We start from the raw sequence: 144,179 nt of genomic DNA, 5'->3' as shown, positions 1-144,179 counted from the left end.
CTCGCTAGTTTGCTCCAGACTCAAGGTGAGACCGAAGAAGCTGTACCACTCTAAACCAACTAGAAGGCCCCGCATTGATGCCAGAAAGACAGCAAACTGAGAGAGAGCTGAAAAGTTCAGAGTAACCCTTGAGGAGAATCTGCGCAGCATCCCTGGGGGTGCCGATGTGACATTCAGATGGCAGCATCTGAGGAATACAATTTACAACACAGCCTAGTCGGTGTTTGGAAGAAGAGCTAGAAACACAAATGACTGGTTCAAAGCTAACTCCGAGGAGATGATTCCAGCCATCGAAAAGAAGCACGCTGCACTCCTGGAGTATAAACGCTCACTGAGCCGGAGTACCCTCCAAGCACTCAGAGCAGCCAGAAAAACAGTACAGCAGACAGCCATGCGCTGTGCCAACAACTACTGGCTCAAGCTATGCAGCAGCATCCAGACCAGTGCTGACTCTAGTAATCTCAGGGGAATGTACGAGGGCATCAAGAAGGCATTAGGACCCACCGAGAACAAGATGGCACCTCTGAAATCCAAATCTGATGAAGTTATCACTGACAAAGCAAAACAGATGAAGTGCTGGGTCGAGCACTACTCCAAGCTCTACTCATGAGAGGTGGTATCATTCTGGTTGATACAGCCCTCAATGCCGTCGAGCTCCTACCAGTAATGGACAAACTGGATCAGGGACCAACTGTGGATGAACTGAAGAAAGCAATCGACAGCACTGCAGTAGGAAAGACCCCAGGCCAGGACGGTATACCACCAGAGGTAATCAGGTGTGCCACAGACACCCTCCCGGAACCCCTACATGAGCTACTGTGCCTATGCTGGAGAGAGGGAGAGGTTCCACAGCATATGTGCGATGCTAACATCGTAACCTTGTATAAGAACAAAGGAGACAGAAGCGACTGCAACAATTACCCTGGAATCTCCCTCCTGAGCATCACTGGTAAACTGTTCTCTCACGTCATCCTCAGCAGACTCCAGAAGATTGCTGAGAAGGTGTATCCCAAATCACGGTGCGGATTCCGCGCAGAGACATCTACCGTTGACATGGTCTTCTCTCTGAGGCAGCTGCAGGAGAAATGCAGGGATCAGAGGAAGCCACTCTATATTGCTTTCATCAACCTGACCAAGGCCTTCGACTTAGTCAGCAGGGATGGACTGTTCAAACTGCTCCACAAGATAGGCTGTCCACCACGGTTACTCAAGATGATCCAGTCTTTCCACGAAGACATGAGAGGAACCATCCAATATGACGGCACATTATCGGATGTTTTCAGCATCAGGAGTGGCGTCAAACAAGGATGCGTCCTTGCTCCGACGTTGTTCGGGATCTTCTTCGCACTCCTCCTGAAGCACACCTTTGGATCTTCAACAGAGGGCATCTTTCTGCACACAAGATCTGATGGGAAACTTTTTAATCTTGCAAGGCTGAAAGCTAAATCTAAGGTGCGAGAAGTCCTCATCAGAGATATGCTGTTCGCAGATGACGCTGCTGTAGTGTCACACATAGAAGACCAGCTTCAGAAACTGCTGGATCAGTTCTCCAAAGCATACAAGACTTTGGGCTTTCCATCAGCCTAAAGAAGACAAACATACTTGCTCAGGAAGTTGCTGAACCTCCATCAATCAGCACTGACAACTATACGTTAGAGGTCGTCCACGAGTTTGTTTACCTCGGGCTCACCATCACTGACATCCTCACCATCACACCCTGTCATTGGAGACTGAGCTAAATAGGAGGATCGGAAAAGCAGCCACAACTCTGTCCAGAACCAGAGAGAGAGTGTGGAATAACATCAAGTTGTACACCCACACCAAAATGCAAGTCTACAGAGCCTGCATCCTCAGCACCCTCCTTTACGGCAGCGAGTCTTGGACCCTGTACACCCGCCAGGAAAAGAGGCTGAATGTCTTCCACTTGTGCTGCCTCAGGTGCATCCTTGGAATATCATGGAAGGACAGCGTGTCCAACACCGCCGTCCTTGAGCAAGCTGGAATCCCAACCATGCACACCCTCCTCAGGCAGTGGCGGCTCCGCTGGCTTGGCCACATCCACAAGATGAATGATGGAAGGATCCCAAAAGACATCCTGTATGGCGCGCTAGTCTCTGGCAAAAGACCTCCCAGACGCCCCCATTTGCGCTACAAAGATGTTTGCAAGAGGGACCTCAGGGAGGTAGACATTGAGCTGGACAGCTGTGAGGAGCTGGCAGACGATCACAGTAGATGGAGGCAGGAACTACACAATGGCCTTCAGAAGGGTGAGATGAGGATCAGACAGCTAGCAGAGGAGAAGTGAGCCCACAGAAAGCACAGTAAGGACCTGCCAGACACCCATTACACATGCAACAGATGCAGCAAGGACTGTCACTCTCGTGTGGGCCTTCACAGTCTCAGTCAACACTGCAAATGATGAGTCCAAATGGAACTATGAAGGGCGCGATCCATAGTCTACACAGACTGAAGGATGCCTACTGTGACCCCTGACTCCAACATTGCTGGGGAACACTGAATTGTCTGGCTCATCAGAACAGGGTGGGTAGGGTGACCCAAAGGGCATGTGGGTGGAATCAGTGATGCCAGCCTGAAGATGTTGTTTAGAGGCAGATGGGTCTAAGTTCTATCTGAACTGCCTGGGAGGGCTTTTTTTCCCCAGATATGCAAAAAATTCACCACCATAATATGAAGTTGGCCATGGATTTGTTACTATCTTAAATCCTGATCCTGCAAACATTTGCACATGTGCTTAACTGCATGAATGTGAGCATTTCCATTGAAATTCAGGAGAATACTCCCATAATTAAAGTTAAGCATGTGTGAGTATTTGCCAGATTGTGACCATTATCTCTTATTACTTCTGGTAAACGTAAAAGACCTCCTACTTCCATATTTACATGAACAAAACTCCCACTGATGCTCATGGAATTCTTGCATGCATAAAGAGCACGGGATCAGATCTCAAGGGAATACTGGCTGTAGAAAGCATGGTAAAACAGGCCTTAAATATGCATTTGTATTAAAGTCAACTAACATTACTGCAAAAATGCCACCCTCTTTCTGGTATACAGCCACCACCAAATGTTCAAAAATCAGGCCGGGTCTTAAAAATCACAAGATTAGCTTAATAATCATGAGACTTTAATTTAAACTTTGGGGTTTTATTGGCTTCTGGGTTTAAAGTCTTTCACTTTTTTCAAGCTTCTCTTTCCATCCCTGAGAAACGACCTTTTAAATGAAAGCTGAAATTCTTGGGAAACTTGAAATAACCTTGTGAGTTGGCAACACTCCTAGAACATTTGTCATTAAGGATGTCCTAGAAAGAAAAACGCTGAAGCAGTCAGACTTCCCTATGTGAGAAGTCTCTGCAAGTCTAAGAGTCCTGTATTTTCGTGAGCAGTCAGCACTGGCTACACAAAATAGCTGTATTATCACCACAGGAATGATATTGTTAATTTCTGTCAGCCAAAAAACTATCTTGTTTTCATCTCCTTGTCTTCCAGAGATTACATATGTCTCATTGTGAGTAGTAAAGAAGAGTTTACATAACCCTCTAACTTCTTCCTTTCCTTCCAGGAAATCTTTCATTAAGGAGTTTGCTGCCAATAGGCTTTTATAGTAAAAAAAAGATGATTATCTGTTCAAACTGCAGGAAACCTCCCAATCTCCAGCATTTGTTAAACACCATGCTATTACTTCAATTCTTTGTAGTATCAGTAATTTGCCACCTTGTGTGACTGCTTTTATTATCTTTAGAACATGGCCCTCACTATAGGAAGTGCTCTATCCAAAAGCTAATAACAATTAGTACAATCTTTCTTTCATTCTAGCCTTGTTTGGAAGCAGAATGCAGTATTCAAAACACTGTATCAAAACCAGAATGTGTCACTTTGCTGTAGATCTGTAGCATGCTCTGAGCTTTGACTGTATTTTTTTAAAACAATACATGATAGTGCTTGGAAAATGCAATAGTGTTTTTATAAACTGCTTCTCCCCTTCGACTATCTGTAAAAATAGCAAGTAACTAAACATCACCAAGGAACATGTAATTATCTTGAGAGGTTCTGTATCACTGCTGTCTTCAATGTAAAGGCCTCGGTCAGGCAAGGCGACTGTTACCATGGGCTATGACAGGGCCAGCAAAAATCAGGTCTGTTATTAGAGCACAAGTGTGGTATCTCTTTGTTATAGAAGATGAATGAAGAAGTATTAATACTGTGTGTGGTCCACCTTGGTGTCTGTCTGTTTTTTTTTCCCGAATGATCTCAGAAGATTGCCCAAGCTAACTCTGATTAGCTAATGACATATTTAGCCAAAGTCATCTATATTGTCCATGTGTCTAACAAAGGGCTGCATAACTGACAATTTACCTGGAACATTATAGTCACATATGAATGAGTCTGTTCTGGTATGGCTATGATCTGAAGAAATGGGTCTGTCCCACGAAAGCTCATCACCTAATAAATTATTTTGTTAGACTTTAAAGTGCTACTGGACTGCTTTTTTGTTTTGATATGAATGAGCAGATTGCGTTGTCCAGCCCAGGGACTGATGGGGCATTCCTGCCCACTGGATTGTTCTGAGCTCATTGAGGCGGCATATGCATGTACTAGCATAAAACCATAGACACCTAATTGGGGCGCTTGGGCAGGTAGAGACCATACATTAATGGCAATAAACCTGGTTCAAGTGCCTTCATACCTTGCCTGATTTGTGGTTCTTGGGGGCTCTCAGAAGACTGTGGTGTCAACTAACTGCAGGGCCTACACTGTATTCTTACAGCACATGCACGCAGCCAAGGTTATCAACACGGAAGGGAGCAGAACAGACATTCAGACCCCACACTGTCAATAGCACCTCGCTATAGTAGCCACTTTCTTTAACATGGCTTGTGAACCTTAGAAACCTTCATCCTAGTGTGTATTGCTTCATCTTAGTGACTTTCATAGACTCATAGGGTTGGAAGAGACCACTGGAGGTTATCAAGTCCAACCCCTGCTAAAAGCAGAACCAATGGCCATGACTTAAAACTTCTAGGGAACTATGCACTTGTCCTTGTTGAACCTCATCAGATTTCTTTCGGCCCAGCCCTCCAATTTGTGTAGGTCACTCCGGATGCTATTTCTACTCTCCAGGGTGTCAACATCTCCCCAAGAAAACAAAAATGCAGTCAAGTAGCACTTTAAAGACTAACAAAATAATTTATTGGGTGAGCTTTCGTGGGACAGATGCACTTCTTCAGACCATAGCCAGACCAGAACAGACTCAATATTTAAGGCGCGGAGAACTAAACATAGTAATCAAAGTTGACAAATCAGAAAAAAATGATCAAGGTGAGCAAATCAGAGAGTAGAGGGGCAGAAGGGCGGGCGGGGGGCGGGGTCAAGAATTAGATTAAGTCAAGTATGCAAAAGAGCCCTTATAATGGCCCAGAAAATTCCCATCCTGGTTTAAACCACGTGTTAATGTGTCGAATTTGAATATAAAAGGGAGTTCAGCAGCCTCTCTTTCAAGACTGTTGTGAAAATTCCTCTTCAGTAAGACGCAAACTTTTAAGTCATTAACAAAATGGCCCACTCCATTAAAATGCTGGCTGACAAGTTTGTGGATCAGAAGTGTTTTTATGTCTGTTTTGTGCCCATTAACTCTTTGTCTAAGAGAGTTTGAAGTCTGTCCAATACACAAAGCATGTAGGCATTGTTGGCACATGATGGCATATATGATGTTAGTTGACGAATATGAGAATGTACCCGTGATTGTGTGAATAACCTGGTTAGGTCCAGTGATGATATCTCCAGAATAGATATGTGGACAAAGCTGACAGCGGGCTTTGTTGCAAGGAAAAGTTCCAGGACTTGTGTTCCTGCAGTATAGACTGTGGCTGTGGGTGAGAATCCTCATAAGGTTAGGAGGTTGTCTGTTGGAGAGAACAGGCCTGTCACCTAGGGCCTTCTGGAGTGTGGTATCCTGATTAAGGATAGGTTGTAGGTCTTTAATAATGCGTTGCATGGTTTGAGTTGGAGGCTGTAGGTAATGACCAGAGGTGTTCTGTTCTTGGCTTTTTTAAGCCGATCTTGGAGTAGCTGGTCTCTGGGTGTTCATCTGGCCCTGTCGATTTGTTTTTTTTTAATTTCTCCTGGTGGGTAATTCAGGTTTATGAATATTTGGTAAAGATCTTGTAGTTTTTGGTCTCTGTCAGTAGGATCAGAGCAAATGCGATTGTACCTAAGGGCTTGACTGTAAACAATGGATCTAGTTATGTGTGCAGGATGGAAGCTAGAAGCGTGTAGGTAAGTATAGCGATCAGTGGGTTTCTGATAGAGTGTGGTACCGATCAGGCCATCCTTAATTTGTACTGTAATGTCCAGGAAATGTATATCTTGCATGGAGTAATCGAAGCATAAGCTGATGGTGGGGTGCAGATTGTTAGTCTCCGTGGAATTCTTCTAGAGTCTCTATACCATGGGTCCAAATCATAAAGCTGTCATCAATGTATCTTAAGTAAAGGAGGGGTGCTAGGGGACGAGAGCTGAGGAATTGTTGTTCCAGGTCAGCCATAAATATATTAGCATATTGTGGGGCCATGCAGGTGCCCATAGCAGTTCCACTAATCTGGAGGTATAAATTGTCCCCAAATCAGAAATAATTGTGGATGAGAACAGAAGTCAGATACCAGATTGGCTGTGGTGACATCAGGGATGGTATTCCTGATGGCTAGTAATCCTTCTTCGTGTGGAATAGTGTACAGAGCCTCTACATCCATGGTGGCATGGATGGTGTTCTCAGGAACTTTTCCAATGTTTTGTAATTTCCTCAGGAATTCAGTGGTATCTCGGAGATAGCTGGGAGTGTTGGTGGCATAGGGTATGAGGAGGGAGTAGGTATCTGGGGTTCCCAGGTCTGTGGATTTTGGGAAATAAATAGAATAATCCAGGATGGGGCTCAGATAGTCTGTCTGAGTGAATAAAGTCCCCAGTAGCAGCAGGGAGTTCCTTAAGTAGTTGTTGTAATTTCTTTTGGAATTCCAAAGTGGGATCAAAGGTGAGAGGTCTGTAAAATGTGTTGTTGGAGAGTTGTCTGGCTGTCTCCTGTTCATAGTCTGACTTATTCATGATGACAACAGCACCCCCTATGTCAGCTGGTTTGATTATAATGTCTAGGTTATTTTTGAGACTCTGGACAGCGTAACGTTCAGCATAGTTGACAAGTATCAGAGAGCATAGTTGAGATTGTGTCTCATTTGGCATTGTGTGTGTATAATGTCAGTCTGAGCACAGTTGCGGAAGCAATGTACGTAGAAATCCAGACTTTCACTACGACCGTCAGAGGAAGTCCACATAGATTTCTTCTTTTGATGTTGGGGCGGGGGGGTCGAGTGGAATTTTCACAACAGTCTTGAAAGAGAGGCTGCTGAACTCTCTTTTATATTCAAATTTGACACATTAACACATGGTTTGAACCAGGACGCGAATTTCCTGGGTCATTATAGGGCCTCTTTGCATACTTGGCTCCCCCAACCCTTCTGCCCCTCTCCCCTCTGATTTGCTCACCTTGATCATTTATTTCTGATTTGTCAACCTTGATTACCATTTTTGGTTCTCTGGGCCTTAAATATTCAGTCTGTTCTGGTCTGGCTATGGTCTGAGGAAGTGGGTCTGTCCCACAAAAGCTCACCTAATAAATTATTTTGTTAGTCTTTAAAGTGCTACTTGACTGCTTTTTTGTTTTGATAGTATATAGACGAGCACGGCTTTCTCTCTGTCTCCCCATAGTTTAGTGTCATCCTTAAATTTGCTGAGGGTGCCATCCATTCCCTCATCCAGGTCATTAATAAAGATGTTGAACAATACCAAGACTTTCTTCCTGGAACAAACTGGAAAATGAATAAGCCAACTAATGAGTGAACGTGAGGTTTTTCAGACCCATGCAGCTAGATTTGAGACAGAGAAACCAATCTGTTCGTCTTGCTTGTGTGGCAAGATCACCTTTGTTATTCCCATTTTACAGCTAGGGAAGTGATTTGCCTACAGTCAACCCACAAGGTGGAGCTGGGATTACAAGCTCTGTTCCCCAAATTTCACTAGCATTTTATCCACTAGGAGACAACCTCAGAGACTTCTGCTAGAAAAAGCGGGAAAAAACATTCCTCCAACTCATCTCCCCATAGGAGGTATTTATAAGCTCATGAACAGCTCATACAGCTCACAAGTAGACGGCACCCTCCTACCACACGCCTCATCCTGAAGGCACCCTGAGTCAGCTTTCATATGAACAGCCTCTCCTATTCTCTCTCTTGGCACCTACTCTGCCACAAGATGGTGGCTCAGAGGCATTTATAAAGGTGCCTTTTTTGTGATCCACAGGCCTGAGACTAGAACTCTTGCTGATATTCGGTCAGGTCTCTCTTTACTTGCCTTCTGTTGGCTTAACATGGAGAAGAAACTATTGCTCTGCACATGCTGGTCTTCTGATCCAAGGGCCATATAAGACATATGGTCTCTTCTCACTACTTCTTGACGTGAGAGGGAAACACAGGGGCCTACTAGCAAAAATGAAATAATTTAATTCTGCTTTCTGCCTTGCTTATATTTAACAATATCACAGCTGAACAATGGAGATACACATCTCAGAGAGCTGGAAGAGACCCCAGGAGGTCATCAAGTCCAGTCCCCTGCCCTCTTGGCAGGACCAAGTACCATCCCTTTTTTAATCTATTTGCCCCAGATCCCTAAATGGCCTCCTCAAGGACTGAGCTCACAACCCTGGGTTTAGCAGGCTCATGCTCAGACAATACATGCCATTAGTCATTACCATCCCATTTAGAGTCTGAAACAATTGAGTGAATGGGGCGGGGGAACAATTCATTAAATCTGGAACACTTCTGGGAATTTCAGCTACATTAAACAAAACCTACTTTTGGTCAATCAAATTAGCCTAACTGCATACATATGTATTGTCTGCTGTTTTAGTATACCTGGAAACAAATCAAAAGGAGCTTGAGTTTCACCATGAAACCGACAATTTTTGCATAAGAAATATGGACAACTTGACTTCAGCCAACTCTTGATACTACATTATTCATTAAAAATGTTGATAAGACTCGCTGATCCTCAGACTGCCAGATTTTTTTTTTTAAATCTTCAAAGGACACGCTTGAATTAATACAGGCCTCTGGTTAATTTCCACCACCTTTCAGTCCAGGGGGGCTGTGCTGAGAATATTGACAACAGGAGATTGTCAAGCTACACTCAAACTCTTATGCATGTCCTTTCCTATTTAAATGTTACCATGACTTCACAGCTCATACTGCATCTGAATCATTTTGCTGTTGCATGAAGATACATCAACACAAGAATCTGATGCTTAATATATGCCCACTAATGGGAAACCAAATGTTACACTCATTGCTACGCGTTCAAAGGGCACCAGCAACAAAACAACGCACTGTGTTTTGGGAGACGTGGGCGCTCTCCAGAAGCTCTCAAGGCATCACTTAAAAGGCTACAGCCTGTTCTGTCCCGTACTGTAGCTTTCCCCCATGTCCCCCACTCTCTCTTCAGGGTACTAATGCTGCAGGGGGTGTTAGCAGGGAGCAGGTGCTGTAGTTGGCCCTTGGTGTGGAGATAAAAGGGAAGGCTTCTTGTGTCTCTAAGCAGGCAACAACCACGGTCTGGCTCATAAGCCATATTATCTTTCTAGTCCCCAGCGTGAGAGCAGCACTTTGATAGATACCTGTATTATCTCTTGGCCAGCTCCTACAGACGCTGAGCTCTCTTCACATGCAGGAACACAAAAGTTCCTGGGAGGCATTCACTGACTTGCAGAAACCAACCAAATTAAAATAATCCTGGGGGGGTTTGAAGCTTTCCATACAAGCACCGTCTGAGAAATGATGTGTTTTACAAAGAGAGATCTGGGCTTTAATATAAAGTCTCCAACTTGCACCTCTGAGACTGTGCTGAGGGGAACCCTTTTGATGTATAAAGCCAGAGCCAGATGTTTCCAACACAGAGGGGTTCAAAGGAAAGGTAATTGCTCCTGAAAGGGTACAGGTTCAACAGAGGAAGAGAAGTGAATATACTGCAAGCTTCTGCTGTGCCCACTGACTCGAAACTCCCATAACTGGAGAGCAGAGAAATGGAGAGAGACCCGTTAGGAACTGAGGCACAGGGACTCCACATTGCAAACTTCTTTCAGGAGCCTGTATATTTCCACGGCAAGAGATAGTGCTACCCAGGGGTCAGAAACCCCTGGCAGAGGTGCCAAGAGTGGCACGCAAGTCAATTTTCATCAGCAAGGAAGGCGGGAGCGCAGCCCCAACCCTCCTTCCCCATGCAACCAGGAGCTTGCTCAAAGCCTGTGGATTGACAAAAGACCAGCTAAAGCTTCCGACCATGAGCTAAATGGTAAAACTCTGCACCTTAACTTATGCAGCTGTTGCGAGCAGGACTATTAGTGACTTTAAAAAGTATCACTGGTACTGGGACTGTACCTAGAAGTCAAAAGGTCAAATTTCAGCACTCTGCCTCAGAAAGTTTGCTGACCCCTGTGCTAACCTTGCTTCTCAAGTCTGGTCCACACTACAAAGCTAGAGCAATGGAAGCCTCCTTGTATGGACCTAGCAGTGCATGTGTCTATACTTAAATTTGTCTCCCCTGACAAAGTCTCACTAGCAGCTTCAGGATGGCTGAGTGGCTACAGGTGTCAGCCTTAAGGTTCTAGTCTTGCCCTCCTTGCTGAATGTTTGGGTTTCTGATTGGAGATGTGGGTTCAAATCTCACCTCCTGACATGTACTTTGCAGGCTGGTTAGAGTGTGGTGCTAATGCCACAAAATTCAAGTTCTGGGCTGTCTCCTTAACACCCTTGGGCAGGTACCATGATCTCCTTCTGGATGGTCTGGGGCAGTGCTTCCCCAAGTGTTCTCCATAAATAGATTTCAAGGGGTGGTTGGCAGAAAATGAATTACTAAAAATCTGGAGATTGGCCCTGGGAGAAGAGCTATGCTGTTAAGGCTGAAGTCCAGAAAGTAGTATGTGAAAGTTTAAATTTGGGAAACACTGGTCTAGGGGCATAATTCTTGCTTGGGGTTCGAGAGATCCTGGGTTCATACCCTGGACAATCTCTCACCTTGCTTTCTATTAGGCATGCTGACATAGGAACAACACCTGTGGAGCCATAGTGGATAGACTGCGGTTGATGCAGCATAACTGTAGACACTGCATTTCCTATAGGGACCCTAACCCTAGCAGCTGTCCCACACTTCCTGACACTGACTGCTCTGGTCAGAATTACAAAGTCCACTGCCCAGGTCCTGGAGACCAGAAACCCGACTCTCCTGCCCTTTAAAACTCAGCAGATTTTTGAAATGCCCTTTCCTGATTGTCCAGCTTGGTGGACAATCACCCAGAAGCTCTCCACTGTTGCGTGCAACTGCCCAGCAGTCCATGCCAATCACACACTTCAGATGCACTCTGACTCAGTGGAGAAGACATAGTGAACCTCCTGGGCCTGTGGGGAGAAGAGGCTGTACAAGCAGAGCTATGGGCCAGCCACAGAAACATGGACATGTAGGAGCACATTGCTCAGGGGCTGCAGGAGAAGAGGTGCAACAGAGACCAGCAGCAATGCCACATGCAATAGAAAGATGTGTCAGGCACATCAGGAGGCCAGGGAGGCTAACAGTTGATCCACTGCCAAGCCACAGGGATGTCCCTTGAATCCTCCTGAGAGATCTTGATGAAGCTTCCATGGACCTACCCGGCAATCCCTTCCTGAATGTTTCTAGGGATGGCAGCCTTCTTTCTTCCTCCACGATAGGACCCTTTCCCAGTGCCATCAGCGATAACTTGGGCAGGCACCGCAGCAGTACCCAGGCTAACAGCATAAGGGCCCGGGTGGTTTAGACATCATAGAATCATAGAATACTAGAACTGGAAGGGACTTTGAGAGGCCATCAAGTCCAGCCTCCTGCCCCAATGGCAGGACCAAGTGCTGTCTAAACCATCCCTGATAGACATCTATCTAATTTGTTCTTAAAATCTCCAGCCATGGAGATTCTACAACCTCCCTTGGCAATTTATTCCACTGTTTGACCACCCGGACACTTAGGAACTTTTTCCTAATGTCCAACTTAAACCTCCCTTGCTGCAGTTTAAGCCCATTGCTTCTTGTTCTATCCTCAGAGGCCAAGAAGAACAAGTTTTCTCCCTCCTCCTTATGACACCACTTTAGATATCTGAAAACCGCTATCATGTCTCCCCTCAATCTTCTCTTTTCCAAACTGAACAAGCCCAGTTCTTTCAGCCTTTCTTCATAGGTCACATTCTCTAGACCTTTAATCATTCTTGTTGCTCTTTTCTAGACCCTCTCTAATTTCTCCACATCTTTCTTGAACTGCGGTGCCCAGAACTGGACACAATACTCCAGCTGAGGCCTAACCAGCGTAGAGTAGAGGGGAATAATGACTTCTTGTGTCTTGTTCACAACACACCTGTTACTGCATCCCAGAATCATGTTTGCTTTTTTTGCAGCAGCATCACGCTGTTGACTCATATTTAGCTTGTGGTCCACTATAACCCCTAGATCCCTTTCTGCTGTAGTCATTCCTAAACAGTCTCTCCCCATTCTGTATGTGTGAAACTGATTGTTCCTTCCCAAGTGGAGCACTTTGCATTTGTCCTTACTAAACTGCATCCTGGTTACTTCAGACCATTTCTCCAATTTATCCAGATCATTTTGCATTATGACCCTATCCTCCAAAGCAGTTGCAACTCCTCCCAGCTTGGTATCATTTGCAAACTTAATAAGCGTACTTTCTACGCCAATATCTAAATCATTGATGAAGATATTGAACAGAACTGGTCCTAACGCAGACCCCTGTGGAACCCCACTTGTTATACTTTTCCAGCAGGATTGAGAACCATTAAGAACTACTCTCTGGGTACGGTTATCCAGCCAGTTATGCACCCACCTTATAGTAGCCTCATCTAAATTGTATTTGCCTAGTTTTTTTGTAAGAATATCATGCAAGACCGTATCAAATGCTTAACTAAAGTCTAGGTATACCACATCTACCGCTTCTCCCTATCCACATCATAGCATACTAGGACTGGTAGAGACCTTGAGAGGTCATCAAGTCCAGCCCCCTGCCCTCATAGCAGGACCAAGTACTGCCTAGACCATCCCTGATAGACATTTATCTAACCTGTTCTTAAATATCTCCAGAGATGGAGGTTCCACAACCTCCCTTGGCAATTTATTGTGCTCTCTGTGCCTTGGTTACCCTCCAGAGTGAAATATCAGCTAAAGTTGCCACCACCCAGGGGTATGCATGAGGGGGGCAAGCTGGACACAGATTCCCCACCCCCATTATCTTTGGGAGCACAGAACTCCTCCAGCCCTGGGGACTTGGAGATGGTGGCATAATGTGAGCTCCTCCTGCCCACAGGGATGGGAAGGGAGCAAGCTCCTGCCGGGGCCAGGGCTGGGGCGGGGAAGAGTGAGTTCTTCCCAGGGTGGGTGAGAAGGAAAACAAGACCCTTCTGGGACTGGGGCAGGAAGAGCCAGTTCCTGCCAGGAGCCAGAGGGAGGGGGAGAGAGGAGTGAACTGCTGGGGAGGACACCGAATGTTGATTTTAAATTCCTGGCCATGCCTCTGCCACCAACTGTGCATAGATTCATGCAAACAAGCAATTCCCTCTTCATTTCCCTCACCCTACGCTGGCCACACTCACCATGGCTTGTGAGTAGTGCCACGCACAAGCACTGTGAAGTAGGAATGTCAATGCACCCATCTTGGGGAACTAAAGAAGGGAATTCTAAATCCAGTGCCCCTGGGGAAAGGTGGGAGGAGGGCCTGGCTCCATATCCGGGAAGGGGCAGAGCCAATGGCGGAAGGGGCAGGGCCTAGGGCATTTGGCCTTCAGCACCACCAGGACCATAGCGCTAGGTCCTGCATCCTGCTCCTTCCAAGCCGCAAGCAGCTGGAGCTATACTGTCATGGCAATTCAAAGGGGACCAAAGCTCCAGCCACTGCCACCATTGCCAAGGTAGCAGCAGGTGGAGCTCCAGGCCACTTTGAAAGGCTGGGTCTGGGCCTTTGCCCCCTCCCCTCCACCCCTCAGTGGTCCTATCTGAATCTAACGTTTGCTTTCCATTTTGACTGTGCTGACAATGGTATTTCTGTGGGTTTATATGCAGCTGCTGCCACTGGCAAGTAGAGGGGTTCCCCTTCCGCTCCTCATGGGATACAGACGCCAGATAAGGAAGAGAAAGAAGAGGACTCAGAATGAAACCTTCATTGATGTCCTGCATCAGGCCATGGGCATGGGCCTGGAAGATGAAGATGAAGGTTCTACAGCGAGGGAAAGAGCAAACAGAAGAAAGAACCAGGCGTCCCAGAAGGAAAAGGAGAGGGAGCTGCACCAGGACATAACGGGGCTACTCCAGCAACAAACACAAATGCTGCAGAGTCCTGTGGACCTACAAGTTCAACAACTGCAAGTTCATTTCCCTGTACAGTCCATAGGGAACTCCAGTGTTGCACTCACCCCCTCAACTTTCCATGTGGCATCAAGAGCCGGCGGTGGATGTTAAAAACAACCATAGCTTCACATACATGTACACCAACCAAGGCTCTCACAGGTCAGCGTACCTAAAGTGGATATGAACGTTCCTTCCCTTTCTTTACCCCCCTATTCCCCTCGACTTGCTTTTAAGTTTCACATAATTTTTGAGGACTTTGTGTTAGTCAATAACATTCTGTTGTTTTGAAAGTAATAGGGCCCGACATCTTCTGCATAATGCCCAATGCTGATGAAAGCATCCACTCACTTCATATCACACACCGTGCAGCAAGTCATAGGATCATTGACAAAGGTAGTGTAATAATCGTACAAGTACAGCAAGCATGGCTGTGTTAATAGGTGCATTGTCTGAGCTAGAATCGCATGCGTGTGCTAGTTCCTAATTGGTCCCCGAAGCGAGGCAGGCCGAGCACCGTACTGTATAGAACAATGCATTACTGTGGCTTTTTGTTAAAAGGCTCTTTTAAAGTTTCCCTGAGCTCTATTGGAGACTTATCCCCCTCTTTAGATTGTGGCCCCTGCCCTAGTCGTCAATGGCTGGCAGCCTGATAATTAGTTGAGATGGAATAATCTGAGGAGGGCATGCAGAGGACTAAGCTCTGGAGGTAGCTGCCCCAATGGTTATAGTGGTGGAAACTGATGTCCTAAGGTCCTCACATTTCAAACTGCTGCTGCAAGGTTACATCATCTTTGTGATGGGCTGTCTACTTCATGCTAGTCCATTTAAATATGGAGATCTACCTACCTCATAGAGCTGTAAGGGACCTTCAGTGTTACTGAGTCCAGTCCCTTTACCCTCACAGCAGGGTCTATCACCATCCCTGACAAATTGTGGTTTTTTTTAAATTTGTTTGCCTCAGATCCCTAAATAGCCCCCTCAAGGGGACTGAGCTCATAACCCTGGGTTCAGCAGGCCAACTATCAAACCACTGAGCTATCCCTCCCACTTGTACAGCTGACCTTTTATACTGGATATGGAAGCCATTTTATGTGCCTATTGTATCTATTGGCCCCAAACAGTGTGCCGGGGGCACACATTATCATATTCATAGGTAGAGTTACAGGAGTTTTAGCTCTGTAGTTGTGTTTAGTGCTATGATTCACAATAGGAGGTGCGACCTCAGCCCCAGCCAGAATAATGGACTAAACAATGGAATGTAGCCAACTGGATCAGGTGACTTTGGGCTGAGCAAAGGAATTGAAATCAGATGCCCAGACATCCAGCCCACCTACCATGTAAATGACTGGGGTATGCTAGTCAAATCGGCAACCAATGGCATTTTGCCACAGTGGCTTGTGCCTAATGGGAAGGAGAAAGGGTTTGGTCCCAAGAGTGTACCATGTCATGGACCTAGCAGCTTCCATCTTTGGACTCTTGGACTTTAGTCTTGGTTCTCCGTTCTGGATCCATGTTCCAGCAAGCTGACTCCAGCTCGCTAGGTCTCCGGTTCTCCAGTAAGTAAAGATATGTGACCTGAAATTATATCCCTGATGGGATGGACTTTCAGAGACTTTCAAGAATCAGCACACAACATCGCCGGCCTGCGTCAACAGCTGCAATTGATGTATGTAAAGTATTGCTTTAACAATTTTTTCTTTCTAACCCTATTCTTTCTTTTTTGTTAATAAACCTTTAGATGCTTAGATCTGAAGGATTTGGGCAAGAGTGTTATTTTGGGGTAAGAGCCAAGCATATATTGACCAAGGACTGCAGCTGGACCCTTTGGGACCCAGGAGAATATGTATGGCATTGGTGAAACAAGTTTGAGAACAAGTTACCTGAATTTGGGGGTTGTTGGTCTGGGCTGGTAGAGCAGCTAGGAAGTCTGTGGGCTTGCTTGTGTGGCTTTTGGCTGGCCAGTGAGGCTGGTAGAGGTACTTTTGTGACTTATTGGATTTGCCTCAGTGAAAAGGAAGTCCCAGCCTAGGGCTGTAAGTAGCCCAGTTTTAAGCAAAGATGTTCTGCATTGATTTCTCTAGCTGTACCGAGAAACCCCATCATATTACACTCATAAAGGGTTAATAGAACTCATGGGAGGCAGCACACCAGGAAGCCAGTTGGACAGGATCTTTGGAATGCTATGCAGGAGGCAGCCAATAAGAGATGGTCTGAGAGACGCAGCCAGTTGGGTTAGGCTGCCCCATATAAGAAGGGATGCAAAGCAGAGCAAGGTCACTGGAACTCAGGGAGGGAGGACGGACTGGCTGCATCACAGGTAGAGGGTAACTAGGTGGGTATAGCTCAGTAGGGCTATGTCTACACGTGCACGCTACATCGAAATAGCTTATTTCGATGTAGCGACATCGAAATAAGCTATTTCGATGAATAGCGTCTACATGTCCTTCAGGGCTGGCAACATCGACGTTCAGCGTCGACGTTGGGCAGCACCACATCAAAATAGGCGCTGTGAGGGAACGTCTACACACCAAAGTAGCACACATTGAAATAAGGGTGCCAGGAACAGCTGCAGACAGGGTCACAGGGCGGACTCAACAGCATGCCGTTACCTTAAAGGGCCCCTCCCAGACACACTTGCACTAAACAGCACAAGATACACAGAGCCGACAACTAGTTGCAGACCCTGTGCATGCAGCGTGGATCCCCAGCTGCAGCAGCAGCAGCCAGAAGCCCTGGGCTAAGGGCTGCTGCACACGGTGACCATACAGCCCCACAGAGGCTGGAGAGAGAGCATCTCTCAACCCCTCAGCTGATGGCCACCATGGAGGACCCTGCTATTTCCATGTTGCGGGACGCAGATCATCTACACGTTCCCTACTTCGATGTTGAACGTCGAAGTAGGGCGCTATTTCCATCCCCTCATGGGGTTAGCGACTTCGACGTCTCGCCACCTAACGTCGAAGTTAACTGCGAAATAGCGCCCAACACGTGTCGACGTAACGGGCGCTATTTCGAAGTTGGCCCTCCTACTTCGAAGTAGCGTGCACGTGTAGACGCGGCCTAGTAGAGCATGTGCTTTGCATGTATGAGGTCCTGGGGTCAATCAGCAGTATCTCTGTACCTTTATTTGTTGGGAGACAAAATGCAGCAGCACTTAATGAATCCAGGAAGTTTTTGCAGAAGTTTGCGGATAACTTCCTAGTATAAATCCTGAAGGAACCCACCAGGGGCCATGCACAACTTGACGTGCTGCTCGCAAACATGAGGAGATGAGTAAGAGAAACAGAAGTGGGTGGCAACCTGGGCTGCAGTGATCATGAGATGGTAGATATCAGGATCCTGACAAAAGGAAGAAAAGTGAGCAGTAAAATACAGACCCTTCATTTCAGAAGATGAGACTTTGACTCCCTCAGAGAACTGATGGGCAGGATCACCTGGGAAGCTAATATGAAGGGAAAAGGAGTCCAGGAGAACTGGAAGCATTTTAAAGGAGTCTTATTGAAGGCATGGGAACAAACCATCCTGGTGCACAGTAAGAAAAGTAAATATGTTAGGCAACCAGCTTGGCTTACTAGGGAAATCCTCCATGAGGTTAAATTCAAAAAAGATGCATGTAAGAAGTGGAAACTTGGACTGATGACTAAAGAGGAGTATTAATATATTGCTCAAGAATGCAGGGGAGTAATCAGGAAAGCAAAAGCACAATTGGAACAGAAGCTAGCAAGGAATGTGAAGGGTAACAAGAAAGGTTTTGACAGGCATGTTAACAATAAGAGGGATGAGAGAAGTAACCTTGCCACAGATGATGTGTGAAAAGCTGAAGTACTCAATGTTTTTTTTTTGCCTCTGTTTTCACAGACAAGGTCAGCTCCTAGACTATTGCACTAGGCAATGCAGCATGGGAAGGAGGTAGACAGCCCTCGATGGGAAAAGAACAGGTATTTAGAAAAACTAGACATGCACAAATCCATGGGTTTTAAGGTGTCCAAGGGTACTGAGGAAATTGGAAAAGGTCATCGCAGAACCTTTGGCTATTATCTTTGAAAACTCATGGAGATCTGGAGAGGTCCTGGATGACTGGAAAAAGGAAAATATAGTGCCCACCTTTAAAAAAGGAAAGAAGGACAATCCAGGGAATTATAGACCAATCAGCCTCACCTCAGTCCCGAGAAAAGTCATGTCAAGTATCCTCAAGGAATACATTTTCCAGCACTTGGGAATGGGGGAAAGTGATCAGGAGTAGTCAATATGGATTAACCAAGGGCAAGTCATGCCTGACCAATCTCTGATTAGTGTCTATGATGAAATAACTGGCTCTGTGAATATGGGGAAGATGGTGGATGTAATATACCTTGACTTAAGTAGAACTTCTGATACAGTCTTCCACAATATTCTTGCCTATAAGTTAAGGAAGTATGGATGGGATAAATGGTCTGTAACGGGAATAGAAAACAGTCAGGCCCAACGGGTAGTGATCAATGACTCTTTGTCTGGTTGGCAGTCAGTTTCAAGTGGAGAGCCTCAAGGATCTGTTCTAGGGCTGATATTGTTCAACATCTTCATTAATGACCTGGATATGGGGGTGGATTGCACCAAATTTGCCAATGAAACTAAGCTCGGGGGAGAGGTAGATACATTGGAGGGTAGGGATAGGGTCCAGAGTGAGCTAGATAAACTGGAGAATTGGACCAAAAGAAATGTGATGAGGTTCAACAAGGACACGTGTAGAGTCTGGCACTTGGGATGGAAAAATCTCATGCATTGTTACAGGCTGGGGACCAACTGGCTAAGTGGTAGTGCAGCAGAAAAGGACCTGTGGATTACAGTGTATGAGAGGCTGAATATGAGTCAACAATGTGCCCTTGTAGCCAAGAAGGCTAACAGCATATTGGGGTGCATTAGGAGAAGCATTTCCAGCAGATCTAGAGAAGTTATTATTTCCCTCTACTTGACACTGGTGAGGCCACAGGTGGAGTACTGGGTCCAGTTCTGGGCCCCCCAGTATAGAAAGATGTGGATGCATTAGTTAAGGTCCAGTGGAGGACAATGAAAGTAGTTAGGGGGCTGGAGAACATGAGGAGAAACTGAGGGATTTGGGCTTATTTAATCTGCGGAAGAGGAGAGTGAGGTGAGATTTGATAGCAGCCTTCAACTTCCTGGAGGGGGGCTCTGAAGAGGCTGTTCTCAGTACAGTAAGCCCTCGAGTTAGGTGGGGGGTTGCATTTCTTCAACCCCCACATGACTTGAATTTTCATGCAAGTTGAGGGGAAACAGTTCCCAGCTCCCCTGGGCTTGCAGGAGCCAGAAAACTGACCAGCTCAGCAGAACTGGTCTGTTTCCTGGCTCCCAGAGTGGCAGAGAGCTGGTAAGGAGGTGGCAGCCTGGTTCCTGGCTCCTGGCTCCCAGCTGCTTGCTGCTTGCAGGACCTGCAAGGCCAGGGGAGCTGGGAATCAGGCAGCAGCCCGGCTCCTGGCTCCCCTCCACTTGCAAAGGGGGAAAACTGATCAGGGCAGCAGCCTTCTTCAGTTTCCTGGCTCCAGCCAGTGGAGAGGAAGCTGGAACCAGGGGGCAGCCTGGCTCCCGGCTCCCCTCTGCTCCTTGGAGCCAGGAAACTAACCAGGGTTAAAGTCCTGCTCAGTTTCCAAGCTCTACAAGCAGAGGGGAGCTGGCAGCCAGGCTGCCACCTGGTTTCCAGATCCCCAACACTCCAGAGGCCAGGAAACTGCTCCTGTGAGGGGCGGCAGCCTGGCTCCGCTGCACCCCTGACAGGAGTGGTTTCCTATCCAGACAGAAGCTATGAGTCAGGCTGCTGTCCTTAACAGAAGCGGTTTTTTCCCCCTGCTCCTGTCAGGGACTGCAGCCTGACTTGTGGCTGCCATCCTTGACAGCAGTAGCTGCTGCCCCTGACAGGAGCAGGAAACCACTCCTGTCACGGACTGCAAGAGTCAGGCTGCCTTCTCTGACAGGACCGGTTCCCTCGCTTCTGTCAGGGGCAGCAGTTGCGTTAACCCGAGACACGCACAGCTTGATTACACGTGTCTCGAGGGTTTACTGTCGTGACAGATGGCAGAATAAGGAGCAATGGTCTGAAGTTACAGAGGGAGAGGTGCAGGTTGGATATTAGGAAAAACTATTTCACCAGGAGAGTGGTGAAGCATTGGAATGTGTTACCGAGAGAGGTGGTGGAATCTACATCCCTAGAGGTTTTTAAGTCACAAATTGATGAAGTCCTGGCTGGGATGATTTAGTTGGGGTTGATCCTGCTTTAGGCAGGGGGCTGGACTAGGTGACCTCCTGAGGTCCCTTCCAGCCCTAGGATTCTATAATTCTATGAGCTAGCATCTTGGGCAGAGCAACATTAGGCAGGATCAGGGGAGCAAGCTCCTGGCTGACTGAAAGGCAGACAAGGGCAGAGAAGGTGCGGTAGGCAGCAGGGAAGTGACCCAGAGAACTAGACTTTGGCACTAGAGGGGGCACTGCGCATGGTTGCCATTTACTGGGTCCCTGAGTCATGACCCAGAGTACTGGGCGGACTTGGATTCCGCCCCCCCACACACACATACTTGCACTGAGGAAGCAGCTGGACAGTGGGCTATGGTCTCCCAAAGAAGGGGAGAGACCAGAACATGACACAGCCAGAGAGGTGTGTTCTTTGGGACAACATGCTTCCTGGAGTAGATGCAATGGCAATGAGATGATTCACGCTGGTGAACTAATCTAATTCCCAGGGACAGCCAGCAGGAGGTGCTGCAGCAATGAGTCAAACCCCATCACAGTCCGCAAATTCTTCCTTCCTTTCCTCCCCTGCACCATCAGCAGCAAATTGCTTTACAGCCCTTACAAATCTTGGGAATACAAGCAGGGTTTCAGCGACATAACACATCTGTTATTGCTGTTAGTTCCTGACAATCTCACTTTTGTTTATCACCCAGCACTGCAGTGATCCCACTGTGCTTACCAAGGATGAATTTTAAAACGAGCTAATATCTGTTGCAAAGTATACCACTCAAGCAGGCTCACATCAAGCTACTCACAAGCCAGCAGCATTTTCCTTAAAATGTTTCTGTCAAACTGTTGCCTTCGGGCCCAATCATGCAGTCCCTTCTCAAACAAAAATCCCGTTGATGTGCCTTCAGTGGGAATCTTTCCCGGAATGAGGAGTAGCAATTTGAATCAGATTTTGTTTTATTGCCAGAAAGTGGCCTAGGGAGTGTTTGAATCACTTAATTTCCCCCAATGGGAGGCAAGAATTGAGCGCCCCATTCCCAGACCTGTGCTGATTAGCTGTACTTGATCAAGGATTGGGGTTGTGGGGACAGAGAAACCACTTCTTGCTTCATTTTGAAACATGGGTAAAATAATCAATTTTCACAATGAGTAAAGCTCTGATTAACCTGCCAGGGGAATATTTCAGCTTCTAGAATAAATTTACCATTTACCACCAATGAGGACTAAAACTAGTACACAAACAACATGAGACAGTTTCCAGAAAAAAATGTACATAAATTTATTGGAAGTCTGGGCACAGATCTAGGGCATGACATTAGACCCATATCATGCTCTGGATCTGCTGTGCATGTATACATACCATGCACCCGGCCACCAAAGTCAATGGGGGCTCTGCTTCGGAATGCCTGCTCCTCAGAACAACTTGCAGGTTTGCAGCTGTGTAGCTGAGGTGTTTGCATGTGAATTGCCACTGAATGGCAAACAACCAAATTGTTCCTTTGTGATTAAAAAAGAAAAAAAAATCTATTGAGCTGTATGACATGCAAATTTCACTACGAAGTTCTGCCGATGGCCAAAGAAACCTGTGCTTCATTTCAAACAGCACCCTGACTGGTCTTCTATTAATGGAATGAAAGAATAGAATGGATTTATACCAAATGCCCACTAGCCTAAAAGTCAGAATCTGTGTTTAAGTTTCTGATCTAATTTTTTTCTTGGACAAAAGCATCAAACAATGGGAAGCCACTTAGATGAATTACTCAGAAGTATTTTCTCATCAAAACTGTTTTGTTTTTATTTAAATACTGAGTGGGTGGTGCTGGTGGCATTAGCACTGAATTGTACCTACTTTATCAGAAAAACAGGATGAGGTGATATTTTGTGAGCTGAGCTCTACCCCAAATCCAGTTTATCAGTGTGTCATTCTGAACTGCTACCTCCAGAAAATGTTACTTTTTCAAATTACGTCAGCAGCACAGTTGAATCACTATATTTGTAACTTCATTCCCCAAAGTATTGTTCTCGAGCAGTGACAAACGTGGGAATGACTTCAAACCCATGGGACCAGTAGTAGTAACTGCATGGGAACCTGAGCCTGCCCTGACATTGGTGTAAATCAGAAGTAATACCGGAACTTAATTCCAAACATGCTGTATATACCTGTGCTTTTTTTTGGGCTGGTACTTGTTGGTACTGAGTACCAGCAGCTCGACAGTCCCACCCCTAGGATTGGCTGGCAGGAGGCAGTGGGGAGCTGGCTGAGTATCGTCTCCTCTTTTTACATAAAAAAGGCACTGGTGCATATTAGCTTTAAATAAGGAGCAATTCCATCAAAAGTCAAAGAAATTACATATGTAAAACTTTTCTGAATTGCATCAGAATTAAACCCAGGTATTTTGTTGCTGATGCCTTTCTGTTTAGGTTCAATATGCTATTTAGGTTCTAATATTTTAATACTGCTGCTTTTTTAATAAGGTCCTGGCCTTATTTAGGGTCCTTGTCTTGCTTGGATAGAACGATCTTAAGTCAATGGGAGTTTTGTGTGAATAGAGACTGAAAGGGTACGCTGACATAGCAAAGTTATTTTGAAATAACAGATGCTATTTTGAAATAGCTTTGCTAGCACCTACACAGTGCAAACTCTAGTTCAAAATAATTTTGAAATAGTGGTTGGATTATTTCAAAATCGGTGAACCTCATTCCACAAGGAACAGTGCCTAGTTTGATATAGTTACTTCAATATAGGGGCTGTGTAGCCAGGGAACATAGTGCCTATTCTGAAATAAGCCATAGTGCATCCAATGGCTCTCTTTTGAAATAGGCTCTATGGTGTGTAGATGCTCTATTTTGAAATGGCTGAGGGCTATTTAGGAATACATTTTTGGTGTAGTAGCATTATTTCAAAATAAGCTCTTCTGGAATAGCTCTTCCAGAATAGCCTACTTTGAAATAAGGGCTCTGTGTAGGCTTACCAGCTGTGTCTAAACTAGCGGGTTTTTTTGAAAAAGCCGGGGCTCTTTCGAAAAATCCCTCCGAGTATCTACACACAAAATGAGTTTTTTTAAGTGGGAAGAACACAGCACTTTTTCCAGCAGCCCTCTTCCTCTACCAGGTGAGGAAGTGTGCCTTTTTCTGCAAGATTCTTTCAGGAAAAAAAACATGTGTAGATGCCCCAGGGGCCCTTCTTCCAAAGAGCAGTTCTCCGTTGTGCTGGATTTTTCAGTCCCTGGCCTGTTCTTTTGAAAGAGCGGGCACTGTGTGGGTGCACTCTATCAAAAGAGCAGACTGATTTTTTATCTGCTTTTTTGTGCGTGGACTTGCTCTTTCCAAAGATTTTTCAGAAGAGATCTTCCAGAAGAACTTCTTTCAGAGGATCGCTGTAGTGTAGATGTAGCCAGCCTGAAAGAATAGTTTCCCAGTACCTTACGCATCTTAGGCATGCATCATTACTACTGTGCTGACTTTTTTTAGCAGTTTGCACAGGTGCGAACAATGACACACAGTAGAAGGCAGTGGAGAACAAAACACTGGATAAGGATTGGATGCTAAGGTAAATGGGACTCTTTTGGGAAATACTCCTTCTGGCATATATTTATGGCACTGCAAGGCTGAACTGAAATACTTAGAACAAGCTTATGACAACTGGTATTTTAAGATTCATAGTCTTTAAAAAGCATAATGGGATGATTTCAGTACGGGGAGATAACTAAGCAAACTAGCTTAACATGGAGATTGTAATGTAAAAACAGTCATAATAGTGTGTAAGGCAGCACAAAATGCTGTTGCTGAAAATCCACTCATCTTAGCCTTTGAAATTGCCTTGACTTGGCTTAGTCATAGTGGTGGGAGGGAATGAAAGACAAGTGTGTCTTCTTCCAATATAAGATAATGGAGCAAAGTGGGCCCTAATTTACTCCAGTGCAAGCTTGTTGACCTGGTTATATAACTTTTTGTCAGTAGCGCATAAGCACGTTAGAAGAGTCAGGTATTAACTATGTAGTGAATAAATGGATGTATTTTTCAAATCAATCATTACCAATTCCAAAATATTTTTTTCTGGCTGGGCTGAAAATACATCTCCTATGTCTTTCAGTCAATCCAAAATCTGAGATCACACCTGTTAACTGTCTGTTTCTTTAAAGGATCTAATTAATTTTATTCACTACAGGTTGACTCTTCCCTAGTCTGGCACTCTCGGGACCTGACCAGCGCCCAACAAGAAAACTTGCCGGACCACAGGTGGTCAATATTGTCTAGCACATTACCAACACTTCTGCTGTTTACTGGGCTTTTGGAAGACATTTGGGGGTAAATTACAAGTAAATAAAAGCACAGAACACTAAGAGCCACGACTGGTAGCTGTACACAGACTTTATGGGACCTGGGCTAGGTGACTCCTGAGATCCCTTCCAGCCCTATGATTCTATGATTCTGTGGTAAACTTTAATCCAGCATGATTTAAGTGGTCATCCAGCTAATTAAAATCATTCCAGATTATGGTTGTTGGCAGGATGAGCGAGAGCCAGACTACAGAGTTTCAACCTGTACTTTACATGCTAGTTGTAAGTGGTACAGTTCTAATTTTTTTCATGCAAATACAGATTATTGAATGATCCTAAGAAGTAAGAGGTATGTTCTAGGTACATTGTCTAGACACATTCTAGACTCTAGACACATTGTCTGTCATTGGATTGTTTGATGTGCATATACAAACTGAATAACAACTTGCTCAGTTAAACAAGTGAGCTGTGGGTGGGAAGAGTATTTTGTAAATCAGATATAGTATACAACAGAGGTGTTCAGTCCAAAAATAAGCACCAACAAAATTATGACTGCAACCCTTTCCTCTAAAATATATTTCTAGTTTTTCATTCATTGCACTAAAATTATTTACAAATATACAACAGTAGGCACTTCTAATATACCTTAATAAGGGACTTCCATTTCAGAGAAGGGCACGTCTTCATGAGAGCCCAGAGTTCAGTACAGCATGGGTTGATGTATTGCATCTAGAATAGCTGTACTAAATCAATGACCAATCATTCTCCCATCCACTTCAGTATTCTCCCAGAATGAGAAGAGCAACTGTGAGCTTAAATTGACCTGCCCATGAAGGATAGACCTGCCCAAAGTCTTTCATATGCATGTCAAGTGGCTCTTATTTTTGTTATTTTTAGGGCCTTTCCATAGATGCTAATTAACCAAAGGTATTTGTCCCCAGGTTGCAGTATTAGTTCCAGAGTTCAGTGAGGTGTGTGAGGGAGGCAGAGTCCCCTAGGGCCTGCTCCTACTTCTTTTCTACTCAACTGAAGCTACAGCTTGGACCTCCCTGGTCCAGCACCCTCAGGAAATGAGTGATCCCAAACAAGGGATTTTACTGGACCCAGGGAGGTCACTCCCCTGCTGGCCACCACCCTCAGTCCTGGGCTCCTTTCTGGGTGTTAGCCAGCTGCCAGCCCTGGCTCCTGGTCTCCTGGCAGTCAGCTTCCTGGCCCCAGCCGTGGCTTCTGCTCCCCAGCTGCTGCCAGCTTCCTGGCCCTGGCCACAGTTCCCCAGCTGCCACCAGTTTCCTGGCTGTTTGCCATAGTTCTCCCACCACCACTGGCTTCCCAGCCACTCTGGCCCAGCTGCCATTAGCTTTCTGGCCCTTGCTGCAGCTTTCCAGCCCAAGCTGAGGCTCCCAGCCACTGGACTCTCAGCTGGCCCCTACTCCTGGCAGCTGGGGCTCTCTGGCCTACCTGGACCACAAATGTTGCCAGACCAGAGTCCCAGATTTCAGAGGTTCAACTTGTATTTTGTCAGCTTCAGGAGAGCAGGAATAGACTTTTAGCAAACCTTGAGGCCAAAGCATGTTTGTATTTTCCAAATGTTCTCTGTCCTACCTGTCACCGGGGCATTTAAGGTCCTGGTAAAACCTAACTGTAGTAGTAGTAGTAGTAGCATCCTTCAGTCTACGTAGACCATGGATCACGCCCTTCGTAGTTCCATTTGGATTCATCATTTGCAGCGTTGACTGAGACTGTGAAGGCCCACATGAGAGTGACAGTCCTTACTGCATCTGTTGCATGTGTAATGGGTGTCTGGCAGGTCCTTACTGTGCTTTCTGTGGGCTCGCTTCTCCTCTGCTAGCTGTCCTGATCCTCATCTCACCCTTCTGAGGGCCCTTGTGTAGTTCCTCCCTCCATCTGCTGTGATCGTCTGCCAGCTCCTCCCAGCTATCCGGCTTGATGTCTACCTCCCTGAGGTCCCTCTTGCAAACATCTTTGTAGTACAATTGGGGCGTCCGGGAGGTCTTTTGCCAGAGGCTAGCTCACCATACAGGATGTCTTTTGGGATCCTTCCATCATTCGTCCTGTGGACATAGCCAAGCCAGCGGAGCCGCCACTGCCTGAGGAGGGTGTGCATGGTTGGGATTCCAGCTTGCTCAAGGACGGCGGTGTTGGACAATCTGTCCTTCCACGATATTCCAAGGATGCGCCTGAGGCAGCGCAAGTGGAAGACTTTCAGCCTCTTTTCCTGGTGGGCGTACAGGGTCCAAGACTCGCTGCCATAAAGGAGGGTGCTGATGATGCAGGCTCTGTAGACTTGCATTTTGGTGTGTGCGTACAACTTGATGTTATTCCACACTCTCTCGCTGAGTCTGGACAGAGGTGTGGCTGCTTTTCCGATCCTCCTATTTAGCTCAGTCTCCAATGACAGGGTGTCAGTGATGGTGGACCCAAGGTAAATAACTCGTGACGACCTCTAACGTATAGTTGTCAATGCTGATTGATGGAGGTTCAGCAACGTCCTGACCAAGTACGTTTCTTTTCCTTAGGATGATGGAAAGCCTGAGGTCCTTGCGTGCTTTGGAGAACTGATCCAGCAGTTTCTGAAGCTGGTCTTCTGTGTGTGACACTACAGCAGCGTCATCTGCGAACAGCATGTCTCTGATGAGGACTTCCCACACCTTAGATTTAGCTTTCAGCCTTGCAAGATTAAAAAGTTTCCCATCAGATCTTGTGTGCAGAAAGATGCCCTCTGTTGAAGATCCAAAGGCATGCTTCAGGAAGAGTGAGAAGAAGATCCCGAACAACGTCGGAGCAAGGACGCATCCTTGTTTGACGCCACTCCTGATGCTGAAAACATCCGATAATGTGCCATCATAGTGGATGGTTCCTCTCATGTCTTCGTGGAAAGACTGGATCATCTTGCGTAATCATGGTGGACAGCCTATCTTGTGGAGCAGTTTGAACAGTCCATCCCTGCTGACCAAGTCGAAGGCCTTGGTCAGGTTGGTGAAGGCAATATAGAGCGGCTTCCTCTGCTCCCTGAAGTGCTCCTGCAGCTGCCTCAGAGAGAAGACCATGTCAATGGTAGATCTCTCTGCGCGGAATCCGCACTGTGATTCGGGATACACCCTCTCAGCAATCTTCTGGAGTCTGCCGACGATGACGCGAGCGAACACTTTACCAGTGATGCTTAGAAGGGAGATTCCACGGTAACTGTTGCAGTCGCTTCTGTCTCCTTTGTTCTTATACAAGGTTATGATGTTAGCGTCGCACATATCCTGTGGAACCTCTCCCTCTCTCCAGCACAGGCACAGTAGCTCATGTAGGGGCTCCAGGAGAGTGTCTGTGGCACATTTGATTATCTCTGGTGGTATACCATCCTGGCCTGGGGCCTTTCCTACCGCAATGCTGTCGATGGCTTTCTTCAGTTCGTCCATAGTTAGTTCCTGATCCAGTTCGTCCATTACTGGTAAGAGCTCGACGACATTGAGGGCTGTATCAACCACAGGCCGTGTCTACACTAGCCCCAAACTGCAAAATGGCCACGCAAATGGCCATTTCGAAGTTTACTAATGAAGCGCTGAAATGCGTATTCAGCGCTTCATTAGCATGCGGGCGGCCGCGGCACTTCGAAATTGACGCGCCTCGCCGCCGCGCGGCTCGTCCCGATGGGGCTCCTTTTTGAAAGGGCCCTGCCTACTTCAAAGTCCCCTTATTCCTATGAGCTGATGGGAATAAGAGGACTTTGAAGTAGGCGGGGTCCTTTCGAAAAGGAGCCCCGTCGGGACGAGCCGCGCGGCGGCGAGGCACGTCAATTTCGAAGTGCCGCAGCCGCCTGCATGCTAAAGAAGCGCTGAATACGCATTTCAGCGCTCCATTAGTAAACTTCGAAATGGCCATTTGTGTGGCCATTTCGAAGTTTGGGGCTAGTGTAGACGTAGCCACAATGTTCTCGCGTGAGTAGAGCTTGGAGTAGTGCTCGACCCAGTGCTCCATCTGTTTGGCTTTGTCAGTGATGACTTCACCAGATTTGGATTTCAGAGGTGCCATCTTTTTCTGGGTGGGTCCTAATGCTTTCTTGATGCCCTCGTACATTCCCCTGAGATTACCAGAGTTAGCACTGGTCTGGATGCTGCTGCATAGCTCGAGCCAGTAGTTGTTGGCACAGCGCCCGGCTGTCTACTGTACTGTTTTTCTGGCTGCTCTGAGTGCTTGCAGGGTACTCTGGCTCGGTGAGCATTTGTACTCCAGGAGTGCAGCACACTTCTTTTCGATGGCTGGAATCATCTCATCGGAGTTAGCTTTGAGCCTGTCATTTGTGTTTCTAGCTCTTCTTCCAAACACTGACAAGGCCATGTTGTAAATGGTATCCCTCACATGTTGCCATCTGGATGTCACATCGGCACCCCCAGGGCTGCTGTGCAGATTCTCCTCGAGGGTCACTGTGAACTTTTCAGCTCTCTCTGAGTTTGCCGTCTTTCTGGCATCAATGCAGGGCCTTCCAGTTGGTTTAGAGTGGTACAGCTTCTTCGGTCTCACCTTGAGTTTGGAGCAAACTAGAGAGTGATCTGTATCGCAGTTGGCACTATGATAGCTGCGTGTCAGAAGGACATTTTTGAGGTTATCACATCTAGTGATGACCACGTCTAGTTGATACCAGTGTTTTGAGCGTGGGTGTCTCCATGTCACTCTGTGGTGTGGCTTGGTTTGGAAAAATGTGTTTGTGATGCACAGATTGTGGCACATGCAAAGTTCAAGAAGATGCTGTCTGTTTTCATTCATTTTTCCCACACCGAAGTGGCCTAAGCAGGAAGGTCATGAGTCATGACTGGCTCCAACTCTCGCATTGAAGTCACCCGAAATGTACAGTTGTTCGCAAGCAGGTATTTGCACTATGGCAGCACTACGCACCTCATAGAACTTGTCTTTTACTTCTGGTGCGGCGTGCAGGGTTGGAACGTAAGCGCTGATCAGGTGGACAAGACCGGCGCAAGTTTGAAGTATGACCCGAAGGAGTCTTTCTGATCCGCCCACGACTAATTCCACCATCTGTAGAAGGGTGTTCTGATGGCAAAGCCAACACCACACTCCCTGGGTTCATCTTGGGCTTTACCGTGCCAGAAAAAGGTGTAGTCCTTTCCCTTTAGAGATCCCGAATCTGCGAGTCGCGTCTCTTGCAGAGCAGCAATGTCAGCTTGGAGCCTCTTCAGTTCCTCGTTGATGACAGCGGTCTTTTGGGTGTCGCTGATGTCCTGAAGATTTTCAGTCAAACCGGTCAGCGTGGTCCGCACATTCCAGCAAGCAAGCTTAAAGCTTTGATGGTTTCCTTTTCTTGTTGACTTCTTCTTGGTTTGCCTGGTGCTCAAATTTCAGTCATTTGTCAGGTTTGGGAACCTTAAGCCTCACGCACCCAGTGAGGCAGGTGAACTGTTACGGGACAGTACCCTTCTGGCTAGGGGCTGCCCAGCTTGAGGTGGGTGGTGACTGTCCAGTGAGATGCGATGATCTCTCCCACCGTCAATGGCAACCCCTGGCGCTTGTTCTCTACACCAATCGAGCAAGAGCTTATAACCGGTATATGTTACCTCCCATGTTGGTTCAATGCTCTTAATCGATGCTGGAGTACCTCTCTAGGCATGAGTCTGGGCAATTTTTTTGGGACCCCGGGCTGCCCAGGTACCAGTGTCCCCCTCTTGGCTTTACTGATGTAGTCCAAAGGAGAGGATAACCTCTACATCTGGTGCCAGCTCAGCTGCAGGAGTTGCTGGGTCAATGCCAGAAGTTGGCAAAGAACTGCCTTAGGACTCCCCTCCAGATTTTCTGTCAGGGTTTACTCCCTTAGCCTTGCTCCTTCCCAGGATAACCCACAAGGCAGTGGGGCCAAACCTTACTGAATTGAGTAGGAATTCATTGTACGCAAATCCGTGTGTGCTATTGCATACAATGTCTCTTGGAGAGAGGTGGGGGTGGAGAAATAATGAATGTAAACTCTGATGAGAGTTTCAGTGAGCTAGTTATCTGGCACTTCGCTTCAATGAAGGTAGTTAGGCAAGCAATTTTCCCAGAAACAATCCTGGGGGCAGTGTATGCAGTTATATCTCCTTTATTATGCAATAGCTCAGCTTTTTGAAGTTTCACCACAAGGAGGGGACCTTGTCTGTTGGTTGCCTGTTACCTAGAACAGGCTGTGTAAAGAAGTGACTTACTATTGTGCTTGTTCCCAGCTAAGGCACTTAATGAACCTGTAACCCCACAAGCTACCCTTGACAAGCTTTGAAGGACTGACCACTAAAAAACTGGAGCTGAAGATTTCAGGTAAGTTTATTAGCATACACATAGATTTTCTTACCATACTATTGTCTTTCTGTAATGCCTGTACCCTAAGAATAAATGTACTTGCTTAGGGAAAGCCGTGCAATTACCTTTATAACTGGGGGCAGTTACATTGCTCATAGAATCTAAGAGGAAAATAGGCAAAGCTGGCTTGCTTAGGCAGTCTAACTTACTGAGAAATTCAGTGTACACAGGGAACTGTAAAGCTCAGAAGCAGCCCTGGCAGGAGACCAAGACACTTGTCTCTACCTCAGAAAGGTGATGACTAGGGAACCCAGCAGCTGGCGAGGAAGTGGTTTTGGCTAACCACCAAAAAGGAAGAATGGTGCAGTTGCCCAGGATGTTGTGAGGAGTATATATTGAATGAATACATCTCTGAGTAAAGGCTGCAAAAGTTGGACCCTCGGGGATTTTAAAGATAGCATTCTTATTTGATGCTGCAGTCTACACTTCCCTGGGTCTGCATCACTGGGAATTGCACGTCAATACATTTTCCATCTATCAAGAGGATGGGTGGGGGAGGGAAAGAGATATATGGTTGAAAGCAAGATCAATTTGATGCTACTGCAATGGCTGATGCAGAGAATTATGGGATTTCCTTGTAGCACTACTCAAAAAAAAAATGGAAGCACCACCAACTGCATAACACTCTGGGGTTCCAACACTGCAGACATTGCTAGCTATAACTCCTACTGAAGCCTAAGAGGGAGTTATGCCTGAGTGAGCATTTATATAAACAGCTGGGAGCATATGGCTGGAGCTTGCCAAAACAGGGGCTTGCTTTAGAGGCATATTCATTAACTAAGACCATATTCTGTGTTACAGTACCTCTTAAAAGCAGTTAGTACAACCATTCTGCTAGAGACGAAACTATGCTAGATAAATTGGCAAGGCACTGCATTTTGACTAGCTTAAAAAAAAGTGCCTTGGGAAAAGTCAGTCATTCCTTTAAATACGTTCTATTTATGGAGAAGTGCTTGTATGTCAATCAATTCTGTTCGCAGCAGATCTACTGCCATAATATTCAAAGCACTATCACAGCAATGCCTCCCACTTACAACCTTCACAGAACGTCGAGAACCAGCACTTTGGCCCACAGCGACTTGCAAAGAAAAATTCATCCCTGCTGAAAATTCATGGAAGCCACAAGTGATTAGTTCCCAGCTGAGGATCTACACCAATGCTTTCTTAGTACAAGGTATGTGGTAATGCTTGCATAATGTAATGCATATTGTGAACAGCACAGTGTAGCACAAACTCTAAGTTAGCCCAAAGGGCTTATTGCCACCCTAAACGTTAAGGATTTAGGTTATTTTTGCCAGTCTCTGTACACACACTAAGGTACCAATGGGTCAGCCATGAAGGAGAGAAGGCCTGCTCAGTGTTCTGGTAAAAACAGGACTATTGAAACCACAGTTTAACCATTTCACCTTTAATAACACTTTCTACATACATAAAGCTCATCAGCCAAGGATCTCACAGCACTTGACAAAAGGTGTTACATTATCTTCCCCATTTTGCAGATAGGGAAATGGAGGCACAGATGCAGCAACGTGGCTTAGGTTAAACAGCAAGTCACTGTCTAAAACAGGACTAGAATCAACAGCTCCCAGCTCAATCCCTTTCTCCAAGTGAAATCCAGCTTGTTACAGCACAATAGTTCTTACAAAAAAATTACAAATTTTCACCCATCTGCACAGGGCATAAGTACAAAAATAAATATTTTTTAAAATTCAGTTTATAAAAATAAGTCCCTTTAGTTGCACGACTCAGTGTTGTGTTTACTTGACTTTAGAAGATAATGCCTGTTTGAAACGTCTCTTTAGATCTTGCATGTTCGGAGACTTGGGTCGAGGGATGATGGATGATCTCCGTTTGTCTCCACTGCTACTTTGATGATGTATTTTGCTAACTTCCTTACAAAGATACTGAAAAACATCACACACCCCATAGTAGTTTTCACTAGTGGAGATTTCTAAAAACACAGTGCCCAGTTCATTAGCCAGCTGTATCCCCTCATCAGTCTGTACCTGCCTCGCATGGAGGAGATCCCCTTTGTTTCCCACAATAAGGATGGGTATCTTAGAATCTGGATGGACTTTGCGTACGTGCTGATAGAGAGGACGAATAGACTGGTAGCTACTGTAGTCTGTGATGGAATAGACCAAGAGAAAGCCCTCTGCCCACCTCACACATCTAGACAGAGAGTCCAGCACCTGTACAAAGCCTTCTTGCACCTGTAAAAGGAGAGAGTGGATGTCAGACAATGGGAAGATGAATCTTAAATTGAATCATTTTTCAAACAGATTAAGAAACATGACATTTGCCCACACTGTGCAATCAAATGAACTTTATTCCTATTCACTGAGGCTACACCTACCAGAGAGAGTTTTGTGGACAAAACTGAGGTTTTGTAGACAAGCCACATGCTCAGTCTACACACAAAATGAGTTTTATTGACAGTGTATTGACAAAACTCTGCACTTCCACTGGCAGTGTTGTGCCTCAAAACTGAGGCACAACTCTGCTGTTGACAGATGTCAACAAAACAGCTGTGTAAACATCCCAGGGGGCCTCTCTGGACCAACAGAGCATCCACAACAATGGGCAGCCTTGTCTTCTGTGCTTCCAGGTGCCTGTTTCATTGAGAGAGCAGCCAGGCAGTCAGACTGCTCTGTTGACAGAGCAGAGTGGTCTCCCGATTTGCTTTTATGTGTACACATGATCGGTCGACAGAGGTTTTGTTGGGAAACTCTCCCGACAGCGACTTCTGTTGGCAGAGTGCTGTAGTATAACCGTAGCTTTGGGGGCAGGTCTGGCTGTTAAAGCTTTTGAGTCTTTACAACAGATAAGGAAGCCTGAAAATTGTTTCATCATTTTAAATTAAAATCAAATTGTTTAGTTGTGGTACATCTAGCTTAGCACTGCAGGCAATTGGTACATCCTCACTACAGGGAAGATTGACCCTGCAGCAATCAATCTTCCGGAGTTTGATTTAACACACCTAGTAGGGATGCACTAAATCAAGCTTACAGGGCACCTGCATCAGTACTCCTACCCCTCATTGGGGCAAGGGAAGTCAACAGGAGACTTTCCCCCCCCTCAGCCTCCTGCTGTGTGGATGTTAGCAAAAAAAATAATCAATTTTAGATAAGTCAATTCCAGCTACACAATTCTCATAGCTGGATTTGCATTCAAAAAAAGGGACTTTTGCATCCTAGTGTTGACCAAGCTGTAATCACTATAGCAGACATTTTTCAAGCATTTGCTTTTATAGTCTATCAGCAGACAGAGTAAATGATCAAGCATGCTATGTCATAAGTTTAGTATTTTAAATGATTGCTTTTTTAAATTTTCTGTGTGTAAACTTGACTTCAACCTCTCTTAGACAAAGAGTTAATGGGCACAAAACAGACATAAAAACATTCCAGATCCACAAACCAGTTAGTCAACATTTTAATGGAGTGGGCCATTCTGTTAATGACTTAAAAGTTTGTGTGTTAATAAAGAAAAATTTTCACACCACTCTTGAAAGGGAGACAGCCGAGCTGTCTTTTATATTCAAAATCGGCACCTTAACATGTGGTTTGAACCGCGATGGGAATTTTCTGAGTCACTGTAGGGGCTTGTTTGCATACTTGACAATCTAATTCTTGACCTCCTCCCCGCCTCACTCTCTGATTTGCTCACCTTGATCATTTTTTTCTGATTTGTCCTCCTTGATTACTGTTTGTTTCTCTGTGCCTTAAACATTGAGTATGTTCTGGTATGGCTATGGTCTGAAGAAGTGGGTCTGTCCCATGAAAGCTCCTCACCTCAAATTATTTTGTTAGCCTTTAAAGTGCTGCGGGACTGCTTTTTTGTTTTGATAATATACAGACTACCAAGCCTTTCTCTCTGTTACTATTCAACCTAAGTAAGTTTGCAGTAACTGCATTCCAAACAGCCATTACAGGTTTTTTGCACAGGCTTAAATCAATTCTATTTATGGAAATGTTTGCTAATGTACCTTTTGACAATCATAGGTATTAGTCATAGAAGAACTGTAGGCAGTGATGCCTGAATGGCACCAATGATCAGGAAAGAAAGTCAATAGAAATACAATCTTTCAGTGGAGTTTGGAAGGAGGGCCTTCCACCTCCCCCCTTCAGAAGCATTTGCATACCTGAATACATCCTGGAGTGTCTTGGATCTGTATGGAAACTTGCTCTCCCTCTACGTGAACCAGTCTTGAATACAAGTTGCCTGAGAATTAAAGGAAGGTAATGAAAACGTTTGTTTTGGGGCAAGGGGAGAAATTCTAGAGAGACGCAGTCCCTAGCAGGTGGGCTCTGCCAACAGACATAAAAAGCCCTCACCTGTATTGGGTTCATAGTCGCCAATAAACCTCTTCGTTAAGAATCGAACAGTCATAGCTGAAAACAAACCAACAGGTACTTTTACTAACGGCCGCCTGACAAACCGCGCGCCCGTCCCGCCGCGCGCCCGGGCATGCGCCGCTCCAGGTCGATCAATGGATGGAAACGCAGAAAGAGCTTTAAAACTAACCCGGCCGCGGGGGCGGGTGGCTGGGAAGGGTGTCCCGCCAGGTGCGAGCCAGCCCAGGGCACAGCAGCCGGACAACGCCTGGCGGCGGAGGAATTCTGCGTCCTTACCAAGCCGACGAGCAGGCCAGCCAGCAGCCCTCGGCTATCGAGGCAAGTGGGCGCTGCGCTCCCCCGCCCATCCCGCTCCGGCTCCCGGACAGCGGCGCGCACGGCTGCACTCACCGCTCTTGCCCACGCCGCCGGCGCCCAGCACGGCCAGCTTGATGTCCCGGCTCTGGAAGCAGGGCGCGGGGCACTCCAGGATGGGCGCGAGCAGGAAGTTCCCGGACATGGTCGGCGGCCGCATGGAGCGTGGCAGGGAGAGCTCGGGGCTGGCACTGGCACCAGCACCGCACACACCGGCCCTGAGCGTGGGGAGTGGCGGCTGCTGGCGCTGCAGCTGTTCCTGTCGCGGTGCAAGCGCCACTGCCAGCGCGCCTGGGCAGCGCGCGCTTTTAAAGGCATCCCGGCGCCGCTAGGAGCCGCCTCCTCCTCTCGCCGACCAGCCCCAGCGCTGGGGAGGCTGAGCCCTGCCGCAGTCGCTGTAGCTACGTACGCACAAGGCGGGTTTGCGCACACAGGGCGGACGCCACCGGCCCCGCACCGCGCCTCGAGCCCTGCTGGCCGGGGGCAGCCCGGGGGTGCTCGGAGCCGCGCTGCCGCGGTGGCCCCGGGGGGGGGAGCCCCCATCGAAAGGGGAGGCGGGCGCTGGAGAAGACAAGCCACTCAGAGCCCCTGGGGGCTGCTGGCGTAGGAGTTTGCCGGCTGCGGGGGCGACGCGTGCCTTTGCGTAGGCTGTTGGGGGACAGTCAGGCTAGACGGGGCCCCGAGGATGCTCGAGTGCAGTCCTCGGGGCTCTGGCAGGGTTCAGGAACTCCAGGGCATTCCCCCACCCCCAGGCGTTTGTCTAGCCTGTCCTTAAACCCCCAGTGGCGAGCATCCTGGAACCTTCCTTGCCAGCCTGCTGCAGAGCTTAATTACTCCAGTAATTTGGAGAGTTTGTTTTGCTAATAGCCACTACAAGTCTCTCTGTGGTACAAGCCAATTCCCTGTTGTCTTGCTTACAAGTACCATTTATGGCTTCTTATTTCTAACTGCTTATTGCAAGCTATCAGATCGGCCTGATTTTCATTTCCATGCCCATTTTTTATTTCTCCTGGTGGGGTAAATTTCTAAACAAATAATTTTTGTTGCTAGCATACACACACTCTCAAACTTGCCAACATTTTCCTTAAAGGGTGGCACCCAGAACTAGATACCAATATTCCATCTGAGGTCTCACTGGTGCCAAATAAAATGAGACTGTTAACTCCTGTGTCTTACCGAAAAGTACCCCTTGCAGTTGATGTTGGTTGAGGCTCTGTGGTGTGGGGCATGGATAGGGACGTGCATCCTGTCGATGGCCCCTCTGCACGTGGGGAAGTCCAGGGTACTGAATCGTGTGATGACAGTGTCTCTTGCCATCAGGCAAATGACTGCGCAGCAGGATGCCATTGATGGCTCTGATCACCTGTAGGTGGGACAGTGGAATCACAGGAGTGCTGGGGTGTCTGCCAGTTCCACCCCATCTTCCCCCCCACCACGCGCCCCGTCCAGGCTTAGCAGGGGCAGGATGGAACCCTCCCAGGGATGGGGCTAGCACCACCCCTACCCCCCACCCCAGGGATGCCCACCTAGTCCTCTGACCCCTCTGCTGAGCCAGTGGTCTGAGACCTCCATACCTGCATGAGCAAGAGCCCAACGGTTGACCTCCCCACCCCAAACAGGTTCCCAATGGATTGGCAGCTGTTGGGTGTGGCGAGCTTTCACAGGGTAATGGCAATGCTTCTGCAGGGGGACATCATGTTTGTGTCCTGTTGTGGCAGAGTAGGGGCAAGCCACTCACAGAGCTCAAGGAAGGTGGCATTCATCATCCTGAAGTTCTGGAGCCATTGTTGGTCTCCCCAGTCAGTACTTGTGTCCAGGCACCAGATGCCGCAGGGCATGGGGTCCGGTCTGCAGCGGGTGGCCTCCAGAGGCTGGTTCCGCTCCCCCAGATACCCAAGGAGGGTTTGCCACCACAACTGGGGGAGTGGGATCCTGTGGGCCCTGAGGGTCAGCTTGCAGGAAGTGCCCATAAAATGCAGCCAGAGCTGAGGAATGTCCAGAGGCAGCTCTAGCTCCATAGCAGAGAGTGCAGTGGTATCCTCTATCAGGGCAACCACAGCAGGCAGTGTGAGTGGTTTGTTGTCCCTCACAGAGACAGGTAAGCAGGCAGGAAAACCTGAGGAGCGACTATTGGATATGGGGTGTCCCTGTAAGCTCCAGCCTCAGACAACCTGAAGCAGCAGCCACAGGAAGCAACTGTGGACATGATGTCCTGCCAGAACTGGTTCTGGGTGGCTTTAAATGCAAGTCAGCATCCAAGCTATGTGGATGCTTTATTTCAAAATAGCAGAGCACTATTTCAATGCACATTTTGTGGGTGGACGTGTCATTTCAAAATAAGATATTTTGGAATAGCATTTTGAAATAGCGCTGCTGTTTAGACGTAGCCCCTGTGACTCTGTTGGTTCTTAAATCGTACTGTTTTGAAAAGGCAGCCTGGTGTCACTGAAAATAATTCTGAGGTGCATTGGTGCCTGGAGAGCATAAAAGTCACTGACCAAGAGACTTATTTGGACTTGCTGTACATAGCTCACCGTGTGAAGCAGGCTGGCTAGATCTGAGAGGTTCAGCCTTGGCATTAAGCCCATATGGTCTATTCCTCTCCATTATTAATTTATCTTTAGCCTTCCGTTCATAACCACAAGTATTTATTGCATCACTTGTCTTTTTATTTATACATGTGCAAAGTAATTAGCCATTGATTCATTCCTTGAGATACTTTTGAATGAGATATCTTATGGAAATGTATTGAACTGTGGTGCTGTGTTAAAATAAACTATGTAGCCAATTTACATTTTGTTGCAGAATGAGCTGTGAGATTAAAAAAAAATCCTGTATTTCTTTCTTGCCAATATCAGATCTTTGAGTTGTGTGTTCCCTGGCTGAAGAAAATATGTCATAGAATCATAGGGCTGGAAAGGACATCCAGCTGTTTTATTGGAAAGGGGATTGGAGGATTGACAAGAAGACCCATAAAGACAGGCAGATTGATACCCAAGAAGACTCTCATCCTGAGAGGTCCTGTGGCACCTTATAGACTAACAGAAAAGTTTTGAGCATGAGCTTTCGTGAGCACAGACTCACTTCAAGTGAGTCTGTGCTCACGAAAGCTCATGCTCAAAACTTTTCTGTTAGTCTATAAGGTGCCACAGGACCCTTTGTTGCTGTTACAGACCCAGACTAACACGGCTACCCCTCCAATACTCATCCTGAGAGGCACTTATAAAAGTTGAGAGAAAGAAAGAGACCTCTATTCACTCACCTAGTCCTTCCCTCTCTTAAGACAGAAATATTCTCTGCACTGTGTGTTTTAAATGTCTTAAATTTTTACTGCTTCATTTGGGAGACATTTGCAGTCTGTTCCAAAGCCTGTTGGGAAGGCTATCCTTTATTCAGCTTTACTTTTCCCTTTTTGACTCCTAGTTATTCCTCTTTGAAGTCAATAACATTACCTAAATGAATAGGGATTGTGTTTGCAAAAAGTCAAACCTTGACAAAGCCAGGCGAATGACCTAGAATGGAGCGTATACAGTCAAATGGTGATAAAGCTAATACATATAAAAATGTCAGTCACTCGCATTACATCAGAAAAGATGTATAAACGCCTTGGGGGGCGGGAAAGGGAGCACTGTAACAATCTGACATGTACAATGCCAAGCACAGTTAACACTCAGCAACTTGAGTATAATATACCAAACATAGGCCTAAATTCTGCAGCGAAGCTATTACAAATGCAGTGCCAGACAGACAAGATTAAGATTACAGTTCTCAGACACGTGGTTGTTTGGTTCTCGGCAGTGAGAGGACAAGCTGCCTTTTAATTTATCTAAAATATGCCCAAGTACCCAACTGGACGGTGCCATGGAGTGCAGTGGTGATCAGGCCCTACACCCCATCTGCAGTCAGAAGTGACTCTTATTCAGCAGGTAGAACAAGTTTATTAGTCGACAGGAAAATAGCATAGAACAGACTTCTCAGCACAGAAACCTGAAGCAGTCAGTACAATTCATCTTGGGGAGAGCAGGCCCAGCAGTCCTTGGGCCAGGGCCTTGACCTTCCTTCCTCCCTCTCAACTCAGCAGAGACTGGTCCTGCCCCCACCTGCCCAGTTCAAATTCAAACCAGCCAAGCTCCTCCTTCCCCCTTTGTCCTCTCTCCCTGCTGCCTTGGAAAAGGTGTCATTTGGTTGCCTATGTTACAAAAGGCATGGAGGGTCATTATGTACGGGTCAGAAGTTATCACACCAAAAGTCCCATCATCATCTATGAATTGGTGCTGTGCCTAGGGAAACTGAGGCACTCGACTGTAGTTACAACAGGACAGTAGGAAACACATGCAACATTAACAAGAGGAATTAAAATCACCACAAATTCCACTTCACCACAGATGGATCCAGATTAGACGTAATTTTAAATATCAGACTGTATGGGAAGTCTGACGAGCATCAGCTGAGTCCGACGAAGATTCTCAGAGACAGAAGAGCATGACAGGTATAACTCATGTTGCTTGTTCTCTGTCCTTTCTCTCCAAGAGTTCAACTGCACATTGGTGTAGAAGGAGTTTCAGAGAGGCGATGGGCACAGTCCTCAGGCATGGTGGGTAAACTTTCCACTGGCTGAATGATGCCAATTGCTTTGCTCTTTGACTCATTAGTATGGCAATAGAAGATTCCCTCTATGCAGGAGAATACTCCAGCGCTGCAGGGTCAAGGCTGAGCAGCATTTATGCTGCTGCACCCAATAATTGTTCTTCTAGCTACTTCCTAAGGTAGGGGCAGGGAAACCCATGGCCCACGGTCTGCATGTCTGGATCCAGACCCTGAGGCTTGGGGCTCGCCTCCATAGAAACTGGCTCACGGAAGGGTCAAGGGTTTGGACACCCGAGCCTCACGGGATGGATCAGGCAAGCCGTGGTCTGAATGCAGGCCACGGGCTCTGCCAGCGGTAGGGAGAGCAGGAAACTGCTCCAGGCTCCAGTGCCAGTCGCTGCTGTTCCCCGAAAAGCAGGCAGGGAGAAGAGGGGAACAGCAGCTGCCTCAGCAGCCTGACCAGAGGCTTCCTCCTGCTGCTCTGATTGGCTGGAATTACAGCCAATCAGAGAAGGAGATGGTTGTGCCTGGGAGCAGAGGAGGGAGCAGAGCTACCTGCATCTGGGGATGAACAGTCACAGAGATGTAGCTGCGTCAGTCTGTATCTTCACAAAACAAAAAAGCAGTCCTGTAGCACTTTGAAGACTAATAAAATAATTTTTTTAGGTGATGAGCTTTTGTGGGGCAGACCCACTTCTTCAGATCTGGAAATAGCACTATGAAAGCTCATCACCTAATAAATTATTTTGTTAGTCTTTAAAGTGCTACAGGACTGCTTGTTTGTTTTGTGTGGGTGAGCAGATAAGCTGCACCCTGACACTCACAACCCCACATCCCTTGACTACTCCTATGCTTCTCTCCCATCCAGACCCTCCAACTCCAACTCTCCACCTGCACACTCCTCCTGTCCCCTCCCACCTAGACCCAGAATCCTTTTCCATCACCCCCATACCACCCAGACTTCCCACCTGCACCCTACTCCTACAGCCCCTCCCACCCAGCTCCCCCAACCATACCCCACTCCTCTATCCCCCTAGTCCATTCCTGTACTCCACTCTGGCCCAGGCCACCCACCCCCAGCCTGCTCCCTTATCCTCCCTCCCACCCGGATCCCATAACCCTGGCCCCCATACAACTGGAAACCACAAGTCAGGTGTATTTTCTCCTTTGCTTTTCACTTGTGTGGCCCCTGACTGATCTGTCTCCAGGTCAGTGGCCTCCAGTCTGAAAAGTGTTCCCCACCCCTGCCCTAAGGGATGCATGGTGACTCAAAGTAACAGAGTGGGGAAAGAGCTGACGGATCCCTAGCTAGGTAACCGTGCACCAGCCAGCACATGGCTAGGTATCCATCCACCAGCCAGCAGAATGTGTCAGCTGCGTAGGGACAAATATTCTGCATCCATTCAAGACTGCGTTCCTCCTGACAGCTGTGGGAAGCTTTGTATCCTTCTCTGTCAGATTCATTGTTCCACCCTCCATTGTTCCACACTGCTCCCCGGCCCCCTGCACCCAGCCACTCCCTCAAGGCAGGAGGAGTCCATTCTTTTTTAAGGTCCAAATTTCTTGGTCAAGGTCCAGACTCCATAGAAAAAATAATATTAATAACATTTCAAGGTCTGTTCAAAAGCATCTGGCAGTCCTGATTCGGCCAATGGGCCACTTATTGACTACTGCTGCCTCCAGGCACAATCTAGCTCATTGTAATTAACATTGCACTAATTAGCACAAAGTTAAATTCGGCTGCCTAAGAAATCTAATTGGGAATCAGGTACTTCAGCATTACATTATTTCCACAGTAGCAGAAGGAGGGCCTCTATTTTTAATTTAAAATATTAACAAAGCTTTACCATCACCCAAGCAGAACTTTTCCTTTTTAAACCAAGATTTCTGTTCCGTTGCTAAAGCTTTTTAGTTAGTTTCCAGTCATTCATGATGTTATTGTCATCCACTTCTATTCATATTCCATCTTTTGTCTTTGGCCTTGTACATGGCAGTTGTTTGCACTATTTTTATATAACCTTCTTTAAGTGTGCTGTTTAAGAGCGTTCATTCAAAGTGCCCTTTGACAGAACATTATTCAAACATGCCCATTCCAGACTGCTGCCTGTTAAATAGGAGAATTAATAAATTGCAGCCCCTGGGCTTTGAATACCCTTGTTTTTATTGCTGTGTTGAGTTAGTCATCCTGCCTCAGTTTTCATGTATGGAGGCATCCTTTGAAAGAAAAATGCTGACCTCTTAGGCTATGTCTACAATAAGAAATTAGTTCAAATTTGTTAAAAGTCAATTTTTTAGCACTCATTTTTCTAAAGTTGAGGGTACATCCACCCTTGTTCACTCGTCAGAGTGTGTCCCCATTAAGTTTGCCAGGTTTGCTGTCAGGAATGCGCTGGGGGTAACTAACCCCACAATTCCTGATGCCCCATTGCATTGTGGGTTTCTGTCCCAGTGTGTGATCAGGTGGTTGTAGGTGTGTAACGTCAGCATCCCATAGCACACTTCACCCCTTCCGTGCCCCCCACTTTGGAAAACAATGGCAAAAAGTGTTTTCATGCCATTTTTACATATTCTTGCAGATGCCATTGCAAGGCTAGCATGGAACCCATACAGTTTAAAGCCATTGTGGAAAGTGTTATGAGCACCATGCATTGTGCTGCAGTATGTTCAGAGCCTAAGCAGGCACAAGAGTGATGAAGACTCCCAGGAGGACGTGCATATATACAAATGTGAAACACTGGAGTGGGGGAAGGAGGGCATGCTGGCTGCTCTCGATGCTTTGCAGTGGAGCACTGGTTCTGGTGCTGTGAAACAACAACAGGCTTGTGGGATCACATTGTTCTGCAAGTATGGGACAATCAGCAGTGGCTACAAAACTTCTGCATGTGTAAGGTCATTTCGTAGAATTTTGCAAATTGCTTCCTCCTGCTCTGATGGTTCACAAGCATGTGGTACTTGCTCTGTGGAAGCTTTCAACTCCAAACAGCTACTGGTCAGTGGGCAATCAATTTGGAGTGGGCCAACCTACAATGGGAGCTGCTGTGATCCCAGTAGCCAAGGCAATCAAAACCCTTCTGCTATGAAAGACAGTGACTCTGGGAAATGTGCAATTTTGCCACAACTGCAGCAGGGTAATAGATGGAAGGCATATCCCTATCTTGGCACCAGACCACCTTGCCACAGAGTACATAATCTGCAAGGGGTACTTCTCCATGGTGTTGCAGGCACTGGTGAATCACAAGGGTTGTTTCACCAACATCAATGTAAGATGCTCAAAAAAGGTGAATGATGCATGCATATTTAGGAACTCTGGTCAGTTGAGAAAACTGCAGAATGGAACTTTCTTCCCAGACCAGAAAATTACCATTGGAGATGTGAAGATGACAATAGTGATACTGGGTGACCCAGCTTACTTCATGATGCTTTGGCTCATGAAGCCATACACAGGCAGCCTGAAGCACAGTAAGGAGCGGGTCAATTACAAGCTGAGCAAGTGCAGAATGGTGGTAAAATGTGCATTTGGCCATTTAAAAGCCAAGTTTGGGAGCCTCCTGACTTGGTTAGGCCTCAGCAAAGGCAACATTACCCTCGTGATGGCAGCCTGCTGTATGCTTCATAATTTGTGACAGTAAGGGAGAAAATTTTATTCCAGGCTGGAGGATAGAGGCAGATCACCTGGCAAGTAATTATGAGCAACCAGACACCAAGGTAATAAGGAGAGCATAGTGAGGGGCACTGGTAATCAAGGAGACTTTGAAAAACAGCTTTATGAATGACCAGGCCGCAACATGGAAGTCATGTCAGTTGCTCTTAAGGGGTTCACCCTTAATTATGTGAGATTGCTTGTAAAACTCATAAAACGCCCACGTGGTGAGGAGGGCATGTGGTGGTTCATGGGTTGCAGTGGGGCTCTGTGCTCCTGCATGAGCTCTGTTTGCTGCCTCACCCGCTGCAACATCTCCCTCTGGGTCTCTAATTCACTCTCTGCATGCTCTGTTCTCTTCATGATCTTTTCCTCCCAAACAGCTCAATTTTCCTGCAACATGTTTCTCCTCCGTGCATGTAGTTGTTCCTTCTCCCTGCAGGTGGCTTCCATGTGCTCCATGAACATATCTTCCTACATTTGTTTTCTCCTGCAAATCTGTGCCAGTCTCAATGCTGGTGAGTGGGTAGAGGGAGGGCAGTGTAAGTGTTGATGACAGAGGCCGCTGTTGAACACGTTGCAACAAACTCTAAGTGAAAGTCAGACATTAAGGAGATATATTTACCTATACCTATCTCATAAAACTGGAAGGGACCTCGGGAGGTCATCGAGGCCAGTTCACTGCACTCACTGCAGGACCCATATCACCATTCCTGACAGACTTATTTTTATTTGCCCAAGGCTCTTAAATGACACCCCCCCTCAAGGATTGAGCTTACAACCCTGCGGTTACAAGGCCAGTGCTCAAACAACTGAGATAAGTTTAACAAAACACAATGGAATCTAGTGAAAGAACCTCTGTGAAAGACAGTAGGCCTGTATTCCCTGCAAGAACGAATCTGGCCTTTTAAGAGTCCTCTATACAGCAAATGCTACAAAGGAACCTGCTGGACATTGTTCGCTTCCAGTCATGGTGAGGCACAGATTAAGGGCATGATTTCAAGCTTGTTACTGCAAAAGCAGTTTCTGCAGCTGCACACGCTGCAAATGGATGGGGGAGCTGGAGGGTGGTGGGGTGGTCACCGCATGTGCCTGGCTCTCTCCATCACTGCATGGTCACTCTCCTGCCTCCGGCTGGGCCAGTTAAAATTTTCCTTTCCCCACCAATGCCAGGAAGGCAGGGGCACGCATGGTTGGCAGAGCAGCTTGTTTTCCTCCCTGTATCTGCTTGCTGTGTGGTCTCCACCCCCAACCTCCTGGCTGGGACAGCGAAAGTTTTCCTTTTCCCAGTAACCCAAAGAAGTGGGAAGAGGGGACCAGGGATGGCAGAGCAGGTTCTTTGGCTGTGTGCCTCACTCTCACAGAACACCCCCCAAACCCTCGCTTTCCTCCATGCAGCTCTCGGGGACACCACCTGGCCCCCACTCTGCTGCAACAGTGAAAAATTACCACCCCTAGCAGCCTGGGGAAGGGAAAAGGGTGGTCTGAGCATGGCAGAGCAGCTTCTTCCAGGTTTCAGAAAGAGACATCAATCTGCTTAGAGTAAGAAAAATTGATAAGGATTGAATGATAATACAGTGTGTGCACAGGGCCTCATTATACAAAACTGCTCTGTGGTGCAATGATTCCAGTTCACTTACTGGTGGCTTGGTGCGGAAAGGTGTCCTACTGAGGAGGTTGGAATTAGGCAGGCCTCTGCAAAAACCTTGTATGGAAAATTAAGGAATATGTGTCTGAGAGCTCTAAGGAGAGGTACAAGGAGGATTGCAGCTCTGTCCTCAGACACATTAACAAGCTATTCCAAGGGCCCTAGGCTGTGTAGGTACAGCAGCCGCAACAGATTATGCTCAGCTGCTTTCACCCACTTGTAGCATTACTGAAAATGAGAACTCACCAGAAGTGCCCTCCCTGGCATCAGAGTCTGGCTGTGAAATGTCCAGGGATGAGGGGATGAGGTCCAATGTCAAAAACAGCTCCTGGCCGTCAGCGACATTTGCTGACCATTGTCCTCCCTCTCCTCCTCATCCACTACGTCCTCCTTGCTGTTGCCAAAGGCTTCCTGAGGAATCTCCTTGTATCAACATACTTTCTGGGGACAGCAGTTGGGTCACTCCGAAGAATCCCATGCAGCTGCTCATAGAAGCAGTATGTTTGTGGTGATGACCCAGAACATTTGTTTGCTTCATTGTTTTCTTCTTTGCCTGCCCGAACTCCTTTATTTTCACGTCACTACTGGACAACCCCGGTCTACCCTTTTTCTTCTGTCGGAGGGGTAACCATGTTAGTCTGGATCTGTAACAGCAATGAAGGGTCCTGTGGCACCTTATAGACTAACAGAAAAGTTTTGAACATGAGCTTTCGTGAGCACAGACTCACTTCATCAGATGCTGGTCTTGGAAATCTGCAGGGCCAGGTATAAATAAGCCAGAGCAAGGGTGGGGATAACAAGGTTAGCTCAGTCAGCAAGGGTGAGGCTTACTACCAGCAGTTGATCTGGAGGTGTGAATACCAAGGGAAGGGAAGCTGCTTTTGTATTTAACCAGCCATTCGCAGTCTTTGTTTAAGCCTGAGCTGAGGGCATCGAATTTGCAGATGAATTGTAGCTCAGAAATTTCTCTTTGGAGTCTGGTCCTGAAATTTTTTTGCTGTAGGATAGCTACTTTTAAGTCTGCTTCTGTGTGCCCTAGGAGACTGAAGTGCTCTCCTACAGGTTTTTGTATGTTGCTATTTCTGATATCTGATTTGTGTGCATTTATTCTTTTACGTAGAGACTGTCCAGTTTGTCCAATGTATATAGCAGAGGGGCATTGCTGGCACATGATGGCATAAATTATATTGGTAGAGAAAAACAAAAAGCAGTCAAGTAGCACTTTAAAGACTAGCAAAATAGTTTATTAGGTGAGCTTTCGTGGGACAGACAAAGCTCACCTAATAAACTATTTTGCTAGTCTTTAAAGTGCTACTTGACTGCTTTTTGTTTTGATAGTGTATAGACTAGCATGGCTTCCTCTCTGTTACTATATTGGTAGATGTGCAGCTGAATGAACCCACGATGGAGTGGCTGATCTGGTTAGGACCTTTTTCTTCTATGGCCCATGAGATCTTTGCATATGTCTGCACTTCTTTTGCTGCTTCAGAATTTCACCAGAACAGCTTCATCCCCACATGCACCAGAGGTCCTGGATCTTCTGCATGCTTCATGCTGGAGTTCATTTACAACCCTGAGAATTCATGGCCAGATGTGCTGCTGAGGCGTGCTGTTGATCTGAAATGATCTATTTAATTCTGAGTACAGTTAATCCCTCTGTTTAATATACTGTTTAGTTGCAAATGTGAAACATCTTGATAAAAGCTTATGTATCCAAAGCATTTAAGGGTTATTTTAATAAACCTGAATTTTACATGCCATTTTTGTATTTAATTACAATTATCACAATAAGGCAGCTTTTGCTTCATGAGCAAAAATATTAAATTTTCTAGTAAATAATCAGTATCAGTTATTTTAACACACTAAAATATTATTAAGAATCTGCAAGTATTCAGCTACGCAATTGCTTAAACAAGTGCATAGAGTAGGGACTCTTTGGTGCAGCAACATCCAAGCTCAGACCACAGATGTTCTGGATCAGAGAGCCCCAGTTTGATGACAGGAGACCTGGGTCCAGGAGATGGCTTCAGGGTTGGCAGGCCCAGGAGTCCAGCCAGTGGTGGGGGTGGCAGACTCAGGAGGGAGCAGCAATGGCAGCCTGGGAGCCCTGCTGGAGTGGTGATGGGCTGGAAGACTGGCTTAGGAGCCCAGCCAGCAGTGGTGGGCCTGAGAGCCCAACTAGGAATCCAGCTGGAAGCAGCAATAGCCCAAAAGCCCAGTTGAGAGTCTGGCTAGGAGCAGTGGCCTCAACTCAGACCAGCCAGGAGCCTGGCTGGGAGCAGCAGAGGCAGGCCTGGCAGCCTAGCTGGTCCTTGCAACAGCAGGGCATGCAGCCTAAGTAGGGAAAAGGTTCTGAGTGCAGCAGAGGTAGAAACTGGAGGCACTGCCCTTCCCAATGGCTAGAAGTAGCGCCATGCAGTGTCCAGCAACTGAGGGTAGGGTGTCAGCTGGAGCCAGCAGCAGAGCTGAGGGGCCAGAACTGACCTCCCTTGATTGTGTGGGGAAAAATAACTCAGCAGTTTGAGAAGTGGCCTGACAAACCCTGGGGCTCCAAGTTCAATCCTTGAAGGGGCCATTCAGAAGTCTGAAAAAGGGGCCAGGGACTCCATCACCTCCCAAGGTCCCTTCCAATTTTATGAGCTGTTCCCTGCAAACTCCCTCCTTCCAGACTAGCCAGGTCTCGGGGTGCCAGGCAGGGGTGGGCCAACCTATACCAAATCCCATACAAAGGCTCTATTTAGCTGAAAAATCAACACTTTCAGGAGCTCTCGCAACTAACAAGGCTACGCTGCAAAGCTGGACACCAATAGAAACTTTCAATGGGATCGAGACTCTCCACAGGGGGCTATAAAGCGCAGCCTCCCCTACAGCCCCCTCCAAGGCTAACAGAGAGGCGAGTCTGTCCCGACTTCGAACACACAGAACCATAACGAACGCTGCGACACTGGCGCGTCGTTTCCCGCCCAGCCGAAAGCTCACACCCCCGACACGAGGCACCGCCCGGCCCCGGAGCACTTGTGGTTTCGCGCCCCGCATCCGCCGCGTCACGTGACACCCCAAAGCCCTCTCCCTGGGCTGACCGCAGAGTTGCCTGTTTTCCGTCTCTGGCGAGGCCGGTAAGCGGGCGCTGCTTGGCCAGTGACCGTGAGAAGCGAGGAGGGAGGACGGCTCAGTGACTCCCTAGCCGCTGTTTTGTTCCTACGCCCGTGGTGCTCCCCGTTGCTTTGTAGTCCGGCAACTTGGGGCAGCCCCGGAGGTCCTCCTAGTTAAGAGGAGCCGGGAAGCCCCACCTCCTTCCTTTCGGCCTGAGCCACCATTTTGTAGGTATGTGTGGTGGGGGCTGCTGCTCTTGACACGGTGCTATAGCACGGGGTGGGGGCCTCTGCGGCTGCGGTGCTGTTGCGCGGTGTGGGAGGGCAGTGCGTGGGGGCTGGGCCGATGCCGGGGGCGGTAGCTGCATGGGCTGGGGAGGCTGGTGCCTGGGTCTGCGCGTGCCAGCGCGGAAGAGGACGGCTGCATGGGCCGGGGGGGGAGGTAGCTGCCCAGGCTGGAGTGGGGGTGGCCACGGACGCGCCCGCGTGGGGAAGGGGACGATGCGAATGCCCGAGGCTCCCGAGCTCAGCGCTGTGGAAGCTGTCGGGTGGGGGGCGTGCAGGCCGCGGCCGGGGATTGTGGTGCCCTCATTCCCCCCCCCCCCAGCGCGATAGTAGGTGGGCCCACTATTCCTTCAGCCGCTCATCCCAAGGCCCGCAAGCTGCCCGCATGGCGCTTGTGACATGCTTCTAAGTGACGTGCCAACGAGCCCGCTTCTTTATCTGCTGCCACTGTGTTTAGCTGAAGGTAATATTTCTGACAGTTCATCCAGGTAAAGCTGTTGGTTTTCCCCCTAGTGACTTTGGTGATGACATTGGCGGTATTAAGTAGCAAGCAGAATTTTGTCAGGGGTGTCTATTGTGTTTTGGGATATAGGCTGAAAATACTGTGACATCCAAGCCTGTTGCAAGAGCTAAATAATACAGGGGTTAGTTAATACACTTGAATAATCTTAGTTGTATTTCTTTTGTTTAATAGTAGTTTGCCAAAATGACAAACACCAAGGGAAAGAGGAGAGGGACACGTTACATGTTTTCAAGGCCATTTCGCAAACATGGTAAGTACAGCTTCTCTTGGGGTATTAGCATTTTTAATAATGAGTTTAGTCAGTGGCCATGACATTATCCGTTTCTCATAATTTTTGTACTAACCATCCTAACTAAAGAGAACTAATATGAAGAACAAAGTGCTGGCTTCCTATTCACTAAAGAAGTTTGTTTTCATGGGTAGTTGTCTGTTTTATCTTGCATGTGTTTAAATTTTGATTACTTGTTGTTTGATTGTTTGAAAATATGTTACAATACAAATATAATACATGTCCTTTTTAGTGAAGATGAGTATTGCCTTAAAGAGAAAATAAGGAAATAGCTGTGTGTGTTTTGGGTGCCCCGACTTAAAATTGTAGACTTAATCAACAAGTTTATACTGCCATTGCCAAAAATCAATAGCAATAACATGGGAGGGGAGAAATCGCAATGGGTGGTATTATCTTGTAACTTCTACACTGATTGGGTTACAACTGACCTTGAATTAGTTATACTGTCTTAAAATGCACTATTTTTATGTGGCAAGATCAGAATAGTTATGCTGGTGTGGACAGTAGCTCTATCCAGCCACTATCCTATGTTCAAACAGTGGTCAATGCTGGGTGCCCCAGAGGGAATGAACAGAAGAGGTAATCGTCAGTTGCTTGCCCATTCCCAGCTAATGGTAAACAGAGGCTAGGGGGTATACTATCCCTTCCCATCCTGGCTAACAGCCCTTTTTGAACCAATCCTCATTGACTTACCCGGTTTTCTTTTGATGGTTGGCTTCTCCAATTTTTAGTTACTTGAACCTTTTCAGGAGAGTTAGATTCATGAGAAATGCCATTTTTAAGTTAAACATTATGCTCTTGTGAGACTTTTTTTCTTCCCCTCCACAGGTGTTGTCCCTCTGGCCACCTACATGCGAATCTACAAGAAGGGTGATATTGTAGACATCAAGGTATTTTATACAGTATAGCATAAATATGAAATAAGGTCTTCTAAAACAAATTTAGTGCCAAAACATTAATCTAGTGTGTATTTACACTGTCAAGGGACTATCTTCGTTGCTTTAACAGATCTCCCGTTCTTCATGTTTACTGGGACTGATGTCTGGAGGTTGGACAACTTTCAGCAGAAGATTGGCCTAACATAGCCAAAATGTCTCTTTCTAGAGTAAGGTGCTTAGCTCTTTCCTTAACATCAAATACAGATAGAGTTGTTTTGGGGGAGTGTCTGTCTCTCTCTCTCTGCCTCCATGTATACATCATTTAGAAAAAACATATGCACAGAGGTGGTAGCAGTAGGCACACTATTAAAATCTGGAAAATAAACTAAGGATGCGCTTGAGTGTGTGTGTGTGTGTGTGTATACATACATACATACATACATACATACATACATAAAATTAAAAAAGGGAATAGGTGTTGTGCATTAACTTCAGTTGCAGTGAGTACCACACTCTTTTTTTGTATTTTCTGAACTTGTGCTCCAGAGTCATTGTTTGTTTGTTTTTTGCTGGATGTGAAATTTCTTATCTTTTTATCTGCTGGTATGTAAACTGTGGAGCGGATTGGCCTTTTTAGAGAGACCTAATGATGCAGACACTTAAGTTTAAAGTGTAATTTCATGATCTTTTGGAGAACTGTGTTACTCAAAAGGCTTCTTGACATTCTGGAGCTTGATGATGACTGTCTCGTGTGATTGCTCTGGTAATAGCAAAATGAGCAAATCATTTCACCGGCACTGAAAGCAAGCCAGGATTGTGAGAAGTTATTCACTGGATTTCAGATATGCCTATGCCTATACCTATACCAGAACTGGAAGGGACCTTCAGAGGATATCCTGCAACCATTTGAGTAGCTCAGTATAAACCTGTAAATATCCTCCAAGATCCTCATAAAATTAGGTGACCTCAAATTTATATCTTTCTGTCCACGTTAAGTAGAACAGCTTTCATTTTATTTTAATTGTCTTACTCTAGAATGTGTTTTTTTTTTTTTTTCTTTTTTTCTTTTTTTTAAACAGGGCATGGGTACTATTCAACAAGGTATGCCCCACAAGTGTTACCATGGCAAGACTGGAAGAGTTTTTAATGTTACTCAACATGCTGTTGGCATTATTGTAAACAAACAGGTTAAGTAAGTGTCTTAATTTTTCTTTTCGTGTGAAACTTAATTTTGAAAATAACTTAAAACATCCCTTCTTTCACTTTACCAAGTAAACATTTCTTGTCTGTCTTGGTCATTCAAGTGGGGTAAAATAAGTCCTCTTAAAACCCAAGCAAATGATAAATGTTTGACTTTGGATCCTGTCAGAGGAAACAATGCTGAGTGGCACTCTAAAGATGAATGTGATGAGTTTTACTGACTAGCATATTATATTTAATTTGTTTTAAATTATAGTATTCTTAATTTTACTCAACTGGGCGTAATCAAGTGTAGTCACTGCAGTAGGTCAATAGCCTACTTATCTGTGGGCCCTAGTAACTGTGGCTTGAACTACAGTGGTGATTAGATAATACAGCTACTTCTCTATGTAGTACAGAGAAGACAACCATATCTCTTCAAGTATATTAGTGTTCAGATGATATAACATGTAACTATGCGGTAACATGTTTTGCTGTAGAAACTGATAAGTACAGTAGATTAAAAACAGGTTTCTTCCATCAGGGGCAAGATTCTTGCCAAGAGAATTAATGTGCGTATTGAGCATATTAAGCATTCTAAGAGCAGAGACAGCTTCCTGAAGCGTGTGAAAGAAAATGAAAGAAAGAAAAAGGAAGCAAAGGAAAAAGGCACTTGGTTTGAACTGAAACGCCAGGTATAGTTTTTTTTTAAGCAAACTAATGATACTCCCATGATGCTTAAGACCAAGAAAAAACTGCTCAACCATGTAAATGTGTTGAGGTTTCACTATACACTAGTGAAGGATGGGACTGATCAACTAATGGTTTGTCTAGACTAGACCAGGCCTAAGTGGGGGTACTGAGTAGATAACTTTTTTTGTTTTTAAGGCCAGGTCTATAATGAGGTGGGAGGGTTAAACCAGCTGCATCTCTCAGGGGTTTGAGAAATCTATAGTCCTGAGTGGTACAGTTAAGTCAACCAAATGCTGGGTGTAGATACCCATAAGCTGGCAGAATTGACCAGCAACCCCACTCAGTGCGGGAGTTGGTCTAAAGCAGTGGAGGAACCCTTTCTGTAAGAACATTTCAGTAGCACTGGGAATATTTTATGAAAGCAGTCAGTTTGGAAATGCATTTAGCTTAATGGGACTCTGTGAAAAGATGAATAATGCATTACACCTGATAGAATTGGCTTAAGTATTGTTAGTGTAACTACAAAAGTTTTTTAAAAATGTTTGTAAAGCCAGATTACCTTTTGAGTGGTGGTGTCACATCAATAATTATTGCTGCTTTTGCTTACAGCCTGCTCCACCCAGAGAAGCACACTTTGTAAGAACCAATGGCAAGGAGCCAGAGCTGCTGGAGCCAATTCCCTATGAATTCATGGCATAGTGTAATTTAAAGAAATAAAGGTCTCTCTTTAAGATAAAATGCGACTGATGGTTGTTTCCAAGGCTGCTTTCTGAACATATGCTTTAGAACATTAATCATCCTTCATTAAATTATACTGCTTGGATTATGAATTAGTTTTGGGCAACAAAGGAAACTAATTGTGCACATGTACCTTAACCACTAAGCTTTGCTTATGCTAATGATTAAAGTTAAGGTTTTGTCAGGGTATTTTTTGTAAGTCAGGTTGCCAGCAATAAACAGAAATTCATGGAAGCCCATGACCTGTCCCTGGAGTTGAATAAAAATATAGAAGGGGAGAATAAAAACAGGGGTCTCCGGTCAGGGCTGACACCAAAAATCAATTTGTTAGAATCGGAGACCTCTATCCTGACCAATGATTCTCCTTTGACTGCCTAATAAGGTGGTATGAAAATAGTGTGTCGGAGCATACAAGAAGCAGTATTTAATGCGACATTACAATCTTAACAGTTTAAGGTCTTATATACTTGATAATGTAAAGTGACTCAAGGTGATGTGAGTCTTTCTAGATATAATGCAGTTAATATTTAATATTCAGTGGACAGTTAATGACCTTGTTAAATTGTGCAGTGTGTGTGTGTGTGTGTGTGTTAAAACTACTAACATACGTGCATACACAACAGGTGGGATTCTCTTCAAGAGCAAACCGCTCCTGTAAACCTTAAGTGCTGTAAGGTTGTGATGTCTGTCTTTGCTCGTTCAAATTTAGGTACACCAGAGTCCCTGCTTTAGTAGGCTTCACAGGTTGCTTTTATACTTGCCCCCTCCCATTGGAGGAGGCATGATAATGAGGCAGTTTGAAGCAGTCTAATTAGGTGCTAAAGGGCATATTCATTGCCTCATTAGCATATAGCAGCTGTGTGAATTTCAAAGTGCAGGCTTTGAATTGCAGTTTAACAGTGTAGATGCGGGTAGTTTGGAAATAAATGCCCCTCCCCCTCCCCCCCAGCATTCCTTTACTCCCAGCTAGGCTGCTTCTACACTTGTATCGGAGGTGGCATTGTAATGAGAAATTTGAAGCAGGCTAATGTGCATATTATCATAAGTTTTGTGGGAGTAAGGGAATGTTGAAGTGAGGCACTTATTTCCAAGCTTCCTGCACTTACACTGTCAATCTGCTGCAATTTGAAGTCTGCACTTTGAAATTTGTGTGGCTGCAATTATTCTAATGAGGTGCTGAATATGCACTCTAGTGCCTTATTGGCCTGCTTTGTCTTGCCTCACTAACATTGCCGCTTCCCAGTGCCGGTGGCAAGTGTAGAAGCAGCCCTAGTTCTGTGTAAGTAAGCTGCCCCCATCTTCACTGTCAATTTGTAATAGGAATCTGTACTTTGAAATTCAAGTGGCCACTGTTATGCTAATGAGGCACTGGATATGCATATTAGTGTTATTAGCCTGTTTCAAATCACCTCATTACTGTACCCCTTCAGATGGGAGCGGTGATTATAGAAGCAGCCTCCATGTTCTCTGGGAAAGGTAGTATAAGGTACTTGGATAGACTATGACAGCGGAATAGAATTTCCTTCCTGTTTTTAACAGGTCCCCTGTAGTGAGGATTCCTACCTTATTTAAGGTCCCTGGGAGCATGTACCTAAAAATCTTCCAAAGTAACTATACACCATTTTGATACAGAAAATTGATTTTAGGTAACATACCCAACTCTCCATCTTTTCCTTTATTTTATTTTGAATTCACATCTCTGCCCTCTTTTCAACCATTCTTCCTTCAGTCTTACTCCATTTTTGCATCTCATCTATCTCTGCCTTTGTGTCTGCTTTATCTCACCTATTCTTGTTCCTTCTCCATGCACCCATTTTCCCTCTGTCATTCTTCCATTTTTCTATAACATTTCCATCCACTGATAATCCAAATCACTTGGCTTAAAATACAGTGGTAAGAGTCCTAGTGTTTTTTGCAAAGTTGGGTAGAGCCTATTTTAATTCCCTTCAGGTCTAGTTTTTTAAACATTCAGCTTGCAGATAGCATTGTGCACATTTGAATTGACTGGAAAACCTACATATTAAAATGAATTAATGTCAGCATAGGTACAGTGTTTTAATTAAATTTGTAGTCAAATGTAATTATCAAAAAGTTATAGTTCTGAGCCAGCAGAGGATGGAGAGTGATATGTGTATATCCTGCACCTGTCATAGCTATAACAAATGAGATTTCTTGACAATTGGGACTAGTTTCTCCCTTTGAATGTATAGCATTAATATCCCAGAGGTTAATAAAAAGGAAATGCTGTTCACTGGCATTGTATTATGTATAAAATATTCCTTAAATGGTTTTATTTGCCAGATAAATATCAGGCCAGCATGGTTCCAAAGTTATTTAGGTATCAAAATGATAGAAAAGAGAAGAAGTCTGTGTGTATTTTGTTCACTGTTTCAAATGAAGTACTTGCAGGTAGGTTATGTGGGTTGAACCCTTCTGGTCTGGCACCCATGGGACTTGATCAGTGTTGAATGAATGAATTTCCTGAGCCACAGGATGTCAATATTTCTCGCAGTGTTAACATTTTCACTGCTTATTAGAAGACATTTGGGGTGAATGAGACCCAATTAATATAGAATCATAGAACACTAGAACTGGAAGGGACCTGGAGATCCTAATCAATTTTTTTCTTTCTAGCCACGCAGAGGGAGGTTGATGGGAGGAACTCTCCCACCAATGTCTCTTACTCCTTGTGACAGTGAGGAGTACCAGGGCTAACTGTAGATGGGGGGTTTAATTTAGCACATCCCCATTAGGTGTGCTAAATTGAACCCGAGAAGGTCAACCCTTTAAAGAGTCTGTCTTTTAGTAAGTGTAGATGTACCCTCAGAGGTTAAGGAGACTAACTTTTCTCCCACCTCCTTTTCAGGGACTTACAGATGTTATGTCCCATCTCGGGCTGCTTTTTTCCCATACAAAATAAACATAATTCTTTCAATTGTCCCTCATAGCTCATGTTTCATGGACCTTTAATCATTTTTATTGATCTTCTCGGCCTTCTCCAATTTCTCTACGTTTTTGTGGAAGTGCACAGAATGGCACACACTACTCCAACTGAGGCCTAACAGCACAGAATGGAGCAGAAGAATGACTTACCGTGTCTTGCTTATGACACTCCTGTTAATGCATCATATCATATATAAATTATGTTTGGGTTTTTTTGCAAGTGTCACACTGCTGACTTATATTTAGCTTGTGGTCCACTGTGACCTCTAGATCTTTTTCTGCAGTGCTCCTTCCTAGACAATGACTTCCCATTTTGTATGTGTGAAACATTATTCTTTTCTAAATGGAGTACTTTGAAGTTAGTAAGGACACATGCATCCTATGTACCTAAGGCCTGGTCTACACTAGGAGAAAGCTTTAAAGTTATATGGTCAATTTTAAAGCTGCTTAGAATCACCTTATTGAGTGCTGGGATGTAGATAGAGATTTTAACACCAACTTCTGTACTGCTGACTTTCCAACAAAGTTACTCAAAAAATTGCATTTGCAATGTTGAGCTAAAACTGTGTATAGTAATCAGGGTTAAAATCGATTGTATTAGCCCCAGAAACTGTCCCACAATGCCCCTTGAGGTGTCCTTTCAGGTCATTGCTCCAAGTGAGCAGGAATTAGGAAACAGGAAGCCTGGCATTTTGAATTCATTCCTTTATAGTCTGTGGCGATTCCATCTCGCTACAGAGCACCAGCATGGAACCATCAGGAGAGCCAGGGTCTCGGTTCATCTTGTGGGCTAGCCCCTGCCGCAACATAGCATTGGCTGTGAGGACCAGACAGCAGCACATGAGACAGTGGGGCATTATGTCTTGGGTGGGATGAAGGTTTCTTCCCTGCACAGCGTATAGCAGGAGAGGCTGAGATCTTTTTTTTCAGTGCACATTTGTATGCAGAGGGCCTGCTCCCCCACAGGTGCCTTCCAGGTGGGAGTCTAGTCCCCTCCTCACCATGTGGCCTCCACCACCCACTGCTGCCACATGGCAGACCAGCCCCTCCACCTCACCACACCACATGGCAGCTAAGCTGTGGGGGTCATGCTTATATGAAATGCCAAGGAATTTCTGTGGGTCACATTTGCATGGGGGCAGCTCCCCTCCCCCACAGGCACCATGCAGTCAGGGTCTGTCCCCAACCCAACCACACCATGTGGCTAGCCCCTTACCCAATAGAAATACATGCCTGCAATGCAGTGCAGACCATGCTCCCAGGTAGCACCATGTCTTCGCTTGCATGCGGTAAAGGTGGCAAAGGTTTTCGGAGTCTGGCTGTTGTCAGAAGAGACTTCTGCTAAGAAAAGCTTTTCTGGAGACCTTGGCTCCAGAGGTTTGGGAGACCCAGTCCTGGCCGGAGCTGCATTGTGGCCTCTCCCCACCCCCATCTCCTGGTGCCTGCAGCATGCTAACAGGAGCCTCCCAAAGCATGTGGCTTGGTGGAACCGCTGAGTTTCTAGTGTCCTATTTTTGCATTTCACAGGGAGAAAACAGGCACCTGGAGAGCAGCCACCATAAGTGGGATTGACAGCTCACTGACTTACTGCCCTGCACTGTGAAATGTGTTCTTTCCCTAGGGGACCACTGAGGTTCCTGTTAGCATGGCACAGTCAGAACAGGGAAAGGCATCCTTGCTATTTGCAGGCAGAATAATTCTTGAGTGGGGACCATTGGTTCCCAGCCCCACTGAACCCAATAAAATTTACACGTTTCCTGAAATTCTCATAGATTATTAACAGCAACGAAGGGTCCTGTGGCACCTTATACACTAACAGAAAAGTTTTAAGCATGAGCTTTCGTGAGCACAGACTCACTTAATCAGATGCGGCAGCACGAAAGCTCATGCTCAAAACTTTTCTGTTGGTCTATAAGGTGCCACAGGACCCTTCGTTGCTGTTACAGATCCAGACTAACATGGCTACCCCTCCGATACTTGACATCATAGATTATTGTGGCCTGAGCACCTTTACTGGTACATTTGGCTCCTGTACAGATTTCTCAGGAGCCTCACAGTCAAGGTGTTCTTTCCCCAGGGTACCACTCCAGTTCCTCATAGCGTGGCACAGTCACCTTGCGAACAGACACCCTAGTTGGTGGGACTGACAGCTCCCTGACTTGCTGCCCTGCCCCATGAAAGGTGTTCTTTCACCAGAGGGGACCACTGAGAGCCTAGCCACCAAAAAGCAAGGCACTCTACCTTTTCTTCTTCCAAGTGATGCTAACCCCTGGACACCAGTGCCCTCTGGGATTCCCCATTCTTCCTAATTCCCTTTTGAAAATTGGCTGTTTGGCTTTAAAAGGAGGGGAATGGGGGCAATGCATTCTGGGAAGATGATGGTGGTTGTTATCAGGGCACATTTGGTTAAAAGTCCTGTGATGCAGATGATTCAAACTATCTCACTGGGGAAAGAGACTTCTGAAAAATGGCCATTTGCTTTGAGGGCAATGCAGTGTGGGAAGATGACATCACACACCTACAGCCACTTGTAGGGCATTTTTTTCTCATAATGCAGCGGTGAAAAAAAATAAATGCAACCCAGAATGCAATAGGTTCCCACAATGCATTGCTGCAACAGTTGAACTTCAGTGATTAGTGGACACACAAAGTCAACTTCATGGGCAGGTGCAGACACTCAATTTCAACTTTATTAAAGCCAGTGTTACAAATTCTACTTTGATCAATTCAGCCTTATTTTGTAGTGTAGACATACCCTCAGACTATATCCCTGGTTTGTCCAGATCATTTTGAATTATAATCCTATCCTCCAAAACACATGCAACCCCACCCACACCCACCCCCCAGCTTGGTATCATGCACAATTTTTATGAGCATGTTCTTTATGCCATTATATAAATCATTTATGAAGATAATGAATAAAATCACTCTGATCAGTCTGCAGAACTGATCCCTGCAGAACCCTATTTGTTATGCCCTTCCAGAGTGACTATGAACCATTGATAATTACTCTCTAAGAATGACTATCCAACCTGTTATGTACCCACCATATACTAGTCCCATCTATGTTGTATGTCCCTAGTTTATTGATAAGAGGAGCATGCAGGACTGTATCATATGCTTTACTGAAATCTAGGTGTATCATGTCTTTCCCCATACCCACAAGACTTGTTATCCCATCAAAGAAAGCTATCTGGTTGGGCTGACGTGATTTGTTCTTGCTGTTACTTACCACCTTGTTATCTTCCAGATGTTTGTAGATAGATTCCTTAATTATTTGCTCCATTATCTTTCCTGGCACAGAAGTTAACCTGTCTGGTCTACAGTTTCCTGGGTTGTCTTTATTTCCCTTTTTATAAATGGGCACTGTATTTGCCCTTTTCCAATCTTCTGGAATTCCTCCTGTCTTGCAGGACTTTTCAAAGATGCTAGCGAATGACTCAGATACCGCCTCAATTGTTTACTTGAGCACTCTAGGGTGCATTTCACCATATCACCAGTTCTGTGAGATGGTTGATTAGCATTGTGATAGAACCTCATCATTGTACCTGTGGTCCTAGTAGTCAGAGAGCTTTCCCTACCGATTCCAACTCCACTTTGTCTCTGTGAAATTTCATAAGCAGCTAATCCTTTGGTAAATGAAAAGGTCAGACAGAAGCATGTGGCCATTGCCCCGGGAGAGCTCACCATTCCAGGCAGCTCCAGCTCCATCAGGAATGCGTTTGGCATTGGGAAGTCCATTGTCATGATCGTGCTCCTGCAGGTCACCTACACCGTCACCCAGCTGCTGCTGTGCAAGATCGTCACTGGGAAATGTGGACATCATAGTGGGGTGAGCAGTAAAATTGGCCACAGATGTGCCAGTGGTCAGGTCCAAAGCTGTGCCAGGCCCCTGTAGGCCAATTAGTTTGAAATAACAGCCCCTGCCTGTGCGCACTGGCACTATTTTAAAATAACTGATATCTAATTCAACATAGGTGCTTACTCCTCTCAAAACTAGGGCTATGTTATTTCAAAGTAACTCCCAGTTATTTTGTTTGCTTTGTGGTCTACTGTGCACAGACAACCTGTTATTTCAAAATAACCCCTCCAGGATAAACCAGGGCTCAGAAACAGAGGTGACCAGTGTGGGGAGCCTAGGAGCTATGGTGGCCAAGTGCCCCATCCCCCATACCTGCTCTGCCCATGTCCACCCCTTCCCTTCCCTCCCCTCCCCTAACGCCCCTGCTCAGTCCATGCCCACCCCTTCCCCACCTCCCCCACCCCTGTCCCACCCTCTCCCCACTCCTGCTCTGCCCCTACTTGCCTCTTCCCATGGAAGCTCTGCACCATTTCTGGTGAATGCAGGGTAGCACCTCCCTTCGCCTGGAGCAGCGCGACCTAGGATTTGTGCTTTGGGGTGCACAGCTGTGGGGTGAGGGGCAGGACTGCCCCTGCACTCATTAGAAGCAGCACAGCACTCACAGTGAGTGCAGGGGCAGGGGTGGTGGGGTGCATGTGTCACCTATGCTTACGGAGGGATAGCTCAGTGGTTTGAGCATTGACTTGCCCAACCCACAGTTGTGAGCTTAATCCTTGAGGCAGCCATTTAGGAGTCTGGGCCAAACTCATTGAAAAAAAAAATTGCCAGGGATGGTGCTTGGTCCTGCTGAGAGCACAGGGGACTGGACTCAATGACATCTGATGGTCCCTTCCAGCTCCGTGATATAAGTACTTTTCTTGAAAACATTCCCAAATCAAGCCTATTTTTACAACCTCATTTTTCCCCGGTCTCCAGTTCCCAGGTTTTGACATCGGTACTCGATACTACACTCTGAAAAGCATCTCTTCTTCCCCGTGTCTTGCTTTAATACCAGTGTAGCACCTTTCTGGCTGCACACTCGTCCCTTGTTACATAACTTTCACTGCACCCTTCAGAAAAACAAGAGAATTAACAGCAGTGCAAGAATTCTGCTGATGTAACACACCCTTTGCATTGCAGGAGTTTATTTGTTTGGAGACAGAGGGAAGCAGTGGAGGAGTTAATGGGTTTCTATTTGCGAATGAACATGAAAGAAGGCAGAGCAAGGCTATTTACTTTAAGTGCCCAGAAGCAAGTTGCAAGGGCTGGTAAATACTATGCAGATCCATGTTCGTCAATGAGCTGGAAGAGTTTTAAGTTTCCATGGGGGGGTGGAGCCATAAATATTCATAACTAGCAGATTTACTGAGTGTTGCTTGGGTCCTTAACTCAGTTACAGATTTTACCTCTCTCATCCAGCAACCTTGGGCCCTGAGTGGTCCCAAAAGGGGGGAAATGCTGGACAAGGGGAGATCGGGTCCTCAGCCTGCCTGGAAGTGGGGCCCCACTCCTGCAGGGCTCCCCTGTGAGACTGCTGGGCTTCCCAGCCCTGGCCAGGTTCCTCACTGCTGCAGGGATGTTGGCAGGCCTCCACATCCCAGCTGGCTCCCCCAGCCCCCGACGGGGTTCCTGTGGCTTCCAGCTCCCTGCTGTGGGGCTGCTGGGCTCACCCTGCCTGGCTAGGATCCCCATGGCTGTGGGGCATTGGGTGGAGCTCCATACCCCAGCTGGGGTCCCCCCTGGCTCCTTGCCATGGGACTCCTGGCAGGGCTTCCAGCTGGGGCTGGGCTCCCCACAGTGGGGCTCCCCTATCCCAGACAGATTCGCTGTAGTAGTGTTCCCTGTCTGCTGCCCATAGGACTCCTCAGAACAGGTTGCTAGCAGGGCTCCTTGCCACCAGCAGGGCTCTGCTTTGGCCCTGGACAACTGGAGTCTCTGGTCCCAGTGCTCTCTGGTCCAACAACGTCCATGGTCTTGCCGGACGATGGATGTTGCCAGACAAGAGGGTGTGAGATGAGAGAATTTCAACCTGTATTATTTTTTGTTTGTTTTGAAAATAAAGGGAAAATGTCCATGCTTTATTTAAATGATTATATTTTTGAAAAATACAGTGTTATTTTATGAAGATTTTTTTTATTTAGGATTTCCTTACTAAGGAATTGTTATTGGCTGTTTGAGCTATTTATTTATTTTAGTTTTTTTAAAAGAGGAATTCCATCAAGTGTATTTTTTCATCCCTATAAATTCTTATCATTTGCTATGTTTAGAAAAAGGGCAGTTTGGTTTTTAATAACATTTTCTTGTAGTTTTTAAATCTTAAGCATTAATTTAGCTGTGGCAAAACAGAACACAAATACAATTTTTTCCCTTCTATCTCTTTTCTGTAAGGTTTATTGAGAAGCAATCCTATTCCAGCTTCATCCTCTTTTTCTGGATCTTCTTGGTTCAGTCTCAATATTCACTCACTTATGTCAATTTTAAGGACTGTATTTGACTTGGTGATTCTGTCTCTTTGCTGTTTGCTTTTATTAGAAACAATCCTATTCTGGTCACATCCTGTTCTCCTGGCTCATCAAAACCCTTGCATGGCTTTAAATTATGATAAGAGATGGCTGTATGCTGAATATGGTGGTCCTAGCAGTTACCACTCAGGAGTTCCTGATCAAACCAACCAACCAACTCTCAAAAATATATAATAGATCTGAGAACGAATCACTTGGGATGGGAGTCACCGTACCACTCCGTTTAGTGACTACACATTCTTTTTCCACTTTTGGGTACATCACAGTCCCAATTGCCTCAGAAATCTCTCCAACAACAGACGACACAGTTGATATGGCAATTCCAAACTGATTAGCCATCTTTAGTTCATTTGTCATTGGACTGCCAACAAATACTTTTTTGGTGTGAGATCTAAGGTGCAAATTGCCCTGGGATAAATGACTGATCTTTTGGACAAGGAGGAACCTGAATATGACTGAGATGTTTGCCTTATAACAAAAACCAATACGAACAAAGATGACCATACTGGATCAGACCAAAGATTCATCTAGTCCAATATCCTGTCTTCTAACAACGGTCTATGCCAGTTGCTTCAGAAGGAATGAACAGAACAGGTAATCAAGTGGTCCATTCCCTGTTGCTCATTCTCAGCTTTTGTTAACCAGAGGGTAGGGACACCATTCCTGCCTGTCTGGCTAACAGTGATTGACGTACTGATCCTCCATGAACTTATTGAGTCCTTTTTTGAATCCCATTATAGTTTTGGAATTTGCAATATCCCATGGCAATGAGTTCCACAAGTTGACTGTGCATTGAGTGAAAAAGTACCTCCTTTTGTTTGTTTCAAACTTACTGCCTATTAATTTCATTTGGTGATCCCTGGTTCTTGTGTTATAAAAAGGAATAAATAACACTTCCTTATGTAGTGTTTCCACACCAGTCATTCTGTGGCCCCCTGTCATATTGCCGCTTCGTTGTCTCTTTTCCAAGCTGAGAAGTCCCAGTCTTATTAATCTTTCCTCATATGGAAGCCATTCCAGGCCCCTAATCATTTTTGTTACCCTTTTCTACGCATTTTCCAATTCTGGTATGCCTTTTTTTGAGATGGGATGACCAGATCTGCACTCAGTATTCAAGATGTGATGTTTGATACATTTATGTAGAGACCATGACAGATTTTCTTTTATTTTCCTTCTCTTTCTTAATGATTCCATATATTCTGGTAGTTTTTTGACTGCTGATGCACATGGAGTAGATTATTCTCAGAGAACTATTCACAATGACTCCAATATCTCTTTCTTGAATAGTAATATCTAATTTAGATGCATCATTTTATGTGAATAGTTGGGATTATGTTTTCTAATGCATGTTTCTCTGCAGTCACAGTCACACACTGCAAGGATTTGTAGACCTAAATCCAGAGGGATTCCTTGTCCATATCGGATTAACTCCTGTGCAGATGGAAGGGAGGGTTTGGACATCAACCTGACTGGGAGCTTGAGGTTAATTTGTTATGGAGATGTACCCTTGCAATCCGGAGACTCAACTTCCAAAATGAAGGGTGATTTTTGCTCCTTGATGCTACACCCCACATCGCCAATTTGACTCATTAAAATGTCATAAACCAGATTCCAAAATATCATAAGATTGGTTTTACACTAGTTATATCTAAAAATACATTGTATTATTTTTGTCTTCTCATTTTTTGGAAACCTTAGGGTGTGCTCAGACTACATTTTCAAGCTTTTCACTGCAACTACCTGAGTTAGAAGCTTACTTCAAATAATAAATGAAATATGAAATTCTCAAGTAATAATCACTTGTATCTAGTAACTGGAGCCTTAAGTAAAACATCAGTTATCATAAGACTTGTGATAAAACAGTGAGAATTGGCCATGCTGTGACATCCCACTTCTTCTCACTATGACAGATGTAGGAGAGAAGAGACATTAGTAGATTAAAGAGAATTAAAAGTGAAAATAAAGGGCAGTGAAATGTCCCTGGAGCCCTCAATGCCTCAATTTTTCTGTCTGTGAAATGGGAACAATATTTATTTACCTGATTGGCTGCCTGTTGTAGTTGGTCGATTCATCAGTGCTTACAAAATGCTATGAAATCCTTGAGTGAAAGGCATTCTAACAAATGTAAATGTTAATACTAGGAAATTTCAATCCCAAATCCTAAAGTCCTTCACCACATTCTTAAGCCTTTAAAAATCAAGAGTATGAGATTGTATGAGATTGGTTTAAAAATAAAGCGTTATTTTTCTTTAAATAATGTGTGGGGTCTTTCTATTTTTTTTCTAGTGCAAGTCTTTGGTGCTCACATTTTCAAGCGTTTCTCAGCAACCAGGAGGGCTAGAGGCACACTTGTTTTTTGTTTGTTTGTTTTAAATTAAAGTGGAAATTATCAGTTCTAAGAATTAAACCTCAGCTTTAAGAAAAGCAACAAATACTGAGAGTGGCAAGTAAATGATGAGAGCTAGCAGTAGTCTAAATAAGGACTCAATAAAATCCCAAAAAAGAATTTCAAGATTTGGTCCTTCTCTCACACATGAACCCCAGCAGCACTGTTCTCAGTGAATCTACTCCTTAGCGGTGAGTTCAGAGTTAATGTTAGACTTGTATGCAGGATTTTTTTAAAAAACAAAATGGGAAGTATAACCAGATGCGGCTATTAAACTAACTGGCCATCAGCAAGTACACAGGGGAGAATACTAATTTTCCAGGGTATGAATCTTCCAAAAGAATGAATCAAAATGATTGTACTTTCTGTTGACAATAAAGACAGCATTGTTCAAAAACTGATTGCCACCTGCGTATGAACAATAGCTGTACAATGAGCAAAACAACAAAGCATGGCTGACAGTGACATGGTTCGATCACAGTAAAATAACCTCCAAACATTAGCACAGCATGAGGCATATCAGAAATCAATTGTGAGCATTCTTTAATGACTTGACTTTACTTGCAAAGTTCTTTCTAATGTTTTCTATGTTCCCTTTGATCAGTTTACCAATATATAAATAATTACTATTTTGCATGGCACTTTGCTAATTTCTCTTTTGCTTCCAGATCAGACACAACAAAGAAAGCAACAGAAAGCCACTGGTCATTACCTACAGCCCCCGCTAAAACCTCCTCAACACATCATCAAGGATCTACAACCTATCCTAGATGATGATCCCTTGCTCTCACAGACCTTGGGGCGGTGGGGGAGAGGCAGGCCAATCTTTGCTTCTAAATAGCCCCCAACCTGAAACACATACTCACCACCAACCACACACCCCACAACAGAAACACTATCCCAGGAACCAAACCTTGCAACAAAGCCTGTTGTCAGTTCTGTCCACACAGGTATCAGAGAGGTAGCTGCGTTAGTCTGTATCCACAAAAACAATGAGAAGTTCTGTGGCACCTTATAGACTAACAGATTTATTGGCACATAAGCTTTTGTGGGCAAAGTCCCACTTCATCAGGTGCATGTAGCGCATCTGACAACATGGGACTTTCCTCACAAAAGCTTATGGTCCAAGAAATGTTAGTTTATAAGGTGCCACAGGACTTCTTGTTTCTGTCCACACATCTACCTTAGTGACACAATCACTGGACCTAATCACACCAGCCATAATATCAAAGGTTCATTCACCTGCACACCTACTAATGTGATATATGCCATGATCTGCCAGCAATGTCCCTCTGCCATGAACATTGGACAGAATTAATGGACTATCTCTATGCAACAGAATTAATGGTCAGACATCACGAATGGTAACATCCATAAACCAGTGAGGGACATTTTAACCTCCCTGGACTCTCAGTTATATATTTGAAAATTGCCATCCTCAAGCAAACTGAACAAATAAATAAATAAACAAACAAACAAATAAATTAAAAAAGCCAGGCTACAATGTGAAACTGCTGATCTGGAATTCATATGTAAATTTGACACCATCAGAATTGGTCTCTCATTACAATAAGTAATTTTCCACTTTAGTTATTTTCACATTCTTATTCACATTTACTCTGACTGAATTAGCTCTGATGTAACACCCCCATCTCTATATCCATACTCCCTCCTTTTCTTTCACTTCCTGAAACTGATTAAGTCAGTTGCAACTCACATACGGCCTGTGCCATAATAAAATTATTCGCCTTTTAGGTGCCACTGGTCTCCTTGTTGTTTCTTCTGCTTCCTTTAGACCTAGATAGTGTAGAGAACTGGTTGCCTGCAGGGACTGAAATTGTGAAAGGAATATTTTACATGGAGAGTGCCAGCTTAAATCTAATGACTGGTCGTTATTACATGATAACTATTTGGTAGCCTATATGAAATGAGTTGACATTCGAGTCCTTACAGAGCAGAAGCCTCCACCACAAAACCCATTACAACTGACACCTTTCTTCGCTACTCTGGAAGGAGAACCAAATTGGACTGTCACACTCTCTCTCTTTTCTCACAAGCCCTTGCACCTGTTTAGAAGCCCATTAAAGAAAATTGGGATTCACAGGAAGGCAAGGTTCATTCATGCACACATCACTGCAAGATCAGGGCCTGGGTTTGTATATTGTTTTTGTCATTGCATAATGATTTTCACATTGTTTTCCGTACCTCTGTGCGTACACCAACTCCCTGAAGGAATATGGTCTCCTTCATAGCCAGCTCTCCCTCTTCTCTTAGTGGTCTGAAGACAAAAGGCAGAAATTATTTAAAAATCTATTGTTAAGTTATTCTAAACTTCAACTTCCTATTTTCATTTTTAAGTGGACAAATTTTCTCTTGAGCCTTTTGTCTACTGATGATATATTTCTCACACACACACGCACGCACACACACACGCACGCACGCACACACACACTTACCTGAACTACTCTTTGACGTTCAGAATTCAGTAATCTTTGTCCTCCCCTAGCTCGTATTTCAATGCTGTTACTATTGATATAAATAAGTTTTACTGTTTACCAGTTGCATACCAGGCAAGATGAGCCAAATCTCTTATGCTGTAGAAGTCAAATGATCAACCTATTCACCTGTGCATTCTCTACAACTGAACAGTAAGCGCAAATATTAACATCTCAACCATTACATCTAGTCTGGTCAGATGCCTCTTGGTTCTTCTTCCCTTCTTGGTCACAAATCTCCAGACTTTGGTTTCTATGCTCTCCATTCGCCTTATTGCAGATCCTTCCTCTTGTAGGCGATGACTACAATAGTTTTGTAGACAAAACTGGGGTTTTTGTCAACAAAACTCACAGAGCATTTACACACAAAATGCGTTTTGTTGACAGACACAGTAAGAAGTCCTGTGGCACCTCATAGACTAACATATTATGGAGCATAAGCTTTCGTGGGCAAAGACCTGCTTCGTTAGAAACTGTCGACAAAAAAGCTGTATAGATGCTCTGGGAGTCCTTTTGTTGACAGAATGAATCAAAAGATCAATCCACTTTTATGTGTAGATGTGATCTGTTGACAAAAGTTTTGTTGTAACATCTCTAACGACAGTAACTTCTGTAGACAGATGCTTCTAGTGTAGGCATGGCCCCTATGTATGTGGCAATGAATTTCTGAATCTGATCATTCAGGAAGACTTCACTTTCTCAGTTCCTACTGGGTGCTGAAATTTGCACTTCCAGACAACGTGTCTTCTCTATTATGTCCACCAGCTTGCACGTCATGTGCCAGGATTCTCTTTTTTGTTTCCCTTTCCTCAGGATGGAAAATATACTATTTCCAAAGCAGGTAAAAGAGGTTGTCCCTTCATTATCCATATCTGCTATGAAGTGTAGACCCATATCTAAATGAACAGAACCACACACATTTTTTACAATCTCCATCTAAAACTCCTCAGTTCACCGGTTCAGACTACTTGCTAACTGATTTATACACTCTCACTGTTAAGATCTGCCCCTTCATTAACAAAGATTTGATCACTCAGACTTCAGAGAGCCTGGGTTACAGCCATATTTTCCTCACCAAGATGTGAGCAAGAAGATCTCTTTGTGTGGACTATTTAGCAGCCCCCAGTCACACGCACTGACTTTTGTTTTTCCTGCCTGATGACCACTTTCTATTCTCTGCCCTCAGCACTTCCAACCAATTGTTCTCTGATCAGTGTTCAGCCCCAGGGCCCACTGAACTGATTGGAAGGCCAGTCCTGGAGCTCAGGACCACTGTGGATGGCTGGTTCTAAGCACCCTGGCTGTGTCTACACTAGCAAGTTATTTTGGAAAATCCAGCCCTTTTCTGAAAGAACACGCAGAGCACCTACACACAAAATGCACTATTTCAATCCAAAATTGGAAGAATGTGTCTCTTTTTCCAGAAGCCCTCTTCTGCTCTCAGATCAGGAAAAGCACATTTTTCTGAAAGAGTCTTCAGAAAAAAAGTCTGTGTAGATGCTCCACAGGCCTTTTTGTGAAAGAACGGTCCACATGGCATCAGATTTTTCGATCCCTGGCCTGTTCTTTCAAAAGAGAGGGGGCTGGGTGGATGCTCTCTATCCAAAGAGTGGATAGGTCTTTTGATCTGCTTTTTTTGTGTGCGGATGCATTCTTTAGAAAGAAGTTTTTTTAGAAGAATTCCTCAGGAAGAACGTCTTCCGAAAAATTGGTGTAGTGTAGGCGTAGTCTCTATTTTTTTAAATGGATGCTTGAGCCCCAAAGCACCCGTAGATTCTGCACCGCCCACATGGAGACATGAAGATCTATTTGCCTGTCTTATGTAGCATCCCAAACCCCAAACCACATGGAGACAAACAGACTGAATACACATTATCACTTTATTTCTAAGCACTGCATCAGGTTTTATGCCCTCTGAAACAATTCTGTTTGCCTAACTTAGCAAGTCAATGGGGTTGTACAGTTGTAAATGAGAGTATAATTTGGCTCATTATCTCTTCATTATGGTACTGCAGAAAAGAAAAATTAATGTTTGATGAAAAATTGTCAGATCTCAAACAAATGAGTACTGAGAGTGTACCATTAAAATAATTAGGCTAATATATATGAGGACAGAAGAAAATGGAAGTTCCTCATTAACAGTTTACATTTTGAGAACAATCCTAAAGATATGCTTCAGGTAGTACAAAACAGTCTGTAAAAATCCATTAAGTGATATTTCTTTCAATCGTCATATAACCTAACTATGCATACACTGGTTCACAACAGGATAAAATAAAGTAGGGCAATTACAGGATTCAAAGAGGGTTACTGAGGATAGTGAGATGACATTTCTTAAATGCCAGTGGAGAACTCTTAAACAAGAGAAGGAGTAACAAGTTTTTTAAATAAGGGACTCATAGTTTTCAAAGTATAGGAAGAAAAAAGATATTAATCTTCTAAAAACAGAGACTACACTAAAAAAAACTGCTCAAATTTCATTTAGTTTTTCCTTATTTGGCAAAGGATCTGTCTATTTCCCCCCATGCCTGTAACTACTGCAAATATTAGTAAACTCTTAATTTTCTTCTACCTCAGGTGTTAAGATCATGGAAATAAAGCTGACTGAGAACAGTACTTGAATGACTCCTAATGAATTAGGAGCTATGTATGAAGTTGCTGCCCTTAGATTAATTCCAGTGTATTATATGTACAACTAGAAGATTTACCCAACATTGTTCGGGTCCTTAATTTTTTTTTTTAAAATATGATGAAAATATACATGCTTCATTTGACTCATTGCTCTGGGGTGCCACCAGCGATGAGGGGCTCAGTATGCAAGCTTCCCTGGGGAGAGGACTACCGTAGCCCTCTCCAACCACAGCAAGTTGGAGTCAGGTGAGAAGCACCTCCCCATGACTGCTGCCACCACAGCTGGAGGTGAGGTGCACATCCCCTGGCTGGGGCAGGTCCATGTTTTTCTGCCCCCGACTCTCCAGCCAGAGTGAAGAATGCAGCAAAGTACTGTCCTGGTACCCATCTCTGGCCCTTTGCTGCTCCCTGTGGTCATTATACAGTATAACTGTGTCTGCTTTCCATCCCATATTCCATGCTGCCCCCATATGGTCATTATATAGCAGAGGCCTCCCTTTCTGTTTTATGAGAAGCAATTCCATCCGAGGCACATCCCATTTTCCTGGCACAATCAGACCTGTACTATACTTTAAGTTATGATAAGAGAAAGTTGCATAAACAATTTGGTGGTCCTAGCTGTTACCATTTAGGAGTTCTTGAACAAAACAGACAGACAAATGGATATTTAGGCAAACTCTCCAAAATATGTAGTAGACAAATACACAAAAACACTGTGCTTGAGGTCTACCTATAATAGACTTAACACAAAACCTAAACCCCAAGGAAATTAAAATTTAAGGAAACAAACAGTATATACTCTCTGTTTCTCTACCTACGGACAAACACACCTGACCAATTGTACGATAAGCATACAACAGAAACGCACGCCCACCTATACTTATGTTCTCATTGCAAAAAGAGCTGTGTTTTACAGTGAGATAGCAAATGTGCATTAACTATCTTGCTCTAAAATCCTAGTGGAGACAAGGGTCTGTACATTTAACGGCAATATTTGTAGATAAGGTCAACAACAGTGAGAAGGTATAGTGTTGACAGAGCTGTACCTAGGGGGCCGAGGCCCAGGACAACTGCCCTCCAGTGCTGCCACCATAGGCCCTGCCACACTCTGCCCCAACTTATCTTCCACATTCTGCCCCTTTTCTGCCCCCCTCGCTCCACACTCTCCTGCCACCCAATGCTTGTCTGAAGCCTCCTCCCACAAGCAACACGAAGGAGGGAATTAATGGGGGGCCTGGCCCAGGGCAGCAGCATGAGGTCATCTTCTAGCTGCAGTCACTGCAGCAGCAGGAGCCGAAGCACCTGGCAGCCCGCTCCACTCTGCTGCCTATCTCCCAGCTCTCTACATACCTCATCACCATGGCAGTAGGACACAGAGCACAGCAGTCTGGGAAATGGGCAGCAGAGCAGAACAGGCTGCCAGGTGGCTCCACTTCCCACTGTTATGATGAGTGCAGGAGAAGGAGACCTCCTGATGCTGCCCTGCACCAAACCCCCAGGCAATCCCCCAGGCTGCCCTGGGCTCTGCGTATCCCGGCCATAGGATGGTTGGGGTGGCCATTGCAGGGTCCCCCCTGTAGCACAGGGCCTGGGATTTTCACCCTGAACAATCCTATGGATGGGACAGCTCTGCGTGTTGATCTTCCCAAGTCTTCACTGGGCAAGGAATGTTGTTAGAATGATGCAAGACACTAGGTAAGCCTCCTTGGTAGATATCCCTCTGGTGCTTGACCTTATGGTTGACCAGGGATAAAACAGAGGGATAATATTGAGCATGACCAAAGAATTACTCCCAGTGGGAAAAAATATACCTTTGAGAAAAAAAGAAATGGGGGAAGATTGTGTGGGAGCAGGGATCTCTGCGATCCACAGAGCCAGAGACGAGTACATAAAACCGAAAGAACAGACATATTGGGTCAGACCAAAGGTCTACCTAGCCCAGCATCCTGACTTCTGACTGTGTCTAATGCCAAGTGTTTCAGAGGGAATAAACAGATCAAATAATCATCACTGACCCCCTAAGTCAGGGGTGGGGAATCCCCAGCCTGCCGTCTGGATCTGGATGGCGGCTTTGCCTGGATCTGGGGGACCTCGAAGCTCGGGGCTCTTCTCCCCAGCTTCCAAACTGCAGCGGGTCAGGTGTGTGGAGCCCTGAGCTTCTTGGGTCGGATCAGGCAAGCTGGGGTTGGATCTGGCCCATGGAGGGGTGGAGAGGGAGGCAGGAAGTGCCTCCACATGGTGCTGCTCCTGCTCACTGCTATTCCTCCAGCCAAGGGCAGGGGAGGGGGAGTGGTGGCAGAAGCAGCATGTCCTGGAGGCTTTAAGACACCGCTCTGATTGGCCGGAATTCTGACCAATCAAAGCAGTGGAGGGTGGTGCCTGGGAGCAGTGGGGAGAAGGCACAGAGCCATGTACATCTGGGGGTGGTAAACAAGCAAGCTGAACCCCCATTGACCAGACCCCACATCCCTCCACCACTCCTGTGCCCCTCCCACCCAGACTCCCCACTCTCACCCTGCTCCTGCCCCATCCCTCCCAGACCACTCACCCCATCCTGACTCCTCCCTTCCAGACCCCACACCCCAAATCCTTTTGCACCCTTCCCTCCCACCCATCTCCTGGTCAGACTCCCACCCCAGCCCACTCCTGTATCCCTCACCGACCCAGACCCCCCACTTGCAGCCCACTCTTGCACCCCAGTTCCACCCAGATCACCCACCCCCAGCCCACTCCTGCCCAGGTGACCCACTTCCAGCCCACTCATGCACTCTCCCTGCTGCCTTGACCTCACACTCAAAGCCCACTTCCTCACACCCCCCTTTCACACTGAGCCCCTTATTTTTGTCCCTATGCCAGAGATGTCCAAAAGATGCACTAACACTGCTCACCCTCCCCCAGGCTCTGGGACTGGTGTGTGAGGGGAAGAAGGGGACCATCTCCTTTTTTTTCAGTCAGGGACCACATCAGTGAGGTTTTTCCCCCTCCTAAGCCCGCTTCTCTATCCCACTCTGGCCCCAATCACCCACCCCCACCCTGCTCCTGCACCCTCTCTCCTGCCCAGACCCCATAGCCCTGACCCCTATGTAGTCAGGAACCACATCAGTGAGGTTTTTTTATTCCCCTTTATTTCTCACTTGAGTAGCCCCGACCCAAAAACCAGTTTCCCATCCCTGCATTGACTTACTTGACTGAAGCCCTTGTACTCCAAGTGGCGCATAGGCCATCTATAAGTCTCCTCCACCTCACTCTGTCTCAAGACAAAACTTCTAGCTGACTCCAGCTGTTGTCCTTCAGTCTCAGTAGATCTTCTCCACGTTGTCCTACGTCTTCCTCTTTTGCATTTTCCTTGTGCTTTCCATGGGAGAGCTTGATGGACTATGCTGAATGATGGTTTTCTGAGAGGGTGGCTTAGCAACCACCACTTTCTTCTCTTGATTTGAACGAGTATTATGCATGGAGTGCTTGCAGCTCCAAAGTTTGGGTTGCACCAAATCATTCCATTATAATGCTCATTCTGAACAAACATCTCTGCCCCCTATTTTTACTTGCAAGAGATACTTGGCTGCATTTTTCTGAGTCTAATCTTAGCATTTAGTAGGATTTTTCAATGGTCCTCAACTGTGGGAAAAAAACAGTCTTTATGAGTTTTAGCCAATTCTTTTTAAATACTGTTTATTTATGCATTTATTATTATTATTTATTAAAATGTGCTCAGCACTTTCCATATGTCTTCCTATTTCTAGTTTTAGATTTCTTGTTAGAAAAATATATACGTATAAACTATGTCTCTATCTCTTCAACAGCTGCAAGTTCACCTGGTCTTTTCCTGGAACTGACTCTGCTGTTGAGTCTTAAAAAATACAATCAAAAAACTCATTAAAAATCCCCTCTTCCCTTGCCTTTTCATCATCCCAACAATCAATCAGTTTTCTTAGCAAAAATGGCAAATTCAAAACTGATCAACGGAAAAAATACTTTTTCACATAATGTACAATTAGCCTTATGGTCCCAGGATGATTCCACCCTGCCCAAGGACAATGCGGCCATCAAACAATGCTGGAAATGCGGCCATCAAACAATACTGGAAACAGCACTTTGAGAAACTACTAAACCGCGAATCCACAGTCTCTGATAACACCACTGAATCTACTCCACGATGCTGAGCAATGGAACAGCTTGCTCATGTCCCATCTGCTGAAGAAGTCTGGCATGCCATCAATCAGACAAAAAAGAATCACAAGGCCTCAGGCCCAGCTGGCATCTCAGCTGATGATTTAAAAGCTGCTGGAACAGTGCTCCAGCCAGGCCCATCCCTAGTCGGGGATTGGGGCCTGGGACAATCTCACCCCTGCTCCAGGCCTGCTGCCCCACTCCACCTCTTCCCCTGCCACCCCAAACCCCACTCTTGCCCCATGTCTTCCCACACCTGATTCATCTTCTACTGGCCCCATTGTACCCCTTCCCTAGGACCCCCTCCTGCAAGTAATATGACTCAGGAGAATATGGGATGGGGCTGGGATGGGGCCACAGCAAGGGTCATTTCCATCATAAGATTATTCCACGATTGGATGACTGCTATCATTAGGTGCAACAGCTCAGAGATTGAGCCATTCATCATTCACACTAGTGTGAGCCAGGGCTGTGTTATTACTATTGTTATTGTTATTACTTCAGTACTCCTCTCCATTTATCTTGCCATGATCCTGATTCTCATTATGCATCACCTTTCCAGTGAAAGCAGGATTGAGTAGCCTACAGATAGCCAACTCCTCAGTCACCGATGTCTCCAAACAAAATCTAAAATCATGAAAACTGGCATCACTCACCTTCAGAAGGCAGATTCCTGTGTCATTCTTACACACTTGGAGGCTGACTTGCAAAGTACCCTAAATGTTTTGGCAAATGCTTGTCACAGCCTGGGTCTTTCTCTTAACATCAGGAAAACCAAGTTGCTCCACTAGCCCTCACGTGTACAGACAATTCTTCAGACTCCACAAGTCACTATTATATGTTTGCACACACCTCTCTCAAACAACAAGCACGACACTGAAATTGAATATGAGATCCGTTGTGCCAGCACATTTTATGAAGACTACTCAAATGAGTCTTCAATGATAGGGATCTGTAAACAGGTATCAAGATCTTGATTTACAAGGCAGTAATCACCTCCACCCTTGTCTATGAGTGTGAGACCCAAGTAACATATAGACAACATCTCAAGCGGCTGCAGTAGTTCCGACATTGCTGCCTCAGGAGAATTCTCAGGATCAGCTGGGAAGACCCATGTACTAAAATCGGCATTCTCTCTGCAGTCAATAACAGCAGTACACAAGGTGAGGTCATGAAATACCAATTCTGCTGGGCGGGACACTATGTATGTATGTCTGACACTCACCTCTGGAAGCAAGCACTCTTCTCTCAGTTAGATCAAGGAAGAAGGGCTCACAGAAGGACGCAGAAGCATTTCAAAGATATACTGAAAGTACAACCTTAAAAAGAGAGGCATCGATCCAGCAACCTGGAAGGACTAAGCATGGAACAGAGCACAGTGGTACCGCACCATACACCAAGCCACATCTCCCTTTGAGAAAAACAGATGCGCTCATCGTGAGACAGGTAAGTGACCAAAGAGGAAAGAAAAAGCACAGCATTCCAACCAACAACTATGTCGCTTTTGAGATTACATCTGTCACTGGCAAAATCTGCAGGACAAGAATTGGGCAATTAGCCTGTGGAATTCATTGCGACTAGCTTATGATGAGGTTAGAAGGATTTACCAAGGGATTAGCTATTTAGATCAGAGGTTCTCATACTTCATTGAAACACAACCCCCTTCTGATTACAAAAATTCCATGACCTCTGTAGGGGGACTAAAGCCTGCGCCCACCTGAGCCACATCACTCCAGATGGGATTTCCAAAACAAAAGCTCAAGTCTCACCAATCAACCTGATAGGGAGCCAAAGATGAACCCCAATGGGTTCAGCCCCAGGCAGGGGTCCTGTAACCTAAGCCATGCCAGCCAGGGATGAAGCCTAGTCTTGGGCTTCAGCCCAGGCAGTGAGGCTTGGGTTTTGGTCCCAGACCCTAGCAAGTATAACACCAGCCCTACTAACCCCATTAAAATGGAGTCCTGACCCATAGTTTGCGAACTTTTAATTTAGACAGATATATGGAATGACTGTACTAAATACAAAAATTAATAAATATTTTTGCAAGGGACAGAAAGCCTCATGCTTCAAGCCTTGAGTCAATTGTTATCTTTTGGTTGCAAGGAGGCCTTCTTCCCTAGGGACTAATTACCGCATCATTTCCAGATTTCAGGAATTCTTGCTCTTCCTCTGAAACATGAAATACTAGACTACATGGTCCTCTGGTCTCTTACTGCTGATGTCAGTGTCAGGATTAGGCCTTGGGGCTTCTTCCAGAATCATCTGTGTCAGGCTCTTTGCCCTGCATAAATGCAGACTCCACCTTCAGGAGTGGTGGTGGCTTGGAAATATTGTGCAGATAAATGCCTTTGAGCAGAAGGGGAGCTCATTATGGTATCATAGAACAGGAAAGGACATCCAGAGATTATCACTTGCAGTCCCCTGCGCCCACAGCAGGACCTATGAGCATCCCCAACAGATTTTTTTTTTAAATCTAATCTGCCCCAGACCCTTGAAAGCACCACTGAAGGACAAAACTCACAAACTTTTACAAGGCCAATGCTCTTACCAGAATCATCCACCTTCTGCTATTCTGCTGTAGTGCTTTTCAACCTGTGGCCCATGGACCCCTCTCTCTGGGCCTACTAGATTACGTCTGAGGTTTCAAAGAGGTCCAAAACCCAGCTGAAATTCTGTAGGGGCCCACAAATGGAAAAAGGTTGAAAACCAATGTTATGCTAGAGTCTCTGTAAACACCTCATTGGCATTACAGCTGAGCTGTTTAAAGCTTAAGTAACACAGTAGCATCAGGCTCCCATTTGCAACTGGCACCACAATGTTTTTACCAGTTTGGGAGCTTTGGGTTTAATTGTGGCAGGGTGGACACATGGTATTAACTCCCAGCACATCTGACCAGCTCAACAGGAGTTTGGGTGCTGCTCTCCAAGCTGGGCTCAGGGCTCCAGTTTGCCTGTTGCTCTGTACTGTGAGGAGCACTGAGGTTTTACTCACTCATCCCTACAGCAAGGAGGAGTCGAAGAGCAAGAGCCCCCAGTTGCACTACACAAGCTGCACTGGCTCCTGCTTTGCAACCCAGGCACAAGCTTACTAACGCCCTGGGCCTGACTTTGGTCACGTGCAACAGCCCCTCTGCTGCCACATGCGGCACAGCCAGCATAAGCGTGGGACCGGCCCCCGCCAGGCAGGAGAGACCACGTGGCAGCAGTGGGAAGGGACGCTGCTTCCTTACAGCACGCGTGTGGGGCGGCGCTAAGACCCGGGAGGCAGCAGAGGGGTAGGCGTGGTGGACGGCGCTACCGCGAGGAAGTAGAGAACAACGTGGTGGGCGGTGCTAGGGCCCCGAGGGAGCCGGCGTAAGGCGGGGTGAGCTCGCGAGCGAGCTGCGGGGAGAGGGTCTCGCGCTCTCTGCCTGGGCTCGGAGCCGCGCGCCCGGCGGTTGAGGGCAGCGGGTCTGGCGTGTGGGCCCCGCGTCCCGCCGCTGCTGCGGCTGGCGGGGGCTGCCCCCTCCCAGGCTCGGCGCTGTGATTGGGCGGAAGATGGCGCTGGGCGGATGGAAATCCTCATGACGGTCTCCAAAATCGCCTCTACCTGTACCATGGTGCGTGCGGGGGCGGCCGGGCGCCCGCCCGCAGGGTCTGGGGGCGCCTGTGTGGGAGAGGGGCGGGCGCGCGGAGCGCCGAGCTGCGGGGAGGGCGAGGCAGCGCTGGCAGAGGCGCCGCCTCGCGCGTGGCTGCGTGTGGGCGGGGGACGCGCTGCCTTCCCAGCACACAGGTGACAGGGCTCGGGAACGCGGCGCTGCCTGCCGGGAGTCTGTTTTCATTGAGAGCGGCGCCGCTCGCCGGGGGAGGCGATCCCAGGCGGGGCTGGGGGTGGTCGGCCTCAGCGAGCGCGGCGTTGAGGCGAGCCCGAGTGGAACTGGGCGCGGGGAAGCATCCTGTGGGCACAGGGCGAAACTTGATCGAAATACCCCCGCGTGAGGCTAGGGCTGATTAGTCCGCCAGGTCTCTTTCAGAATGGTAATGGAAATCCGGCTGGTGCTGCGGAATATTTGTTCAAGATGGGTTTTACCCAGTGCGGGATTTCACCGTGTGTCTGGAGAGCTTGGGGGCGGGGCGGTTCTAAGTACACGTTGGGTTTTTTTTTGTCACCCGTGGCTAGTACATACTAGCCGCGTCTACGGCTACGTCTACACGTGCACCCAACTTCGAAATAGCTTATTTCGATGTTGCGACATCGAAATAGGCTATTTCGATGAATAACGTCTACACGTCCTCCAGGGCTGGCAACGTCGATGTTCAACTTCGACGTTGCTCAGCCCAACATCGAAATAGGCACAGCGAGGGAACGTCTACACGCCAAAGTAGCACACATCGAAATAAGGGAGCCAGGCACAGCTGCAGACAGGGTCACGGGGCGGACTCAACAGCAAGTCGCTCCCTTAAAGGGCCCCTCCCAGACACACTTTCATTAAACAGTGCAAGATACACAGAGCCAACAACTAGTTGCAGACCCTGTATATGCAGCACGGACCCCCAGCTGCAGCAGCAGCAGCCAGAAGCCCTGGGCTAAGGGCTGCTGCCCACGGTGACCACAGAGCCCCGCAAGGGCTGGAGAGAGAGTATCTCTCAACCCCCCAGCTGATGGCCGCCATGGAGGACCCCGCTATTTCGATGTTGCGGGACGCGGATCGTCTACACGTCCCTACTTCGATGTTGAACGTCGAAGTAGGGCGCTATTCCCATCCGCTCATGGGGTTAGCGACTTCGACGTCTCGCCGCCTAACGTCGATTTCAACTTCGAAATAGCGCCCAACATGTGTAGACGTGACGGGCGCTATTTCGAAGTTACTGCCGCTACTTCGAAGTAGCGTGCACGTGTAGACGCAGCCTACATGTGCTGGCTACTTCGAAGTAGCTGCGCCAACTTCGAAACAGCGCCTGCCAGGTCTACATGTGGCGAGCGCTATTTGGAAGTTGAAATCGACGTAAGGCGGCGAGATATCAAAGTCACTATCCCCATCAGGAGATGGGAATAGCGCCCTACTTCGACGTTGAACGTCGAAGTAGGGCACATGCAGACGATCCGCATCCCACAACATCGAAATAGCGGGGTCCGCCATGGCGGCCATCGCTGAGGGGTTGAGAGACACTCTCTCCAGCCCCTGCGGGGCTCTATGGTCACCATGTGCAGCAGCTCTTAGCCCAGGGCTTCTGGCTGCTGCTGCTGCAGCTGAGGATCCATGCTGCATGCACAGGGTCTGCAACCAGTTGTCGGCTCTGTGGATCTGGTGCTGTTTAGTGCAAGTGTGTCTGGGAGGGGCCCTTTAAGGGAGCAGCTTGCTGTTGAGTCTGCCCTGTGACCCTGTCTGCAGCTGTTCCTGGCAGCCTTATTTCGATGTGGGCCGCTTTGGTGTGTAGACACTCCCCTGCAGCGCCTACTTCGATGTAGTGCTGCCCAACATTGATGTTGAACGTCGACAGCACCAGCCCTGGAGGACGTGTAGACGCTATTCATCGAAATAGCTTATTTCGAAGTCGCTACATCGAAATAAGCTATTTCGATGTAGCATCCCTGTGTAGACGTAGCTACTGCTGTGTAGACTGCCTGCCATAGCACAGTGGCAAGCTTGTGCACCCCAGGGTTGCCCTTAAAAGCTCCATTGCAATTGGCCTTGTACAGGATGCAAAGGTATTGGTGTTTATGGAGGTATGTCTAAGGCATAGAGGTGGAAGGGACCTTCAGAGGTCATCAAGTCCAGTCCCTGCCCTCACAATAAGACTTCTCACCCTCATTGACAGTTACTTTTTTAGTCTGTTTACCCCAGGTCTCTGATTGGCCCCTTCAAGGATTGGGCTCACAAACTTAGGTTTAATAGGCCAATGCTCAAACTGCTGAGCTATCTCTCCCCCCCGACTAACCTGCCTTAGACCCTTGGGAGGCTCCCTCAAAGATTGAGCTCAGAATCCTCTGTTTACAAGGCCAATGCACTAACCACCAAGCTATCCTGGCTCTCAGTTTAGTCTGAATGGTTTGCATCTGTCCAGTCCTTTCAGTATTTTTTAAGTTGGATTTTGCTCTTAAGTATTGGTGAAGGCAGAGTTATGAGTGCCTTGATTGGTGTAATAGAACTTCTCTATTGTTAACCAGAATGTAGAGTTCTTTGAGAGTGTTGTGCTTGGAGACCAATCTATCCTTTGTAAAATTAGTGTTTCCTCTCAAATGAGGAATATTGGGACACCATTGTAATGGATTTTGCATGAGTACGACTCTTTTGAAGGAATAAAGGACTCATGTCCAGAGCTAGCTATGCATCTTCCTTTCAGAGCACAAAAGTGTGAAAGTAGAGGTTAGAGACTGTGGAAGTGGGGAGAGACCTATTGTATCATTCCCTACCGTACTTTCTCTAAGCTTTTTTCTCTGCCTAGTTGTAAACTTCCCAAACAGAGAGGGGCTTCCTCCACTAACCATGAGATACTTTCCTGCAGTTTTCAGGAATTTCTGGATTGTCTTAATCACGGAAGATTAGGGTTGGAAGAAATGTCAGGAGGTCATTTTAGCCAATTCCCTTCTTAAAGCAGTATCAGCCCCAACTAAATTATTCCATCCAGGGCTTTCTTAAGCCTTTCCTTAAAAACCTCTGAGGATGGAGATTCCCCAGTCTCCCTAGGCAATGCATTCTAGTGCTTCACCACCCTCTTAGTGAAGTAGTTTTTTCCTAATATCCAAGTCAGTGTTCCCCATTGGTTCTTACTCTGTCATGTGCTACCACTGAGACTAGCCTAGCACAGAGGTCTGCAACTTCTGCTTCCGAAGCCACGGGCATCTCTTAAGGGACTTCTTCATGGTTCCTAACATTTACTTTGCAATTATATTACAACCTCTCCTGATTATTTTTGGTATTTTGGTCATAATCTAAAAGCTGAACAATGAGCAACTCATATCTAAATAGCAAACGATATGTGATCTCAAAACGTTGGCTGACTCCCCTTTAATAGGTTCAGTGCATTGTGGGATATGTGTGTACACTGCTCTTAAAATAGGAATTAAAAAAGTATGGTTTGACATTATTTGTTAAGGACCATTTCATATTCATGTGCATTGTGACTCTTGAATTATTGTTTTGTTTTTTTTAACTGAATTCAGAAAAGGTTCTCGTTCTTTTGGTTGCTGACTCCGGGCCTAATTCCATCATCTTTGGACCCTCCCCCAGCTTTCTCCTCTGCTATCAACCCCCACACCCATTCTTCTCTCCTGAACACTAAATAAACCCAGTTTCCTGAGCCCCTCCTCATAAATCATGTGTCTGGGCTTCCTGATCATTTTCGTTGCCCTCTGCTGGACTCTCCAATTTGTCCACATTCTTTTTGTAGTCCTCGGAGGGCCCAAGACTGGATGCAGTACTACATATGTGGCCTTATGAGTGCTGAACAGAGGGGGATAATCACTTCCATCAGTCTGCTGGCTGTGCTGCTACTTGCAGCCAAATATACTTTTACCCTTCTTGGTAACAAGGGCACCCTGTTAACTTACAAATGAATATATAAAGCAAGTTTCAAAGGCAGCCCAAACTTTTTTAAATTAGTAAATTTCTAAAGCTATGTCATCTAAGTTAGACTAGCAAGGTTACTGGCAAACTGTAGGATCAGATGTTTGTGGTATGGGAAAACTCTCAAAGTGCTTGCAGGTAAGCTACTGAACAGCCATCAGATAAGGATCTGGATTGAATTTGGACAAGTGACAGGTGAGGACTCCACATTCTTTATCACCTGAGCTATTTTGTTTCAATTAAATGTCTTGCAATGAATTGAAATAAGTCTGTACATAACTCAGGCATTTTTACATCAGTTACGTTGTGGTTAGTCTTAGGGCTTATAAACTCTTGAAGTGCATTGGGATACAGTCGTTAGACATTTCAGAATTCATTTTAAATTGTATGTGCTTTATTACTAGTCTTCTGATACATGGGCTTACATCTCAGGCTGTCTTCATACTACAGTTAGTTGTCTGACTGGGAGAACTTGTCTACTGGGGACCTCATGGAAGTCAGCCATGGGTATGGTACTGTGATGCTTCCCAGGGACATCCAGGGTTTTAAGGTGCCTCACTAATACTTTCCTCAACATGAGTCTTGTCTGTGCCTGCTGTGGATCAGCTCCTTGACTCCAGCATCCTTTAGCAACACAAGCACTACTTTTCAGGCCTTGTTCTGTTTGTGGTTAGCAATAGGCACAAACCAATCTCTGAGACCTCCAACCATCCTTCTTGGTAACTCAGCCCCTCGTCCACTGAACACTCACAGAACTCTCAGATTTGCTACTCTTAAATAGGCATGTGAATGACTAACTGGTAAGCCTCATCCTAAATGGATGTGGCTTACTGATTATGGCTAACAGGCAGGGGCTGGAACAGCGGCTGCTGTAGGTGAGGAGTACTCCAGTGCTGCCAAACCAGCCGCCTCATCTGTGGCTGCCCTAGGCAGGGGCCCCAGTGCTGGGGACAGGGGCTGCTCCAGTCAGGTTGGAGTGCCCTTGTCCATGGTGCATGAGGGACTGGGACTACTCTGGCCTAGCTGGAGCATCTCTGCCTGTAGCGCACCCAGGGCTGCTGCAAATGGGGGCTGTTCCTGTCCAATTGGCACACCCTCGCCTGCAGTATGATTGAGGCCCTGGGAAGTGGTGCTGTTCTAGCCAGGCTGGAGTGCCACCACCCACAGTGTGTCAAGGACTGGGGCTGCACTGGACTGCCCCCCACCTGTGGCAATGCCATGTGCAGAGAAGCTCCAGCTGGGGCAGAGCAGCTGGGGTCCCTGGCATGCCACAGGCAGGGGTGCTTCAGCCCAGCCAGAGCAGCCCTGGCACCTTACGGGTGGGAAGGGGGAGCTGAGGAGGCTGCTCCAGGCTGGTTGGGCTGGAGTGGCCTCCCTAGCCACCCTGTTCTTCCATTTGTTAACCAGTTTAATAGTAGGTTAGCCTACTGTTTAACCAGTTAACCAATTAAATAGGATTTTACATCCCTACAGTAAACCCTTGATTTAACAGACTAACGAGTGGGAGAGGTGTCCATTTAATACCGAAAGTCCATTAAATGCGAGGGTTTACTTGTATTTGCTCTTGTATTTGCTCCCCTCACCAAAAAAAATACTATACAATGGGTGACTCAACACAGCTGCTGAAGTAGCCAAGCTGGAGCCTCTGGAGCTTCCTCAAGTCCTGGATGACCCGCCCACGTGGCTGGAGCCTCTGCCACAGCTGGATCTGCCACATGCTCCTCCCATTGGGTATAGGGCATGTATGCAAGTGGCTTTTCCCAGGTACTTGCCCACCCCTAGTGGGAGGACCGTGTGGCGGGGTGGTCGTGCAGCCATGGCATCTGCTGTAGTGACAATAACCACTCAAACAGGTGAGTCACCAGCATTTGTGTTTTCTTTGCCGGGTGGAGTGTTCAGTGGACTTCGGGAACAATGGGGGCCTGGGGAATGTCCATTGTTCCTGTAGTCTGCTAAATTTGGGGTGTACTGTATTCTCAAAGGAACAGTACAGACAACTTTACAAGTTTTAATTCAGGATTTCCACTTTGCTTAAAAACGCTTAAACTTCAGTGTTGTCATTAATGGCTTAAATAGCAGAGTAGAGAATATGATTACACAGTCTTGTGTATGATACTAAGCTGGGTGGGATCACGTGGATTTTGGAGGGCAAAATTAGGATTTTGGAGAATTGGTCTGGAACCCAAGGTGACATTTAGTAAAGTCAAATGCACCATTTGGAAAGAAGAAATCAACAAAATGGGGAATGCTGTGTTGGTTGTAGTACTGCTGTGGCGGATCTGCAAGGTTATAATGGATCACAAATTGAATAACAGTCAACACCATCATGCAGCTGTAGAAAAAAGCGTAATATTCTGGGGCATACTAACAGAAATGTTTTGTGTAAGATGGGAGGAGGTGGTTGTCTTGCTTCACTCCCCAGTGATGATGGAGTACTTAGGTGGAGTACTGTGCCCCGCTCTGTACTTCATGCTATAAGATAGATTTGGATATGTTTGAGAGAATCTGGAGGAAAGCAACAAAAATGATAGAAGATTTAGAGAACCTCAACTATGAGGTAAAGTTTAAAAAAAGAAAAAAATCTTAGGGGAAACCTGACAAGTCTTGAGATATGTTATGCCCCATGTCTGTTGATGGTAGGACAGGAAGTAATGAGCATAATCTATAGCAGTGGATACTTCGGTGAGATCAGCATTTACCAAACTAATTTGGCCATGGAACACTTTTTTGGTCTTGGAATATATTGACAGAACACATACATGCTGGACTGGGGTGGTAGAGGGGTGGGGACTCATACTAAAAAATTGCCTCATGTAATGCTCAAAAATTGATTTAAAAGAGCAAGGATTTTTAGTTTCTCTCTCTCTTACAAAGAACAGAAGTTAACAAGAGAAAATAATCTGAATGAACAACCAGTGCTTTTGCTATGCTTTTTAAAAAAGGAGCTAGTACTCAGCTGTCGCCCTGCTCCCTTCCCTCCAAGCCAACCCAGTGACTGGGGCTACTGAGGCATCAATACTCAGTACTGGTAGGTACAGGCACAAAAAAGCACTGAACAGCAAGTGTCCTTGTGATAGGAGGACTGTTAGGGTCCTATATTAAATTATATTATTTAACTATAATTAAATATAAAAATTAAAAATTAAGTTACAAACCCAAAACAAAATATCAGTATAATAGCCGAAAGAAGGATGTTTGGTGTCATTCTTTTATTTAAAAAAAAATAGAACAGACAATATTCAAAAAAGGACTGTCTTTAAAGCTTAAACATTTTGAATGAAAAGAAAATACCCAAAAAAAAATAAGGTATGGAAGAATAGTTTTCAATTTTGTGTTTTGTTTTAATAAAATTCTATTTTTACAGAAAACTACTGGAAAATAAAAATAAGTAACATTTGACAGTTGTTTTTTTTTTAATGGGAAGAGTGTACTTGCATCTGTTTCAGCACAAGTCACATTAACTATACTATTCTGAATGTGTTATAAATATTAATATACCTACAATCTAAATATTATTCGACTATCTTAGTATTTTTATACACACAATTTCTTATTTAATATTTTAGAAGGAAAAATTTTGCTAGCATCTAAACTTTTTCACAGAACATCTATCTACATCCTGTGGAACACCAGTGGTCCATGGAACACACTTTGGGAAACGCTGCAATAGATAGTAGGAAAAACTTTATATTTAGAAAGCTTGTTAAACACCAGTATAGGCTTTCAAGGAAAGTGATGGAATCCTTGTGCCTGGAGGTTTTTAAGTACAGAATAGATAAACATCTGTCATGGATAGTCTAGATTTACTTGTCTTCCTGCAGTGCAAGGGACTGAATTTGCTGACCTCTTGAGGTCCCTCTTAGCTTCTCTATTTTTATGATTTTCTAATAAGACTTCTAAAATTTCTCATAAAAAAAGAAGGTCTCTGCTGGCTTTGAGAGAATGGTGTTTCCAGCTACAATGGGGCCAGTTAGGGTACTCATGTCCAAAGTTTGTCCTCTTTCATGGAGCACAACAGTACACAAACCACAAAGGCTACTACTCCTTTGGTGCTGTCCCTTGTCAACCACAGAGACCCATTCATGGATGCTAATGTGGACTACGAAAAAAAGTGAATGATGCCAGAGATTTTTCTGATAGAGTTTTTCTTCATAGACAGACTGTTTCCCATTGACTGACATAGTCATAAGTGGAGTAACCGTCCCCATCTTTCATTGTAGGAAATGCCAAACTTATGTTATGAAACTGTATGCTGGTTTCAGAGGCTCTGTCAAAGGAAATTTTAATCATACTCTCAATAGGTAAAGAATAGTGACCATGCATTTGGCCAATTAAAATCCTGCTGGCACTCTTTGTGGGCATGTTTGAGTCTCATTTTTATCAATACCCTCTGCATTATCGTGGCTTGCTGTGCTCTTCACAGTGTTTAACTGCATCATGACACTGATCCCTCCCATGGCTACACACAGGCCAGTACTTGAAGTTTAACACTTCAAAGCTGCCGTGGGGGAGAATTAGCTTAATGGAGTGCTGCATATGCACTTCAGCACTTCATTAATAATCTCCCAACACCCTACTTATCATACTCCCTTTGAAGTTGGGAGCTAATGTAGAAAGAGCCTTAGTGTATTAGGAAAGTTTTATTATATTACAATCTCAAGACCAAAAATATTTTATATGATTGTGTTTTAGTGTTTTGACCAACAGTTTGTTTCCAAACGTTACTTGGGCGCCAAGATTGTAAAGTCTTTGCACATAATGGTAAGGTGGAATTTACAAAATTAATTTAGTGACATACTTTTAAAAAGTACAATCCATTTTAGCTGTGGAGGGTGAGTGCCGCTTTCCATGGTTTGCTACTTGTGGGTTTACTATCCTTTCAGGCATTCAGCTTTCTGGAGGACACGGCAATTCTGGAGCTTCCTGAATGGCAAAAGGGTATTCTGTTCCAAGTTACTGGTGGCAAATCAGATGTATATTGAGCTTCTAGCATAGGAAAAGTTGGCAGCTATCAGCAGCTGAGATTGGATGGAAATATCTGGGGAAACCAGAAGGATGCCTCATTAGCTTCCACGGAGATTGTCCCCCTGTAAACTCAAGAAAACTCTCACTTCATTCATGTGTTCCTTTTGTGTAGCTGTGATTTACAGTATAGCCTGCATAGACTGCATCTGTTTATGGAAGACATAGAAAGAGCCCCTAATTATATGGACTTCTAATATGGCAATACACAGTGTGTATGTGCAACACAGAGACTGCTAGAACTCATAATAGGGCCTGAACCACCTAAAACCCTCTCCTCACTCTTGTAAGACATATTTCTCTAACAAAAACTGCAAAGCACTCTCTCATCCCCATCACGTTTCTGAATTGTATACAAACCACTGATATATCTGAACAGTTAATTCATCAACCAAGAGTTAATTCCCCTCCCTGTATATCATTTATAGGTAATTTGGTGCTCGCTAGTCTTGGGATAGAAAGGCCAAGAAACACAAGCCATTAAGTTAGTGGGATAACATTCTTGAACTTTCAGGACACTGCTGTAGGGGCCCAAACACAAACTGTGTCCCCAGGGCAAAGCAATAGTTTGGATCTGTGTCTAAGTGGGTCTTGAGCATGGTTCCAAGCTATTTGAATTAAGCCTGTATCATGCTGCCACTTTATAAAACCATGGTATGCCCCAGCATCTTCAATGCCACATTCAAATATGTTTGCTTCATCTGAAAAAGATATGTTGGAATTGGAGAAGGTTCAAATAAGCCTAGTGATTGGGATATGGAATGGCTTCCCTCTGAGGAATGATGAAAAAATTATGTTAATTAATGCTTTCAGCTTGGGAAAGATGATTAAGTTAAACTATGTTGGGGGTGTATAAAATCATGATTGATATTGAGAATGTAGATAAGTGTGTTATTTACTCCTCATAAAGCAAGACCTAAGGGTCATCAAATGAAAATAACAGGCAGCAGGTTTACAACAAACAAAAGTATTTTGTTTCATACAATGCAAAGTGAACCTGTGGAACTCCTTGCGAGAGGATGTGAACGCCAAGACTATAACAGGGTTTAAAAAACAAAAACAAAAACAAAACAGCCTAGGTACGTTCCTGGAAGATAGTTCCATCAAATGGCTATTAACTAGAAGAAACAGGGATGATGATCTTTGCCAGGAGCTGGGAACAACAGAAGGTAGTCATCAAGTGATCCGTTCCAGGTTGTGTTCATTTATCCTGGAGCACTTGGCATTGGCCACTGTCAGAATACAGGATACCTGGCTTAGATGGATGGACCTTTGGTCTGACCCATTATGGCTGATTTTATGTTCTCATGTCTTTGTGATCCTAGAGGCTTCATGGTGAGGGCTTACTGACCCAAATTGGGTGGGTGGGGGGGGCGTGTGTGGCTGGAAGTTGGGGATTTGGTCTTTAATTGAATCTGAGTCAGGGCCTACATAGCAAGCCCTTATGGGTTGATGAAATCACACAAGATTACTTGGGAACTAGCCAAAACAACATGTGAACCATTAGTGATTATCTTTGGGAGCTTGTCGAAGATGAGGACTGGAAAAAGGGAACAGTAATACCTATAAACGGCAAACAGACTCTTCATTAACACAGAGTTAAGGTTGCCTCGTTGTATTTTATGTGCTTCCAGAAAAGCATTGAGTAAAATTCAAATTTCTTCTTCTAAAAAAAAAAAAAAAAGTACAGACTAAGGTATGCACACATGCCACCTTAACTCTGCTTCCTGGAGCTGACAGTAGCCACTTGGAATTGTCCACGTACTAGTTGCAATGAGAAGTTCTCAGCTGATAAAGACTCTTACATGCAGTGTAGCCTGTCACAATATCTCTGAAACATGTGACCCGCTTCGTTTATGTCATTTCCAACCTTCCTGTATTCCTATCTTGTCTACCCAGTGCTAGGGAGGCTGTGAACCTGTTCCCAGTCTCACCTTAGCATCAGTAGAGAATTCTTGGTGCATGTTCTGATCATGCCTGTTCTAAGACCCCTATCAAAAGGTACAGGCTTACATGTGAGGAAGTGGTGAGGTTGGCCCTGATGACCTCAGTGCCAAGACATGTCAGATTCCAGATTCCATTAATGGTGGCTAGGGATGTTAATGGCTAATTGGTTAGCCTCACCCTTAACAGGTGAGGCTTATGTATTATGGTTAACCAGTGGGGGATGGAGCAGCCCCCTGCTTGCTGTACTTAGGGCTCTGCTCCAGCCCCTTGGGGTCTGCTGTGGGTGGGAGGTGCTCCAGCTTGGCCAGAGCAGCCACTGTCTGGCAGGAGGCCACTCACTCTAGCCTGTCTGCATATCCCCTTCCCAGTGTCCCACTTAATGTTTAACCAGTTAACTAGTTAAATGGGATTTTACAACCTTGTAGTGGGAGGGAGACTGAAACCCCTGCATTTTTGGCCCACGTCCAGCAGCAAAGGGAATGGGGCTCAGAAACTCCCAAATCCTAGATCACATGGAGGGATGGGTAGGTGGGTTCAGACTCTTTCCAGAAAGGCAAGGCTTTCCTGATCACATGGGGTGGGGATAACAACCCTGTAGTTTGGTGTAGGGTGTCCTAATTGTGACCCACCAGGAGGAAATGTGAAGCTGATAGGCCTGCCTGTCCTTATTCTTACCCACTCTCCCTATCCCTCCCCAGCGTATCCCCTACTTAGTCTCTCACTCCTCACACTAGCCTCCATGGTCTGACAACCTCCCACCCCCACTGTCTTCCCTCCTTATGTCCTAATTGTCCTAATCTCTTAGCAAACATTTGCTTATGGAGTTTTTCGTTTCAACACCTGGTTTCAGATTACAGAATGAAAAAGAAAAACCCTTTTACAGAGACAGATTATATCTTAATTTTCCCTTACTTCAATTGCAGATTTCTGTCCTGCTTTGTATTCCTACTCTGTACCTGGGGTGGTGGTCAGTTTTGATGACTGTGACGTACCATCAGAGCCACCATATGTGTTCTGTGATATAGAGAGAGTTTTCCAGATTCTTGTGCACAGTGTAATCCATTTTATGTGTGAACACTAGAACTGCTTGGAGTGGGCCTAATTGCAGAAGCAAACTTTTTTTTTTTAAAATAAACATTTTACTTTGATTCCCTGAAAGGGCTGATGGGTGTCATGTATTCTGTTGGGGGTAAGCTTTGAGCTTCACAGATCCTGACGTGATGATCTGAGTCCTGGTTTAATATCTGTAGGCCAAAATATGTCAACTTTAAGAAACAACTTCTCCAAAAAGAGCGTAGCTCTGGAACTTTTAGGCCAAGTGGCCTCAAATTTGGATCACCAAACCTCCTTGAGGTGCACAGATTTCAAAGTGACCTAAGTATCTGTGAGGATTTTAGCAAATTTGGAATACTCACAGGCTTTCTGTTTAAACCTTAACCTTTAATTATGTGAGAGCTCTGCTATAATCTTCAAAGCAGAGAAGAAGGAACACTCAGGTCATTAAAGCATTAAAGTCATCATACCCAGGAAAGATACTGAAACAAATTCTAAATAGTAAGCAGCTAAGACAAGGGTCTGCAACCAATATAGCGAGAAGAGCCATTTTTTTTCAAATTTGGTTGCAAAATCACATGAATACGAGACAGTCCTTAATAAATAACATCAAACCATACTTTTTGTAACCCTAATTTTAAGAACAGCTCACACAGTGATTTGTAATGCAATACGTGTTTACCGTAGGACATTCACAAACTTTTTATAAATTGTTTCCTCACACTTTACGTGTGTGTTTTTTGTATCACTGTCTTCCTGACTTTCCCTCCCAAACTTATTTTAATGATGCCAATTTTACTTCACGTTTAACTTCAGTTTTCTTTCTTAAAATGTGTTGCTTTTCACAGCCCTTTTCTTTTTCAAAATCAAGACTTTATTAGCAACACCATCAAAACACAGATACCGTATCATATTCCACAATGCGCTACACATATTAAAGATGCCCAATTCTCCCTCAATTCCCCTGTGTCTGTTCCATCTTCCCCATCCCTCTCAGCCCCCCGGATCTGCCAGCCTTACATAGCACCTGGATGCTTACCTGCACCGGATGGAGGGAGGGAGCTGGCTGGAGCCAGCCAACATGAAAGACACGGGGGGGGCGGGGTGTGTGTGCATGGAGGAAGTAGAGCAGCACACCTAGTTCCTTCCTCTGAGGCCAGGCACTGCTCTTTCCCTTGGCTCATGGAGTCAAGCTGCTGCGGCTTTCTCCGGGACTCCCTGGCTCCTGCCGCAGCTCCACACCTCCAGGTGCAGCTTTCTCTGGTGCTCCCCCTGCTGTGGCTTTCTCTGGTCTCGCTACCCTGCCACCGCCGACTCCTGTTGCAGCTCCTTAAAATGGGGAGAAAAACCCTAAATTCACTTAGTTTAAACCATCCAGATTAACTTTTTTTGTTTGAGGCAACAGGGCAGGGAGCCATAAGAGGAGTCAGCAGCAGCAACTTCTGGAGATGCAACTGACTTGCTAAAGAGCCAGCTGCAGCTCCAGAGCTGCAGGGTGCTGACCCCTGAGCTCACTCTCTTGGTGGTCACTCGGTAATGAGCAGGACGTCTTCATGTCACCCTCCTATTTGTGAATCTGTTGATGGCTGATCAGCCCAATTCTGGAGCCGCAGGTCTTGCCACAGAAGAGGCAGATGTTAGTAGCCGTTGGAGGAGTGTAGGGTAGTTTTTGAAGCTATTTTCTTCATTTCTACCTCTCCTTATCTGCACTGCTGCAGGATCTCTCAAATTGCGCCAACCCCTCACGAATTACCGCTCTCTCCTGGGAATGGCCATGGGCAAGGTTCTCCCAAGCGTCGACACCGATGCTTGCATTTTTTCATGTGTGCCTTCAGCATGTCCTTATATCGCTTCTGCTGGCCCCCAGCGCTCCTCTGTTCTTCCACTTTGGAAAACAGAATCTGCTTTGGGAGGTGCTGATCAGACATCCAAACCACATGACCAGTCCAGTGAAGTTGTTGATGAATGAGAGTGGCTTCAATGCTGGTCATGGTCAGCTATTCCAGGATGCACTTATCATCCCATGAGATATTAAGGGTTCTCCTGCGGCAGCATTGATGATATTGTTCAAGTGCCTTCAAATGATGCTTGTGTGTTGTTCAGGTTTCACATGCATATAGTAGTGTTGGAATAACCACTGCACAGTATACAAAGAACTTTGTCTTGGGAGAGATGTCCTGTTTCTCCAAGACCCTTTGTCTCTGGTGTGCGAAAGCAGAGCTTGCAAAGCTTAGACGATGCTGTATTTCTGCATCAGTATTGACTTTAGTGGAAAGATAACTGCCAAGGTATGGGAAGTTCTCCACATTTTCCAGCAGTTCACCATTGACTTCAATAGAAGGTGCATGAGATTGTCCTGTTGGTGAAGGTTGGTGTAGCACCTTGGTCTTCTTGATGTTCAGTGCGAGGCCAAGATTCTCTTATGCTTTAGTGGAGGTACTTAAGATGGCCTGGAGGACAGTGGGAGAAAGAGCAACAAGCATATTGTCATCTGCATACTGGAGCTCCATGATGAAAGTTGTGGAGTTCTTGCTTTTAGCCTTCAGTCTCCTGAGATGAAAAAGCTTCCCAGTCATTCTATAGACAATCTTCACTCCATCTGGAAGCTTGCCATCAATGAGGTGAAGGGTCACAGCGATGAGATGCAGAATAGTGTTTAGGGCAATGATGCAGCCTTGCTTGACTCCTGTTTTGACCTCAAAGAGATTGCTTTGGGATCTGTTGTTGCCCAATATTGTGTTAGTCATGTTGTTGTGAAACAGCTTTAAAATGTTAATGAATTTTGGGGGGCAGACAATCTTTGAGAGGATGGTCCACAGGGCACTATGATTGACTGTGTCGAATTCTTTGATCAGGTCAGTAAAACTAATATATACAGTTTGGTTGTGTTCACAACATTTTTCTTGCAGTTGCTGGGCACCGAGAATCATGACTGCTGTTCCTCGGAATGGTTGGAAGCCACACTGGGGTTCTGAGAGAGTTTCTTCTGAGAGTGGCAGGAGCTGGTTTACAAGGATTTGAGCTAAGATTTTTCCCTGCTGTTGCCAGGAGGGAGATGCCATGATAGTTTCCACAGTACAACTTGTTGTCCTTCTTGAGAAGACTGACGATCAGTGTGTCTCTGAAATCTGGTGGCATCTGCTCCCTATCCCAGATCTTGAGAATCAGGAGGTGGCGCTGTTTGTGTAGCTCTGGCCCACCTTTTTTGAAGACTTCAGTGGGGATTCAATCTAGTCTGGTTGCCTTGTTGCATTTAATCGCTTTGATGGCAGTTTGGACCTCACTGAGGGTGGGAAGTGTTGTGAGGTTGACTCTAGGCGTTTGTTGAGGGATTTGGTCAAGGGATTCTAGGACCACAGTAGAGGGGCGGTTAAAGAGCTCACGGTAGTGCTCCCTGCAACAAGAAGCAATGGCTTCATTGTCTTTCAAAAGTTGGGTGCTGCCCTTTGATCTCAGAGGATTGATTCTGTGGTGTCTCAGACCATACGCAACTGTGGTAAAGTTAAAGAAACCTTGTATGTCATTAATGTCTGTGAGATGTTGGAGTTCTCACACCTCCTTCGTCCGCCACTGATTTTTCAGAGTCGTGGTTTACATTGCACTTCTGCCTTGGTCTTAGCGTGCGTTTCTCTTTGTTGTGCAATTGATGTCACTTTGCCAGGCCCTAAAGGCTTTCCTTTTTGCCTCAATCAAGTGTTCAATTTCCACATAGTTCTCATAAAAGCAGTCCTGCTGCTTCCTGGTCTGGTAGCCAGTGGTTTCTCCACAAGCACGAATGATGGCATTTTTCAATTGACACCAGTATTCTTCCACATCTTCAGGGTATCCTGTCAGCACCTTCCTTTGGAGTGCTATCTGGAAGTCACTTTGTCTGATGGGGTCCTTCAGACCTTGTACATTGATCTTTCATTGGATCTGTTTCCTCCGACTCCTCCATTTGGTGGCAATCCTAATTGCCATTGTGGATTAAATAAGGTGGTGATCAGTCCAACAGTCATCAGCATAGTCATTGCATGTGTGAGAAAGAGATCACACTGATCATGTGTGTGGATAAAGACGTAGCCTATGAGGTGCCAATGCTTCAATTGAGGATGTTGCCAAGAGGTCTTAAATTTATTTTTCTGGCGGAACAGGGTGTTTGCGATGACTAGCTCCATGTTTTCCACATTCCATAAGGAGGAGTGCTCCATTGGAATTGTTGCTGATTTCTTCTTTCCCGATGGTAGTCTGCCAGAGATCCGTGTGTCTTCCTATGCTGGCATTGAAATCACACAAGAGAATAGTCTTGTTGTCTTTGGGTATGTCTTTCAGGACTGTATCTAACTGGGTGTAGAACTTCTCCTTCACGTAATTTTCGGCATGTAGAGTTGATGCATAAGCACCGATGACAGTTGCCTGTTGATTTTTGGCAGGTTTCAAGAGGAGAATCGTGAGACTCATTAATGCTGATAGGGACTCAGATAGGATCTTTTTCAGTTTGTTTCTGATGGCAAATCCTACTCCATGAATTCATTTTTCTTCCTTTTGGGGTTCCTTTCCAGAAAAACGTGTACCCTTAGCTGTCCTCCTTCCGGTCTAGGACAGTGATATCGATGTTAAATTGTTGCAGCTCGTGGGCCATAGTTGCCATGCGTCTTTCGAGTCATTCAGTATCTGGGTTGCCCATTAGAGTCCAAATATTCCATGTTCCAAAGTTTACTGTTCGATTTTTGACCACATGGGGGTGAACCCAGTCAGGGGGATTGAGGTGGGCTGTGTTTTTAGGGCACCTTTTCTAGCCTCCTCTCCATGTGGGGTGAGCAGAGTTGATCCTAAATAGGGCTGCTCAGTTGTGGATACAGCACCTAGACCATTCAACCCCCGCAGTCCTCAAAACAAGAACTGATACATACATGTGCTGCCTACATGCTAGTTCATGACTAAAAGCTTCCACATTTTACAATCTTGCTCCCGTTGCCATTCGCCAGTTGCTGTAGGGCTTAAGTTGAGAAGAGTAGTACACAGAGGAAAACGCCTGTGCGTGACTTCTTTTAACGTGGGAGGATTCTTGCGCTGCAGCCACCACACGTGGTTCTTGATGGATAGAAAACTCAGGTCCAGTGGCATGGAATCCACAACAACTGGGAGTCTCCTGTCCGCTACAGCCTTCATCTGCCTTCATAGCTGTTGTAGCATTACCTTTGCTATCCTCCGCCTGTCCTGCCGTTGAGGACTTCTAAGATTGTTCTTTGTCTGGACCCTCCCCCTTGATCTTGTCCTCCTGGGTGACCCCGCAAGGAGCACAAGACTCCCTGCGGCATCGCTCTCGAGTTCCTTGGAACACACAAGCCTGCTCACTATGACAAGGTGACAATCTGGAGAGTAGGCCCTGAGCTAGGATAAGGCGATAAATAATAGCCAAATGGGATTCTTAACAACAAATCACACCAAACCATCCTAACGTCCTTTAGTGACAGGCGAACTGATGTTTTGGAGGTGAGGGAATCAACAGGGGGAGAGAGTCTAGTACAGGTTGAACCTCTTTTTCATTTGACACCCTCGGGACCTGACTGATGGAGGATGAGAGAATTTGCTGGACGACGGGAGGTCAATGTATTCTATCGCGTTACCAGCACTTCCCCTGTTTACTTGGTTCTTAGAAGACATTTGAGGGCAAATTACAGCTAAATAACAGCACAGAAAACTGAGCACCAGGACTGGTAGCTGTAAACAAACTGAGACCACGTGAAACTTGGCGACACCCAGGATAAGTGGTGGTCCGGCTAACTAAAATCATGCCAGATTATGGAGTTTGCCAGACGAGAGAGTTCTGGATTAGAGAGGTTCTATCTGTAGAAAAATGTCCCAGATAAAAGGCTCACCAAAAAATCAAAATATATTCTGTTCTTATTTTACAAAACTTGTTCCAGCCTTATGCTATTTTTATTGTACTATAGCTTCTCCCACATTTTAGTACTGGAGAGTTATCGTTTGGCTCTGATCATATAACTGTATAGAAAAACAACCTGAAGATCACTTGCTCCTTGCAAATGAGCTTTATCCCCTAATGTCTGTAAAATGCAATCCTGCTGTAATAGTGCATACCAGACGTTTCATTCCTGGAGATCGTTGTTTTTCAAAAGCTAAAGATCACATGGCAAGAAGTCTGTGTAGCTTTGCAATGCTAGATTCATGCAAACGTTGCTGAAAAAGAACTAACGTCTTATTTTTTGGTGTGCTTTATATATAGTTATGCAAAAGTAGATATCCTTTTTGCTGGTCAGTAAATATACTGAAATTGAAATAACCAGAATGTACTCAATAATAAAGACTCTTTTTTTTTTTTTTTTTTTTAAGGGATTGAAAAATGATTTAATATAATCCTCTCTCCCCCTTGATGCAGAAGACTTTAGATGCCACTATATTTTGGGAGTTTTAAAAATATTAATAGGGTGCAGTCTGAGGAACATTTTTTGGGTGTTCTGCCTCCTTTACAACCTATATTAAAAAATGGATGGCCTTTACATTCCTTTCCCTGACAGTTCCATTCTGGAGGTCAGTCAGCCAGAAAAACAGCAATAATTAAAACGGTTCCTTTTTTTTTTCTTTTTTTTCCCACCTGTGTTGTTGGCTAATACTCATTCAGGACTAGCTAAGTATGCTCGGTTAGTTCTCTCTCCCTAATCCAGTGTCAAGATTTTAATTCCTATGTTTAATAACTGGGCTGGATCATAAAAGCCATTGCCTGGGAGGTAGGCAGGATGGACAACATTTTTGCCTTTCTTCACCTGAATAGGGCACAGCTGTGGTTACAGAGTTAGGCACAACAGGGCCTTTATGGTCTAAAAGCTGTGCATGCTTTGGCTGTTTATGGAGTACCTATGAATAAAAAACAAATCATGACTAAAACTTTTATCTGCTCATTTCTGAGGGATCAGAAAGTTCAAACTCGATCAAATATATTTCACTGGTATGTTCAGTTTTATTTGTTTAAAATTGCTTTAAACAGTTTTTGGTAGAATAAATATGCTCTGTGGAATATAGGCAGTTAATTCCAGGCATTGACAGTTGTCCCCATTAATACATGCTACTTCAAAAGCAATTGAGCACCTGTTTTGTTTTCAAACAAGTGACTATTATTCATAGTAGCCATTTGGGGCTTGTGTTTGAATGCCTAATGTGTATGTACACTACTAGCTAGATGTATAACTGGCTGGTTATTCACATTAACTATTACAGAGCTGACCTTTGTATCCTGGTAGAAACTGTTTTATTAGTTTTTCTTTTGGTTTTTTTTCCTTCAGTTACATGCCATGTTGTCACTGTGGATGTAGCTAGAACTATAGCAGTACTTGTGAATATTAAGATTGCATTGTTCCTTTTCCCAGGGCGCCAATGCCTCAGCTTTAGAGAAAGAGATTGGTCCGGAACAGTTTCCAGTCAATGAGCACTATTTTGGTTTAGTTAATGTAAGTATCAATTAATGGTTTGATTGCTTTGAAATACTAAGTAATAGACCTAAAGTGGAGCTAACAGTGAATACCACCATTATGACGACAACGGAAAGAAATTACTGAAATCTGATTTGCTGTAAAATTAATGTTTAAAGTTTAGCATCTCATATACATTTGCAGTATATAATATGTTTGAATAAATATAGAACTGTTGCTCACATTCTTGTGTTTTGCTTATCTTGAACTTTTTTCAGATTACTGTACTCTAAAGCGGGAAAGTATATAGCATGGTGTATTTGTTATCACAGTCTATTTCTCTAGTTATATACAAAAACCTTCACACCAAGGTTGTGCTCAGAAGTGTGGAAATGCCTGAGTAAAGATTGCTTTTTTTGTTTAAAATGTCTAAATATATTCAGCCCAAAAAAGAGAGAGAGACTGGACATTTTTACCATGTTCTGTTCAATGATAAAATTTAATTATTTAACTGATAGTTGGGCAAATTGTGAAAACTGCATCTCCTTAGAAGACCTGGTACAGTACTCCCTGAAGTAATAAAAGGATGCATTGTGCCCCAGGACCCAGGGAACTTGGCTGTAAAGGATTCAGCAACCCCACCCAGAGAAGTGGCTGAGCAAGGGAGGTGCTTAGGGTATAGAGCATCCACACACTCCCTGGGGGCAGGCCTTTGGGGTGGGAGACAGCATATGAAGGTGTTGAGTGCCCTTGCCTGGATACCTGTAGGATCCAGACACAAAGAAGTTGAAAATAACTTTCTCTCTATTACTCCAGACCTTAGCTGAGGGGCTAACAGGCTTCTCTCTACCATCACTGTGCGGGGATTTGGCACATACAGTGCGTGGCTCCTTCTGCCTAGCACCGCAGGTCAGAGGATCTTGAGCTTTGGGCACTAGCTGTGCCAGAGGCAGCGAGGGAAGGAAGGATCCTGTCAGCCAGGTTCTTGATGAACCGATAGACCTGATTAGGAGCTGGTTCTCTGTACAGTGCCAGGAGCAGGATGCACTCCTTTCAGTGGGGTACGGATATGCAGAGGTGCTGGGGAAGGGTGAACGGGTACAGCTGAGAGTGTATATTGAGAGGGGGAGGCTTGTAAAGGACCATTGGGTGGGCAGCAGAAGTGACACAGAACTGGCCACTGCCTTCCTACGCTCACAAGCCACCACAGCCAGCAGCCAGTGCTGCCTGGAAACAGGGTGGGTATGTAGGAAGCCGGCTGGCCAAGAACCAGCACACAGTAGGGCCAACGCTCGGCCTTGCACACTGCAGCTTTGCCTGACCACTGACCTTGCACAGTTTCCCCCATGTCAGCCACTGGACTCCCCCCTTCTCACTGCTAGTGGTTCGGCAGCTGGCAAGGATCCAGACAGCAGTAGGAAGCACTGGTATCGATGGGAGGGATAAGAGAGGAAAATATGGTCCAATTTGTCCATTTAAGAAAAAAAAAAAAAAAAAAAAGAAAAAAAAAGACACAGCAAGAGGGTTTAAAAATACAGGACTTTGAAAATGAGACATATGGTCACCCTAATCCAGGGGCAGGCAAGATGCAGCCTGCTGACTAGATCTGGCCCACAAAGCCTTTTAATCTAGCCCACCCCTGTGGCAGCAAGCAGCTCAAAGCAACTGGCTGCTCCCTGTGGCTCTCTGCACTGCAGAGTGGAGGGTTTTGCATTCCAACCCCAACAAGAGCTTTCAACATCTACTGACCAGAAACCAGCCACGGGGAGCTGAGAGATTTTGGTGAGAGGTAGGGGCAGCACGCATTCCTGTAGCTCCACCCCCCAGTGCAGAGAGCCACATGGAACAGCTAGTGGTCTGAGGCTGCCAGCAAGCAGGCAAGCCTGCCTGAGTGTGCTGCTGATGGAGCTGCTTAGGTAAGCACTTTCCAGCCAGAGACTGCCACTGACATCTCATTCCAACTTCCTCTGAGACCCTGCACCCTCTCCTACACTTTTCCCCCAGGGCAGAATCCTCTACTGCACCTATACTCTCTCCTGGACTCTGTATCCCAATATCTTGCCCCAGCTCACCACCCAAACCCTCTGCACCCTCCTCCCCAGTCCCAGGTCACAACTCCGGCACTGTCGAGATCGATCCACTAGCCTGTCTCCTTCAAAATTTAATTCATTCAAGAGTTTGCTCTCTCCTTGCTCCCACAACTCTGCATTAAGAACGAGAGCATCATCTCTGCCATACTTGTTCAATCGTAAATAGCTTGATGTCTGTGGTTTTCCTGTTTCTTCCTCAATGTTAGTCATTCCAACTTAGGGTGACCATATTTCCCTGTGTGAAATACAGGGCACCTGGTAATATTGCTTGGAGTTCAGTGAGTTCAATGGCAAGCCATCAGAACTATGCAGTACAAGCATTCAGTATAGCATTAAGTTGACTGAGGACCCATTTAAACAATATGCTGGACTATTATAACAAAAATAGCTAAAATATATGCTTACCATTAAGTGGTTACTGCTCTGTAGAAGTGCTTGCCTTGTCCTCATCTTGCTGTCCTCCAGAGTGTGGGCTGGTAGTAAGAAAGAGAGGTACAGGAAACAGAGCAGGGGGCTGGGAGAATGGGGGAAGGCTGGGGTACCTGAGTGAGCTGCTGGACATCAGGGCTGGGTGTGTATGCAGGAGTCAGGGATGGGAACTGGAGTCTGGGAGCAGGGAGGAGCCCTGGGGCTGGGTTGTGGAATATGTAAACTATTTGATATTTTTGCAGCGGTGTAAAAAGATATTGAAACCTACTAGGCCAATTTTTAAACACCAACACACACACACACACACACACACACACACACCAATTTAAATTTTACTGGAGTCAGTGGATATGCGAGAGAGAAATTATGGTGCCTGTTTGTTTCATAGTTACCGCCTTTGGGCCACACTTTCCCTCCCTGCTCTGCAGTCCTGGCCTAGCTAGCTCCCCCATTCTTCAGGGCAGGGCCAGATTAAGATAAGGGCTGCAGCCTAACAGTTCAAATACCCCTTCCCAAAAATGCTAAAACGTGATGGAAATCACTTATCTGGAAATCCAACTCTAATTGAGAAGTCAAACAAATAAACAGGCTTTATAATGCAGCTTTTATTTACCATGCATCGGTCAAGTAACCCAGGATATTTAAAAAACAAAACAAAAAAACCAATCTGTTTTCAGATAGTTACAAAATTCCAAAATAATTACGTTGTAAAAAGAATTCTTTCGCTTCTAAACCATTAACACATGTGCAAAGGGGGCAGCCAAACTCTCTACCCCCACCCTATTTCTCTCATCACCCCACCTTTTTTCCCCTCCTCTTGCAAGGTGGGGGCTGTGGCTCTGGCCTTTGAGGAAGGCCACACACAGAATAGAACAGGGAGTTAGCCTCCCCGGACGGGGTTTCCATCTGCCTGAGCAATTTAAAAGGGTCTGGGAAATGCAACCCCTGCGTAAGCCGAGGGGTCTACTGTACTGTGCAGTGTACAGTATTGGAAATAAGTAAATACTGAGCACTTTACGGTTTCAGAGCACTGTAAAACATTGATTACATTTGGTAGTTATTATAAACATGGAAATACAATCTAGTATCAGTCATAATTATCAGGAGTTCTCCCCATTATTTATTTGGCTGCCTGAGATACATTGAAAATCAACAAGAAATGCTTTCCAGAAAATTTGCCCTTGCTTTTGCCTTTGCCTAGCAGTTTTTCCTTTAAACTTGCATCAGTGTAGAAATACAGTACAAACTAATGATTTTTTTTCTTATTTTATAGTTTGGGAACACATGCTACTGCAATTCAGTTCTTCAGGCACTTTATTTTTGTCGGCCATTTCGAGAAAAAGTCCTAGCGTACAAGAGTCAACCCAGGAAAAAAGAGAACCTCCTTACATGTTTAGCTGATCTCTTCCACAGCATAGCTACACAGAAGAAAAAAGTCGGAGTAATACCTCCAAAGAAGTTTATAACAAGATTGCGAAAAGAAAATGGTATCTTAATTTTTCTTTCCTCCCTCGTGTTTACTAATTACATAATTGATTTAATACTAACGTTGAAAAGTTTGAAATGCATTTTGTATTTATAAAATATATTTTGCTATGTGCAACAAGCACACTAAGTGCTACAGAACACAGAAGAGATGACACAGGATTAGTGTCTAAGATTTTAATCCTCTTGAGGGAAGATCCATGCTTTTATCCCTCTCCCTTTACATCTCATACAGAACAAAAATGAGTCAGTGCTTATTAAATATTGAACACAGTTTTGCCAAAGTAGAATTTGTAGATTTTTTTTTTCTTTTGTTAAAAATTGCTGTTTTAAAGCTTTTGTGGTATGTTTTCTTCTTTTTCATCTGTTTTGTAGCATTTATGATATTTGGCTATAATGCAAGAGCCTAGTTCAAAACCTGGCGGAGGAGTAGTTTCTTTTTGCCAGAAGGTGGGAATGGGTGACAGGGATAGATGCCTTCATGGTTACCTATTCATTCCCTTTTGAAGAACTGGCATTGGTCACTGTCAGAAGACAGGAGACGGGCTAGATGGACCTTTGATCTGACCCAGTAAGATCGTTCTTGTATTCTTTCATCTTAAATAGTGACAGAGAGGTAGCTGCGCTAGTCTGTACTCCAACAAAAGAAAACAGCAGAAATGTAGCACTTCAAAAACAAACAAAACGTTTTATTCGGTGATAAGCTTTCTTGGGACAGATCCACTTCATCAGATCAATCTCATTTCCTATACACACTGACATTTATAAGTACAGACGACCAAAAATAATTTCAGTAAAAACTGACTAGTCAAATAGGACTGACAGAGGGGGATGTTAAGTGTCCTGCTTGAGATAATTACGAGCATCAAAGGAAAGGGAGCAGTCCTTGCAGTATCAAAACAAAAAGCAGTCAAGTAGCACTTTAAACACTAGCAAAATAGTTTATTAGGTGAGCTTTCGTGGGACAGACCCACTTCTTCAGACCATAGCCAGACCAGAACAGACTCAATATTTAAGACACAGAGAACCAAAAACAGTAAGCAAGGAGGACAAATCAGAAAAAGATAATCAAGGTGAGCAAATCAGAGAGTGGAGGGGTGGGGGGAAAGGTCAGGAATTAGATTGAGCCAAGTATGCAGCCGAGCCCCTATAGTGACTCAGAAAGTTCCCATCACGATTTAAACCATGTGTTTAATGTGCCGAATTTGAATATAAAAGCCAGCTCGGCTGCTTCTCTTTCCAGAACGGTGCGATAATTCCTCTTCAGTAACACACATACCTTGAGGTCGTTGACAGAATGCCTCATTCCATTAAAATGTTGAGTAACTGGTTTGTGGATCTGGAGTGTTTTGATGTCTGTTTTGTGCCCGTTGACCCTTTGTCTAAGGGAGTTAGAAGTCTGTCCAATATACAAAGCATCTGGGCATTGTTGGCACATGCATATATGATGTTTGTAGAGGAGCATGAGAGAGTGCCTGTGATTCTGTGAGTAACCTGGTTAGGTCCAGTGATGGTATTTCCAGAGAAGATATGTGGACAAAGCTGGCAGCGGGCTTTGTTGCAGGGAAAGGTTCCAGGACTGGTGTTCCTGGGGTAGAGACTGTGGCTGTTAGTGAGGATCCTCATGAGGCTGGGAGCTTGTCTGTAGGAGAGAACAAACATGTCACCCAGGGCCTTCTGGAGGGATGGGAACTTTCTGAGTCACTATAGGGTCTCCTCTGCATACTTGGCTCAATCTAATTCTTAACCTTCCCCCCCACCCCTCCACTCTCTGATTTGCTCAGCTCGATTATCTTTTTCTGATTTGTCCTCCTTGCTTACTGTTTTTGGTTCTCTGTGCCTTGAATATTGAGTCTGTTCTGGTCTGGCTACGGTCTGAAGAAGTGGGTCTGTCCCATGAAAGCTCACGTAATAAACTATTTTGCTAGTCTTTAAAGTGCTACTTGATGGCTTTTTGTTCTGATAGTATATAGACTAGCACGGCTTCATCTCTGTTACAGTCCTTGCAGTGAGTGAGGTAGTTGATGTCTGTTCATACCACGTGTTGTCAAATTTGAATATGAATTCCAATTCTCAACTCTCTCGCTGTAATCTGTTTTTAAGTTCTCTGCTCTAGGACACACATTCTCAGGTCTTTAACAGAGTGGCCCACTCCATCTAAGTGTTCACGGATTGGCTTATGTGTATTGAGTTTCTTGATATCTGCTTTGTGTCCATTTATTCTTTAAGTTACTTACACAGTATTGCTTATCCCAAATGTTCAAAATCATTTAGTCTTGTTCAAGTATCATGAGATTCGACTTAAAACTCATGACATTATGTAAAAATACTAGAATTGGTATTCTTTTAATTTGCCTTAAGCATTTTGATGATTTAGGGTATACTGGAGTCACCACTGGAAGCTTTCTCTACAGTCACAAGGGCTGAAACTTCATTTTTCTTTAAGAAAGCAGAAATCATCACATATTTCCTTGACTCCGAGAGCTGGGGTTTTAAGGAAAACTGTAATTAGCATGAGTCATGACAAAATCATGAGAGTTGACATTTAAGGGCTAGTTACTTTTCAGAAGTTTGTTCAACACAACACTACAGTGTGTCTGAGTTTTTCAGGTCTCACAGAACATTTATAAACAAGCACCAAGAAAATTCAGCATTGTAAAGTTCAGAAAAAAACTGGGACTTCTGAGGTATCACAGGACCACTGCTTAACATCAGACTGTTGATTGGACATGCACCACACTAGAATCTGAATGTAATACTGCTAAAAACCTTCGAGGCAAGCCTTTTACCTTCAGGGCATTCACAGGATTTGTTATGCACCTCAGTTTAAATCTTCAGTTAAATAGACATATTTGAGTTGGTAACTTAAGGAAAATATGCTATTCCTTTGAGTCAGTTATTGCTCAGAAAGGGAGAAAAAGTTTAATGATTGCCTGTCACCATCCTTTTAGCCCTATATAGGCAAGACATCTGTGGCTACCACCACTTTTAAAACAGTTTTCAACAGTTAGCTAATATTCATTTAAAAGTGCTGAAATCTGTGGGAGCTTGTTTATACTAAGTGATTTCATTGCTGGCACCTATGGAGCTTCACTTTCAAGAACGTGGTGCTAATTTAAAAAAAAATGGAAACCCTCATACTTCTGGACATGACCACTGAGGCCACAATGGTCATGTTCGTCCTCTGGTGAAGGCAAAATCAGGCATGGTTTCTTTGGTCAAAGCTGCATGTCTGCTTTGAATGAACACCCTGTTCATAAGCCTCTTAACACTTTCTATCTAGCCATTTGCTCAAAAAGTAGGTTCCAAGCACATGGGATAAAAGGACCATTCTTAGATAGTACGGAGTTTTCTGATCTCCAGACTTGGTTTGTGGAATATAGGTTCTATCAGCAAAGTTATAGAAGTACATACAATTATATATGTTTCTTGATATATGTTGACAACGTTGACTTTTTGCCTAACATCTGAGAGCCTGGTTTTGTGCATATTTTAATGTAAATGGCAGCATAGAACTATATTATGCAACTTCAGATTGCGCTTGGCAATTATTTAGTATAATTTTGCCTTATATGTGTTTGTAACAAGTACATATGCGTGGGGGTGGAGATTATGAGAAGGCGTTAGAAAGCATCCCAATCTTACCAGTATTTGAAGGCACTGTATTGGATTTAACCTTTTTTTTTATTTTCATAAGTACACATCTTTCCCATATATGATTTGTGGCAGACCGCTGCCTGGAAGCTGCAGGAGCCTTCTATAACGTAGATATGCTGGCTGGTGGGTGAATGCTTTTCTGTTTCCTGATTAAGCCCAATTAGGGCAGGCAGCTGGGGCTTCGTTAGGAATCAGCCACAGCTGAGTCTAATCAGCACTCATTGGTCAGCTGAGGCCCTGCGCTCCCTATAAAAGGCTCCCCGCCTGGTAGCAAGGGGGAAGGTTTTGGAAGGCACACCGGAGAGCAGGAGCAGAGTGAGAAGGTACCACAGGGAAGCGGTGGGCAAAGTGGCCCAGGGTGAGGTTGCTACATTGGGGCAGGGATGAGGGCCCTGCCAGCTGCCTCTTGCCCTCTTAGGCACCCTGGGCTGGAGTCCAGGGTAGAGGGTGGGTCTGGACTCCCTCCACCCTTCCCCAGAGGGGTACTTCACTGGATCAGGCATGGGCCTGCAAGGGGACTGGCTGTGTCCTCCCCATTCTGGACTTGCCGATGATGAGGCTGGCTCGCTAAGCAGAGACATCTGCCTCTGGAAAGGCCTGGGCAGATAAGGGGTCTCCGTGAGTCTCTGAGGCACAACAAAGAACCGCCAGGAAGTGCAGGACCCACGGGGCTGACAAGGGAAATTGTCACAGATTATATCCTAAACTTCTGCTTAGAATAATTTCTTATATGAATTATTTATTCAGACATCTATACACTACCTTGTTCTGCTGAAGTGTTGTAACTTTATTACTTTCAGTCGGTTTTTTTTAGGTTGAATTAATTGCGTATGTCTGTGAAATAAGTTCTGCTAATGACATATTTTCAACATTTTATATCTTCAGTAACAAGTTTAATTAGTTAATATTTTGTTTTCTCTTCATGTTTCAGAGCTCTTTGACAATTACATGCAGCAGGATGCACATGAATTCTTAAATTATCTTTTAAACACAATTGCTGATATTTTACAAGAAGAGAGAAAACAGGAAAAACAAAATGGCTGCTTACCTAATGGCAGTATTGACAATGAAAATAACAACAGCACACCGGACCCAACCTGGGTTCATGAGATCTTTCAGGGAACATTAACTAATGAAACCAGATGTCTTACCTGTGAAACTGTAAGTGTGTTTTTTATTTTATAATTTTGGGAATCCATTTTTTATTTAAAATATTTTGAACTGTGCATTTAAATCACAATTTTTACTTCTTTAGTTTCAAAATTCATGGAGATAAGTGTGCCATATGATTTGGTTTATTTGTAAATTTTAAATATGCCTTCCCACTTAATATTTACTGAGTGATACATTTTTTAAAAAAATGAGTGATCACTAAATGAGTTATGCAAAAGCACCCTTATTGGCCTTTGAAAGAAAAGTTAGCAAACGTGCATGAAAAATCTGCATTTCGATTTTTGAACTTTTCTAATCAGCTTCAGAATTTAGATGATGTCTTAAAAACAGTGTTAAAGTGTGGAATGGCCTTAATGTAGATGATTATATATAATGCTTGCATTATTAATCCTTTGTCCTCTGAATAGTGAACTATTAAATCTACTTCAGATTTACATTAAAACATTGCTATCATTCAACATAAGCACTCGCGTTCTGTAGCACCAGGTTTTGGTGCAAAAATGGGAATACAGGAATGAATATAAATAGCAGAGCAGGTGAAGGAAGAAGCAGCAAGGGAAAAAGAAAAATAATAAAAATTTGGGGAGGAGGGAAAAGAATCATCATTCATAGGACCTGTGGAAGGAGAAAAGTAACTTAAGTGGGATGGGTGCCATTCCTGTGAATGTCAAAGGTGGGAAATTTTGATACTTGTCTTCAGTTCTTGGCTCTGCTACTGAGTTGCTCTGACACTTTGGGCAAGTCATCTGATTTTTCAGTGCCTCACTTCCCCATCTGCAAAATACTTCTATTCTTCGAGTGTCCGTGTGGGTGCTCCACCTTGGGTGTTAGGCTCGCCCTGGTGCCGCAGATTGGAGATCTTGATAGCTGTTTCTGCCGGACTGCACATGCGTGGCTCCTCAGCTCCTCTTCATGCTCTTTTCATCACGTGCGTGGTCTGGTTTGATCCAGTTCCTCTCCACCACCAACGGCTGCAGACGGAGCTTCCAACTGCTCTCTCCTTGGCTTCAATGGGATCAAATTGGACAGTGCACGTGATGAAAAGAGAGCAAAGAGGAGCAGAGGAGCTGCATCTGCGTGTTCCGGCAGCAAAGCTATCAAGATCTCCGATCTACAGCGCCAGGGCAAGCCTGACACCTAAGGTGGAGCACCCACAGGGACACATCTTGGAGAACCACTGTTACTGCACGAAGGTGAGTAATTTCTCTTTCTCCTGCACTATTTTGTTTTGAATTGTTACTTCTTTAGGCAGGGGCAGTCTCTTATGTGTGTCTGTCACTGTGAGGCTGCAATCTTGCTTGGCAATTGTAAGTAAAAATACTTAAATATTTTGTCACTTAAAACAGCTAAGACATTCAAAACTAAGGCAAAAGTTTGTTCATTAACTCAATTATGCTGGTTATTGTGTCAAATGTGATCTAATATTTAGTTGAAAGAGCAGTTGATCCTGTTCCGGACAATTTAATTTGGCACATGAGATCTGAAAGCATTGGGGCTTTTTACTACTGTGTCACTAGAGAAGTTGCCCATTTGCCCTGTCTGATACGAAACAGGTTTTCAAGTTAGCTGCTGATTTTGTATGCAAGATTTAGCCTGATTTTTGAAATAACAGAAATGCCAAGTCTCTCTCACTTGTGCCTCAATTTGTGATGCTACACACACTGATTCCTCCTCCTCACTTAGGCTACGTCTACACGTGAATGCTACATCGAAATAGCTTATTTCAATGTAGTGACATCGAAATAGGCTATTTTGATGAATAACGTCTACACATCCTCCAGGGCTGGCAACGTCGACGTTCAACATCGACATTGCGCAGCACCACATCAAAATAGGCGTTGCAAGGGGACGTCTACACGCCAGAGTAGCACACATCGAAATAAGGGTGCCAGGCACAGCTGCAGACAAGGTCACAGGGCGGACTCAACAGCAAGCTGCTCCCTTAAAGGGCCCCTCCCAGACACAGTTGCACTAAACAACACAAGATCCACAGAGCCAACAACTGGTTGCAGACCCCATGCATGCAGCATGGATCCCCAGCTGCAGCAGCAGCAGCCAGAAGCCCTGGGCTAAGGGCTGCTGCCCACGGTGACCATAGAGCCCCGCAGGGGCTGGAGAGAGCACGTCTCTCAACCCCTCAGCTGATGGCCACCATGGAGAACCCTGCAATTTCGATGTTGCGGGATGCGCAACGACTACACGGTCCCTACTTCAACGTTGAACGTCGAAGTAGGGCGCTATTCCTATCCCCTCATGGGGTTAGCGGCTTCGACGTCTCGCCGCTTAACGTCGATGTTAACATCGAAGTAGCGCCCAACACGTGTAGCCGTGACGGGCGCTATTTCGAAGTTAGTGCCGCTACTTCGAAGTAGCGTGCACGTGTAGACACTGCTTTAGTGTGACAAGTAGGGTAAAAATTAGTTTCATCCAGGATATTCTTACTCTCTGCGGTTGTCTCCCTTCTGTCTTTCTATAATTCTTGCCTTAAAAGCAACATACAGGAAATGGAGATTTATGGCCATGCTCGTCTGTTATTTGTCTGAGGGAAGGCCTTGAAGAGAAAAAAAAATCATCTGTCTCTCACTAGGAATGCTTTTCTGCAGGACCTTTTAGAGTCTTTGTCTACTTCTACTGAAAAATAAACCTTGCCTACTCATGGGAGCAAGGCAGTGACTGAAGCAAATGCTGCAGTTGTAACAGACAAAACCCATCAGTCAACTTCCTTTAAAAGTTAAGGGAAGCCCACATAGAGGTTCTGTGGGGATGGTTCCAGGAGATCATTAGCTGAGGTTGTCTAGAGGACTACAAAGTTAGTTATTTGCTGGCTGATGACATAACTCCTCTCTTGATGTTCACAACTCCACATTAACTGCTGATAGCGGGCCACATCCTCTGTGACTGAACAGATCTTATCAACTCTGGCCCTTCCCTTGACTGAGACTCACTCCTTTTCATAAGCCTATATTTAAACCCCCTCTGGAACCCCCCACTCATGCATCTGACAAAGATGGTCTTTGCCCACAAAAGCTTATGCCCCAAAATATCTGTTTGTCTATAAGTGCTACAGGGCTTCTTGTTTTTGAGTCTTCTGAAAAGCCATTTGTTTTCTGAGTGACTGTCCGTATGTGTGGAGTAATATGCCCTCTAATTCTTTCCATCTATGTGTGGAGTAAATGTTGTTATATGCACTGAGGTAGGTGTGGATACACCCCAACTGAAGAAACATATGCTGCCAGCTGTGGGCATTCTGGTAATCAGCAGTGTGGCACTGGAATCTCTCCTGGGTGGCCACACGAGTGCTTGGCTTGCAGGGAGCACTGGTGTAGATCACTTCAGGATCACACTGGTGCCCAGAGTTAGAGATTTCTTCTGTCGTTTTCTGTTTGGTCTTCCCAAGTGCTTCTGCTTTCCTTATTCTCGTCACTAAGAAGATACCAAGAAAATGAGGGAAGCTGCCAGACTGCCACCATCTTAGTTCTTTCTTACCACTTGTGGTTAACATTGAGCTTTAGTGCGTGCATACTGACTTCAGCTACTTTTTTTTTTTTTTAAATAAAAACAATCAAAAAATTAAATAGCTAAGGAACAGCAACCGAGGAAAAAACTCCCCTAATTTTTGGAACTACCCAATTCCAGGATAGGGAATTTCTGCTAACTTTTCTCCCTGATTTCTGTTTTCCAGTTTTTGCAGGAGAGTATGTAGAACCCTGCCCAGATACAAATGTCTACTCATGGATTCAGTCCTGTTTGGCTTGGGGAGGTGGCCTCCCCGGTTTGGCTAGGGTGCCAGTGCTGTCTCATGACACTGGGGGAAGGCTAGCTCCAAGCCTGGTGGGCTGGATCTGACCTGCAGGCTGCATGTTCCCCACCCCTGCCTTAAGGTTCAAGCTGCCAAAGCAGCACAGCACCATTTAGGCTTCTGTTTATATCTGTGCTATTAAGGTATAGTTTTATCTTTAAAAATGTTTGCTGAGCCTAACAACTTTAATTGCAAACGTTTCATTACTAAACGGAATAACATCATCAGTGCCTAGTGAGAGATCTTCAAACGGTTCCTTATATAGTCCTTTCACATAGACCGTATCAGTAATTAGACTTTAATTGCTTACTTGTCTGCAATTTAAGACCAATTTGCACCTAGTCCCACCCTCATTAGCTGTTCTTCTACTGTCCTTTTGATCTCATAGGTTCAAACATGGGATCCAAATCAGTGTGCCAGTTAATTGCCTCATTTCCAGAGAACCGTGCTTCCAAGAATTCTCTTCCCTGTCTAGATCCGTATGTTGGACAAACAGGAAGAAAGTTAACCACGCCTATACATGAACATCAATTGGCTGTAAAACGGCATGACCCCTTATCATTAATCCCATTACATGAAGATAACACTGGCCACAAATTTGACTTCAATAATGTGAAAGTACTAGGACAAGCTGGATCTAGACAGGGAAGAGAATTCTTGGAAGCATGGTTCTGTGGGCATGAGGCAATTAACTGGCACATTGATTTGTGTTTGAACCTATGAGATCAAAAGACAGCAGAACAGCAGCTAATGAGGGTGGAACTAGGTGCAAATTGGTCCTAAATTGAAGACATGAGTAATCAAGGTGCCACAGGACCCTTCCTTGCTGTTACAGATCCAGACTAACACGGCTACCCCTCTGATAATTAAGGTCTAGTATCAGAGAGGTAGCTGCGTTAGTCTGTAGCTTCAAGAGCAACAAAAAGTCTTGTGGCACCTAACAGACTAACAGATATTTTGGAGCATAAGCTTCTGTAGGCAAAGACCAGCTTCGTCAGATGCATGAGTGGGGGGTGGGTTTCAGAGGGGTATTTAAAGAGTGGGGTCCCAATAAAGGGGGAGCTCTGGCCTTTTTGTTGTTGTCAATTAAGGTCTAGTAGTAGGCATCCTTCAGTCTGCATAGACTATGGATCGCGCCCTTTAAAGTTTCAATTGAGGACTTCATTTACAGCGTCTATTGTGACTATAAAGACCCACACAAGAGTGACAGTCCTTGCTGCATCTCTTGCAGATGTAGTGGGTGTCTGGCAAGTCCTTATTGTGCTTTCTGTGCGCTCGCTTCTCCTCTGCTAGCTGTCTGATCTTCATCTCGCCCTTCTGAAGTCCCTTGTGTAACCCCTGCCTCCATCTGCTGCGGTCATCTGCTAGTTCTTCCCAGTTGTCCAGCTCGATGTCTACCTCTCTGAGGTCTCTCTTGCAGACATCTTTGTAACGCAACTGGGGGCGTCCGGGAGGTCTTTTGCCAGAGGCTAGCTCACCATACAGGATGTCTTTTGGAATCCTTCCATCATTCATCCTGTGGACGTGGCCAAGCCAGCGGAGTCGACGCTGCCTGAGGAGGGTGTGCATGGTTGGGATTGCAGCTTGCTCGAGGACGGTGGTGTTGGTCACTCTGTCCTTCCATGATATTCCAAGGATGCGCCTGAGGCAGCGCAAGTGGAAGACGTTCAGCCTCTTTTCCTGGCAGGCATACAGGGTCCAAGTCTCGCTGCCATAAAGGAGGGTGCTGAGGATGCAGGCTCTGTAGACTTGCATTTTGGTGTGAGTGTACAGCTTGTTGTTGTTCCACACTCTCTTGCTGAGTCTGGACAGAGTTGTGGCTGCTTTTCCAATCCTCCTATTTAGCTCAGTGTCCAACGACAGGGTGTCAGTGATGGTGGACCCCAGGTAAACGAACTCGTGGACGACCTCTAACGTATAGTTGTCAATGCTGATTGATGGGGATTCAGCAACATCCTGACCGAGTATGTTTGTCTTCTTTAGGCTGATGGTAAGCCCAAAGTCCTTGCACGCTTTGGAGAACTGATCCAGTAGTTTTTGAAGCTGGTCTTCTGTGTGAGACACTACAGCAGCATCGTCTGCGAACAGCATGTCTCTGATGAGGACTTCTCGCACCTTAGACTTAGCTTTCAGCCTTGCAAGGTTAAACAGTTTTCCATCAGATCTTGTGTGCAGTAAGATGCCCTCTGTTGAAGATCCAAAGGCATGCTTCAGGAGGAGTGCGAAGAAGATCCTGAACAATGTCGGAGCAAGCACACATCCTTGTTTGACGCCGCTCCTGATTCTGAAAGCATCCAATAATGCACCGTCATATTGGATGGTTCCTCTCATGTCTTCGTGGAACGACTGGATCATCTTGAGTAACCGTGGAGGACAGCCTATCTTGTGGAGCAGTTTGAACAGTCCATCCCTGCTGACCAAGTCAAAGGCCTTGGTCAGGTCGATGAAGGCTATGTAGAGTGGCTTTCGCTGCTCCCTGCGTTTCTCCTGCAGCTGCCTTAGAGAGAAGACCATGTCAACGGTAGACCTCTCTGCGCGGAATCCGCACTGCGATTCGGGGTACACCCTCTCAGCAATATTCTGGAGTCTGCCAAGGATGACGCGAGCGAACAGTTTACCAGTGACACTTAGGAGGGAGATTCCACGGTAGTTGTTGTAGTCGCTTCTGTCTCCTTTGTTCTTATACAACATTACAATGTTAGCGTCACGTATGTCATGTGGAACCTCACCCTCTTTCCAGCACAGGCACAGTAGCTCATGTAGGGGTTCCAGGAGTGTGTCCGCGGCACATTTGATTACCTCTGGTGGTATACCATCCTGACCAGGGGCCTTTCCTGCTGCAATGCTGTTGATGGCTCTCTTCAGTTCATCCACAGTCGGTTCTTGATCCAGTTCGTCCATTACTGGTAGGAGCTCGACGGCATCGAGGGCTGCGTCAACCACAACGTTCTCGCATGAGTATAGCTCGGAGCAGTGCTCAACCTAGCGCTCCATCTGTTTGGCTTTGTCAGCGATGACTTCACCAGATTTGGATTTCAGAGGAGCCATCTTGTTCTGGGTGGGTCCTAATGCCTTCCTCATACCCTTGTACATTCCTCTGAGATTACCAAAGTCGGCACAGGTCTGGATGCTGCTGCACAACTGGAGCCAGTGGCTGTTGGCACAGCGCCTGGCTGTCTGCTGTACTGTTCTTCTGGCCTCTGTAAGTGCTTGCTGGGTACTCTGGCTCGATGAGCGTTTGTACTCCAGCAGTGCAGCGCGCTTCTTTTCAATGACTGGAATCATCTCATCTGCGTTAGCTTCGAACCAGTCGTTCGTGTTTCTAGCTCTTCTTCCAAACACCAACAAGGCTGTGTTGTAAACTGTATCCCTCAGATGTTGCCATTTGGATGTCGCATCAGCACGCCCAGGGCTGCTGCGCAGATTTTCCTGGAGGGTCTCTCTGAACTTTTCAGCTTTCTCCGAGTTTGCCATCTTTCTGGCATCAATGCGGGGCCTTCCAGCAGGTTTAGAGCGGTACAGCTTCTTGGGTCTCAGCTTGAGCTTGGAACAAACTAGCGAGTGATCTGTATCACAGTCAGCACTATGATAGCTGCGTGTCAGAAGGACGTTTTTGAGGTTATTACGCCTAGTGATGACCACATCTAGTTGATGCCAGTGCTTTGAGCGTGGGTGTCTCCACGACACTTTGTGCTGTGGCTTCATTTGGAAGAATGTGTTTGTGATGCACAGATTGTGGTACGTGCACAGTTCAAGGAGACGCTGTCCATTGTCATTCATTTTTCCCACACTGAAGTGTCCTAAGCAGGAAGGCCATGAGGCCTAATCAGCTCCAACTCTTGCATTGAAGTCACCCAAGATGTACAGTTGTTCACGAGCAGGTATTTGCACTACAGCAGCACTAAGCACGTCATAGAACTTGTCTTTTACTTCTGGTGTGGCATACAGGGTTGGAGCACAAGCGCTGATCAGGTGGACAGGACCGGTGCAAGTTTGAAGCGTGATCCAAAGAAGTCTTTCTGATCCGCCCATGACTAATTCCACCATTTGTAGAAGGGTGTTTCTGACAGCAAAGCCAACACCATGCTCTCTGGGTTCTTCTTGGCCTTTACCCTGCCAGAAAAGTGTAGTCCTTTTCCTTTAGGGATCCCGAATCTGCGAGTCGTGTCTCTTGCAGTGCAGCGATATCAACTCTGAGCCTCTTCAGTTCCTTGTTGATGACAGCAGTCTTGCGGGTGTCACTGATGGCCTGAAGATCTTCAGTCAAGCCGGTCAGCATGGTCCGCACATTCCAGCAAGCAAGCTTAAATTGTTGATGTTTCTCATTTCTTGTTGATTTTCTTATTGGTTTGCCTGGTGCCCAAATTTCAGTCACTTGTCAGGTTCAGGAACCTTAAGCCTCACTCACCCAGCGAGGCAGGTGAACTGTGGCGGGACAGTACACTATTGGCTGGGGGCTGCCCAGCTTGAGGCGGGCGGTGACTGTCCAGTGAGATGCGAGGATCCCTCCCACCGTTGAAGGCAACCCCTGGCACTTGTTCTCTACGCCAATCGAGCAAGAGCTTATAACTGGTATCTGTTGCCTCCCGTGTTGATGCAACGCTGTTCAGCGATGCCGGAGTACCTCTCCGGGCGCGAGCCTGGGCACTTACTATGGAGACTCTGGGCTGCCCAGACACCAGTGTCCCCCTCTCGGCTTTACTGATATAGTCCAAAGGAGAGGATAACCTCCACGTCTGGTACCAGCTCAGCTGCAGGAATTGCCGGGACAGTGCCAGAAGTTGACACCGAACCGCCTTCGGACTCCACTCCGGATTTTCTGGCAGGGTTTACTCCCTTAGCCTCTCTCCTTCCCAGGATAACCCACAAGGCAGTGGGGTGTGGAGAATGTGGTTAAGGATCCAACTACGTGATGCCTCCCTGTTACCACGAGTCACCATAGCTCCCTGCAGAGCAATGACCTCATATCCCCAGGACCCTCCCCCCCACCTTTCACCACCCCTCCCCCCAGCTACCATCACCATAGGACCCTCCCCAGCCCACTACCCCCATCTGCTCCCATGTCTGCCCTCCTCGCTGCATTGGCCCCTCTCCCCTCAGCTGCTCTCAGTGCCCCCAGGTCCACCTTCCCCCATCGCTCTTCAGGCTCTTCTCTTCAGAGACTCCTTTTCCTGGTAGTGCTGCCTTGCAGGGCACAGGTGGAACACCATACCTGAAAAGGACAAACACAGGGCTCCTCCCTCGGCGAACTCCCAGAGGCAAACTCCCTTCCCTGTTAGCTGCTGCCCCCTGTTCCCAGCGAACAAGGGGTGAGCAGCGAGCTCCCTTCTTATAGGGAGAGCTCCCAGCTGGTCTAATTATTGATAAAGTCTATATGAAAGGAGTATATAAGGAACCATTTGAAGATCTCTCACTAGACACTGATGATGTTGCTCCGTTTAGTAATGAAACATTTGCAATTAAAGCTGTTAGGCTCGGCAAACATTTTTAAAGATAAAATGGAACTTCCTGAGCTACCTGTTTTTACTATTAAGGTATAGTGTGTGTATTCTATATGCCATGTGTAAGAGTGTGCAGGACAGATGTACTTACTCTCTACTTTCCCACACTGCAACCGCTGACCTTCTGAAAGGTGTAATTCTAGACTTTCCTCTAGCGGCAAAAGAGGTACCAGCTTGGGACTTGAAACTTGTTTTATTGATTCTTACTAAGTCATTGTTCAAGCCATTGGCATCCTGCTGTCTACTATATCTTTCCATGATAATTGGTTGTTTTTCAGGGAAAAGGACAAACTATTCCACTGAACAGGAAACTAGGAAGTCTGACAAGACAATCCTGGCTTAACCAGGAGATCTTTGATGAGCTAAAATTCCGGAGTCTTACAAAAAATGGAAACTAGGTCAAATTACAAAGGATGAGTATAAACGTAGGGCAAAACTAGAAAGGCCAAGACACACAGCAAGCTCAAAGTAGGTGGAAACACAAAGGTGTAACAAGAAAACTTTATACAAATACCTTACAAGCAAGAGGAAGAGCAAGGACAGAATAGACCTGTTATACTATTATGAGGGAAAAACATAACAAAATGTGGAAATGGCAGAGGTGCTTAATGATGACTTTGTTTCAGTTTTTATCAAGAAGGCTCTGGCAGCTAGATACCTAACATGGTGAATGCTGGAGAAAATGGGGTAGGATCCAAAGCTAAAACAGGAAAAGAACAGAGAAAAGTTAGATGTTTTCCAGTTACAATGGCCTGGTGAAGTACATGCTAGAATACTCAAGGAGCTGACTGAGGAGACATCTGTGTGATTAGCTATTATCTTTGACAGGTTGTGGCAAACAGGAGAGACTCCAGAAGATTGGAAAGGGGCACATATAGCACTCATCGGTAAAAACAGAAATAGGGACAATGCAGGAAACTACAGATCAGTCAGCTTAACTTCTGCACCAGGAAAGTTAATGGAGCAAATAATTAAGGAATCCATTTGCAAACAAGATAATAAGGAGATTAATAACAGCATGGATATGTAAAGAACAAATGTCAAACTAATGGGTAGCTTCCTTTGATAGGATAACAAGCCCTGTACATAAGGGGGAAGAGGTTGATGTGATATACCTAGGTTTTAGTAAAGCATTTGACAGTCTCACATGACCTTCTTATTAATAACTTAGGGAAATAAAATTTAGGTGCAGCTCCTGTACATTCAGTGCATAACTGATTGATAACTGCTCTCTAAGAATGGTTGTACAATGGTTCATGTACTGGAAGAGCATAATAAGTGGGATTCCATGGAGATCAGTTCTGGGTCCATTTCTGTTCGTTGTTTTCGTCAGTGATTTAAATACTGGTGCAGACAGCATGACTGTCAAGTTTGTGTAAGACACCAAGACGTGAGGGATTGCAAGTACTTTGGAAGATAGGATTATAATTCAAAATGATCTGGACAAACTGTAGGTATGGTCTCAGGTAAACTGGATGAAATTCAGTAAGGACAAATGCAAAATGTTCCATGTAGGAAGGAGTAAAATGGAATATGACAGCATAGGAAGGAGTACTGCGGAAAAGGATTTGGGGATCATAGTGGACCACAAACTAATATGAGTCAACAGTGAGACATTATTAGAAAAAGCAAATATCATTCTGGGATGTATTAATAGGTGTGTTGTAAGCAAGAAACAAGAAGTAATTTTTCTGCTCTACTTTGCACTGATTAGGCCTCAGCTTGGGTATTTTGTCCAGTTCTGGGTGTCACACTTCCAGAAAGATGTGGGCAAATAAGAAAAAGTCCAGAGAAGAGCAACAAAAATGATTGAGTCTAGAAAACATGACCTGTGGAGGAAGATTGAAAAAATCTGGGTTTATTAGACTAAAGAACAGAAGACAGAAAGGGGACATGATAGCAGTCTTCAAATACCTAGATGGTTGTTATGAGGAGGGAGAAAAATAATTCTCCTTAGCCTCTTAGGCTAATACAAGAAGCCAGTGGGGATATGATACAGCAAGGCATTAAGGTTGGACATTAAGAAACACTTCCTGTCAGGCTGATTAAACACTGGAAAAAATTGCCTAGGGAGGTCGTGGAATCTGGTGGGCAATAATTTTCACAGAAGGGTCACTTCACCAATTTTAGTACTGGTTGCGGGCCACCTCTGGCCCCCTGGAGGGGGTGGGATCTTGGCCAGAAGAGCTGGGATTGGGGGCTATATAAAGGGAGTGCGTGAGTATGAAAGAGGAACACTTTGTGTTCTGCAGTATACGTGACATTGACTGTGTGTACGGCACAGACTGTGTGACAGTGGCGCAGTGTGTGTGTGCTGGCTGCTGGGTAAGTTTCTGAGAGAAGCCACCCTCTGTCTCTTTAAGAGAAGTCTCTCCTGCTCTGTTTTCTCTGTCCTCCCCTGCTCTGCATGCCTAAGTGAGGCTATGTCTACACTATGAGATAAACTTGTATTTATAAATATCAATTTTGTAATGCTGGATTTTATAAATTCAAATTTGACTATCCTCACCTCTCCACCTGTTCCTCACAAAGTCGACTTATTGCTGCCACACTCAACTGGCAAACATCAACTGTTGCAGCAGTGCATTGTGGGAATCTATCCCCCAGTTTCCTCATCTCTGGAGTATTCTGGGCATTTTCACTGGTATTTGACATCATCTTCCCACATTGCATTGCCCTTATTCCCCTCCCATGGTAAGCAAATGTCCATTTTCCCAGGTAGAAGGAAGGAAAACTAGTGCATCAGTGCATCATCGTAGATCGCCAAATGCACAGAAATCTTTCTTTAACTTAAAAATGTGACTGTAACTGAATTATAAAAATCAGCAGGTGTGTGTCTTCTCAACTGGCCTCCACTGACTGTCCCCACCTTCCTTGATTGCATCTGATCCCTGAAAATAATACAGGGACGATGAAAAGCATGAAGAAAGAATTGATAGTAAAGATTTTAGGGAAAAAAAGAGTTGCTGAGGGAAAGATATTTGGCTTCCCAGTCCATTTTACAGCTTCTGTGCATAGTCTGTATTCTCAACTGGCCCTCCACTCACTCTTCCCTGCGTGAAGGGGTCCAAAGTTAGAAGAAAGAGGATAGAAAAGGCTAGGGGAAAAGATTTTTGGCTTCTCTAGTCACTACACAGACATTGCCAACATGACAAATGGGGCAGTTTGGTATCTGAGAGGTTAAATGACCAGTTGACATGCTCCCCAAAAATCTTTTTTTGGCTGTGGGATGCAGAGTCTGTGGCTTGAGGGCCACTTGAACTGTTCCTCCCAAGTAGCAGCCAGGCCCTGCAATTTGTAGCCACTGAGCAAGGCTTCCCCCGTGCAACAGCTAGCCCCCCACCAGGTGCTGGTTGGGGTGTGTAGGAGTTTCAGTGGGGAGCCAGCTGAGGTAATCTCCCTGGGCGACTGCAAGCCCCTGCAATTTGTAGCCACTAGAGAAGACTTTTTGTCTGGTGACAGTGAGCTCCTCATATCCTGATTGGGGTGGAGGATGTCGGGGGTGGGGGGTTCAGTGGGGGCCAGTTGAGGTAGTCCTCCCAGCCCCAAAAATTTTAGCCACAGAGATTACCTCCCAGCATCAGCAATGCCCCGAAAATCTTAGCCACGGGAGAGACTTCCCCCTGGCAGTAGAAAGACCCTGAAAATATTTTTAGTTGGGGGCCAGATGAAGTAGTGTCGTTCCCCCCCCGCCCCCCAGCCATCTGCAATCCCCCAGAAATCTTAGCCTCTGGGGGAGACTTCCCCCTGGTGCCAGCAAGCCCCCAAAAGTCTTTCCTGCTCTTGGAGCCCTAACCACATGCAAGCCAGGACATGGTGCTGCCTGGTAGTACTGAATGGCAGGCATGATTTTTTATTGGGTTGTGGGCTAGCCATATGGTGTGGCTGAGCGCAGGAAAGACCCTGACAGCGTGGCACCTGTGGGGGAGCAAGGGGCTGGTATGCACAAATGTAAGCCACTGAGAAGTTTCTCAGCCTCTTATACAAGCATGACCCCCACAACAGCCTTGCCGCTACGTGGTGCGGTAGGGCAGCCGCTGGCGCCGGACAGCGCAGAAAAAAATGCCAAGTGGAGCAAAAGAACCACAAATCTCTTGCGGGGGGCTATTTGTAATGTGTGGATGCACTCACAGTGCTAACAGCAGAGAAAGAAAAAGGTTTATCATCAGCCTCTCATACGAACGTGACCCCACAGCCATAGGCTTCCTGGTCCTGAATTGAAATTCGTGGTCTTCCTGTTACCTAATTCCTGCGCACCTGGAAAGCAGTGGCCAGAGTGGAGTACTGAGGGGCATTGAGAGGTACATACAGGGTGCCTCTGAAGGCTAATAAATTTGATTTTAAGATGTGGCGCTTCTACACTGGCCTTTATTCGAACTTTTAAATTTGAACTTGACGCTGTACCCAGCTGGTTCTGACAATATTATGATATCAATATTAGTGCTCCCTAAATCGAGCTAATGGTATTTACAGTGAAGACCGTCTTGTAATACTGCGCTACCTGCCTTAAATTCAAATTTATCTCATAGGTGTAGATGTAGCCTCAATCACTTACCATCCATGCTTCAGACTGTAACATCTCCACAGTGTGTCTCCTCCCTGATCCCTGCCCTGCAAGGATGGGTTGTAGGGGAACACCCTGACTTCAGCATCCCTGCCTCCCTCCCAATCTCTTCCCTCTGCACAACTAGCAGGTGAATTTTAGGAACAGCTCAGCTGCAGATGGAACCAAGTGGTTGAATGGGCAGCTTAAAACATGCTACCTGGCTGAAAGTATCCACGCTCTGCTAATCAGCTGAGCATGCCAGAGAGAAATACTTCATGGACTGGATCCAGCCCCCAGGGCAGATTTTGCCCACCCCTCGTCTAGATCAGACCATTGGGCCAAGTTATTCATGAGACTTCATCTGAAATTCATTTCTAAATTGGTGCCAGACTTTCATGTTATCTAAATTTCCAGCTACTAGTTTTTAACTCTAAACCTCTTTTTTTCCTTTTCTTTTTGAGGGTCTGGGAGTGTCAAACTTAATGGGCATATGTAGGGCAATTAACCTTTTACGTGAAAAGGCTGAAATTACTTCAGAAGTCAGACTTTTTGTGTCATTTGGGAACAATTTTTTCAGAAACTGTTGAAATAGATTACAATGTGCATCCTACTTTGCTACAAGATGAATATCTCCCTTGTGAAAACAGACTTGACTAGACCTTAGTCAGCATCTGAAGTGTCCCTTAGAGATGTTTCTCTTAGGCCATGTCTACACTAGCCCAAATCTTTGAAATGGCCATGCAAATGGCCGTTTTGAAGATTACTAATGAGGTGCTGAATATGCATTTCAGCGCCTCATTAGTAATCTTCAACATGGCCATTTGGAGATTTGGGCTAGTGTAGACATAGCGTTACTGATATATGCATGGCAACAGATTAGTTCCATACAGACCTTGTTAGAAGTTCTACATGGGTGCAATCAGCTGCTTCTGATGGCACTGTAGGTAGAGCAATTCTGAAGTCTTGTGTAGTAAGACACATGGCATCCACCTCCAGACAAATTGCTTGAAGAAGAAAGGATACTTAACCAACTTAAATGTATACCCCAAATAAAAAAACACAGTAAGAGACCTAACAAAGAACCACCGTGGCTAAACAGCCATGTTAAAAAGGCAATGAGAGAGAAAAGGGCAGCTTTTAAAAAGTGGAAGTCAAATCCTAGTGAGGAAAATAGAAAGGAACATAAACACTCCCAAATTAAGTGTCATAATGTAGTAAGAAAAGCCAAAAAAGATTTTGAGGAACAGCTAGCCAAAAATTCAAAAAACGATAGTAAAATGTTTTTTAAATACATTAGAAGCAGGAAGCCCGCTAAAAAAGCAGTGGGGCCCTTGGACGATAAAGATATAAAAGGAGCGATTAAGGAAGACAGTGCCATTGCGGAGCGATTAAATGATTTCTTTGCTTCAGTCTTCACGGCTGAGGATGTTACAGAGGTTCCTAAATTTGAGCCAGCCTTTTTAGGTGACAAATCTGAGGAACTCACTCAGATTGAAGTGACATTAGAGGAGGTTTTGGAGTTAATTGATAAGCTGAATAGTAACAAGTCTCCAGGACCAGACGGCATTCACCCAAGGGTTCTGAAAGAACTCAAATGTGAAATTGCGGAGTTATTACCAGTGGTTTGTAACCTATCCTTTAAATCCACTTTGGTACCAAATGACTGGAAGACGGCCAATATAACACCAATATTTAAAAAAGGCTCTAGAGGAGACCCTGGCAATTATAGATCGATAAGTTTAACATCAGTACCAGGCAAATTAGTAGAAACACTAGTAAAGAATAAAATTGCAAGGCACGTAGAAGAGCACGAATTGTTGGGCAAAAGTCAGCATGGTTTCTGCAGAGGGAAGTCGTGTCTAACTAATCTATTACAATTCTTTGAAGGGGTTAATAAACATGTGGACAAGGGGCACCCAGTGGACATAATATACCTAGATTTCCAGAAAGCCTTTGACACGGTCCCACACCAAAGGCTTTTATGTAAATTAGGTGGACATGGGATAGGAGGAAAGATCCTTTCATGGATCGGGAATTGGTTAAAAGACAGAAAACAAAGGGTGGGAATAAATGGTAAATTTTCACAATGGAGGAGGGTAACTAGTGGTGTTCCCCAGGGGTCAGTCCTGGGACCGATCCTGTTCAACTTGTTCATCAGTGATCTAGAAAATGAGGTAAGCAGTGAGGTGGCCAAGTTTGCAGATGACACCAAGTTGTTCAGGACAGTCAAAACCAAAAGGGATTGTGAAGAACTACAAAAAGATCTCAGCAAACTGAGTGATTGGGCAGCAAAATGGCAAATGAAATTTAATGTGGGTAAGTGTAAGGTAATGCATGTTGGAAAAAATAACCCAAATTACACGTACTACATGATGGGGTCAAATTTAGCTACGACAGATCAGGAAAGGGATCTTGGAGTTATAGTGGATAGTTCTCTGAAGACATCCATGCAGTGTGCAGCGGCAGTTAGTAAGGCAAGTAGGATGTTAGGAATTATTAAAAAAGGGATCGATAATAAGACAAAAGATATCATACTTCCCCTATATAAAACTATGGTATGCCCACATCTTGAGTACTGCGTGCAGATGTAGTCTCCTCACCTCAAAAAAGATATATTGGCATTAGAAAAGGTTCAGAAAAGGGCGACTAAGATGATTAGGGGCTTGGAACGGGTCCCATATGGGGAGAGGCTAGAGAGACTGGGACTTTTCAGTTTGGAAAAAAGGCGATTGAGGGGCGATATGATAGAGGTATATAAAATCATGAATGGTGTGGAGAAAGTGAATATAGAAAAATTATTTACCTTTTCCCATAATACAAGAACTAGGGGACACCAAATGAAATTGATGGGTAGTAGGTTCAAAACTAATAAAAGGAAATTTTTCTTCACACAGCGCACAGTCAACCTGTGGAACTCCTTGCCCGAGGAGGCTGTGAAGGCCAGGACTCTATTAGGGTTTAAAAAAGAGCTTGATAAATTTTTGCAGGTTAGGTCCATAAATGGCTATTAGCCAGGGATAAAGTATGGTGCCCCTAGCCTTCAGAACAAGGGCAGGAGATGGATGGCAGGAGATAAATCACTTGATCATTGTCTTCTGTTCTCCTTCTCTGGGGCACCTGGCATTGGCCACCATCGGCAGATGGGATGCTGGGCTGGATGGACCTTTGGTCTGACCCAGTATGGCCATTCTTATGTTCTAAGTAATAACGTCAGTTCTTCAATATATGTCTAGTGCACTCTGTACCCTCATTCCCCACTACCTGGTTTTCCCAACTCACAGAATACATATGGCATTTGACACGAGCTTCTTGGGATCGGGAACTCACCTGGATGCCTTGTGAGCACATCACAAAAATATCTAATGCAATTGGGTTAGCATTCCTTGTTGTTCAGAAGGTTAATTCAAGGAAAGTACGCTCATAAAGTGAGGCACAGCAGCAATTACATATTTAAAATAGCAGCATGACATAGAAGACCCTCTCTGCTTAGGGATTTTGCTACTTTCCCAGTTCTGTTTTCAGTAAGAGCCTTATTAATCTGTTTTACTTTAAGTACACATTCAACTTCATGAGCTGATAAAAATTTAAGTCTGGTGGAATCCTGCAATTTTACCATGGCACCAAATGGAGGAATTCTAGAATTTGCCCAAAACTAAGGTTTCTTCCAAGGGAGTTGGAATAACTCTGTTTTTAATGATGAGATCTTTAAGCAATGGTGAAACTCCATTGTGGACCTGTTGGTATTTCCACGACAAACACTATCCTTTTTTAAATATGTCTGAACTTAGAAATGTGAGCTAAAGGCATGCTTTACTGTTTCAAGGAATTTTACTTGGCCTTATACGTTTCCTCCCTGCGTGATCATGTTAGTAATAATATTATTGCGTAGTACTGTAGCACTTACAAAACCTTATTATGAAGCTGCACTGCATTGTACAAATGCAGAAAAGAAAAACTCTTTGTCCTAAAGAGCTTACAGTCTACGACCAGAAACCTTTCTTCAAAATTTTTCCATTTGGTAGGTTTGTGGTTCAGCCTTTTAACATCAGTTCTGGATAGAGAATTCTTGTACTTCATCTTAGTCCTCTATATTTGCTATTCCCTAATGATAAGGTGATTTTTAACATTTATCTTAGTTTTTACCAAAATCCTTGTCTCCCTTTGACTTAACTAGAGTACCCCTTTCCAAGTTTCTATGGTGATTGTAAACTAGGAGTGAAAAGTCTGCTATACCTTAGATTTCAGAAGGACTTAGGTACACACTTAAATCAGAAAGGCTGAGGTGAATACATCCTCTTGCCTTCTTGTTGAAGGATATGGTCTAGTGTCTTGTAGTGGAAATTGTCAGTAATGGTAAGGTAAATTACTACAGTTTTGGGTGTAGTTTATTGTAGATTTATTTTAACAATCATTCTCTTTTTTTTTCCTGCAGATCAGCAGCAAAGATGAAGATTTTTTAGACCTTTCTGTTGATGTAGAGCAAAATACATCAATTACTCACTGCTTAAGGTACATACAGAAACAAATGCTTATACATTTGAGTCTTTCATCTGTCACCGTCTTAACTAATGCCAGGTTGATCAAGATGAAAATGCAGGAAGTGAAGCAAATAACTCAGGTCAATCTGAGTGTTAAATACTTATTTGACATGCGTTTTGTTCCTGTTTATTTAAAATGAGACATGTAAAACTATGTTGTAAAGTTGTGAGATCTTTATTCTGTTTAAAAAATCAATATATATTTCAAAATCGGGGGTAGTTTTTACATCTTGTATTTTCATTTGTGTTATATTCAGGGGTTTCAGCAATACGGAAACTCTTTGCAGTGAATACAAATACTACTGTGAAGAATGTCGCGGTAAACAGGAAGCACATAAAAGGTATAGTGTACTTAAAATATTTATTGCCATTTGTGAAACTTGTTAATGATTTTTTCCAAAAATATATTTTTTCCTGTTAAGTTCTGTGGATGCTTATCATAAATAACTTTACTGGGTTATTCTGAGTTCAGTGAAAATATACACATGCATAAGGTTGCTTATGAGCATAAATGTTTGGTTTGGACTCTTGATCATGATTTATTTCAAGAAAAGAATTCATGTTCTTGAGTCACAAAACAAACTGGAAAAGATGGGTGAAAAATTGTGATAAAATCAAGCTGTGTGTGTAAAACAGTGAAAATCATACTTTTTTAAACTTAATATTTCTAAGAAAAATGAAAGTTGAGAAAAGATGGTAAGATCAGAAACATTTAATGTCATTTAGTTGAGATAGTACACAGAGAATAATTCAGATTAACTATTGCTCTGAACATCTGTCATAAAGGAGTTCATAGCAATGATTGGCAAAACTGTATTTTTCTTTGATCTAGGTCACAATTAATCTTGTAACAGTATCACAATTTTTACTTTTTTTCTCTTAGCAATTTAAAAGTTGGTGCATTAAAATACTCACTGACATAGTCCTTTGAAAAAGCAGCACAATGTTCCGTGGAAGACTGCAGTTCTTTGTTTAAAAAAAAGTCTTGCATTTTTTGTCTAACTTTATAGTATCTTCCATTCACTTTTAAGAACAATTTTCCTGAAAATGGTTTGTTTATTAGCTAGACAAGCTAGGTGGTGAGAAAACATCTTTTATTGGACCAACTTATGTTGGTGAAAGATGCATGTTTTAGAGAATCTCAGCTTTTCAGCTGGACTGGGAGAGATGCTCAGAATGCTGAATTTTGTTTCAAAATAAAATTTTATTATGTGAAACAACCTCTCTTTATTAGTTCATATATGGTGTGGAGTGGTTAATAGTTCTGAAATGAACCAATTATTTGTTAGCGCACAATGCAACACAATTTAGAGACATGCTCAAACAAAATTATTAGGTGCATTAACAATGTTACATTCATACATGTACATCAATGCGCCACACAATTCCTAACAGGCCACAAAACGGTGGAGCCAGATAGAGCACAGAATTAAATGCATTACAGTGGCTCACTATTACATTGATCTTTCAAAGCCTCCATGAGCAGTATAGAGGAATGAACAGGATGTGGGCAGTCAGACCTAGTCATCAGACCAAGACTTGGGCCAAGTGGTTAGAGCTTAGGATCCAAACCAAAGAAAGTGTTTGGTACCAAATCAAAGGTCAGAGTCAGAGGTGGTATCAGGTGGGAACCTAGTGGTCAGAGCTGGAGGCAGAATTGGGCAATGTGGAGCAGGGACCCGGAATAGAGCTAGACAGCAGGAACAGGATATCAGGGTTTGGGATAGGAGGTCAGAAACCAGGAGCAAGCAGGACCGCGGTTGGGGCTTGGAAGTCAGGTAAAGAGGAGGGGTCCATAGTTGTAGCCAGTCAGGGACTCCTATAGTTAGTCAGGCAACTTCTTGTTGTTGTTTCCTGGTTTATTTAGAACCTCATGGCAGAGGTATAAGAGGATACCAAATCATTCTTTAATTTGAAGAAGACAATGCTAGCAAACTAAGACTGAAATTTTAAGTTGATATGGACTTGGTAAAAGTGTTAAGCATCCGCCTTGATCCGTACTTCTAAAAACTCTTTTAGCCTTAATTATAGGATTTTTTTTTTTTTTTTAGGTACAATATGCATTTGTCACAGATTGCTTTTCAGGCGGCTAGTTAGAATTTCTTAAGATGAAATTTTAGTCAAGGACACACAAACTTCAGCTTTATAGAGACAACTATAATTGAAATAATAGAAAAATTATTATGTAGAAGCATGAAGTGAGTACTGTATACATTGTGCATGCTTACAACCTAAGAGACAATTGGAAACAAAGATAGAAGGAATTGTAAATGGAGCACCTCAGAAGGGAGGTTATGATTTAGCTTATGCCAGGGGTAGCCAACCTGTGGCCCATGGGCCAGAATCTAGCCTGCAAAGCCTTTTCATCCAGCCCACAAAGCCGGCAGTGGTGCCATTTTATCCACGTCAGCAACCTGTGGCTCCTCATGGAGCCAGTCACTGCTCTGGATGCTGCCGCCACTGACTCTTCCTCCAGCTCCCTGCCCGGCCACCACTGAAATAATGGAACTAAATTTAATTGGTTTAATAGCTGGCAGGGTGGTTGGAGGGATCCAGCCATTAAACCAATTAAATTTAGTTCCATTATTTCAGCAGGGCAGGGCAGGGTAGTAAGCCGCCCACACTGCTTGGCAGGGAGCTGCATAGCTGTGCTGAGGCGGTGGCAGTGTCCGCAGTGAAGGAGCATCAGGGAGGAGCAGGCATCATCTGATGGAGCTTAATCCTCGGTTTGGGGCTGAGAGAGGGGTTAAACCTGGGGGTGGTGGGTTAAACCTGGGGATCGGGGGACAGGTTTGGGTCTGAGAGGGGTTAAACCTGAGGATGGGGGTGTGGTTTGGGGTTGAGATGGGTGAAACCTGGGGATGGGGCAGGGGCAGGTTTGGGACTATTCCATGTTCAACCCCCTGAACATGTAAAAAATTGCCATGTGGCCACTGAAGAAAAAAGGTTGGCCACCTCTGACTTATACCATCTCGAGGACCCAGTGGATCCAAAATTAGAGAACAAGATTCTTTTATATCTCACTTTTATTTAACCTGTTAGATATCTAATCACCTTGACCAGAGGCTGTGACCATAACAAGATTGAAACAAAAAAAGCAGTCCAGTAGCACTTGAAAGACTAACAAAATAATTTATCAGGTGGTGAGCTTTTGTGGGACAAACCCACTTCTTCAGACCATAGCCATATCTGGTGGGAAGAAGTGGGTCTATCCTATGAAAGCTCATCATCTAGTAAATTATTTTGTTAGTCTTTCGAGTGCTACTGGACTGCTTTTTTGTTTTGATAGTATATAGAATAACACGGTTATCTCTCTGTTACTACATAACAAGGTTGATACCAGTCTGTTTTCCATGCGTGGCCCCTTGGGTATCCATAGCAAAACCATAATTATTAATTAACTGCATCACACATTTCTTAATCTTATACATAAAGATAGTTTAACTATACACCGAGGTGTCCTGTGGCACCTTAAAAACAAATTTATTTGGGCATAAGCTTGCATGGGCTGGAACCCAAGAATTTCTTAGTCTTCAAGGTGCCAAAGGTCATCATTGTTTTTGCTAAAACAGACTAACATGGCTACCCCCTTTGAAACTTTTAACTGCCTAGTTATTGCATAACATCCAGATTGCTAAAGCCTTCTGACAAACTCTGTTCTTGAACATCTCCAGTATGTGCTGTCCTCTCAGGCCTATCAGCTTTTAGCCTAATAACCCAATTATGTATCCCCTCCTACTTCCTGTTACAGATTTCAGAAGGAATCATAGCCTAATGACTATGAACCCTCCAATATCAAGTCAGGGTCAACAGTAAATACTCTCCATATCTTTACCCCAGATTAACTTTTGAGGTTGTTTTGAAATTACGTAGCTCATTTTTGATCCACATGATGCTTTTAAGTTTTATAAGCAGCTGAAATTTAGGGAGCTCTGAAACCCTTCAGATTTGTTCAAGGCAGGATATTTAGTTGTACTGAGTTACAATGTACTTTGTATGTATGGTGGTATGTTATTTTCTGTCATGCTATGGTAGAATGTTCTGCTTGGGGATGATGAAGTTTGGAGACTCTGTTTTTAATATGATGTACATCTTCTGGAATATTTCCCTATTCATGCTTTTTTTAAGAAAAAACTAGCTTTGTTCTGCTAATTTTCTGATGTACACCAGAGACTTGGAGGTTATTCAGACTTTTTTCTTTTACTGTTTGCCAAATTCAGAATGTTCACTGAGTAGGGTTGCAGAAAACATTAGGCATTTTTCCAATACTTTTAATTTTGTAAGTGCAAGCACAACAGGAATTTAGTATTTTGGTGAACAAAAGCTGTCTTCCCAAAGTTGTCTAATTTGTAGTTCCGGGTAGCTTTTGGCTTTTATTTCTGTTTACAGGATTGTTGTAACTGTATTGCAGTGATATCAAAAGGCAACAATCGAGGATTGCAGCCTCACTGTGCTGGAACTGTACTAATAAGCAATAAAAAGACACTACCTTAAAGAATTTATAGCGTAGACTATGACAAGATGAGGTTGATGGATGAGACAGACAAATGGATGTTTGGAGAAGAGAAAGGATATAATGAATGTGCTCATGGAACTGTATGTAAAGCAGAACTATTATCTCACCATCAGGCTTGCTATGATCTCCTGATAATTCTGTAGTCCCTGCAGATTGTGAGATTGTGACCTAAATGGTTCAATGTCAGGAAGGTATTGAACATTGCTTCCTTGGTTTTTGTCGTATAAAATAACTGCCAGATCATGCTATCATGGCACTCTCTGGAGCACAGTGTTGGCCTGTTTGGGTGAGGTTATATCAGGTAAATAGCAGTATATTAACATTTGTGTCCTTTTGGGGAGATAAAACTAGTTTTCTACATACATATTTTGGAAAACAAAAAGAGTTTAAAATGAAAACATTTTGCTCAGCTCTCTCAAGCGTAAATCTGTGTTCTGGTTGGAATCCAAGTAGTTCTAAACAAATTGGGATTTATATGGCAGTATCACAAAAATGTGGGAGTTGGGTTTTGCTTTTAGGGATCTAAACAGGAAGGATAAGTAGAGGTGTGTTTAGAGTCACTTTTGTGCTGCATATCCTTTTACTTATATTCTTTGAGGGACAGAGCACACAATGTTTTAAGTTTTCAGACACATATTGCAGTTCTCTTTTACGTTTAACCTCCATGTTTAACTTACTGCAGTTATCTGTGACTTGGTTTAGTGTTTAGACATTGCAGCTGTACAACATGCTGAATAAGTGGCTACCAATCATGTGGTTTTAATAGAGAAAATTCAGGAAAGTGACAAGCTGAGCATCTTTAATATTTGAACATATTTTAATAGTATTCAAAAGACTATTTTTAATTTCTGACGGTTATACTAAAATTGTGAAATCTTGAAATGATTTGATATATTTTATTTTGTTTCAGGATGAAAGTAAAAAAACTACCTATGATTCTAGCTCTTCATCTGAAGAGATTTAAATACATGGACCAGCTACATCGATATACAAAGCTTTCTTATAGAGTCGTTTTTCCTTTAGAGCTTAGGCTTTTTAACACCTCGGGAGATGCCACCAATCCTGACAGAATGTACAACCTTGTTGCTGTGGTAATTCATTGTGGGAGGTAATAAGTTTGTTGCATTGAGGTTCTTGTATGAAATTATTAACAGTATGAAAGAAATTCATTTTCATTTAAGCTATCTCTAAAGTGTTATAAGAATGAATGTATGTGCCTTTAAATAAATTCTTAGTTAGAATAAAATACATTTAGATTTTAAAAGAATTTTCCCTGAAACAGTTCTGTAAATTTTTAAAAATAGTCTAATTTGGCCTTTTATTCTGCTTGTAAAGCTGTCAAGATCACAGCATTGTGTGTGTTGATGGAAGTTTGTTGTATATTCTATTGTTAAAGTTTGTGCACTTGTGTTCTAATTTTACTTTTCAAGCATCTGTGCCCCAAATGAAATGTTTATCACACATCTTAGGTTTGCCACCTGTGCTTGGAGGTTGGGATCCCATTGTTCAGTCAAGGCAGTGCTGCAACTGCTTTATTAATCTGCTCAAATGCTTAATGCAGTGGTGGGCAACCTGTGGCTCGTCATGATTATGTACGTAGCCTGCACCTTGTATACAATTGTTCATGCACAGGGTTGCCAGATTCTGCTGGTTTCCTTCTATATAGTTTTTTTTTTTTTCCTACTGATATTACTGTACTAAAGTGATACACATGTAAAGCAAAGGCAAGTGAAATGATATGTACACATCATTGACTGTGAGATCCATGTGCTCCCTGTGCATCCAAAGAGCTGTTACAGTTCAGGTGGCGCATTCCACAAATTCTCGGTGTGCAAGCACAGTTAGCAAAAGTAGCCTATCCTGGGAGATCATCTTGGTTAACGACAATCTTACAACCCACTGAGATGGAGGGCCACTTATGCAGCCTACTCACTAGCCTGAATCTTTCCTCATTGGGTTAGTGGAACTTCCCAGTTTCCAGCTGGTTCTGAAGGACTGTGCTGTTTTGCTAGTGGAATAATATAACAAAATTAAGGGTGGACTTTTTGTCTACAAGCATCAGTGACTTCTAGATGTCCTCTTCTCCAGTGCTATCATTTTCTGAGATGACTTGCAATAGATAAGTGAGTATTAGAGTAGTATTCTTAGTAAATGTTAGAGTATTCTTAGTATAAATTCAGTTTCAAGCCTGATGGGTTCAGGTACAAGACATTTTTTAAAATCTTGTTCTTTGTCTGCTCAGGAGGTAAAGTGGGTTTGTTTGTTTTGTTTGCTGTAAGCTACAAAGTATTACATGGTGGAACTTGTAGGTGGCCTGCATTTTATATATAGTCAAGTTGTTGCCATAAGGAGTTTTTGTATTGCTTTGTAGGTAAAAGTACTTGGAATTAATTTAATATTGGTTTCTGAGCAATTTCTTACGAGAGTTAGGTACACATCTCTGCTTGAGTTTCAATATGCCTCATTGTAGTCCTGATTGTCCTAGGGTCCTTCAGGTTACAAATTTGGAGTTGATCTGTCCATCCTGGCTGGTCAAGACCTTGATTAATGAGTCCTTTCTGTTGTCTCACATAATATTTGAGAGACAGATCTACAATACTGGACGAACGTCTCTTCTTAAGTCCCCTTTTTGCCTTGGGTTTAGAGAATATTTTTCAGAGTTTAATTTTTGGCATGAAATTTCTTGGCATTGCTCTCACCCAGAATCCACTTTGGTTTGGGAAGTTTAATTTTTTTTTCCATTCAACCATTTTTAATATAAGAAATGTTAGATATTTTTTATCCCTAATTCTGTCAATAAATTCTTAGATGAAAAAGTCTTTGGCTGGGTCTACACTTGCCCTCAACTTCAAAGGGTGCATGGTAATCAGGGTCATGGGATATTACTAAAGAAGTGCTGCAGTGAATACGCAGAACTTCATTAGGCTAATTTTTCCCTACGGCAACTTCAAAGCATCAAACTTTGGGCACTTTGAAGTGCCTTTGCTACTTCGAAGTGCCTTTACTCCCCAAAATTTTGAGGAGTAAAGGGACTTTGAAGTTACTCGGGCACTTCAAAGTGCCTGTGGCTATACACATGTCAGCAGTCCAAAGTATGATGCTTTGAAGTTGCCATGGGGGAAAATTAGCCTAATGAAGTGCTACATAGTAACTGCCGCACTTCACTAGTAATCTCCGGTGGCCCTGATTATTACCATGCCCCCTTCGAAGTTGGGGCAAGTGTAGACAAGTCCTTTCTGATTTTATCTTCTTACTTATTGTACTAAACAGAGGATCAAATAAGGAATAAATAGGACAAGATTTGGTGTTGTGATAACTACTATCTTGTTTTCATGTAAATGACCTCGATAACAAAAAGGGGAAGGAATATACAAATAGGAATACAAACAACCAGCTTGATTTTTACTAAATATTTATTGTGGGGGGGAAAAAGGCTCTTTAATGAAACAGACATGCATTATGTTAATGTTCTTTTTTTTTTAATACAGTGGCCCTAATCGAGGACATTACATTGCAATAGTGAAGAGTCATGATTTTTGGTTGCTCTTCGATGATGATATCGTAGAGGTAAGTTCTGATGTAACGCTTGTGTTTTTGCTCCTCCTAAATTAATTTTGCCCCCCACCCAAACATCTGATTTGTGATCACTTAAAGATTATAAAAGGAGTGGTGTGCTGATACTTTGAAGATACAAAATATCTTCAGATATACTTTCTTTTTCTCCCAGAGAAATTCAGTCCTTGTTCTGTGAGTAGAGTCATGTTTAGATATTCATTGGAGAAAAAGAAAGTATTGCTCTTTATTCAAAATGTATATATTTTTGGATTACTTTCTGGAGCAATTGCTTTTAACCAAAATAAAATGTGTGCTAAGGAGACTGCTAATAGTCCTAACCTTAGGTAGAAGTAACTATCTGAAAGAGCTGCTAAGTTTTCATGGCTATCTTCCATGTCAGCCTCCTCTAAAGTCATTCTGACCCTCACAGGTCGATCAGAGTTTTCAGAGTAGTACCTGAGACACTACGATTCTGAATCAAGCGTGATGATTAGTGACGGAAGTCTTTTGCTGCTCTTGCCACCTATGACCTTCACCTTTCCTTGGCAGGGCTGGAAAACTCTATATAAGAAAAATCAAAATGCTGTGTGGAAAATACCAGGGCCAAAGTGGAGCAGCAGAAATATACCACTTTAAAGACTAACAAAATTATTTATTCGGTGATGAGCTTTTATGGGATGGACCCACTTCATCCAATCATGTTGAATAGTAAGACAGAGGAAGCTGTGCTAGTCTATACACTATCAAAACAAAAAGCAGTCAAGTAGCACTTTAAAGACTAGCAAAATAGTTTTCATTTCCAATACAGACTCACATTTATAAGTACAGAGGACCAAAAAAAGTATTGCAGTAAAAACTGACAAATCAAATAGGATTGAAGGAAAGGGGTGAGAGATGGGGGGGATGTTAATTATCCTGTCTGAGATAATTATGAGCATCTAAAGAAGGGAACCAGTCCTTGTAATGCATGAGGTAATGGGTGTCTCTGTTCATACCATGTGTTAATGTGTCGAATTTGAATATGTACTCTTACTTACAAACCTCTCGCTCTAATCTGTTAAATTATTTGTGTTCCAGGACACACATTCTCAGGTCTTTAACAGAATGGCCCACTCCATTGAAGTGTTCACAGATTGGCTTATGTGTATTGAGTTTCTTGATGTCTGCTCTGTGTCCATTTATTCTTTGGCAAAGGTGTTGCCCAGTCTGTCTAGTATAAATAGTGTCAGGGCATTGTTGGCACATAATAGCAGATATAATTTTGCTGGAAGTTCACAAGAATGTGCCTTTGATTTTGAAACAGACGTGGTTGGGTCCAGTGACAGTGTCCTCAGAATAAATATGTGGACAAAATTGGCAGTGGGGTTTGTTGCAATGAAAAGTTCCAGGATTAGAATTACTGTGGTGTGTCCTGTGATTGCTAGTGAGACTCTTTTTCATATTAGGAGGTTGTCTGTAGGAAAGGACAGAAAATGGAGTCATGAAGCCTCCATAGCGAATCTGCCTATTTAAACCTTTGAAGAGGCCAGATGGGACAGCTAATCCTTACTTGTTTTCCTTCTCGCCCATCATGCCTTGATCTAAATTTCATTACCATGTGTGTTAATCTCAGGTAATTAATAGGGCCTCCTAGTCCATGTTTTCTTCAAAGACACTAAGGTACCCCACTGTCTTCCCTAGTCTCTATCTTGATTTATGATAGTCACAGAGACTCACCAAACAAATATTATGGAAAACTTTCCCTACCCTGCCCCTCTCCCAGAAGATCAGGTTCATCTGCTGCCTCAAAAGCTTTCTCTAAGTGCCTTGGAGATCTTGAAGAAGTCTTCAGTAGCCTGACTGGTTTTGGTTCTGAGAACTGAAAGGGAAGATAACCTCTTGTTGTCTCACATAGAGCATTGTTTTAAATTATGCAGTTCTTGCACACTGTAGAGAGAAATATGTAATACTAGTTCATCTTACTGGTCCTAAATAAACTCTGTGGACCCGAGGAAGGGACATGTACATCACTGAACGCAGTTCATTTAAGAGTCTAGCCTTCATTATTTACTCGCACGCATGGATACTTCAACTACTGAGGATGTGAAAACAAAAGCCCAAGATCTTAGAATACAAGGCTATGGCACCATCAGCTGATGAAATGCGCATAGTTTTCAAGCCCTTGCTTTATGTCAAGCTAGACTCCACTAACCCTTTTGTGCTACTGTTTCTGGGAATTTATGCTAGCCATTGGAAGGGCTTACTTCTGCACTGACAAGAAGAATGCTGTCATTGTGCTTTCTACTAGAATTAATACATTACATTGGACATTTCATTGCTTTTGAGAGTGTTGTGTCAGAATCTGACTTCTTTCATTATTCAATTTCCCTAACTTCCTTCTGAAGAAAAAAAAAAAGGATTCACTTATGACTTAATATCTCACCCTCAGAGTGTTTTTGATTCCAAGAGTCACTCCAGAGTAAATAGAAGACTCAAAATTCCACTTGCAGTAGAATATTAGTCTTTTGTGGCAAATCTTTTATATATAATATGAATTATACACACACAAGCACACACGCTTTGGTACAGGAGTCTCTTTTCATGAGTTAGAGCAAGTCCTTTGGTGATGATAGCATAGCTAAAAGATGGTACCAAAAGCTTCACAAGCTGTGGCTACAAAGGGTTAGGAAAGGGGATAGCAACATCCTTCAAAGAACTCTTTCCAAAAAGCTTCCAATAATAACAATGGAGACAAAGGATTAGATTAAATCAACTTGATGTGAGGAAAAGAATGCTGCTTTTCACATTCTTGCTGAGTGAAATATATTTGTGGCTTATTCTAAATTAAGAGTTTGGTGTATTGCATTTAATTTGGCTTTAGTTTATGTTCTGTTTGCAGAACTCATGAGATGCCAGATGGCTAGCACTGTCTTTGCATCCTGCTCTATATCACAAACTGGAGGCTCTTCATGCTCGTCAGGAGTCTAAGGTCCTGGCAGCTCCTTATTTTTAAAAGCCAGTTGCTCTTTTCTCTTCTTAGTAGTTCATTCCCCATCCCTGCCTAAATTGGTCTAGCTTATTACATTCTGATTAGTCATCTTAGTTCAGTGCTGATTGTAACGTCTTATATTTGCATAGCCATGCTGAGTTTTGGCCCTTCATCAGAAAAGATCTTGGTATTACTTTATAAATCACCTTTCCTTATGGAGGACCTGTCAGTTAATCTTTATAAAATTGCATTCATGTTTAGTCCATTTATTAGTATTAAATGTTCAAGGTACAAACTGCACAGAAGCTGGGCAGTTGTGAAAGAAAGAAGATTTGGAAGTAAAACACAAAACAAAACAGAAGGCAACAACAAAAACACCCCTAAAACTAACAGCCCTTACAGCCCTTGTATAACCTAGGTTATCTGGAGAAAGGTCATTAATAGCTGAAACCAAAGTATTTTTCACTTAACAAAGTAGAATTTGGTAGATTATACTTCTGTCATAGTAGGCTTTTTCCTTTAAAATTTAGTGTTTCTGTTTTGTTTTCTGCAGAAAATAGATGCACAAGCTATTGAAGAATTCTATGGGTTGACATCAGACATCTCAAAAAACTCTGAGTCTGGGTACATCCTCTTCTATCAGTCTCGGGATTGAATGGGAACTGTGCTGAAGAGAGATTTTTATTCCTCGTTTCTTCTGTGGCTGTATTGGAATGGAGCAAGCACTGGTTTAAAAAAAAGATTGCAGGGAGCTCCATGGACAGTAGCGCAGTTTGCACATAACGAAACAAAGCTTGGATTTTTTTAAAACCCTTCATATCAAGTTCATTTTATTTGCTCAGGTATCCTGTTGACCGCATAATTCTACTGCAACTGGTAGGTGAAAAGAAAGATACCGGCCACGTATAGGAGCAGCCTTCCAACAGTTAACATGTTTCCTCTTTTTTTGAAGTCCTGTATCAAAGCCCCTCAAAATCAGTGGAAAGATGCCCTTCGACTTCATTGGGCTTTGGATCAAGCCTAATTGCAACAATTTGCCGGTGCATAGAAGCAATATAAATCTGGTATTTTATACCGATTTTCTTATTTGGAAAAAAAACCCAGAAGATTTTGTGCATTATTAATTTGCTTGTGTTCAATTATGAAAGATTATGGTGGCTATGTTTTTTCCCCTGGTTTCTTTCCTATATAAACAAGAAATATACTTGGGTCAATACAGTAACATTTTAGACCAAAACCGTTTACCTGAAAATATAAGCTAGTAACAGGGAGGCCAATTATGATTTGCTTCTCTGAAGAAGCTTACATTATATACACTCTCTCTCTGTGTCAGAAGCAATCCAGCAAAAATCATTGCTTTTAACCTCCCTATGCAGAAAGATTGGACTTTTAATAATAGTTTGTTTATTTATGCATCACAGCAACTGCTAGGGGTCTGTGTATTGTCTTTGAGTACAACAAATCTTGAACATAATTTTATATATTACTTATAGATGTACTTATTCTGTTTTAAATTTTTCTTTTAGGGAAAGACATTCTAAATATAATTCATAAAACATCTTTTAAAATTTGGTAACATAGAAGGGGTATTTTCTCTTTTAGGAGGAACTAGTATCTGGCTAAATACTTTACATTATTATTATTATTATTATTATTATTATTATTATTATTAAATTAAAGTGTGAACCTCTTTACACTCTGATGAAAAAGCCAAACTGTAAATGTTTCCTGTATCTGCCTGAATTATGATTGTAAGAATGTTTACTGTAACAAATTGCTAGCACAGTAGTAGTGACCCCAGTCTTTACTATTCTTTATTCATTAAGGGTGCATATTCAAAATTGGTTTAAAAACCTAGATCAAAGTAAACCATTTTCAGATTATCATTCCCTCCCCTGAAAATTGATCCATTTAAACTCTCAACTCACTGGATAACCTTCAAAAACCTCTCTAAATACAAAATGTCATTGATAATAAATTAAATAGTCTAGGAATATGAAGGGAGTTCAGTGTTTCGAGATTTTGCATGCCCTGTAAAGTGATTTTTTTTTTTTCCTGAAATTAAACAGTTTACCTTGGTTTGGGTTTATGAATCAGCATTAAGATTTCAATCATAGCACCACAAAGTAATAGATGTAGTAAGAAACAAATGAACTCTGGTGATGACACTTCTCCATGCATCAGTTTGTCTGACAGTGACTGAATGTAATTTCTGGAAAATGATGGAATACATATTTCAGATTATGGCTATCTTGTCTTGGATATCCTTCTCATCCCATTTCAGATGATGACTTTTACTTGACTGTAATTTAGTACAGTTATGTAACTGCATCATTGAAACCTTTAAAAAGAATATCTTCTGTTTTGCTGCTATAACTAATATTTTTACTTACCTGTATTTTTGAGCTCAGGAAAGGACTTCACCTATTTATTCAGTTGAAAAAAATCTTGAACAGCGTCACTAAGTAAATTGGGCTATTTAACAAATGTAAAAGAAAATTCTTTTAATATAATTGTTTTTATAAATGCAAAGTTTCTGAAGCCTTAGCTTTTATATAAATTCTGTAGCTTGGCTGAACTGCCAGCACTGCAAAGTAAAGTATAACAAACATTTTGGGAAAGATATAAAAATAATGGATTGGTTATTTTTAAGGGCTTATACCGATTTACTTTACGAGCTAAAGCTCGTTTTCCAGCTTTCAGTGGGAAAAGAATGAGGGGTGAATCCGTTGGACTACAATACATGCCAGAAAGATGAAGTCCCTTGTATTAAGGGTACAGCTTTGTAAAACACTTGTGAGTTTTTGTTAACTGATAAATGTTTGCTCAGTCATTTTACGGTTTTAAAAAATATACATAGTTAAAAGCCAAGCATATTTGCTAAAGGTATTTTATACAGTAAAAAAAACTTTAAAGCATTTTTGTTTCACTGGTAGCCACAGGATATTTCGTTTTCCTTCAGCATATTTTTATAAAATGTTGATTTACTTTGGGTAGGATTTTTCAGATAGTTGTTCCAACTGATACCTTTAATTTGACTTCTAGTGCAGCTGAACATGTAAGTAATTCTTGATAAAACTGATACCAGAAACTACAGCTAACTTTAAAATAAAAAAGGAGAGCCAATATAAAATATACCTGACCAATATAAAAAGCATTATAGGATTATGTCTTGATTGTTATTCCAGTGGAGAACGTGGTGAAAAATCTTCACTTGTAAATAGTGACAATGATTTCTGTGTAACTATGTAAATGTTAATTGGGATGACAGGTCCCTTATTTTGTATATTGGAGCAAAAACTTCTATTAAATAATAAAATATGTTCTCTAAAGCTAAGTACTGTATTCTTTGTATGTATTTCTTGCTGAGTTACATGGCATTTGGTGCTCTTGTAATGTTTTCAAAAGTTGTGAGAATTTCCTGCTTTAAGGCAGCAGCCGGCGCGGGGGGAGGAGGAAAGGTATTTACTCTGCATCATGTATCCACTCAACATTAGTTAGTTTTTTTTATTCAAGGCAACATTAAATCTTTCTTTTAGCTACTTAACAACTATGAAATTGTTTTTAATATTACATTTACTAATGTTAGCATATTTTTGTTTGTTTTTATAGAACTAGTTTGATTGGTTTAATATTTTACTGAAACTACAGTGGAGTCAGTTCAAGTTTTTTCTGAGTTAGAGAACTTGCTTGAATTAATCAAAACGTTGAGAAGAAGTCTTCCAATATCCTCAGGAGCTGCCCCAAATTTATGACCAGAATTTTCCTCAACAGCTGTTCTATATTTCATTAGTCTTCCTGGAAGGTAATTCTAATATCTCAAAAAGAGATTTATTCAAGGAAGTTGAGCTACCAGAACTGGGAAGTGTAATCTTCTTTTCTGGGCTTGTCTGTGCTGGAAAACTAATTTGTTGGTGCTTCTATTAAACATGTTATATTTAGTACTGACTGTCATTGTAGTGGGCTCTCAGATAAACTGTGAGTAGTCAACAGAACATAAAAATGTGTGTGTCTGCATGGAGTGTTCAACATGTTCCTACTGCAGTGTACTTCTCCACATAGATGAGCCTGTGACAAGCACTTGAGTGGCCAATGCAGAACAAAACTACCTTTTGAATTGTCAAAACTTCTGTTGCTGAATGAATTGGAATGCTTGAGAGAGTCTGCAGAAGAGTGGTCTCTCATTGTCCATTGAGAACCTAAGAGATGAACCAGCTTGATGTAAGATACAGGGCTGAATTAGAGAAGAGGGTTATGTAGTTTGTGTAATATCTAATGCTTCCCTTTTTTGGTCCTACAAGTATAATACTTGTGTGGGATATTGATTAACCGAAGTCCATCTGAAGAAAAATTCACCAAAGGATTTCACTCATACTGCAGTAAGTCATCCTGACTCAGGTGGATGATATAGATGAGTCTTTAAGTATGTTGAATTGAACATACTTGTCTTTTTAACAACACTGCCTATCCTCACATAACCGATGTGAAGTTCTAGCCTAGTTCAGAAAAGATAATCTTCCATAGAACAGGGACACTGATTTTTGAGATCTGAAATAACTAAACTGATTTCTACAGCAAACAATTATGAATCAGGTCAGGGGTGTCTGCCTGTTGCTGGTCTTTCAAGCTCTGAGTTGCTGAAGCAAAATTCATAGTCTGTTTAGTTATGTTTTGTGACAGTGATAGTGATATTTTAAACAGGTCAAGATTGTATCTTGATTGGGGCCCTAATGCACTAACATAAATTCTAAGTATACATCCCAACAAGATTAATGAGAGAAGTTGATAACAGCTTGCATTATGGTTTTGGTCTCTTGAGCTGCATATTCAAGAAAATCATGCATTGATTCATATTATAAAATTTATCTTGGCAATTAAAAGGAGAAATTTCAGATTTAAAATAAAAGTATAAATCTCATTATTCAACAGATTCTACCCATATACTCTCATTCTGCAAATGCAGAGTTTTCTATCAGTGCTTCTGATTGCCCCTAATTTGTCCCTATGGGAAAATCTGGATTTGACTGTTACCAGTGTCTTGTGCAAATCCCTACGGATTTTCTCCCCAGCTGATTATTATTTACATATCATATCTCAATGTGGAATCTTTCCTGTAGCATTGCTTATGAAAGGCTATAGAGGTGAATTAGTTTGGTAGTAAAAAAATACATCATGTACTCAGGCAACCAAATGAAGAACATACAGCCCTGAAATATAAATGACACCTGTTGTAACTCCTAGCATTTTTCATGGCTATTTGAATAAACCTAACAGATATGTAATACAAAATATTTAGGTATGATCTCGAATTAAAATGGGTCAAAGTATTAGCTACTATGATGATAACCTATATAAAATTAATGAGATACAGTGCCTGGGCTATAACTTAGCCTGTTAAAATTGAGCAAAAGGTGTAAAGTAGGTCTACTTTGGGGTCAACTTAGATGTTTAGTCATCCATGCAGTTTGCAGCAGTATTGTCTTTTGATGCTAGTATTTTAACCTAATCTGAGTCAGAAAATCATACGACGTCATCTTTAGTCATGCTTTGGGGCTGCCACTTGAAGTTGCAGATTCCATTTGACCATCGTTGATTTGTGCTGGAATGTCCAGGAAATGGATCTCCTTGTGTGGAATGGTCAAGGCTGAGACTGATGGTGGGATGCAAATTGTTGAAATCCCTGTGGAAATCTTCACAGGTCTCCTTGCCATGTGTCCACATGATGAAGATAACATCAGTGTAATGCAAGTAAAGTAAGGGTGATGATAGATGTGAGCTGAGAAAATGTAGTTCTGAGTCAGCCATATAAATGTTGGCATACTGTGGGGCTGTGCCCATATCAGTGCCACTGACACTTGGAGGTATAAATTGTCCCCAAATTGGAAATACTTGTGAGGACAAAGTCAGATAGCTCAGACACTAGATGTGCTGTGGCATCATCTGAGATCGAGTCCATGATGGCTTGTAGCACATATTTATGTGGAATATTGATGTAAAGAGCTTCTAAATTCATGATGGCAAGGATGATATTTTCATGAAAATTATGGATGTTCTTTAGTTTCCTCAAGAAGTTATTGGTGTCTGAGATAGCCAGGGCTATGTCTAGATTACAGCAATTTGACAGAAGTTTTTGTAGGTGGATCACTGCCAAATTGCCATGCGGATAGCTCTATTGAACTGCTCTGTCAACAGTCGGTCGGACTGCTCGGCTGCTCTGTTGACAAAACGGCCAATTTGAGGCACAGCCAACAGGGCTGCCCAATGTCCCAGAATCCCTGTCTGTCTACAGAGAGCCCCTTGGACTGGCTTTCTGTTGACAGAGGCATTATTCCTCGGGGGGAGCAGTGTGTGGCCGTGTCTACACGTGCCCCAAACTTCGAAATGGCCATGCAAATGGCCATTTCGAAGTTTACTAATGAAGCGCTGAAATGCATATTCAGCGCTTCATTAGCATGCGGGCGGCAGCAGCGCTTCGAAATTGACGCGCCTTGCCTCCGCGCAGGAATAAGGGGACTTCGAAGTAGGCGGCGCCCTTTCAAAAAGGAGCCCCGTCTGGACGCGCCGCGCGGCGGCAAGGCGCATCAATTTTGAAGCGCCGCTGCCGCCCGCATGCTAATGAAGCGCTGAATATGCATTTCAGCGCTTCATTAGTAAACTTCGAAATGGCCATTTGCATGGCCATTTCGAAGTTTGGGGCACGTGTAGACGTAGCCTAAGACTGCAAAAAAAGTTCAGGTTTTGCTGATGATGGCAGTAGACGTAGCCTCAGTGTGCTGATAGTATAGGGTTTGAGAAAGGAGTCGACATAGTACGATATGGGTAGTATGGTAATATGGGTGCCAATGCCTGAAATTATAGGATATCTGACGTTTCCAGGTTTATGTATCTTGGATAGCAGATAGAATACTTCTGGCTAGGGCTAGTAGGCATGTCTGTGTGGATTCTGTACTGAGCTGAAGCAGGGAGGGTTGTTGGCAGATGGTGTAGTTTCTTTTAGTATTCCTTGGTGGGATCAGAGAAAAGAGATTTATAAAATGTTACGTTGGAGATTTTTCTAACCACCTCGTGTATATAGTCTGAATTATTTCATGATAACTACCCACAAAAGCTCATTACCTAATAAATAAAATTGTAAGTCATTACAGTGCTTCAGGACTGCTTGTTTTTTTCATACATTCTGTGTCCATAGTTCTCTTGTGAGTTTTTTGTTCGGTTTCTTTTAAAGCATCTGAATGCCCATATTTTCAAAGAGTTGGGATTCATAATATGTAGAGCACTTACCTCTAAAGAGACTAAATTGTATATCCTGTCTCTGAAGTTAGTACCCTTTATGATAATGTTCGTGGGTTATTCTTTTACGTCTTTAGTAGCAGCTGAGTTATAAAAGAAATAAGTCCACACAGTACAAATATGTAAATATTTGCTGCTGCTTTAAATGCATAAGAGCTTTGAGACACTCACTTTTTTCAGGATTTGAAGTAGGTCATTGAGAAGGCCCTAAGAAATTGGTCAAATCCAAGCTAGGGGGTTCAGTGTGTGTAGTGGTGCCCCTCCAAGCCCAAGGAACCGTTGCTTTGAGCCTCTCATGAGAGTAAAGGGCATTCATATACACACAAGAACATACCCTGTTCTAGATCTGCTCCTAGAAGAAAGTGTCTTTTCCAACTCTGCCCAAGTCAGGTAATTGCTTGCATGAAGGCCCTAAAGTCTTTTTTATGTATTATAATTTTTCTGACCAAGAGGGTAAAGTGCCAAGGAGATATGGTACCAACTCTTGCACCAACTCACAGACTGGAGGATTGGCATCCACCATGACTGAGTGAGAGGTCCAACTTGGACTTTTCAGCTGTACTCCAGAACTCTTGTAAGAGTTCCACAACTACCACATCCTTGGGCACATCAGAACAATCAGTTCCAAATACCAGTGTGCCTTTCATTCTGAGTGCACTGAAACTTGCACTTCTCCAGAGGATATTATTGCTTCTTTGTACTGAATCTCCTCTTTTTTTTGTGCTCAGTCCTCATGAGAGACATCTCAGTACCAGTAGAGGAACCTGCTTTGATTGTAGGGAGCTACTCTGCTACACCATTAATGAGTTGGAGCCTTTATCTGCCAGTGCTGCCGGTGGAGCCAGAACCAATCTACCTTGGTGGCTGAATATAATGCCACTGTTGAGCCATCACCTCTACAAAGAGAGATTAGCCCAGACAGCATCTTTAAAATGTCTTGGATCCATCCTCCAACAAGGCTGATGATGTGGGTTTGTCCCACGAAAGCTCATCTCCTAATAAATTACTTTGTTAGTCTTTTTAAAGTCCTAATAGGCAGATACAATTAAGAAGTTCCACCAC

At 44.2% G+C, this 144,179-nt stretch overlaps 3 protein-coding genes and 2 non-coding genes across 6 annotated transcripts; 4 read left to right on the top strand and 1 right to left on the bottom strand.

The window, feature by feature from the left end:
* Window positions 1–32,738: 32,738 nt before the first annotated feature.
* Window positions 32,739–36,473, bottom strand: RASL11A (RAS like family 11 member A). 2 transcript variants are annotated; one of them, XM_074982202.1, is made up of 4 exons: window positions 36,090–36,473; window positions 35,679–35,735; window positions 35,486–35,565; window positions 32,739–33,557 (listed from the first exon to the last, which is right to left on the bottom strand). In XM_074982202.1, exons 1-4 carry the CDS (start codon window positions 36,211–36,213, stop codon window positions 33,102–33,104), a joined length of 717 nt encoding a protein of 238 aa, XP_074838303.1. In that variant the 5' UTR covers window positions 36,214–36,473; the 3' UTR covers window positions 32,739–33,101. The 2 variants fall into 2 exon arrangements, with proteins under 2 accessions (XP_074838303.1, XP_074838306.1); XM_074982205.1 differs by lacking the exon at window positions 36,090–36,473 and adding an exon at window positions 35,869–36,066.
* Window positions 36,474–49,932: 13,459 nt separating this feature from the next.
* On the top strand, window positions 49,933–53,605 carry RPL21 (ribosomal protein L21). Its single transcript, XM_074985817.1, has 5 exons — window positions 49,933–50,078; window positions 50,946–51,007; window positions 52,075–52,187; window positions 52,719–52,869; window positions 53,477–53,605. The coding sequence occupies exons 1-5, from the start codon at window positions 50,012–50,014 to the stop codon at window positions 53,564–53,566; spliced, it is 483 nt and encodes a 160-aa protein (XP_074841918.1). The 5' UTR covers window positions 49,933–50,011; the 3' UTR covers window positions 53,567–53,605.
* On the top strand, window positions 51,725–51,801 carry LOC142007712 (small nucleolar RNA SNORD102). The gene has a single exon (XR_012643988.1). It is a non-coding gene; the product is annotated as a small nucleolar RNA SNORD102 (small nucleolar RNA).
* Window positions 52,245–52,375, top strand: LOC142007726 (small nucleolar RNA SNORA27). Its single transcript, XR_012644002.1, has one exon. It is a non-coding gene; the product is annotated as a small nucleolar RNA SNORA27 (small nucleolar RNA).
* Window positions 53,606–77,947: 24,342 nt separating the features above from the next.
* Window positions 77,948–139,158, top strand: USP12 (ubiquitin specific peptidase 12). Its single transcript, XM_074982191.1, has 9 exons — window positions 77,948–78,191; window positions 97,529–97,609; window positions 101,363–101,576; window positions 106,163–106,392; window positions 124,683–124,759; window positions 125,046–125,129; window positions 130,215–130,412; window positions 132,793–132,871; window positions 136,381–139,158. The coding sequence occupies exons 1-9, from the start codon at window positions 78,144–78,146 to the stop codon at window positions 136,480–136,482; spliced, it is 1,113 nt and encodes a 370-aa protein (XP_074838292.1). The 5' UTR covers window positions 77,948–78,143; the 3' UTR covers window positions 136,483–139,158.
* The last annotated feature ends 5,021 nt before the right edge of the window (window positions 139,159–144,179 follow it).

The sequence above is a fragment of the Carettochelys insculpta genome, chromosome 1 (genome assembly GCF_033958435.1).
Source record: "Carettochelys insculpta isolate YL-2023 chromosome 1, ASM3395843v1, whole genome shotgun sequence".
NCBI lineage: Eukaryota > Metazoa > Chordata > Testudines > Carettochelyidae > Carettochelys > Carettochelys insculpta.
Note: the sequence above shows the minus strand (reverse complement) of the source record. Positions and strands in the feature narration are given on the sequence as shown.

Excerpts from the sequence above, each read along its gene's own strand:
- RPL21 (XM_074985817.1), top strand. The coding sequence starts at position 50,012 with ATGACAAACACCAAGGGAAAGAGGAGAGGGACACGTTACATGTTTTCA. Across the intron at positions 51,008-52,074 it reads GTGATATTGTAGACATCAAG|GGCATGGGTACTATTCAACA; the intron begins GTATTTTATACA and ends TTTTTTAAACAG. Across the intron at positions 52,870-53,476 it reads GGTTTGAACTGAAACGCCAG|CCTGCTCCACCCAGAGAAGC; the intron begins GTATAGTTTTTT and ends TTTTGCTTACAG.
- RASL11A (XM_074982202.1), bottom strand. The coding sequence starts at position 36,213 with ATGCGGCCGCCGACCATGTCCGGGAACTTCCTGCTCGCGCCCATCCTG. Across the intron at positions 35,736-36,089 it reads CGGCGGCGTGGGCAAGAGCG|CTATGACTGTTCGATTCTTA; the intron begins GTGAGTGCAGCC and ends GTTTGTTTTCAG. Across the intron at positions 35,566-35,678 it reads CGACTATGAACCCAATACAG|GCAACTTGTATTCAAGACTG; the intron begins GTGAGGGCTTTT and ends TTTAATTCTCAG.
- USP12 (XM_074982191.1), top strand. The coding sequence starts at position 78,144 with ATGGAAATCCTCATGACGGTCTCCAAAATCGCCTCTACCTGTACCATG. Across the intron at positions 97,610-101,362 it reads ACTATTTTGGTTTAGTTAAT|TTTGGGAACACATGCTACTG; the intron begins GTAAGTATCAAT and ends CTTATTTTATAG. Across the intron at positions 101,577-106,162 it reads AAGATTGCGAAAAGAAAATG|AGCTCTTTGACAATTACATG; the intron begins GTATCTTAATTT and ends TTCATGTTTCAG.